The sequence below is a fragment of the Emydura macquarii genome, unplaced genomic scaffold, assembly GCF_026122565.2.
Source record: "Emydura macquarii macquarii isolate MOO-44397 ecotype Brisbane River unplaced genomic scaffold, CSIRO-AGI_Emac_v2 contig_2422, whole genome shotgun sequence".
NCBI lineage: Eukaryota > Metazoa > Chordata > Testudines > Chelidae > Emydura > Emydura macquarii.
Window position 1 is genome coordinate 5,050,466 of NW_027132559.1, and position 144,179 is coordinate 5,194,644.

The 144,179-nt window shown below is 40.9% G+C and overlaps 1 long non-coding RNA gene across 1 annotated transcript; it reads left to right on the top strand.

Moving 5' to 3' along the window:
* The first annotated feature begins 4,130 nt into the window (after positions 1-4,130).
* LOC137162052 (uncharacterized) lies at positions 4,131-68,387 on the top strand. The gene is made up of 3 exons (XR_010922259.1): positions 4,131-4,230; positions 60,748-60,876; positions 68,066-68,387. It is a non-coding gene; the product is annotated as an uncharacterized lncRNA (long non-coding RNA).
* Positions 68,388-144,179: the final 75,792 nt, after the last annotated feature.

A 144,179-nucleotide genomic window follows, 5' to 3' on the forward strand; every position in this document is an offset into this window, starting at 1 on the left:
AGGGAAGACCTGTTCCATATTTGCTGTCTGACTGAGTTCACCTTAGAACTTCTTTGCTGTTATCTAATCTGGGTTGAAGTCAAAAGCAAGGAGGGATTTCTTTATTTTATTTTTGCAATGAAAAGGATTTTCACACCGAGGCACGAGATTTGTTAAGGAGGTTGGTTAACTTCAGGCAAGATTTCTAATCATTATCTAAATCATGTCACATTTCCTGCTGCTGTAACCAGAGAGGGATTGCACCATTTTTCCGTTTAAAAGATTGCTAACAAAAGCTTGAAAGGAGGACTTGTTATGTTCTGACTTATTGCCCAGACTGATGCTTCAAGTCCAAAGGAAGTGAGCTAACGACATTTGAATGACTAGTGAAAAGAGCACACGAACACATATATTAAGCAGCAATTTACCTGCACTTAAAAAAAAAAAAAAAAAGAACAAAATGACTTTGTGATTACCTTCCCTGAATTTGAATGTCTGATTAAAGGGTTGTACAAGTGTTGTACAATATTTCGCACCGTAATATGGTTAATTTTCCTCTGCAAAGGCAGTAAATATAGTAAAACATCCTCATGTTCCCAGTGTGGACAAGATCCTGTTTCCATTGGAGCCAATGGCCAAACTTCTATTAACATCAGTGGAGCAAGATCGGCCCCAATGTCTGTGTTGTCGATCTGAAATATCCCGTGTTCTTTACGGTAAGGGTCCCGTAGCCTTCTGAATCAAACTTTCTGTAACTTTCTAGGGACGAAAACAAATCCTGTGAAACACTGGAAGGAAGCGGTGCTTATTATTCAAAGACTAGCGTCAGGAAAGGGGCAATTGTTCTAATTCGTCCTGTTTCTCAGAGATGTGGTGAGGGGCAACTGGAATCACAGGCTGGCTCTATATATCAACAGTAATATGCAAGTTCCCACTTCAAACGAGGATCTTTCCATTCCATACCTTTCCGTGGATTGCTGTAGTCAGGCTGGATTTAGCATTTACTGCAAGGCGGTGGCATGATACGCCAGTTATTTTTTTATTTTTTATTTTTTGTATAAATTTCATCTTGTATCAGCTGCCGAGAAGCACTGATCTTCATATTTTACAAATACACCAGATATTAAACACATATTTATCCATATTACACAACTATATATTAACTGAGGACTTATCTATTCCTTAGGAAGGTAAAATGGCTCTCAGTACATGTCAGCAATACAATACGAGGCTTATGGGTTATAATTCAAATTGTTAACTGTATTTGCCCTACATATACTTTGAGGAGTTGGGTGGGGAAGATAATCCTAAAATCATACCGTGTTGTGCTATACCTGCTGATGTTTTGTAATTCTGCAAACGCCTCCTGCTGACAAGTGGTGCAGTGTTTACCTCTTATTAGGAATTTGCACCCATCGCTAGTAATGTTGAGTCGTCGTGCTATATTGATCTTTAGAAACTGAGGCACCGCCCGCCTTCCTCTATAAGAATTAGTTTTTTAAATAGCTCATTCTTTCAATAAACTTTCCATATATAATGGGATTTTGAAAATCTTCGCCCCCTGATTTGTAAAGATAACACCAGGGTCAATATTTTTAATTAAACTCATTTTTTATGAGTTTGAGTTACAACCTTTCCCCCCTCTTAGTTAAATAAATAAATAAATAAATAAAGGTGTTTGTGAAAACTGGAAGGGGTGGTAGCATCTTTCTGGCCTTTGTTCAAAAGGTACGTTTTGTCTCCCCAGCCAAGATATGGAATCCATATGCCTTCTCTGAACCTAGCAAATTATGTGTGCTTTTTGTTTCACAATTTAAAGCAATAGTAAAAATCCCATTGGCGCTCATATTCCTATTTGAAAAGATATTTTAATATGAGGTTTTTTTTACCTATTGCGGCAACCTGAGAAAGAGAAGGGCTGCATGAGCCATAAATGTTGCAGGCAACTGAAAAACTCATTACAGTACTGTTATTTTTAATACTGGAAACTCGTGTGATGTTTGTTTAAGCAATTAAATATTGATCGTTCACCATCCCTCTTGTAATCATCCAATATAGTTCCATGGCCAGATACCTTTAATTGGATTTTGAACAAATCCAGTGTTCATGACTCTTCCAAACTACAATTTTTTAAAACATACTTAAAAAGTTGTACAACCAACATACTGCTTTTGTTACTTGTATTGGCTATTTTTAATGTTAGTGGGTTCCACTCTTGACCTCAGGGGAGAGTGTTAATAGCATGAATTTATAAAAATTCGCAAAAATTTGGGGGGGCGGGAGTAGTGGGAAAAGAGAAAGTAAATCCCTTTCTGATATTAGCCAATCGGGTTTATAATGTCATATAACTCAGAGAGAGAGAGGCGATGCCACAGCTATATTTTCTTCTGATAGGAAAAGCAATTATCTTTATGGATGATTAATAGCTCAGTCCTATTCAACCTTTCAATGTGTTCCTTCTCGCACCACTAGTTTTAATTGTTTTAATTTGACCTTTATTACTGTCTGCCCTTACACTGGAAGCCAACCAGATCGGTACAGCATAAAACCAAACCCACGTTTCAAACACTAGGGAGAAAGCACTCTTCCTCTTTCAGTTCTCCTCTCTGGCTTTGCCGGGGCCGGGGGTGTTGTCTGGGCTACATTTAACGGCATGAACTGGTACTGGCAGTACAACTAACACTAGCACTAAACCCTATGACTTGAAGGGGAGACAGAAACCAGGGACAGGCGTTTTGCATTGTAGAAGCTATTTATGTTTTTTCCTTTTCCTAAAGTGAGGGCAATTTACATCGTCGTAGCAGATTTTTTTTTTATGTGGAAGAGAAAAACAATCTCCTGATTTGGAGTAGGGTGCGATGGGCAGGAACCGGGACTGGCTCACTCTGTGTATGTTTAGTCATAATTTTGCCCACATATTAACATTTCTTCGCTCGATTTACCATGCCAGCCACTTGACAGAGGTACTAACCACTGGCTGTGTACTGCAAGCTAAAGCATGTGTGGTATCTCTCCCTCTGCCTGGGTGTTGGTCGGTGTGTATCTCTCTCTCGTTCACTGTCTCTCTCTTTCTCTTTGTATAACCTTGTCTACAATACAGGGATTTTTTGTAACGTCCATATATCAGTACTAATACTGGGTCAGGATATGAGCCCTCATGTAGATTGTATGATCGCCTAACCTCACTCAGAATACGTGTCCCTCTGCAGTGGAAGGCAGCTAGCATTGGTGAAGATGAACCCACGGTGGGAAGAAGCATTTGCAAAATGTCTCTTGCGTCTCTCCTTATCTCTGTGTGAGACGAATTCTCTTGGCGGCACGACCAAAGAGGAGTGCGCTGCACAACTGGGAGGTGGGAAGGTTGTGTGAAAAGGTGGCTTTAGGCCACCTTTATCCTAGCCTGCTCAGGGACTAGTTTTAGGATGGGCCGGGTCCCTTGGTGTAAATTAGAGCGTCCGGGGGGGAGGGGTTTAACCCAGGGCTATTTCAGGCAGCCTGCGATAGCGGGGTGCAGAGAAGTCTTGACAGCCCCCAGTTCTGCAGCCCCGCCGTACGCACTGGCAGCGTGGGTCCGCTGCCCTGCGTCGCTCGGCCTCTGTGCCATTGGCAGATCCCCCCCTGATCAGTTTGTAGTCTGCCTTTAGGACGGCTTTGCGCCAGCTACCACGTGCCCCGTAGCAGCCCTGAAGCAGGGGAGAAGCCGGGCCTGTCTCTGCCTTTGTATCTCTCTGGCTGGATGGGGGGGGAAGAGGGTGACGCCGCACGCGATCACACTGAGAGCCCGGGGCTTTCCCCTGCCGCTGCTGCGGGAAGGTGGGAGGGCTGGGAATGCGGGAGCCGGAATTCACACGCGCGGGGCTCAAGAGAGGCAGCCAGCCGCGCGCGGTCACGTGCCTCTGCCGCCGCCCACTCCCAGCCGCGCGTTCTCGAACGCTGAGGACTCGGGAGTTCCAAATCCGAACGCGGGGCGGGGAAGGTCCTCCTCTCTTCTCTACGCCCCCGCCTCTCCTCCCCCCACGCCAGGCAGGAATCACCCGGCTCTGCAGGGCAGGGCGCTGCGCTATCACCTGATCCCCGGGCGCGCCGCCCCCCCTACCCCCATGAGGGGGGGGGGAATGGTAGTGTCTGGTATATGACACCACAGCCCCCTCCCTTCTGCCTCGTGTTAGCTGCTGCCTGCCACTGCTGCCAGCCTCACAGCTGTGCCGCCGCCGGGATGCCAGCCGATGCAGCCCCACTGCCTTGCTACAGGTGAGTGGGTGAGTCCTTATAGCCATGCTGGGGCGGGAGCCGGGTACGCAGTACCAGGGAGCCCAGCAGGCTGCTGCGGAGCGACGCATTACTGCAAAGCCTTAGCGATCTCCGTGAGGTTGCGATGGGTAGAGGCGGCTGCTGCCATTGCTGTTGTAAGTTTGAGCCCTGATTTTTTCCCCCTTTCGGTGGTGGGGCAGGGGTGGGCTAACAATGCACTTGAGCATCAGCCTCCAGCGGCACCATGCTACAAAGAGTCCTTAGCTGAAACATTTTTTGGGGGTGGGGGTATTTTTTAAAGAAGGTTTCTCTTTATCAGTTCACCTCTTTGCAGAACGTATTAGAGGGAGGCATTTAGATATGTGAAGATTAAAAAAAAAATTAATTGGGGGAAAGTTGTACACTACTTAGAAAACTGTCTTCTCTATATGAGACCATACACATTAAAATGTAAATATAAAGCTGGTTATATCTTTCTGGTGAGCTCTGTTGGTGCTGCCTTACAAAGTACATGTATTTTATTTTCTGCTTTCATCTTAGTGTGTGTGGGTTTTTTAAGCATTAGCTCTCTTTTCATCTTCTTGCAAGAAGGAAAAGAATATATGATTTTGTTATAGATATCTGTAAAACCAATGGAGGAAGCAATCCTAGGCAACAGGAAGCACCCTCATATAACGAGCCCAGTGATGGTCAATTTGATTTGTCATATGCCAGAGAAGTGATGTCAAATTGTTAAAATGCAGTCTGCAAAGAAAAAGAAATGGGAGTTATCAATAGAGGAAGAAATGAGATATACTGAAACTGTATTGTGAGTGAAGGCACAAAAGGCAACTAACAATATAGCTCACATCATATCAGGATATGTTATGCAATTTTTGTGAAACTACTCATGTAGCCCATTATGACTGATTTAATTATTTATTTGCCTGGTTGAAAAGGTTCTTAAAAATAAGCTAAAATACTGAGTGGTAAAATGGGTGTGTCAGCCACTGACTCTTGTCAAGATTTTCTCATGTGGCTGCTCTGTCTGGACTGAATGTTTCCTGACTCTGAAATGAAGATAGGCGTAGCCAGGGTGCTTGACTTTTGCCAGCAGATTTTGAGCCACTGATACCTGTAGGAAAAACATGTTCTGATTTTTTTCAGGACTAGATAACTACACTGAAGGAATGTGTCCTATAGCTAGACACCCATGTTTACCTCTAAGCAAACAAATGTATTTTGTCTGTCATCAAGAAGATGTTAATTTAATTTCAAATGACACATAGAGTGTGGAACTCCTGTTGAAACTCCGCATAGAAGCTGGGGCTGGCAGATGGAATATGAACCTTTAATTCCATTTTCCTGGAAACTAAAATGTGCTAAAAGCCACAAATAGGACAGTTTGTAACATATTAAGTTCCCACCCTAATCTCGTAAATCTTAGTGGAAAAACAAAACAAAGCAAAATTACATGTGTCCAGTGGTGCAGTGTGGAGAAGCTTACAGGCTTTTATGTCATATTTATTTAAATAATAACTAAACACTCTCAAAGTGACATTCAGGGATAGGACACTGAATTGGAGGTTATTTTTTAAATGAATGAGTTTATATATTATTTCATTTATCATACTTTTAAAATTACAGTTTTAGCCATGTAAGGTTTACTTAGTGGAAAAAGCATGTTCAGTATTTTAGAAATTCAGGCATCAATGAAAATAATATGAGACACGGGTCTGTGATTGTCTTAGTGAAAAAGCAGAAACTGTGGCATTTTCAGTATGAGACACAGGTCTGTGATTGTCTTAATGATAAAGCAGAAACTGTGGTATTTTCAATATTAATTTAAAGCTGTAAAAACTTCATTTTGGAAAGATGCTGCCCTTGTGGTGGAGTGGGTTATGTGTACCAAATCTGTACCTCTAGAAACCCATGAATAAAAAATAAAAAAAGGCACAAGTCAAGTAAATTTGACTCAGCTTACTCCTTACTAGACTCCTATCTACCTCACATACCACACCGTTTTGCATGATTGCGAGTCACTTCTCAGAACTTGAGAAGGGCCCATTTCTGGAATACTGGGCAAATACAGAATTGAGGAGCACTGGCAGAGCTGGGCAGGAAGTGAGAGGGATGAGGGGAGAGACAACCTGCGTTATGTCTGACTTGAGCCAGAGCCTTCAATCTTCAACATTCGTGAAACGTTTACAGAATTCATCTGGAAACCATGTTAAGAAAGGAAAACACAACAGGCCAGTAATTTGTTGTCATAATTAATTTAAAGGAATGTTAGTATAATAGCACTCCTCGAAAAGCCCTTCTTTTCTGTGCCATTGTGTGATATATGGCTTCCATGTACATCTAAACATAGTGACTCGTGATTGCATATAGCCTTAACTGGCAGTTTACACTTGCAATAGTAAAATTATATGCTTTGGACACTGGGTACACTCCAGGTAGAATGCTCAGTGTCTGAAAATATATGTCAAAGGGGGAAAATACTCCCCTCTACAAAATATAACTGCAGATGGAATGATTTTGAGATTTTTCTGGAATATCAAAATTCAGCGAAATTTATATGATCACCCAATTCTAGCAACTTCTCATTATAAAACATTAAGCAAAAGCACCCTTCAGAATGTTTTTATGATAATATTTGTGGAAAGCTGCATAAATGTCTGTTTCTTTGGAGGAGAGGCTTATTTTCAAGCCTATACTTTTGCAGGAGATGTGGTGTTTGGAATGTGTATGCTCCAGGGTCTGCTTATTTGCACAGTAATTGCTGTGTGAGAATGTTCCAGAGCAGCACCTCCTCAAGTTATCTCAGTAAATATGTGCACTGTGTTGTATGTATGAGCATTCCAGAACACCCACCTACTGCTAGATGACTGTACAAGCTGAATAAACAATCAGTTTTTATCACTGAGACAGCAAATCTCATTTTAAGCCAGGAGCGGATAAAGCTTTTGCACTAAATTTTCATGGTGCAGAAGAACCTTGATAGTACAAGAGGAGCTTGACTTTCCTCTTGTAGTCATTATGCAATAACCAAACTTTAGTTATGGCTCGTTCAGTTTATTTGTGTTTCACAAGGAAACTGCAGAAAACATTTTTGCTAAGAAGCTTATACTGCAAGTGGTTATGCAGGAATATGAAATCAAGATGCCATCCTGAAAAATGTAAAAATAGTAGTAGTTACATTTGTTGATCCCTTTTAAACAAGCCCTTTTCTTCTTGTTTCTATATTTTTAATTCCCTTCTTACTATAAGAATTAAAATACAATGCTACTCAGCAGAATAATTCACAAAAGCAGTGGAACGGAAAAGTATTCATACAAAACGTTAAATAGACTGGTTGACTTTTTAAAAAATGTTCTTTTCTATGTTGACTTACAAAAAGAGACCTTTATTCAGATAGCACTTCGGATGCACTGTCATGCATACCAACCAGGCATAATATTTACTACTAAAAGGTGTAGCGCAGTGGGGTGGAAGGAGAATTCCCCTTTTTCAAGGAGCTAGTTACAAATAATATTGTTCTGTTGTTCAATAATATTCCATTTTAAGTATTTCCAACATGTCCCTAAATCACAATTATTATTTAAGAGGTTAAAATACCTAAAATGTTTTTCACTTCTGGCAGCTAACTCCTCTTTGTCTTATATGCTCTTTGTTAACATAAGAGTACCAGTGGCAAAAATAAAAGAAGCTCTATTTTTATGCATGAATATAGCAAAACCAATAAAGTAATTATCTTTACAAATACCTGTGTCCGCACATCTTCAATACAGCTGACATTACTACTGCTTCCTGTATTCAAGTCAATGCAGCAGGTAAGTATCAGAAGTATTGCTACACATTTTTGTGTATTTCAGTAGACGTAATGATTTATCTAAATAGTCCAATTGATTGCGTCAAAAACTCTCTGAAACATAGCATATTGCAGATATCTTCAGCTGTGATAAGCTGCAAAGCATTATGGGCTATACCCAAAAGTCTCTGCCAGTTTGAATTAGTGAATCAGCTTTTTTAAAATTTAACTGACAAAGCATTTCCCCAGGTATTCAAATCCTTATTCCACCAACAACCATTTCTTATAAATGAATGACTTAACTGAAATGTATACTTGTTAATTTTTGGAGATGTGATGGCCTTTACTGGTACATAGAAAAGGCTGAAAGTAGGTACTATAGAACCTCACTAATGATTTACTGAATTCTGACAGTTAACGAGTAAGTGAAAAAACAAACGCAGCAGGACTAATGCATTAAAAAGTGTAAATTGTTCACTTATTTTGAGAATTGTTTAGCTGTTTTCATTTGGTAATGCTACTTTATATTTGGTGAAAATAACTAAACACTCCACAGCACTTTACTATTAAATGCTTCTTGAGAGTTGGGAAAAGTCTGCCACACTTTCATGAACATTAGCTAATGGTTGATTAATGGAATTCATCGTATGTGCCTTGGACTTTCCAAAGCCTATTCCAGTATCTTCAAGTGTGGGGAATGTCTGCTGTCTTCTACAGTACAAATATTTACCTGATGGAGGAGAGGACCATATTTCTGTTCTTTGAGAAGTTGAATGCTGGGCAAGATTAGACACATGTAGTCTACGTTGATTTCCCCCCGCCATGAAGATTGGGAGAGTGACAAATTAAATAAAGCTTAAGCCGGGGAGAAAGCAGGCCTTTATTAGAACACCTTTGCCCTGATAACTGCTTTCTGTTTAGCTGAATGAACTAAATACCACTTCATTTTGACATCTTTAAACATTTTCTTGCTATCCGGTGCTGTAAGCCAATCTTTCATCTTAAGGAATATGCTGATCCCTAGAAAATTTATTTTAGCCTGACTGAATGTACATATAAAAGACCTCTGGAGGAGGGGAAAAAAAAATCACCTTAGGGTATTCTTACTTATGAGAGAAATTTCTTGGTCAGCACAGAAAATATTTACTGTTTCTTGACAGAGTATATTTTAAATTTTGTTTGTAGCATGAAGATTTGATTTCTCTCTGTTTGTGTGAATAATTTTATTATGACTTGAAACCACTGAGAAACAAAAAGATAATGACGACTAGGTGAAGAATTTAGAAGCACTAACATTATAGTATATTAATGAATTACATTGGTTTATCATTGACTTGGATTTTTAAAATCTATTTCTTATCTCTGATTTGTGAAATCCTGGTTATTATTTTTTAATACAGTTTGACTACATTTGTGATGTATTTACGCACCATTACAAGAATGAATGCTCCCACGCATATGTAGCATGAATAGAGGAGGGGGGCGGAATCTTCACATATTATATAATGTTCACATAATGAATCACCTTATTTTTATTTTAACAAGGTAGGTTGTTTGGTTTTTTTTTTTTTTTTTTAAACCATAAAATGTGGCTGATGCATGTTACCTGATGATAGCAAACAAAACAAACAACTTACTGCTTTGAATAGTTATTTAAAAATCTCACATTTGCTAAGAATTGGTTTCTTAGTTGTGGAGTGGATGGGGAATAGTTCATCATTGCAGAAGAAGTCAGTACTCTGTCCCTTCATTGTTGGGTTTTTTGTTCATGCATGATTTGGTTGTGAAGAGATTTTTGTGGGACTATGTTCACAGAACATACACTCATACTGTACTGTATGCAGCATATTTAATTAGAAAATTGTAACAGCATTACAATACAATGAAGTAAAGAACTTTACAATTCTCAGTCAGCTGGGTGGGGCACAATGCACTGTAAGTCTTTTGTCTAATAAAAAAGTCTGAAGCAAAATGATTGTCTATCAGTCAGCATTCTACTTGACCTTTTAAAGACACACAAAACCAAAGTTAATGAATGTATCTTTCATTGCCATGCTATATGTTGGGATTTTGTGCATTACTAGGGAGTCTGACTCTTGCAGCTTTGGTTCGTATCACAGCGTGGCTAGTCAAAGAATTACAAATTATCTTTCAAACAATTCATGTTGAAATCACTATTAGACTTTGGGCCAGGTGAAATCCATGTGTCCTTTTCTCCCCTTCCCCTTCTCTTCCCCCTTAATATTGAGAGATAAATAGCTTCATAATGCCTTCCAACTGGTAACAGCAGAGACACAAATGTGTTTGAAATGTGGCTTTTGAAGGCTCCAGTATTATTGGCATAGCTGGTATTGTTACTAGATAATTATATGAAACATACAACTGTATTGAAATTAAATGTTGACTGATCTGAATCTTAGTTTAATGAGATGATGCAAACTTCTAAGAACAGCATTTATTAAATATCCTCAATAGACATGTATTTGAGCTTCTTTTTTAAAGAAGACGCAAACACTACTTGATCATTATAAATTTTATAGTATTATCACAGGCACACTATCTAGAGGACACAACTATGACAATCTTTGTCTCTAATAGACTTTTTAAAAATCCTAAATGTAAAGGTAGGACTGATGTCCCCAGATTTAACTGTGGTTAACAGAAACAGTTTTGCTTAAAGGATTTTAGCTTAAACTAAATAAAAAGTTCATACAAGGCAACTTTACAGTTAACTGTGAATTTATTGCAAATTGTGGGAAGGGAGGTTGTTTGTTTTGTTTAAAAAAACAAACAAACAAACAAACAAAAAAAAAACCCAGAAAGGATCCACATCGGGACCGGGGAGCATGGGATCAGGAAATGCCTGTAGAATAATTAGATTTTTTTTTAAATGCTTTGCACAGTGATGTTTTGTTAATCATCAAATGTCCAATTATTTCATTTATAAAAGGAGGGGAAAAGAACAACTATTAAATTGTAAATGACTACAGAGTGACAGTAGCCATACAGAAGAACCAAGTTCTTTGTTAGTCTCTATAGAAAGTATGAACAGTAGAATTTAAATAAGCCTAGAATTTAAACAAACCATAAAAAGGTAGTCTCTCCCTACTTATCAGCAAAAGTTGAATAGAAGAGTACTATGGTGAAGTCTGTTATTACTGAGACTGCATTATTCTTAATAAACGTTATATGCTATGAAGCATTGTCATAAAATCTGTTGATTGTCAAGGTGAACAATGTACATTTTGTGATGAGGCATTTTTGATTTGGGTTTAATTTATGAGATTTGTAATGGGTGTCCACATCGTTACGACAAATTAGTGAGGTTCTTGTTTGTTTGGTTTTTTTATAGATAACATTAAATTGGGGTGAAGCAAAAGGGAAAAATATAAGAATATTTAGCTCTGTATAGTACTTAGCCTCGCTTTAAAGTATTCAAAATCATGATGAAAAGTAAGTATAAATGGTAAATTATACATATTTATAATCCGTGTACTTTAGATCTAGATGAAAAGCAAACAAGTAAAAATCAGCATTTTAAACAGAACTTTAAAAAATTACATAAATCTCTAAGATTTATAAACCTGTAATCAGCATAAATTGTGGAAAAAGGGTGGAATTTGAAAGCCTTTGAAAGAAGCACAACACAAGCTTTGCCACACAGCTTTACATATGCTAAAACAGTGATGGAGAAAATAAAGTGACCACCTGAATTTACTTTATATTATATGAAACAGTAGCTCTTCTGACTTACATGAAGTGTTTCCGAAGATGAGTGTCCCATCTGTGTTTTGGTCATGTCACAGATCTATTTGCTGAGCTGTTTATCATATTGTCATTTTGTTATAAACGTGTTTATTTGAAAACATTTTCTGCAGTGCATCTAAAGGAAAAACAAATGGCAATATTTCAGAAAGTGGCAGATTATACTGCAGAGCTTCCCTTTCATTTGAAGGAAGGATTGGAATTATCTGGACTAATGTAATGTGTACCGACTTTCAGCCCAATTAAAGATTTACACGTTGGGGTCCCTAATCCTGATTGGGCATTGGGGCATTAACACAATAAAAGTAATAAATGCAAAATCTTCCTCCAACAGGATTTACTGTGTGAAAATAAGATATTTTTCTTTAAACGTATCCTGTATATAATAGCTTAATTAAAATGAAGCTTGTTTTGAAGTTTAGCATCTCTGATAGCAGCAGTGTTGTCTGGTTCATCAATTTCTGCCCTTTCTCCCCCAATTTAGGCCCCAAACATAGGGCCCAGTCCATTACCATTTTAATTCAACAGCAAACTCAACAACTTGGATTCTTTAAAACCAAAGTATCAGGGCAAGAACCTCAGCTGATATAAACTGTCATTCCATCTAATGGAGCAATGCTCTTTTACATCGCCTGAGGATCTGGCACATAGCACTGTGGCAACATTACGTGTATCCTATATATGCTGATTTCATGTAAATTTGGAGTTTACTTCTCTTAGAATGAGAGAGAAAATAACTTGGAAGTTACAATTAGAAGAACATGTATTGTGAAGGTCTAATTTTTTTCTGTTAAATAGGATTAACGTCTACCTAGCCATAGTTAAATATTGAAATCGGAAATGTGAGAACAATACTAACCTGCATACTCAGGCATCATTCTTATTGATATCAGTGCAGGTTTTGCCTGACTGAACACTGCAAGATTAGAGGCAAATTTGTAATAGCTTGATGAACCATATCCCTCAGTTGGTGTAAACTGGCATCACTTCATTGACATCATTGGAGTGCTGTCAGGGTACCCAGCTAAGGATCTGGCCCAATACCTTTAATTTGTAGCTATTGAGTGTTTTTATGTATATACAATTCCACTTGTCTCAGAATTTAACAAGTAAGAAATGATTAGATATTTGTTTAATAATTTCCTTATTTTCGATAAAATAATGAGGTTGGGATTAAATTAGAGGGTTGGTTTTTTTTCTTTTTTTTTTTAAATAACATTTTGTGAAAAAAATCATCTGTTATACCCCTTCCTCCCCCTCCCAAAAAAAAAAATTAAATTTGGAAAATTTGGACTAGTTCTAGTTTTTAGTTAACTAGCATGGTGTTGCCTAGCAGAGTTATGGATGTGACTGTTTGGAAATCCTAGGTATTTTAAAACTTCTCTATTGCTTTTAATACTGGCTGAACAATCCTTAAAAATAACTTCAGTGTTGGAAAAACAAAGGTTTAAATAACTTTAATAATGTTTTCCTTCTGACTGACTTACAAGCCATTCAGAAAGCTGGAAACTGCTATAACAGTTTCAAAAGGGGTAGTTTAGTTGGTGTAATTTTGAAGCAAAAAGGCCACCACTTGCTTTAGACTCTCACGCCCTTGGTCATTTAAAACTCAGCCCAAATTCTGCTCTGTTGCATTAGTGTAAATCTCTGGCATAAGTCCAGCTGTTCGTTGGTGGAGCTGAGAGCAAAATTTTGCTTTTTATTTCCAAATACATTTCACTTATACCGAGAAGGCATTGTTCACCATTGTAAACTCAGATTGCAGTGGTGAGGGAAATACAAAGTTTACCTTGTAAATATCACTGTGCTGAAGTGATTTTTTTTTTTTTTTTTAAGTAAAATTAACACCCTAGGGTTATATTGCTAACCTTCATCATTAGATATGCAAACCATCAAAAACCCTTAGTAACCACTGCTTCCAAAACTTTGGCTTCACTGGAATTCATACTGACTTCAATGGGGGGGGGGGAGGTTCAGTGGAGCCGGGATTTCACCCAGTGATTGTAATGTGATGGAGTACAGGAGGGCAAGTCCATTCACACTTAAATTTCTTCTGGTGAACATCTTAAGGGAGCTTTGTTAAAGAGAAAACCAAAATAGGCTGTAAAAGGTCATGCCAGTATACTTTCAGCTTAATATTGAACTTTGGGTGAAGCTTGAAAGGCAATACTATACTCTGAAGGAAGGAAGTTCCATCTGACCTCAAATGTTATAGGATTAACTTGAGGCCAGCAGCAGATGCCATATTTTTGGGGCATTATAGGATACAATTTTTGGAAAATAAGATGCAGCGGGAGTCCATTCACAGATCTGTATGTAAGAAAAGCAGTCTTAAATTTGACCCTATATTACTAGGAGCCAGTGAAGTTCTGGGTACACTAAAGTCCTAGAGTAAGGGTGGCTGGGACATCTTAGTACATGCTCAGATGCTACAATCAGGGTGCCATAAAAGTAACTAGACTGACGTGACAAGCCTTGACAAACTAGCAAGACAGTGTGAATTGATAAGATAATTCCTGAAGTGATATAAAACACTAATGTTATGCCTACAGAAAGTCCAGGGTTAAAATACCTTCAGCAGCAGGAAAAATGAAACTACTATCAGAGGACATTACCAAGGATAACTGAAGAGATATACAGAAGTCAGAACCCGTTGATAACTTTTTATCCTGAACCATATTCAGCTTAGATATATACAAGATCCAAATATCAATATCAGGATAGAGGTGCAATTCAGACAGTCATTAGAGGGTCTCCAGAAAATAGACATCTGGGTGATATCAGTGTATTTCCAAAACAAGATACATGAGCACAGATAATGCTGCCAACAGGAAATGTATGATGGCCCCCTGAAACAACTTGGGCAATGGTGGAGATGTGGGGTTTAAATCTATAAAATGTGTGTGGGGGAGGATAAGCTTTAGAGGTAAGATGCAGCTATTTGAATCTTCTCAAGCCCTACAAACCCCCCCATCAAAAAACAAAAGAAAACAATAAACAAAACCCCTTGTCACGTTAACATGTTAAATGCATCAGAGGATCCAACAACAAACCAAAAATAAAGCTCCAGGTGTCAGGTTCCATCACAGACATTTAACAGAAATAACTGTAGCTCAGAACAGAGAGAAGAGAATCTGTGTTTAAATTTAAAAATTGCTACTTCTGGCTGGCTTGCATGCCACCTTTATATTGAGGGCTTACAATGTTGCAGACCATCTGCTGCCTCATTCCAGAAAGCAGGACCGTATCCCTCAATAATATTAACTGTTTGTGGTTTTTTTTTTTTTTTTAAATAGTTCTTTGATTTTTACTATAAAAATGCCCTCCTGTTCTGTGGTGGTGGTGGTCTTTTTAAAACACTTTCTGTAGATTCATTTGGCTCTAGGAAAGGGTGCATCACCTACTGGTGAAAGCTTGTGACTAGACACTGGGTGCTGAGGCACATCTGTGTGGTTCTGTCACAGATTTCCAGTGTGATCTTGGACATCTAGGTTAACTTCTTTATGGCTTGGTTTCTCCACCTATAAAATAGGGAATTATATTAAAGGTATAAGTCCTGTATGTCTGTATGGTACCTACAGGGTTATTTGTAAGTATTCATGTTTGTAAAGCACTCTGAGGTCCTTAGATGTAAGAACATAACATTATTATTTCTGACTTTTTATCCATACTCCTGTTCAGTCACACTTAGTGCAGACTTACTCCACTGTATAGCAGAAGGTGCTTTTTCACTTATCTACTCAATCAATGAGGTACTTGCTGTCCACTCCATCCAGGCCACTGAATCGCAATCTCAATTTAAATCACACCTTGACATTTTTTTGTGACTGACTCTCTGTGTAAAGGGCCTAGATGGAGGGTGTAGAGCAGACATATTTCACCATGGGTGCCAGAAACAGGATTTCCTTCCTCCGGAGGAGAGCGTGGTGGGTGAGGTAGGGAGGATGGTCTGACAGGTACACACTGGGGGTATGTCTACATTAAAAACTTAAGATGATTTATGTTAGGTCCATTTACAGCCTCCACTGTAATTACTGCGGTGGCTCATATTCACACTACCCTTCATGGGTCATTGGTGCACGTCCTCACCAGGAGTGCTTACACTGACCTAAGATGGGCAGTGTGGGGAGCTGAGAGCCTGGTCTCTCAGCTCTGCTGGCAGTTCCCTGCCAGGAGCCCTGCTACCCCACACAGAGCCGTCCCTAAGGCACGGCTCCTTGTCCCTGGGCAGTAGGATCCAGCCACCTGAGCTTGTCACCCTAGTTCCCCGCTGGAAGAGGGGTCTAGCCACCCACAGCTTCCAGCTGGGAGCGGGATCCAGCCGCCCAGCTCTCCTAGGCCATGAAATTGACAAGAGAGCTAACAGCCAATGTAAGTAACACAGTGTCTATACAAACACTGCGTTGGCCTATCTACACCAAAATAAGCCCTACGCCTCTTGTGGAGGTGGAGTTATTATGTCAGTATAGTTAGGGCACTTACATCAGTGGGACAAAGCCGAAGTGTAGACACTGACATTATTAGGTCAATGTAAACTGCCTTATGTCGATCTAACTAACTGTGTAGTGTAGACCAGGCCTTAGAAGCCGCCACATCAGTGTGTATGCCTTGCAAGTATCAGGAAGAATTTCATCTAGTTAAAATGCTGCTTTTTCGTAGCCACCATCTTAGAAATGATAGCAGCCTTCCTTGATAAAGAACTGGTTATCAGAATAAGCGTTCAATTGTACAGCTTTTCCTTGACACCAAAGCCCATTGAAGTAAATGGGAGTCTTGCAGTTGACTTCGGTGGGCTTTTGGATCAGGCTGCAAATGAACAGGAGATTAAATGTAGCCCTCCATACTGGGGGTAAGAGGGACTTGGAAATGGCAACCATAGAAATTGGAGAGACAAAAGTGAGTGGGGGAGGAAAAGCAGGGGAATGTTGGGCACAGTGATTAACCTGGTCCATTATATTCACATGATTCTGGAGATTGGTCACTAGTAATAACCCTGTCTCTGGCTTTAAAAGACCACCCTGTATTCTAAGCAAAGTGGCAGGAGTAATGGCTTTTGTTGTTAACTTGCATTATTACATAAAGAGATTATTAAAATGGGTGGACAGTTCAGAAGTCCATTGGTAGTTTTCCTACTAACCCATCACCATGGACAGGCAGCAACAAGAAAACAATTTTGCCTTTACATATGGCATTGACATCTACATAAAGAATTTCAGGTGGGCTTTAAAAAATGTGCTCCTCAGTACAATTAGCATAATTGTACAAAAGCATAGAGGCTACACATTGAGAAAGGTCTGAAGGATTAAGGCGACTGTCAGAGAAGGCCAAATGGAAAGTGATTTGAGTTCCATCATGGAAGAGCCCCCCCCTCCAAAAAAAAAAAAAAAAAAAGTGGCATGCATCAGAAAACTAATGGATTGAGTTCCACCAAATATCAAGGTGTTTAAAAAATGAATATTAGAATCAGTGTGAACATTAGAGATCTAATAAAGTCCACTGCAAGCTTATTAATTGGTATGGGTGAGAGGCAACCAGTGCTGATTTGATCTGAGCAATGGACCACCAAACTGGGGTACCAAAAGACATAGTAACAATTAAAGATTGACAACAAAAAATAATGAACTGCACCATCAATACTTCAGGGTTTGTTCCTGCTTCCACAGAAATCTATGGGGGGTTTGTCTTTGATTTCAATGGAAGCAGATCAGGCTCTCTGAGCAGAGAAGGGCTCCTCACAATGAACAAGCAGCTACACGAGCCTAGAAATGGCAGCTGAGGGACGCTGAGCACCTGCAAGTCCTATTCTGTACAATGGGAGTTGGGAGCTCTGCAACCTCTCAGGGATCAAGCTCTGGTTGCTTAGTCCTGCAGCACTAACTCACACAAGGAGCCAGTCTGTTTGGATTACCTGCATGAGTACAGGCTACTGGATCAGATGCTTGGAGAATAGCTGATATTGTCCCCTCTGTAACACCAAAGTTGAGCTCCAGAACATAAACTACGTCTTCTAAACCTTGCATCCTCCATTGCCCTTTTTAAGTATGACATTTTAATAGTACAAGGAGAAGACGCTGAAGGCTGCAGTGAGAAATTCAATGAGACTTGACAAGAACAACAGTGGAATTGGTGGGAAAGGGAATACAGAACACAACCAGGGCCCAATAAGAGAGTCATGGCACTGGCAAAGAGTTGCAAAAGTGCAATGGTAGCACCATAATAAAGACCTGGGAATCAAATTACTTCAAGCATCTGACAAGCTGGGAGTGGAACTAAACAAATTCTGCCCTGTCACACCCATGCTACCCCAGTGACCTTTCAGAAATGTAACTGAGAGCAGAAATTAGTCCAGCACCATATCCTTTGGCACCTATATTTGTCCCTGTCTGTCTCTTGACAGTCTTCATTTTACCTCCTGGAATAGTCTGCTAAAATCTGTCTGCAACTCACATTGAACAAGAAGGGACACTAGTGACTCAGAACTCCCATATATCAAAATCTTTTCTTTAATCACCAAACTGTCACAGCAGATCTTTGGGTCTCTCTATTTTACAGAATATTTTACCTTTAGGACTGGAGGATCCTATGTAACTGTGTAGACTTTGTTTAATCTGCTGACTGCACTGTGTGTTTCCTTTCATTGCTCACCTTGTTGCTTTTCTAGTCTCTACACCACTTTGTTCTGCTGATATTGCTTAGGGCTGCATCCCACCACAGTAGTGGTAATAACAGATGGCACAAAATCTTGTGTATTAAACAACTCCCAGAAAACACACAGGTGCAATTTCAAACTCTTTAGATTTCTGAAAGCTCAAAAATACAGCCTAATTTTAAGAGCTGTCCTTGATAGATTCCACATGAAGTCCAATCTTTCAGAAAGATGGTGGCTTGGACCTGGGACCACTGAAGTGAGGGGCAATAAAGCAGAGAAGTACAGTATGTGTATGCTTCAACAAGGCTGACAGAGGTGCCATAGACAAAACTTCCTCCCCCCTTTTTGATCCAGGAAACCAAAGGGATCCAAATCTACCAAGCTAAAACCTTATCTGAAAACTAAGCAGGGAGCGTCACCCCTCCAAACTTTGAAAAAGGGCTCACATACCTTCCACACGGTCATAAGTCTTTGCTGTAATGGAGGTGTCTCTGGAAACTGGGGAAGGGAGGGCTGCTGTCTAAAGGTGTTAATTGCAGGCTAGCCTTAAGCACCTTACAGAGCTAAAGAAAAAACAACCAAGTCACCACCCCCTTGTTAGGAACTTCTTCAGAGAAGTGGCAGAAGCCATGAGATTTGAGTAATTTAAAACTAGATGGACCAAAGTTCTCTAGCACAGAAGACCGAGATTAATACAGGGAACAGTTCTGCATTGGCAGGGCAATGGACACCATTGCTTTACAGGTATCACTTCCCCTTCTCTCCCATTGTCTGTATTTTGTTTTATGTTGTCTTCTTAAAATGTAAACTCTTCAGGTCGGGTCGGGGTGTGCCTTTCTCTGCCTGTAAAGCGGTTAGCACACTTTTGCATGCTTTATAAATCACTTTTCTATATCCATTTTCTATGGGCCAGATGCTCCCTTTTCATGATGTGCAGTGCAGAGTGGAGCACAGGACAATCAGCAATGACAGAAAGGGCCTCAAACTGCACAATAGAGGAATAACCTCACCCCGTGGCATGCTTCCTGCCACAAACCTGGGCAAGCCCATCTGTGCAAACACCGAACAGTTGCAGGCTTTAAAAGGGGCAAGTTAGAGACCAGATGCTATGGCAGAGTTCTGTGTGGGAGTTAATGCTTCCATAAGCATCTTAACTCCTGCATACTGGGTGTGTGTGCGGGGAGGGGGGGGCATGCGCCCCCCCCCCCCCCCCCCGCACTCACCTTTGGGGAAGCCTCATTCTCAGAAGGAAGCATGGAAAATCCGGCCATGCACTGTACTGGAGCTTTATTTTGTGTTTTGCCTATGCATCCTTGGGCTGTATAGGTCTGATCCAAAGCTCACTAACCTCAGTGAGAGTTTTTCCACTAACTGCAATGATTTTTGGACCGGCCCGAAAGGCTGTGCGCCTGTTCCCTTCACAAGGGCACACAAAACCCTTCCCTCATAGACTTAGGTCTCTTTATAGGTCGATTTGCGTTTTAATAATTTTTCTGTGGGTGGGGAGCATTAAGCCACTAAGGGGAGAGTGCATGTTTAGAAACCCTGGATACTGCAGAAAATGCAGTTGCACAGATCACAGATTTAGTCACTTAAAAAACCACACATTAATAATTTCTTAAAATGAAAATTGCTCATATTATACTGTTGTGCAAAAGCCTGTAGCTATAGGTAGGAAGAAGTAGATGTAAAAGTTCTTGTACTTTGTATGGACTAAAGGGTGTGGCTCTGGAATCAGTAACAAATGCTGGAAGAAAAAATGCTCTTTGTTCTGCAGTCAGGTGGGTTGACAACTATTCTCACTCCATCTCTGGCATACGTAATACCCACTGCAATTAAAGAATCCAAAAAGACCAAACATGCTGAAACTGCTGCAAAGACAATCAGCAAAGCAAGTCATCCTGAAATCTATTTAGTCACCATTTTTTATTCTAATCATTACAACAATATGAAAAAGTCCCCAAATACGCCACTGTTGACTGAGTCTAGCGTTTTTATTCTACATTCTGGTATATTGTTTTGATATCATTTTTCTCACCTTTTGAATGGTTGAATGATTAAATCCAAGCTGTGCTCCGTTGCATTGGTGAAACTGAGATTAGAATTTGGCCCTAAACGTGTTTGTGTTATATATACATTCCCTTGAAATGACTAGCTGATTAACAGTGGCATTCATCCTTAAGTAATGAGAAATAAAATAATCTCAAAGGTTAATCCTTTAAGACTCTGACAAAATTGTACTATTTTCATAATTATTTTATTCTATAACCAGAAGGAAGAAAATGAAAATTCTTTCAAACCAATTGTCCTTTTGCAAAGCCAAAGAAATAGACAAATAAAAATATTTTTGTTATCTTTATTATGCTTTGTTGTTAGAGTTGGCCATTTATTCATGTTTGCTGATAGCTTTTGGTTAAGCTACTCAAAGGTTGGTCAATTTCTGTTTTAATAAAAGAATCCTTGGGAATAGAGGAACATAGTCAGCCACAGTGCAATTGTCAAGGGAAAAAAAAATCTCTATGTAAGTGAAAACTATGGAGCTTCTACACTGTTTGCATAATGCAAGTTTGAACAAATGCATAAGCTATTAAATGAGAAGTAAGCAGCACCTTCCTTCTTTCCCTCTCTCAGTAAATTCATATTAAGGATAGAGCCAAGATTTATGCATTTTTATTTTGTGGACATACATTTTCCTATACATTTTCTAAAACTGGCAATTCTTTTTCTGGGTACGAAGGATGGAAATCCTGTTGTAAATTTATCTCATGACATTCCCCATAACTGCCCCGCTGGCCTATGTACTTCTAGTGACCAGCCCATCATTTCTCAGTAAAAAGAACCTTTCAGTTCTGTTACCCCCTGCAGAGAGCTAATTTTCCAGCAGTCAGGCTCGATCTGGATAAATAATTAGAGAGAGATGAAGACGATCACATCAGTGCTGTCTGTAATTCAGTTAATGCAGCCAGACCCTGTGATTTCATTTCTGCGGTGTACTTGCACGCTCTCAAAAGCTGCAGAGGCAAGTGGCAACAAAGCCAATTGGTTACATTTGTCTTAGAAGAATTAATGACACTTTTCATTCATTTGTGGGAAGCAAGCATACAGCTGCAGCATGCATCTGCAACATGAGAAGGTGACTCTTGACAGGACCCTCTCCCCACTCATGTACACAAAAATCCATAGTGCAATTGCTCTGGTATTATTATTGTTCAAGGTATTTCTTCTGCAGTTTGAGTATTTATGGTGTTTTAAATTGGATAAAAGCTAAATATTTAATACTTTTAGCACCATAAAAACTGAAATAGTGACATTTTGGCTTTTTAAGTTATTTATTAAAAGCTAAATTTGATGATAGTGTAACGAAGTATGTGGGTCTCAATATAGATCTAAAAAGGTGTGTGTGTGTGTGTGTGTGTGTGTGTGTGTGTTGCTTTGAGTAGATTGTGCAATTTTATATGAATGTAACTGGTCCTTTTAGAGATGTAAAAGAAATTTTAAGCTACACTGATACAGAACCTCTCAGAATACATACGCTGAAGTGCACAATTCACCCCACATATATTGCTATCAAAGGGTTAAAAAAATCTTCAGTTCACTTTATTCCCAGTGGTAACTCCATAGCATTCATACATGGATCTGATAAAAATAGGTCAATATCTTTTGTGGTGGATCTCTTGACACTTTGGTGCATGATTGCACTACACCTACCCCGAGGGTAAATGGCCCCTTAGGAAATTCATGCATTAACAAAAACACAGCCTAGGGATACTTTAGGATCACATCCTTTTATTCATCAACTAAATCAAAGTCTTGATGCAGGATACTTTATTGCTGAGTCAGTCTAAGTATACTTTTTGTTTGAGGTCAGGATAACTTTTTTTTTTTTTGCTGTAGAAATAAACAGATCTATGTACTTAGGCATCCAAATAATGCTTGCATGCCAAGGGTTAATTCTATTCTTTACTTTCTATCAATTATATAGAAAAATGCTTTAGCTGAATTTTTGCAAAACCTCATTAAAAAGAAATCATATATTCAGGATCCGCCTTATGGCAGGAAGTCTTTGTCTGCCTGTTTGCTTTATTGCAGTTGTTTACTGCCATGAATCGATTTTTGGCTTCCAAATCAGCGTATTGAGGATGGTAGGGAAAGTGGGGGTGGGGGCTCAGTTCTGCAGTTAGAAAGACGAAGGAGCCGGTTGCTGCCTCATGATTTTTTACTTGGAATTTCCATATTATAAAAAGGAAGCGGCTTCTTTTCGATATAATGGAGCCATTAACATCTATTAATAATGCAGACGGGGTAAGTAGCTGGAGTTGGAGCTCCCTGGGGGCCTCGTAAAACAGATGTGCACTATATCTTCCCGGATTTGATAGCTGCTGGGGTCGAGGGGGTCGCTGTGGTTCCCGTTTATTTCCTCTGGCAGCGGTTTTCTAATTTAAGCACCTCTGTCTCCTGGCTACTGTAGCCTGCTGTGATGTGAAGGGGGGTGTTCAGACACTGTCATGCCTGGTGCCTGAAAAAGGGCACTGGCAGAATCATTAGTGCCTGAGTGCTGCTTACGAGCATTTTCTTCTCAGATGCATTTGCTGGTGAGGTGGTGGAGCTGGTTCTTTTACTATTGTTGCAGAAAGGTAAGTATTTTCCTCCTCCTCCTCACTGAGTTTTCTTTGCATTGGAGACGAGAAATAATTGTGATTGCAAAGGAAACTGTACTGTATAATTTGACATAAGGTCTTACCGCTGGCTGAAAATGTAGTTGCCATATCCCTATTTCAAGATTGTGTTCTTCAGTTTTAATTGAATGTATTCACGGTGGCTGTTGGCTTCACAGAGAAAAATCTGTTCTTTCTACAACTCTCTGTGTCTTATTTCCGAAGAGCAGACATGCTGAAAGAATTTTTAAAAAATATATTTAAGCATGTATTCCTCATTCTAATTTGTACTTCATGTTGTGGTAGAACATTAGTGATAGTAAACCAAGATTTTTTTTTTTCCCATTGACAAGCAGGTATAAGAGGCTCCTGTCTGTGTTTTCCAGGTTAAGGATTGATAGCAAACATAAATGGCTATATTTTGTGTGCAGTTAGGTTGCTGTATATTGCAGAGAAATACTATAACTTCTATGAGATGAACATGCAGGATACAGCCCCCATTATTATGCATGTGAATAAATGTTAATCTTTCATTACAAAGGATACTGATTGTACCCGGAGGTGTTATTTTTGCTGTGTTTCCTACAGTATTCGTTTACTCCTCCATTTTAAAGCAAACTACACATACATTTTCAGGGAAATACAAGATACAGCAGGTAAAGAGAAATAACAGAGACTTGATTGGGAATTTTTTTTTAAGTAAAGTGAAAGCCAATTATGTAATTGCACCACCCCATCTTTTAAAAGATGGTTTGGGGGCCTTAAATCTACAAACTTATTTGTGAAAATGTATTAAATTTAAATTAAACTTAAAATGTTGTCACTGATATTCAGTAAATATTTAACATCCTATTATATTTCTCTCTTCCTCCAATGTATCCAGATACCATATACTATATATTAGCTTGCACATCCTTGCCAGCCAAACCCAATGTGATAGGGGCTCCTCCCAAAAATGGTACCTTATCAATGGTGGATCTTTCTTTTAAATGTATGTTTGAATCGAAAAGGTAATAGTTCAGTTCTCATGTATTTTTAAAACAGTACATATTTGATTGCCTTCTTTTGACAGAAATGTAAATTCCTTTTCTTTTTAATTCTAATACATCAACAGTTTAATGTTAGAAGCTAAAATAAATAAGGAAAAAAAACTAACTTTAAAAACCCTCTGTGTATGTACATACACACTTCCCCTCCTGTCCCATGGTTTGTCTTTTTGTTGTGAATTTTTTTTAATACATTCACAGGTTGGTTGTGGATTTTTTTTGTAATATATTGACTATATTTTCCTTTTTTTCTCACACAAACCACATAATGCTAGAATCTATTAGAAGTTAATGAAAACAAATGCACACATTTGAGAAGGATGTAAATGAAACAATAAAATATGTACTGTTTTAAAATGAATGAGAGAATTGAATTCATCATATTAACTTTTTCATTTGGAGCTAAATTTGAGATTATTGATCATCATTGATAAAGTGCCATTTTTATTGGGAAAACTTACTGCATTATATATATTATATATTATATAAATATATATAAAAATTAAAGCTCAGACATTTGGGGAATAAAACTGTTAGGAATAAAATAAATAGAACATTTGCCCTCGCCATTATAGGAGAGATCAATGACTTAACTGACAGATTCAGAAGCAAGATTATATATATATATGGGTAGGGGGTGGGGGAAAAAAAAGCATTTGTATTGGTATTGTGCTAATTTTATGAAGTCAAGTGTTTCCGAAATTTTACATTGGAATAATACCCATATTGCCAGATTTTTTTTTTTTTTTTAATGGAATCAGAGCCTGATTCTGGACCCTTACTTCTGCTGAATGATACTTCTACTCCTGGAGCTGTACTATTAATTTCAATGGGATTATCCCAGGAGTAAGGTATTACTCAACAGTAAGAATGGTTGATTATCTAACTTACGTCTTCTGTTTGTTTGTTTTTTGTTTTTTAAAGTCAAACCTTTGTTTTGTCTGGTGAGAAAGTGGATATTTTGTCCTCATTTGGTTTATCTATGACAAATTGTACATCTAAAATGCATAGGTAATGTGAAAATTAAAAGTATATAATTTTTAGTACTTCTATTGTTTTAATATAATTTTATTGTGGAAGCCTTATATGGAAAGAAATCACCTTTGTAGACTATCCTAATATGAGAATTTCTTAGTGGCATGAAGATGTCTATGTATTAGGCATCTACAGGTATAATGTATACCCTAATATATTGTATGGAAAAATTATGAATAAAGATACAGGAAAAGCTAGCAATAAAGTAGTACATGTATACCTCTGTATTCCTCCAGTTAGTAGAAAATTTTAAAAGGCAAAAAAAACCAAAAAACTAAAACTGGAAATCTAAATGATGTCTACATGAGAAGCCCACTGACTAAAATGCATTACTAGAAATTTGCCATCCGTGTTCTTTAGGAAACAAAGGAAAGATCGTCTTTCCTTTGTTAATAGCATTTATCACCTTTAACTCATTAGCTGCTGAAGATGGGAGCTAAAATGTTGGAGGCAGTATTAATCTATATCCTTCTATTGACCTGTACATAAATTCGCCAAGGGGTGGGTGTGTATGGGTGTCTGAATCGTATATTATATATTTGTGTTTAAATGCGTGTTTGTGCACACACGCACATCCCTGTAATATATATTCCAAAGGCATAACTCCATCTAACCTCATTTAAAAGAATGTAGGTTTTTTCCCTGTGTAATGTGATTTCATGTCTTGCAAATTAAAAAGTAGATCCATTAAGGAACTCTATAATATTTAGAAACACGTCCTCATCTTTTGATAGACCTTTCTGTAAAATATAAATACTTTTGTGAGACATCCAAGGGAAGATTAGCAGAATGGAATACATTGTGGTATTAGTGAAGCTAGATTGTTTAGTTTGATTGTCCCTGGAAATAAAAAATTCCACTGTCATTTACTTATTTTAAATAGCTTTCTTTTAAAAGAAATTCTTTTCCCCCTAAATTTTATTTTAAAAATATTCCTCTCCATAACTTGCCCAGAATCATGTTTCAGACTTAAAATACATTTCCTGTTTTGTTACAAGTTTATATATATGCATCTTAAAAAAAAAAATCAAGGTTTTTCTACATTTATTTTAGCTTTAAAATTATTTTTATGTTAAATACTCTGAAAAAAGTATAGGAATAAAGAACAAAACCCTCCTCAAAACTTCATTAGCATTATGTAGCACTCTTGGTCAATTCAGTCTCTGCTTCTTGCAAGTCCACTGAGTTTCACTAGTTTAAAAATTAAAGCATTTTCTCCCTTAATCTAATTTTAAAATTTGATGTTTCAATTAACATTTCCATATATTAGTTTATTTAGCTAGTGTTTAAAAAAATCCTACATCATGTATTTGGAAGATACAAAATGATTATGGAAACATGTCTTGAAATAAAGCACTTATGAATGTATTCCTCTTAAGGGGAATTTATTTTTTTAAGATGACCTGTACAGGATATGTTGTAAATGTCTCCTTCATCCTCATTAAGTACTAAACAGGATCTTTCTAACAACTGTTGATGACCTCCAGTTTAGATATACGGAGGGGGAAAATATCAAATAGCTTTTCCTGTAAACATTCACTTTAACAGAAGAAGAAATATTTTGTGACATCAAAAAGGAAAAGACAACTAAATTATTAACTGTTGGATAACTTACAAGAAATTGTGAAAACTGCCCTGTTGCAATTGCAGAGAAATGTTCTGTATCAGAGGTCCTCCCAATTCTGATATCTATAGAAAAAAGAATAGTTGCAGAAAGAACCCTCACATTTGCTTAATTGTACTAATTGATAGTGGGCAGTGGCAAGGAGAACAAATAGTAACTTCCTCAAAAGTAAATGACTTGTCTGAGCTTCTCTTGGGGGTTGTACCTCAGCTGAACCTATATTCTAATGGTTAAGTTCTGTCCTCAATAGAATGCACAACTTCAGTGGTCTCTAATGGGAATGGTATGCTTCAGAGGATAGGGAGTTTGTCCCTATCTTTGTTATTCACGCAAGTTAAATTTTAGCGTGGATGGAGATAGACTTTGGTGTACATTAGAATTCAGAATGAAAATACATTTAATGGATATACGGTATATGCTCTCTCTGTATGAGTTTCAACTTGTGAGACTTCCTGAAATAATTTCCTGTCCTTTCACCACCATCTGAGGGAATGATACAGATCTTAGAGAGGTATAAATATATCTGGCTACTACATATGCATAGATAGAGAGGAAGGGGTATGTGTGTATGTACAGTGGTTCACAATGGATGATGAATTATGATATAAAGGACTGCTATAAACATGCCAAACAGATACGCACACCAGACAGCCACCAGTTAAAAATAAAATTCAACCCGCCACAGTAATATTCCTTCTTTCCATCCAAATGCTGGACTTTTCTCTTCACAAATAACACTGTGGTCTGTTGCCAGTGGCAGGTTTTGAGTTGTGGCATGTTTTAAACCATCAGGACTGATAAGGGAGCATTACAGAAATGGTGAAGAAATATTCACAATGGGACACAGCTCTTGTTTCTAGCCCTGGTAGATCCTGACAACTGAAAGTTAAGCAGCAATATTATGCATGGGAAAAATTATTTTAGGTGACTTTTAGAGAGAACGTCTCTCTCCTTGAGGCCTATACTGTTGGACATGTGAATCCAAGAGTGATAATAAGGGTGCTTGGCTTGACCGGTGGTGGAATACAGGAAACAGAATTAACCAGTTTTTATTAAAACATAAACATATATCTAAAGCAGTTTTTCTTGACAACGTGACATACATAGACTACAGGCTAGTGTGGTCTGCACAAAGACTTTATTGGCATTCACTTGGGAACACCTGCACATCTGGCTTTTACTTATGAGGAAATAATCTAGCCATTCCAGACTCATACTGATTATCCCTCTATGCCATCTCACACCGTTCGATACCTGGGTAACTTCATGTTTTGTTAAATATAAGTGCACATGTGTATATATTTTAAACTTTGTGCAAAGTGAGTAAAAGATGCAGATATGTTTAAAAATCTATAGCTCTCGATATTTATCAGATATCTTGCACACACACAAGGGAGAGGGGGGAAACAGACAAAGGATAATTCTTTGAGTTATTGTCCCTATGTATAGTGCACTTCAGGTGGCTCATGTTGTCCATACTTCCAGGATCGGACAGTTTTCTTTAGCCATATCTGTGTGATCTGCACATATGCGGCTGCTTGCCTTTATTCTTTGCCCTGAGGGGATAAAAGGGCTGCTGGACCACCACCATTTCTTAATTAATTTCTTCTTTCCACTTGTGGTCTAGGATGGAGCGTCAGTGTTTGTGCTGACTTCATCCTTTTGCTGTAAATAGTTTTAGAAAAGATTTTTGTAGTCAGGTCATAGTAAAGTTAATTAGGGATTGGTTTTATTAGGATCCATGTGGCGTTACTCTCTCCCCTCCTGCCCCCGACTCTCCAATAGTTGTGGGGAGTATGCCAAGGATCCTCAGCCTTAAAAGCTGTGATTGCTGCCACAAGTCCATCCCGCTCGCATTCTATCATAACACCTGGGGGAAGCACACATCCCTTCTGGGTGTGATATCTGTTGGTTGTTCCTGAGCAGGACTAAACAGTCCAGGAAGTTTCAGCTCCATAAGTTCCTCATGGAGGAAGCCATGGATGTGGGCCCAATCTCTGACCAGGGAAACCCCCTATACATTTGCCTAAAGAAGGTAAGACTGGTCCTTCTTCTTCTTTGGTCCCACATGGCTCAAAGACCTCTGCTTTCCCTCAGGCTCCAAAGGTATGTCTACAATGCAATTAAAAACCTGTGGCTGTCCCGTGCCAGATGACTTGGGCTTGTGGGGCTAAGGGGCTGTTTAAATGCAGTTTAGATGTTCAGGCTCATGCTGGACCCTGGGCTTTAGGACCCTGTGAGGTGGGAGGGTCCCAGAGCTCGGGCTGCAACCCAAGCCTGAACATCTACACCGCAATTAAACAGCCCCTTAGCCCAAGCCCCACAAGCCAGGGTTGTTTTTTTTTTAATCGCAATGTAGACATAGTCCAAGAGACTCTGAAGAGCAGAGCCAGAGCAAACAAAGGGCAAGAAGACATAAGTATTCCCACAAGGACTCGAGGGAAGGTACCCCATCTAAGCCCTTTAAAAAGACAGAAGTCCCTATCCTGAACCAAGTCATCAGGAGTGCTGTGCTCTACAGAGGGACCATCCAGTGCTGGGAAGGACTGGACTTGAGATGTAACTGCAGCATCCTCTGCTATCAGGGCTACTTCTTTGGCACCCAAACCAACATCAGTATCGCCAGATCCAGCAGCCTCTACCTTAATGATTTGAGTCATGGAAATGACTCAGTTGTCTCTGGCTTGCTACTCAGCTCTGGAAGAACTTCCCCTGCTCCCAGAACCAGAGTCACTTCTTCTTTCCAGACCTCAACACCTGGCACTAGGACTTCAGCTTGTACCAATATCATCATTATAGGGACCTGTCTCCATCCCTACCCACAAATAGGAGTCGAACCAAACTGTCGCTGGTACCAACAGTGAGCAGAGGCAGGTCACCATTGGGCTCCCCTGTGGCTCCCGATCAGAATCCTCTGAGTTGGAAGAGGGCTATGACAGACATCTGTTCCCAGACTATGCCCCCAAAAGACTCCTTGGGGGATTGGAGCCCGGACAGAACATCAGGTGTTTCTAAGGTTTCTTAACACTTCTGTACAGGAGGATGTCCCTCTCCCTCATGCCCACTGGTACCCTGCCCCCTGGTAGCAAGGGGCTATGTAATCCTTCAGTGGCAGTGTTGGGTCTCAGAAGACCCGTGGGATTATCACCCAGTATACCCACCTTGTAGTACAAAGACCCAAGCAGACCTAGGGTTCCCAGGTTAGAAGAGAAGCTTCCTCAGCGTCTTCAGGAAGCTCAACTCCAGCAGCATGAGGAAGAGGAGCTGGAGGAGTCTACACCTGTGACATTGTTCTCCTTTTCCTCAGACAAAGCGATGGAGATTCCACCTTCTCTGCCTCACCCTGATGATCCTAAGGCCTTCCAGGACTTACTTAAGGGTGGCAGAATTACTATAAATTCCTCAGGAAAAGGTCCAGGAAGTACCATACAAACTGCTGGACATTTTGCATAACTCAGGCCCAAGCAAGATGGTTCTTCCTATTAATGAGGCCATTCTTGAACCCACCAGGGCCCTCTGGTGGACACCCGCCATGATTCCACTGGTATCAAGTGAGCTGAGGTCAGACCTTGCAAAAGGGTCGGAATACTTTATTTTCTCACTCACCTCCCAACTTCTTGGTAGCATCTGCAGCCTCTGGGAACAGACAACCCAAATCTACGCTGCATGAAAAAGAAGCAAAGAGACTTGACCTTGTTGGCAGAAAAGCATATTCCATGGCTTCTTTGTAGTTCCCAGGTCTCAAACTGCCAAACTCTGATGGCCAAATACGATTAACCATCTACGACAAGCTGGCCAGCTTCTCTGATAAGGTGCATTAGGACTTTAGAGACCAGTTCAAGGTCCTGATTGACTAAGGAAAGCTGGTAAGGAGATCAATGCTTCAGATTGCCCTTGATGAAGCGGACATGGGGGCAAGATCCATTGCCACTGCTGTGGTGATTAGATGGTTGTTGTTGTTGTTGTTGTTGTTCTCTTCAGAAATCCCAAAGGAGGTTCAAACAACAGTGGAAACCTTCCATTTGAGTGCATTGCTCTGTACAGCATTAAAACGGATGTGTCTCTGCACTTGTTGAAGGACTTCCAAGCCACATTGCGATCACTGGATATTTACACACCTGCAATCAAAAGAAAACCCAGTAAGCCACAGTTCAGACACCTAGCCCCACCTGCCTTTTATCACCAGCAGGAATATGAACCACCACACAAGCATCAGAGAATGAACAGAAAAGGTGCCCACAGTCAACTGTCTTCTACCTCCCAACCACCATCACCCTCAAGATCAGTGTTTTGATGGGCGCTTCCAGAGCCACACACAAACTGTCCCTCCAGATCTGCACAAGGCATCTGGTCTCTTTCCTCTGTTTGGAGGCTGACTTTCTCACTGCCTAGACAAAAGTCATGACTGACAGATACTGGAGGTCATTACATTAGGGTACACCATCCAACTATCGTCCCTTTCCGTCCCCCTTTCCTGACCTCTTTCGGGGACTCTCTCACAAGATCATCCAAGGGGAGGAAGTAGAGTTGCTCCTCCAGCTGGGGGCAATAGAGCCAGTACCTCCTACAACAAGGGGAGAGGGATTTTACTAGAATTACTGCCTCATCGCCCAAGAAGAGAGGGGTATAGAGACCCATTCTGGACTCGGGGAACTGAATAAGTTCATCTGCCGCCTAAGGTTCAGAATGGTGACCCTGTCGTCCATTATCCCATTGCTAGATCCAGACTTTTGGTTTGCAGTCCTCCAGCTCAAAGATGCCTACTTTCATATAGACATTCAAATGGCACACAGAGGAGTCCTCAGAGATTTGTGGCTGGTCAGCAGCACTACCAATACAGTGTTCTCCCCTTTGGACTCTCGATGGTACCAAAAGCGTTCACCAAGGTACTGTCAACGGTAGCAGCTCATTTTCCTTGGCTTGGGGAAATGGTCTACCCTTATTTAGACAACTGGTTTCTAAAGGGATGATCTTACCAGGATCACGAGAAACATCTGCTGTGCTTCTACATCTGATCGAGAGGCTGGACCTCCAGGCAAACTGGAAGAAGTCCACCATGGAGCACTCAGAATCAATAGAATTCATCATAGCAAGGCCGGACTCAGTCAAGGCTTACTTACTGGAGGATCACTTCCTTTCTATCACTGGGCTCATTCAGCGACTCCGTTTTGAGCCCCAGAACATCCATACGACCCTGTCTGGCACTCTTGGGCAGTACTGCAGCAAACACCTATGTGACCCCGTTAGTGAGCCTTCACCTCAGCTGTCTACAAGCCTGGTTGTAGACTGGGTACACTCCAGACAACAGCAGTCTTGAACCATTAGTCACAGTTCCCCAGAGAATCTTAGTCTTCCTTATTTGGTGGGAAACAGATGGAAAGTTTGTGTGGGGATATTATTCAATAGATGTGTTCCTCTTAGGTTGGGGTGCACACAGAGAGACAAGTTGCCTTATCGGGGCCATGACACCAGAGCTACACTCCATATCAGTGTGTTGAAGCTGAATTCTGTCACATTAGCCTGCAAACAATTCCTCTCTCACATCCATGGCCACTCAATCCATGTGTTATGGGACAACATGGTGGAGGCTTATTATATCAATAAACAAGAAGGTGCATGCTCTTCACAGGTCTGTGTGGAAGCCATCACCCTCTCGAACTGGTGCATCTCTATGCAGATTTCCCTAACCGCCATCCACCTGTCAAGGATCCAGAATGCTGTGGTGGACTCTCTGAGCAGACACTTCTACACAGAACACAAGGGGGAGTTGCATGACCCAGCTCTTTTGGGAGGTGTTTTGGGTATAAGTTTTTCCACGTACAGATCTCTTTGCGTCCCATGTGAAAAACAAGTACAAGGGCTTTTGCTCCAGAGAGAATTGTGGCTCAAGATCTTTAGGTAATGCATTTCTCGTACAATGGTAAGGAGCTCTGAGATAGGCATTTCTCCCAGTCCGACCTTGAGTGTTGAGGAAAATCAGACAGGGCCAGGTGCAACTCCTCCTTTATAGCACTAGGTTGGACCCAACAATTCTGGTACCTATGCTTCTACAACTATCCATCCGACCACCACCATGGGTGGTGGTGGGGCCCCTAGAGCCCCGATCCACTGCTGTGGGTTGTTGTCTGGAGTATACCTGGAGCTCAGAGCCGCCATGGGCAGCCCTTTCAGCTCAGTGCTGCTGGGCGGGGGGAACAAGAGTCCCCAACCACCACGGATGGCCAAGGCTCCCAAATTGCCACTGGAGACCTCTGCAACTCCCAGCTGCAATGGGTGACAGGGGGCCCATGGAGCTCTGAGCAGTCATGGGTGGCAGGGGAGCCCTGCAGCTTTGGGCCACGGGCCCCATAGAGCGGTGGGAAGTCCACAGACTCAGAGCTCCCAGCCCTGGCCCCCAGCCTCTGCAGGGAGTGGGGGAGATCCTGCCCCACTGCTCTCAGCCCACTCCCTCATATTCAGTCAGTCCCATTTTGTCATAGTCACTTATTTTTAGTAAAAGTCAGGGAGAGGTCACAGCTTCCCTGAATTTTTCTTTATTGCCCATGACTTCTCCCTGACTTTTATTAAAATAATTGTGACAAAATCTTAACCTTACTTATGGCTGAACATCCCTACAGTTTCACAAGGACAAAGTATTGATGAGGCTACATCATAAGTTTGTCCCAAAGATGGTGTTGGACTTTCAGATCAACCAGAGTATCCATCCATCTACCTGTGTTCCTACCCTTACCTCATTCTACCAAAGAGGCGGTCATGTGGCATTCACTGGAACTACACAGGGCTCTTGCCTGTTACCTGCAAAGAACAAAATAGTTTTGAGAGTCCCTTAGACTCTTAGCCAGTGGGAGTCTCTGCTTTCATACGTTCTACAAAAGAGACAATCAGAATGGATCTTAGGGGGCATCTGACTCTACTCAAGGGAGACATTGTTCATCTTAGCTTGAGAACTCACTCAGCTAGAGCTTGGGCAGCATCTGTGGCTTCCCTTAGAGAGGGTTCTGTTACTGACATCTGCAGAACAGCCAGTTGGAGTTCTGTACCCACCTTCACTAGACACTGTGCATTGGTGCAGCTGGTGCTTCTCTGCAGACCTGGCCTGCCTAATCTGTTGTACCATAGGACTATGGACAGCTGACTCCTTATAGAGACACTGCTTATGAATCACCTGAAGTGCACTACACAAAAGGACAGTCCTTCGGAGGGGTTACTCATAAATTTGAGTTCTTTGAGATGTGTTGTCTCTATGTGTAGTGCACCATCTGCTTTCCTTCCCTGCTGTTTGATTCCCCCTCTGGGACTGGTGGTAGAGAAGGAACTATGGTGGCAGCAGTCCAGCAACCTCCTTTATTCCCTCAGTGCAAGGCACAAGGAGGTGGGAGCACATGCACAAACCACACAGACACTGCTAAAAAGAAAGGTCTCTCATCCTGGGCATATGGAATGCATACACAATCTGAAAGGGACAAACATCTTGAAGAACTCAAGTTACTATGAAGTGAGTAATCCCTCCATTTCTGCCCTGTCTTGCCTGGTTGTTTGGTGTGTGGAGGTCTCTTCACTCCCAGCACAGCAACGGGGCAGAATTTCAACCAAACATTTCCTTTACCACTATGTGGAGGATCCAGCAAATGCACCCAGATGTGCTCCTTGTCCCCATGGACTCATGGTATTTAGTTGTGGCAAATTATCAGCCTAATTTGAAGTTAAGGACAATCAGCACCTTACCAAGGCCCAGATTCTCAACATGTAAATTGTCGTAGCTCAGTTGAAGTCAGTGGAGCTGTGACAATTTACATCAGCTGAGTATCTGTCCTCAAGAATCCAATTCTGGATCCAGTCCTGTAGATCACCCTCAACTCTCTTAGGGCCAAAGGCACCTCATAGGATTGGTCTCAGCTGCATATTTTGATAGTTAAATTGATATTTAAAATTAAATTGGCAAATTGCTGAAAACCCACTCAGAATGGTGAGGTAAGAGAGAACCTTATATTTCAGCAGTGAAATGCTCATCAAATGTGTCAAAATGTCCTTGCTGTCTCAGAGTTAAACTTAACACCACTTTGAATTCATAGAATAAGTGGAGTGCACAGATTTCCATATCAAAAGTGGAGTCAGACTAGAGGGCCTATTAAGTACTGTATGTGTTCTGTATTTAGCTTGATTAGGCTAATATTAGATACCAGCAGCACTTCAGTGACATTGATTGTGACAACGGAAGTGACATTTTTGAATTGCCCCTATTTTCAGGCAGCATATTGATATTTGCTTATCCTGCAGGATGTGAAAAATAATGCAGAGAGGTTGTCAGAACACGGTACATATTCCGTCTTTGTATTCTCATTTTATATGAATTGTCAGATATCCTGCAATGCATAGAGGCTCTTAAACGGACAGTAAAAAGTATTCTTGTCAATAGACAGTACTTGGATGTATTTACAATTTTTAAACAGTATTTTAAAAGATGCCTTAAATTCGATATTGGTTATGGTATTTACTAAAACAGGAAATAAAACTGCTAATATTGAAATAAAGTATGCAAGACAGTAACTTGATGCAGAAAACAAATTATTTATCTAGAAGACAAATACAATAAGAGAAAAGTAAAGATATTGTAATGGTGGATTAACTGCTCAGTACTGTTTTTAGTTTTCAAATGTATTTTAAAATTCCTTTCTGAAAATTCAATATATGTAGTGTCAGTTTTACCTATTACCAAAAGCAGCCTTATGCACATACTACTTCATTGAATGTACTTCTTAACTTAAAAAAATACATATAATTCTTAGTGACTCAGAGGCAGTGATCACAGCTCGCCACTATTAGCAGCTTTCAGGTTTCTGTATGCATTAGGATTCTCCGATCCAAACGAACAAACCAGAAATTCAGTCTGAGCTCCACAAAGTCATTTGGAGAGCTAAAAGTATTTAAGAACAAAATGAAGGGTTTTAAGAAGAGATTGTTAATCTTCCTGGATGCAATGCACATTAGAGTAAACTGCAGCAATAAACATAGAATCATAGAAGATTAGAGTTGGAAGGGACCTCAGGAGGTCATCTAGTCCAACCCCCTGCTCAAAGCAGGACTAACCTCAGCTATATCATCCCAGCCAGGGCTTTGTCAAGCCTCAGCTTACAAACCTCTAAAGATGGAGATTCCACCACCTCCCTAGGTAACCCATTCCAGTGCTTCACCACCCTCCTAGTGAAAAACGTTTTCCTAATGTCCAACCTAGACCTCCCCAACTGCAACTTGAAACCGTTGCTCCTTGTTCTGTCATCTGCCACCACCGAGAACAGTCTAGCCCCATCCTCCTTGGAACCCCCTTTCAGGTAGTTAAAGGCTGCAATCAAATCCCCCCTTATTCTTCTCTTCTGCAGACTAAACAAGCCCAGTTCCCTTAGCCTCTCCTCATAAGTCCTGTGCTCCAGCCCCCTAATCATTTTTGTTGCCCTCCGCTGGACTCTCTCCAACTTGTCTACATCCTTCTTGTAGTGGGGGGCCCAAAACTGGACCCACTACTCTAAATGCGGCCTCACCAATGCCGAATAGAGGAGAATAATCAACCGCGTCCTGCCGGCAATGCCCCTCCTAATGCAGCCCAATATGCTATTAGCCTTCTGACAACCAAGGCACACTGCTGACTCATATCCAGCTTTTTATCCACTGTTACCCCCAGGTCCTTTTCTGCAGAACTGCTGCCTAGCTCGTCGGTCCCCAGTCTATAGCTGTGCATGGGATTCTTCCTTCCTAAGTGGAGGACTCTGCACTTTTCTTTGTTGAACCTCATTAGATTTCTTTTGGCCCAATCCTCCAGTTTGTTTAGGTCCTTCTGTATCCTATCCCTACCTTCCAGGGTATCTACCACTCCCCCCAGCTTAGTGTCATCCGCAAACTTGCTGAGGGTGCAATCTACCCCATCTTCTAGATCATTAATGGATAGAATTGCCCATCAGATTAAAACAGACTGTGGAAGTAGCTTCCAGAAGCATCCCCTAAACCAAGAGCAGAGGAATGTAGGCATTCCTTGTTATTAAAAAAAATACATATTTCTCAATTTTTCTATAAACTCCACACATCTAGCCAGGCAGAAAAAGGAGGTGGCATCAGACTTTTCCAAACCCTAACTGCAGCATATTTGTCTGGCAGAAAGAGCAGTTTTACCAGCTTCTGGTTTTGGTAGTTAGTTATGGCAGAGTTCTCAACTTCCTAACTGATTTCATATAGCTAAAACAGGATCTCTGGTTTATTATTCACTGGACCACTGTAATGCATATAGAAACTGTAATTTCATAACAGCTAGGTAGGTAGCGAACTATGATAACTGCTCCTGATTCACTAGGAATTGCACACATCCTCTTTGTGTTTGTTTTTCCATCGTCCCCACCTGTCCTGTCTTGTTGTTTAGACTGCAAGCTCTTTGGGGCAGAAGCTGTCATTTTACGTACGTTCTTCTATCCCGTAGCACAATGGGGCCTTGACCAGTTTGGCCACTATATACTTCTACAGTATAAATGTTTAACAATTTTGGTTCTGTGAAGTCACAGCTTAGGGAAGAAACAAATTTAATATGTGCTTTATTTCCCCTTCGCTTACATTCCCTCCAGCAATGATTTGGATTTTCATCAAATCCATTTTAAATAATTTTGAGAGGTGTAAATTGTATTTCCATGATATTATTGACAATTGCACTGCTTCTAATATATGCTGCTATATTGCACTGTTGCTCGGGTTCATTTCCTTTAAGTGCCTTTTCCCACAAAATTGTGGATTTTTTAGGAAAAAAAGTTTTATTTAAACACTGATTTTCTGTATACTGCCCTTGCATTTCTTTCCACTGAGTTAGTTTAAATCAAGTGTGTTCTAATTCTGTCACTATCCTAAGAATCATATTTTTGAGGCATAGCTTTTAATTTGAAAATACAAATATAATGGGAAAGATTATAAAAGGATTATTCTGGATTTTTATCTAATGTAACAAGTACCTTTTTTTGAGACTAATTACTATACCAAGGTATTTTCCAGTTTAAAACTTTTCTTCCCAGTCTCAAATTCCATCAGGGCAAACATTACCTGTCTCAGTTATTTGGAGGCAAAAAAATAGGGAATCTTTTATTTGTAATAGAATCCTTTTAAAAAAATCTCATTTCTTTAATGTTGTGGACGTGGAGGGATGGGACTACATTGTTTTCATCAGTGTTAGTCCAAGGGAATAACCTGGGATAGAGTATCTTGCTGTAGTTTGTCTGCATGTCTAGTCAATGAAATTGTTCTATATCTGTGATGTCTTTTTCAGTATATTTTAGTTCCCAGTAGTGTTGTTTAAAACGTAATCTTAATCCTTCCTTGTCTGGTGCTAGGTGTAAATAATTGATCTTCTAAAAGACCATTAGAATTACACTAATTTTCTAATTTATGAAATAATTGTTTCATGGATATGCACAGATAAAAAAGATGTAATAATATATTCATTTTAATACTATTTTATCTCCATTAACCAGTACATTTATTCCTCCTTCTAAGGTAAGGCCTCTGGTTTGGAGTTTTTGCAACAAGGGTGCAAAGTATATTTTTGTATAAATTTGTTGAATAGTTGTTACATGGATCCCAAGGTATCTGACTTCATTTTTCACCTGCATGAAAGGACATATTGTTTTAAAGTTATTTATTCTTTTGAGCATCACTCCCACTGGCAGGATTTCTGGAAATTTACTTGATATCTTGAAGCCAAAGAAAAAAAATTTTAATACTGAAATAACGGGGTAAGGATGTTTCCAGCATAGTTGAATATTATAATATGTCAGCAGCATTCACTGCTATTCTGTACCTCTAGACAGTAGATCCAAAAATGCTTATTGTTACATATTTGAATTTCAAGGATTTTGGTTATTAAAGCAAAAATGAAAAAAGGACACTCCTGTTCAGGTCTGCCTCAGTGTGTGTCCCCAGTATATTCCTGTTGTCAAAATCCTAGCACTTTGTTCATTATATAGCTCTGAAATTTATTTGTGAAAATTAGAATCAGATGTATTGTTCCCTAAGCATGTAAAGACGTATGCCACTCAACTGAATCAAAAGCTTTCTATGCCTCTAGAAAGAGGTTTAAAAGTCCCTGTTCTCAAGACCAGGCTGTGTGTATATAATTTAAGGTATAGGTTATTCGATGAGTGTTTGATAGAAGTATACCAGGTGCTGGTCTTTCTAGTCTTCAATTTAGAAATTGCTTTAAGCCTCATAGCCAAGATTCTTGCAAACAAAATCTTAATATCTGTATTAATATCAAGGATTTGCATTAAGCAGGAAAAAAACTAAGACCTGTTATCCTTTAAAAGGTCTTGAAAAATAAATTGGAGAAATATCCATCTGCACTTAGGCATTTTCTGAGTTTTCAGATCATAATTGCTTTTTCAACTTCTTTCACTGAAACAGGTATGTGTGGCATTTCTCATTCCAGCTGTAGCTCCATGAAGACTCTGACCAAACCCATTAAGTGGGCCATCTGCGTAATCAGTCATCATGATCCTGTTTAGATATGAGAAAATCCTATAGGTCACAGGGCAACTATGGATCTTGGGAAACAGAAAATAGCCATAGTGCACTACACTCTGACCCCACTCCGGTTTCCTCTCCAAGTATAATTCAAAGCCTTAATTCTAAACTGAGCAACATTAGCAAACATTAAGGGTTGACACGTGTATGAGTTAAGAGTGTAGTGTGTTTGTGAAGGTTGTAATTAAGGTTTACGAGATACACTACACATTAATCTCCCTTCACAGTATTTCCTTATCATTAGAAAGCAGAAGGAAGGTCCTTATAATAGTGTGAAGTTTGTCAGTCAGTGGAAATGTGCTGTGTAGACATTAGAATATGGTTAAGAGGATCTCACAAAAGGACTTAAACATTATATGGCATGAAAAAAATACTATATGTACAGTTATTTGTAACGTAAGAGAATGGAGTGTTTCCTGGACTTTTTGCTGGGTTTATCTTAACACTTACTACATTTCTACAATGTTAGAGTGCCATGTGTCTTAAAAGCTTTTTTTTTTTTTTTTTTTTTTAAATAAATGGCTTAGTTGTAGCTTGTCTGTCCTGAGTGTGCAAGTGGGGAGGGGCAAAGGCTAAGGGAAAGGAAAGATGTTCCAGTGGCTAGGGTGCTATCCTGAGGCACAGGTGACCCAGGTCTTCTTTCCTGCATGCCACAGATTTCTGTATGACCTTGGCCAAGTCATTTAAGATGGGTCTACGCTGCAGCTGGGAGCATGCCTCGCAGCCGAGGCAGACAGACCCGTACTAGTTCTGCTTGAGCTAGTATGCTAAAAGAAGCAATATGGAAATGGTGGCAGGGGCTAGCTTCCTAAGTAGGAGCCTGTCTGATCCCCTAGGTCCAAGCTTGGGTGGCTAGCCTGAGCCACCACCACAATGTGCACAGAACTGTTTTTTGTACACTAGCCCAAGCAGAGCTCATGCATATCTTTCTACCCAGGCTGGGAGGCACATTCCCACCTGAAGTGCAGATGTAACCTTAAGGCCAGATTTTTGAAGTATTTAGGTGGCTAAAGTTTCAGATAGGGACCCAGCAAAATTTTCAAAAACTCCCATTGCTCTTCTTCGTGTGATGGTCCCTGATGTATTCCACTGAGGGTTACATGTATGTGCTATGCATTCGGAACTGAATTCCCATGGATTTCAATTGGAGTTAAGTGCTTTTGATGATCCCACTTGGTGCCAAATTCCAATAGAAATCAATGGGGTTAGGAACCCAGCAGAATTTTCAAAAGCATATGATTACCTATCTGCATCTTTAGGTGTCTAAATACCTTTGAAAATATGGTGCTTACTCTCTCTGTTTCAGATTCCCCTCTGTAAAATGGGTTTAACCTCACAGGGTGTTGTAAGGACAAAAGATGTTGAAAAATCTTGAAGTGCTCAGGTACTAATATAATGGAAGCCATGCAAGTACATCAGAAAGACAGAGGGCACAGGAAGCCTGCCCAAACTTATCCATACAGGACACAGCCAAAAAACTGACATTATCACTCCTTGAGCATAACTATTGGTGTAGCTAGCTAGCACTCCTGGCAGCAATCCATTTCCACTAAGAGGTAGAGCCAGCTGGTTTGGCCAAATCACCCACGCGTGACTTACTAGCACCTGCAGGGAGAAAGCCCATGCTCCACCATTCAACAGATGATGTAAGGAACACTGTGCAGAGCACGGTCTGTGTGGCATTCAGACTGCCTGCCCTGTATACATAGACTGTGTTTCAGAACACGCCAGCTCCATGCTGCTCCCTCAGTGCTACTCGGAGAAGTTCCAGTGTACACCCAGGCCATCATTACCCAAGTCTTTTTTTTAAAGCAGCTTCTAAATTTTGCTCCTTCAGTTCCACATACTCTTTTTCATGCTCAATTCCCCCAATACTTTCCTATGCTACTTGGTTCTTCCATATAAACAAACTTATATGTGAAACATTTTAGGCACGGCTTCAGAGATGGGGTGATGATGTCTTGAACATTTGTCTCCCTATTTTCTTAAAGTTATATTTTAGCTTTTTCTGCCCAGTTTTTATTTTATTTTTATAAGATGGGTGGGACAAACCCAGTTCTCTATGCACGCTTTATTCTTTTTCTTCACAAAGAGGAAGCCCAATTTCCCAGTTTTGTTTTATATTTTAGGATTCTTTACAGCCACCCACATACACCACCACAACAAATGATTTACTGGGCCATGCATAATGTAGTCACTGAAAGATTCTAAAATGCATATATATCATGTGAAGATAATTATCCATAGAAATACATTTCCTACCAAGACACTCTTCTATAGGTAGTGTGTGTAGGTTGCACTAGCTCTTGGAGTTGCTTTGCATTTTGTTCTTCTTCCCATTTGTTCTGTTTTAGAGCCACGCTTCAGAATTTCTATTTTAAAATGGATATTCCTTTGTTAACTTTATTAAAGATATTTAATTATACTTCCATTAAGGCTCAGTTACATTAATACAGACAAAAGTGACTGTACTTTTCAAGCCAAGGAAAATTATATATCTACTGCAAAAATATCCAAATAACATTATTTTGTGAGTGAAAGAATTGCTTGCTGCTCCATAGGAAAGGAGCAAAAAGAAGAAAGTTGGGTGGTACTTTGAACAACTTTTGCTTAGGCTTGTATACATTCTGAGGGACAATAAGCATCACTCAAAAAGTGTTTTGCCTATGGTTTGTGGTGGCTGTTGCATTCCAGAGGGGCTCACTGTTTTTAAGGGGCAAAGAGAGAGGGAAATACTGTAGATGCATTAACTGGTAAAACATCTCTCTAAATAAAATTAAGTTTCAAGAGACGTTGTTTCCCATTAAACTGGATAATTTGAATCCGTGTTTTCTGTTGTGGTGGTGGTGACCTTCTTCCTCCTAATCCAAGGTATCAAAGCATGGTTATCTCTTGATGCACCATGACCTCATGGCAGATTGATCCTGATGTTCCTCACTGTTTTTATTCTGAAGCATCACATTTTTCCTATGTGAACTCTCACCACCCCCACAAATCCATTACTTCATTGTAAGATGTCCATGTACACAGTGCTATACTTTGGATGTCAGAGACAGGAAAACAACTAAATTTCTGCCAGTGAAGCATTGGAGGGCTAAAAAACTACTTTTGTTCATGCCATTGAAGTCCAAAGGCCGGATTCAGATCTCATTTACATTAGTGTAAATCCACTGAAAACTAAATGTTTCAGATCAGCAATACATATGATCTCAATAGATTCATGTATCAAGAGATTCATTGTCAGGCCTATATCTGTATCTTCTGAAGTACCCTACTGTCCTGTTGACTCCATCTGTAATATACTCAATTTAAAATAAAAGCTGTTTCAAAATTGATAAGGGACACAAGGAGATTGTGACCTGTAAGATTTTATTGTTGTTAACCAGTTTTGTCATTCTTGTTAACTGGATTGCCACATAATTGTGGTCTTTTTAGGCATGCTTCTGACAGATAATCCTGAGACCAGCATACCACATACCGCAAAGGGACAGTTTCTCATCATATTCCCAATCTTATCTGGAAATAGTGACTTAGTGAGAAGTCTGTTTTTTGACTGAAGTACTTAAACATATTTGGCTGCATAAAGGAATTCCAAGGATCACTAACATACCTCAAGTGTTGGACAAAACAGATGTTTATAACACTACATACCAGTTATTCAGCTTCTTCTATTTGTAGATTGTTCAACACTGTAAAAAAGCAAAATTTATTTCTGGTTTTAGTTGGAAATACTCTGCACCCTTCTCCAATCTAGAACTAGCAAGGGAAATGGCTATCGATATTTATTTTACACAGAGTGAGCACATATCTGCTAAAGGTCTTGGTACAAACATCTGAACTTGAGAACAATAAGAAAATTTGGGATAAATCTCCAGAGAATTTTGTTTCCATTGAAAATGATAAAAAATCTTTTCAATTTGGGCCCTCTCCCCCTAATCCTGACTTAATAATGTTTCATATTATTTCAAATGAAACTGTGCTAATTTGCCACCGACTAGCCCGCCTACATTTCAAAAGAAACATTCTTAGTATGAATACACTTCGTTTACTAAATATTAAGAAGATGCCAAATGATTGTTCATGTTTCTAAAGAACATTGTTCATCCAAAATGTTTGAGGGAGTGAAGCCTATGTCAGTCTGTGGCATGGATGTCAATAAAATGAAAGACAAGAATACACATCTTGTTCAGATGACATCCCACTACTGCAGAGCAAACTTGTACCAATGCATATCATCAAATGTTGCAGCATTTACTACTGTCTTTTGCACTTTGACCTCTTGTTGGTCATAAACATGACTTAATTGATTTAATAGTCACTGAAAATGTTTTCATATGTCTGTTAGAATCCACTGTGGAATGTAGGTTTGGATTATCTATTGCTCCCCTAGCCTTCCAGCAGAAGCAAACATGCTTCTTTTAAAGCTGTTCTTAGTTAGGAAGATAATCATAATTTTGGGTAACAAAATGACATGAGATCTCTATCTAGAAGTGGCCAAAATTTTTCAGACAAATAATTTATTTGAGGGGAAAATGCAGTTTTGGTTGATGCGAAACTATTTGTGAATTTGACACACGTTTTTGACCATTCACAAAGTGGCCAAAGAGATTGTGATGATGTTGGCCCCCCCTTACTCCTCATTTATATAACTTTCAGCCCAATGGTTAAGACTTTCACCTGGGATGTGGGAAACAGAGATTTGAATCCTTTCTCTGAAACAGACCTGTAATGGACTCTTTTGATTCACTGAAAATGCTTTTTTTTTTTTTTTTTTTTAAACCAGATTCATTTCAGCCCAAACCAGTTTCCCCCCCTGCCCCCCAAATACACTGTTGTATGTGCATGTACACCATATATGTGAGTTTTTTGTGTACATTCATAAATAAAAGTTACTGAAAGTAACACATTGCATGCATTTTATACAATGATTTAACACCATTAAAAGAACCAAAGCATTACACTTAATATGTATGAAACAAAATAGGTACAACAAAATGAAAATGCACAAACATTTTCCTTGTTACTGGAAAAAGTTTTTTTTAAAATGAGGTACTATATCTGTAAATGAATAAGCAATCCACCTATAGGCTCCTATCTGTACTTAAAAACAAAATATTTTTCACATTAAAAATAAATCTGTCATGTAAGCATAATCCTGAGACATTTATCCCCTTCAGGACGTCATTAAAAAGTATGGATAGTCCTTGTTTGTGTTTTATTTTTAAACAAGTATACTCACCAACATTCTTTGGGAGTGGTAGAGGAAGAAGATCTTTCAGATGGAGCTCCATGATCTTTCTTAAAAACTACAGAGAAGTCCTGGGATCTCGTCTTAATTTTAATGCACAGACCGTGCTCGCTGGGCAGATCGGGAACCAGATTTAAATTTTTAATCCCCAAAAAGGAGTGTATATAATTGCTTAATAGTTACTGGAGTTTCTCAGTTACTGATGTAAAATAGAAGCAAATCTTATCTTTACATTAGCAGGAATTTCAGCAGTAGTATGATTTGCAACATGTAAATCTGTCTCCGTTCAGGGTCTTGGCTAGTTTCATAATTGAATTTGTAATTTAGAGCTCTTGTCTGTCAGATGTACACTTTTTTTTAATATGATGAAACTAGAGCATGGATTTTCCATCAGTGTATTTTGTCAAAATATACAAAACTTTGAGTGAGATTTTAAAGACAAAGGGGTACTATTCCTACCTCCAGGCTCTGGAGCCATTGTTTATTTGAGAGCAACATTTCATGAAAACTTGGCTGGCTCCATAATGTATACTATAGATCCTATGACCTGCATTCAGTATTTAAAATCCCATTAAATATTACACATCTATACCAGTGTTTTTCCTGAGACCAAAGACCTAATTCTGATCTTCCCTATACTGGTGCAAATTGGTAGTAACCCCATTGAAATCGCTAGTATTAGTGAGGTGTGAAAATGGTATAAAATGAGAGTCTGAATGAGGCCTTAACCTAAATGTGTGTTCTGGTTTCCTCAAAGTAGCAATTGACACCAATCTTGACAAGAGTTCAGAGGTTGACTGAACTAGTTATTGGTAGAGTAGTCAAGAACTTAAAAACAAAGTTTCAGCAGCATCAAATGTGAAAAATAAAGATGCGTGATGGCTTTGCAGCTCTGGCGTAGGATGAAATGCATTGCTGTAGTCTGTCAATTAGTGTGAGACCTCTGGTCTGGAAAACAATTAAACTTTTCTGCCCCAACAAATTTTAGCACAATGGGCCAAAATCAGTCCTGGTACAACTATAATAAAGTGATTAACTAGTTCTAATTGTTTTCAAGTTTTTGAAAGTATATTTAATGCTGGTGAAAAGTGTCTGATTGACAGCAATTGGAGAATGCCAGCATCCTCTTCTATCTATAGAAAAGAGAGCACCAGTTCAGGCCTCCTCCATGTCTTCCCTCTATTCTGCCTCAACCCATCTCTAAAGGGACTGATCTGTGGAAGAAATGGTAATGCAGTCTCTATGTGCATTCAATCATTGACCTACCTGCTGAGATTGCCAGCAAGATGGCAGATTACTGCCAGTTGTGATTGGGGCACCTGCCCACCACCAGAAACTGAACTGAGACTACCACCTCAGTTCATGTATGCTACTAAACAGCTTTCAGACAGTAAGAACTTTTGGTCACTAACAAGTTACATCACATATCAACAAATGATTTAGAGATGAAAAGCTCTTATCTTTTTTCCAGTTCTTTGGGCCATGCAAACTTCTGTATCCCATTTCTTAAGGCTAATATAGCAATCTGTCCAGGGAAGCAATAACTCTCTCTTTTTCTTCCTATCCACCCCCTACACCTATTTTTACATGATTTCACATCAAAATATGTCCACCCAATGGAAGTGCATCTCATTCCAATTGGCATCTCTAGAAGCTCTAAACTGGGTCTGGGTTTTATATTTGATGCTGTAATTTAAAAGATACGGACTCTTCTATTAAATAATTAGCATTGTAGATCTTAGGATTTTCAGTACATTTTGGTGTCAGTTAGGATTTAAAGGAAACTTTGAAAATAATTGCCTTCAAAATAACTTTTGGGGCTCTTGTCAAGGTTACAGGAATCTTCCCTTTGTAGATGTGTGTAAATTCCCATTCAAGTAATTAACTTTTGATGAAATACACTTTTGGAAGATCCACAACTTATTTTCATCAGATCCAGAATAGCTTCCAGATAACACATGAAAATTCTTCCAATTAAAGATTAACAAAGAATATGAAAGGAGACCATTTTGCATGTTCCACTATAAAGGAAAATAGTAAAAATTAACACCTTTTGGGGGACAGAGGTTCATAAAGTTAGGGCCCAAGACAAATTTTTGAAAACTTGTATCTCATTTACTTACCTGCCAAGATCTGGATTCAATCTTCTATTTCCCTTACTCAAATTGATGGTGTAATTAAAATGAAAAGCAATGCAGGGAATACAGCTCCCTGTTCAAAGTGTTCATGATGTCAGCTGCTGTTGCAACTGAAACACAGAATCTTAAGTTTAGGTCTAGACATGAGGAACTAAATTTCAAATATTCTGTATTAGAACATAAAAATTAAAAGCACTTTTAAAGATCTGTTCTGTAGATGATTTGAGATCTTTAATAAATGTTGAATAGAAAGCTTTATAATTCACCTTTTAAATATAAATGAATTATTCTCATTTTAGGCTGGTCAGAGGGATCTTTTTTACCGTTATAAAAAGGATCTTGGGATACATGTGCATAATATCTTTTAAAGGAAATAATCAGTGAATCATATGAGTTTTCATTTTTCAATTTTCAAGCATGATTTAGCTACAGATATTGTAATTCTTAAATCTAATTAAAGAATCGTCCTTAGTTCTAGCCAGTAAATCAGCCTATTGTAGATTGTTTGATTTAAATTTCAGAGATTAACAAATTAAAATTTAATGGCTATATTTGCTCTCATATAAAAGAATTACACTGGCATTCCTTGGTTCTAATAGCAATAGAAATGCAGAGGTCCAAATCCAGCCGTGTAGCAAACACTCAACGTGCAGGCATCATCTCATATAAAGGAAAGCTACAAAGGGCTTGTTCACACTTACCCGGAAATTCGGCAGCAGTCGACGGGAGTTACGCAAACCATGCAGAGTAGTTTGCGTAACTCCCGTCAACTGCTTCTGCACGCTGTTCACATTGCGCTATGCTAGTTGAGGGGGTGGACTTATTCAGTCGACTCCCTCATCGATTGAGCGGGTCTCACTGACTGCTCAATCAATCATGAAAGATCGATCTGGCGGTGGCAAATTTGCCGCCACCAGTGTAAACATAGCCTAAGTATGTCTTGTACGTGATCAGTTTTGCCTTTTAAGACAGGATGCCAAACTTTGGGCCAGTTCAGTACATCATAGGATACTATTTACTGCTCTTTTCAACAGCAAGAAAGTACCTATTCAAACTGATGTCAATTTATACATGAAGAAGATGGAAGTTAAAGCATCTTCTGTCTGGGGGCAACCAATGCTGTGTTTCAGTCAAACTGCAGGCATGATCGGGTTGGAACTGTTTGTGCTACATTCCTTTCTACCTATCCCCTCTTTATAAACTTGCCTAGGCACAAGTAGGGTTTAATTCACTATGCATCTAATCCAGTTTCCACTGACTTCAGTGGGAGTTAGATCAGGGCCTATATGCACCCCATTAGAAACAAAATTCAAAATCCAAAATGCTGGTGTGTGGCTGAGTTATGTGACTATAAGGCAGGGTCTAGCTGAACATGCTGAGGGACAAAGAGGAAAATGCTGTGTGCGGTTGGATTTAGTTTTACTAGAGATTGGCTCATGACATGTTCCCAAATGCAACTCTACTTCCTTCAGAATATACTTTTTGGGTAGTCTTTAATTATGTGATCACATACGGTTCTCAAATAAAACAATATAATAGCACAGAGAGGGTTTTTTCTACAACCTTAAATGCACATGTGCAGCATTTTCTAGTAGTGTGTAAAATTGTGCTTATATACCAGTATTAAATGTGTTTTATTTAAAATAAAACACAGCAGAATTACTAAACTATTCAACTAGGAGTGGTTGCTAGCACTAACCTACTGTATCGGCACTTCGAAAGGGAAAAGATGTTTTCAAATGAAGAGTATTTCCAGATCAGTTCCTATTCTTTCTTCCTGTGTAAGCTTTCAGCTTGGTCACAGTGAGAATGGGAACAACATAATCACAGGTTCTGCAGCTGCAGAGACGAGGGCCTGATTTCCCCTATACATATATGCTTCCTCATCTTCCACCAAGTTTGACTCAAGAAGACAACTTTAATTTCAGTTTCTAAGTTTTATTTGGTATCAGAACATGCTGGGGATTGTATTTTAGCAGTTAAAATATAACTAATAGCAAAGAAAGAACAAGAAGCAGATGAAATGTGACTATTTCCCCCCCAAGGAAGGTCTCGGGGTGCTTCATGCCACTTTGGAGAAGTATGGTGTTCCTAAATTATTCCCTGATATGTCAGGCTCTCTAGGCAAGCTGCCTGTGCGAAAGGAGCTTTTGGGGGAACTGCAAGAGATCTCAGACAAGTGCTAATCAGTTCTGGAGTATTAGGAAACTAAAAATAGGAGCTAAAATTGATAGCCTGGAACAAAGGCTATGTTTACACTGGTGGCGGCAAATTCGCCGCAGCCAGATTGATCTTTCATGATCGATTGAGCGGTTAGTGAGACCTGCTCAATCGATGAGGGAGTCGACTGAATAAGTCCACCCCCTCAACTAGCGTAGCGCTGAGCCGACGGGAACAGGCTCAGCGCAGTGTGAACAGCACGCAGAAGCAGTCGACGGGAGTTACGCAAACTACTCTGCGTGGTTTGCGTAACTCTCGTCAACTGCCGCCAAATTTCTGGGTAAGCGTGAACAAGCCCAAAGAGTAGAAGCTATGCAATACAAAGTGAACTTGAGACGGAAAGTGAAGATCAGACTCTTAGCTTCTGATATACTGAAGGAAAATAAAATGCTGAAATCCTATTTGGAGAAACCATATGTACAGTATATATTGGGGTTCCCAACGGAAAAGGAAGGAACTGGCCCACACATCTATTTTCAAGGATTGGCTCCATGCTGTCCTGAAAAAGAATATGATTTACTGTCTGTGCATACAGAATCCTTCAAAGGAAAAAAAAGTCTTTGATAAAACAGATTCAAATGTTATTCAAAAAGCAGCTGGAAACAAGTTTTAGAGAACAAGATGCTGTTTATTCCATATGGGATAATCCAAAGCAGGGGGCGGGGGGAGGGGAAGAAAAGTTTAAACTGGTTTAGGAACATTCTGTAGGATAAATGATTTGATGTGAGTTTCATCATTGCATGCCACATTCTGGAAAATTCTTCTAAGGGCTGAATTAAGTTGGTAATTTGAAGTTTATGCAAAAGCGTCTGGAAATAGAGTTGCAGAAGCACCAAGAGTTTAAAACTTCCAGGGACAGTGAGTGCGGATAGATTGTGTGCAGTTAGATTATTTTAGCAGGATTGTACTTTATATTGAACTTTACATTTCAACATGAGCAATCAAAACTTAAAGTTTAACTACTAGTTACAAGAACTTTGAAATCTTTATGGCTATTTTTCACACCTCTCCTCATGACTAAGGCCTGGTCTGCATTAGAGAGTTTTGTCAACAAAAGCCAGCTTTTGTCAACAAGACAGTCCTGATGTACACACTACAATGATCCTTTTGTCGACAAAACTGCCATGTTGTCGACAAAATAAAACCACCTCCACGAGAGGCGTAGAGCTTTTTGCGACAAAGCATCAGTGTAGACACTGCTGTATGTTTTTGTCATGGTAAATGGCCTCTGGAAATGTCCCACAATACCAATCCTGACCACTCTGGACATCTGTTTGCACTCTGCTGCTCTGCAGCCACCCATCCCTCCCCCATTACAGTCACTGGACGTTTGAAATTATTATTCCACTTCCTGCTTGGGCGGCGGGGAGAGCTTGCATCTTTTCCTCCCAGCTGACCATGCCAGCTCCATGCAGCAAATGCTCTCCCGCTTGGAGCACACCAGCGCTGCTGGACCTGATCAGCATTTAGGGGGAGTCTGCTGTGCAGTCCCAGGTCCGCTCTAGCTAAAGGAACTTTGATACCTACGGCCAGATTTCTTGTGCCATGGTGGAGAAAGGGCTATGAGCGGGGCATGCTGCAGTGCTGAGCTAAAATCAAGGAGCTGCGGCAGAGCTACCACAAGGCCAGGGAGGCAAACCGTCGCTGTAGTGCAGAGTCAATGAGCTGCTGCTTCTACAAAGAGCTGGAATCTATCCACCCCAAAGATGCCAGTAGACACCTCCGCGGGCCCTGAGGCCACCAGATACTGGACTGAACCCCACGAAGAGGTCATTGATGAGGAAGTGGAGCTGGAGGATGACCCAGAGCCAGGGAACAGTTTGGTTGCTGAGTTTGGGAGTCAGGAGCTGCTCTAGACCCCAGAAGGCTACAGTCAGCACCAGCCCTTCAGCTCAGGCGTTCAGGATGCAGGAGAGGGGAGCTCTGGTAAGTGTTTGGAAGCTGATGCTGCTTGTGTACTGGAGGCAAGGGGGTTCTTAGCTTAGCTAAAACATACAGGTGCTTGAAAGGATAGAAATGCACAGGAGTAGCTGTGTTTGCACGTGTTTCCCCATTCCCTCACACATCTAGGCAATATGTCTGAGAAGCATGTTAATGCACCCTGAGATTTTGTGAGTATCCTCCGGTGTGACCTCTAGGAATCTTTCTTGGAGGTACTCCCTGATTCTGTGCCTCAGATTCCTGGGCAGAGCAGCTGTGTTTCTGCCCCCTGTTATAGGTCACTTTCCCACGCCAATTGGCAATCACTTGAGCGGGGACCAAAGCAGCACACAGTCGTGCAGCATAGGAACCCGATTTGAAGCTGCTCACGTGGAGATGCATCCTAGCATCTTTGCTGACTCTAAGGAGCGAGATATCTGCTTCTATGGCCCCTGTCTGTGAGAACGGTGGCACAATTTGCAATTTGTTTTTCCTGTGTACCTGCATTTATGCCCCAAGTGAGCACCCACCCAGAACCTAGACCTACTTGGATGGTCTTGCCCCCCCTGCAAACTCACCATTCCCAGGCTGATCGAGGAGCTGTACTCTGCGCAGGGGGACAGCGAGAATGAGGTGTGTTTCACAGTGATTCATGTTTACTGTTAGGGCCCTCACAATAATAGTTTTGTTCACTGTTTCTTGTTCTTACACAGATGTGACCTTCACAACCAAGCTCCTACACCAGCGGACTGCCTACGACTGATAAGGAAGCGACCCCGGAAAAGCAAGGAGGAGATGTTCCAGGCACTCCTCCTGTCCCCTGAAGCATCCAAAAGAGAGAAAAGGGCATGGACACAATCGATGTCAGAATCTCAGAAGATGGACAGACAGGAATGGAAGGAAAACCAGGAGAGAATTTTAGCTGGCCATGAGCTCATGATCAAGGCCATGGAGGAGCAGACAGAGCTTCTAAAGACAATAGTGTCATTGCAGACACAGTTCATGCAAACTCGCCCACCCCCTTCAGCTGCAACAGAACTTCTTCCCCTGCACTCCACCAACTCCCCCCACACATTCCTACCAAAGTCACGGACCATCTCGCTACCCCCTCAGACAGCTATGAGAACCACAGCTGGACTTACATGCAGCTGTCATAACTGGCACTGCCCCCCACTATGTTCCCCTCTGTAGGATTTGTTTCTGTTGTGTGCTGTTTTGTGTTTAATAATAAAAGTAAGCTCTCAAAACAAGAAGCACTCTTCATTTATGTGTTGAACATGGTATGTACACCTACCACCGACACAAATGTACAGCTGTATAGCAGTCATGGAATGTCACAGCGCAGTTTCAAAAAACACCTGATGGGTTCTCATTGTCAAAATGGGCCCTCAATGCCTCTCTTATGCGTATGGCCCCCTATTGTGCCCCTCTAATACCCCTGGCATCTGGCTGCTCATATTCAGATGCAAAGCAATCTGCCTCTGTGGTCCACCCAGGGGCAAACTTCTCGCCCTTAGCTTCACATAAATTATGGAGCACACAGCAGGCGGCTATAACCACAGGAATATTGTCCTCATTTAAAGTCCAGCCTGCCATAAAGGCATCTCCAGCGCACCTTGAACCTGCAAACACACATTTAACAGTCATTCGGCATCTGCTCAGCCTGTTATTGAAACGCTCCTTGCTGCTATCCAGGTTGCCTGTGTAAGGCTTCGTGAGCCATGGTATTAGTGGGTAGGCTGTGTCTCCCAGGATCTCTATGGGCATCTCAACATCCCCTACAGGAATCTTTTCGTCTGGAAAAAAAGTCCTGCTTATAGCTTCCAGTGACAGGCTAGTGTTCCTGAAGATACGAGCATCATGCACCTTTCCTGACCAACCGGCGTTGATGTCAGTGAAATGCCCACAGTGATCCACAAGCCCCTGGAGTAGCATAAAGAAGTACCCCTTCCTACTGAGGTACTCCGTTGTGAGATGGTCCGGTGCCAAAATTTGGGATGTGTGTGCCATCTATTGCCCTGCCACATTTAGGGAATCCTATTGCTGCAAATCCATCCACTATTTCACGCACATTGCCCAAAGTCACAGTCCTTCGCAGCAGAATGTGATTAATGGCCCTGCACACTTGCGATAACACAGCTTCAGTGGTGGACTTGCCGACTCCAAACTGATTAGCGACTGACCGGTAGCAGTCTGGAGTTGACAGCTTCCACACAGTGATTGCCACACGCTTCTCCACCAAGAAGGCAGTTCTCATTCTGGTGTCCTTGTGCAGAGTTCCATGAAGGTGGCTTTTGCACATTCGAAAGTTCTGTAGCCACTGCTCGTCATCCCAGACCTGCATAATGATGCAGTCTCACCACTCGGTGTTTGTCTCATGCACCCAGAAGCGGCAGTTCGCCGTGAGCAGGTGCTCTGTGAATGACAACAGTAATGCGGTGCTATTTGTCTGCATGTCACTCAGCAGGTCAGACTCCTCAGATTCCTGTTCTGATTCGGAGCTCATGATGTACTGTGCGACCAGCCACAATGTGTTCAGAATGTTGAAAGCAACAGTGGAGAGTAGTGCGGGATCCATCTTTTCAGATAGAAATGATGGGTGTGCAGTAAACGGCAGGGAGCTGTTGAAAAAATGGCTGGCAGCAATGCAATGAATGACGGCATGGAAACATAATGCACCATGGGATGTTGAGCCAGCATTATGCTGCTCCGCGCTTCTCTCCCCCATCCCAGAATTCCTAGCGGCAGGAGCTGCTGAGTTGCCTGGTGGGATAGCTGCCCACAATGCAGTGCTCTCACTGTCGATACTACAGCACCAAGTGTGGATGCTTTTTTGTGACATGAGTTCTGTGTCGATGGGTGCGAGCGCTTTAATTATAGCGCTTTTTTATCACCGGAAAAACTACCATCGACAAAACTTTCTAGTGTAGACAAGGCTGAGGTGGCTAACAATCCTTCCTAGAATATAATATTACAATATTCACAGATGCAAGATAAGATCTCTCTTTGGTTCAATCCAGAGAGAGAGGGAGCAGGGATGGTGAATTTGGTATCTTCCCTCCAGTGAGAAAGGACAACCAAGACTGAATCAGACTTCCATCTTGGTGTCACGATGTGTCCAGATTAAATTCTTCCTTTTCTCTTTTTAGAGTTTTATATGTTATTTCCTACATATAACACTGTACAAGATAGGCTGTTTGTTTTTTAAACTTTCCCAAGGACAATGATAGCTATTATAGGGGCAAAACCACACTTATTTCCACTCAAATTCTCAGTCTTCAGTGAGTGTGTGTGAGTGAGGACAGAGTAGGAACAGAGCAAAAACTTCAAGATAAAGCCCTCTGCATGCTATTGGTCTGTTCTCCCAGCAGAAATAATGGATTTCAGCCACTCTCACAGCCTTCACCCTGGTTTCATTGTGTCCTGGGCAGTCCAGTACAACTTCTTGTTATGCTGCAAATCATCCCGATTGAACATTTTAAATGGACTGCAAAACTAGACCAATCAAACATTACATACTGTGGGAACAAAATTAGCCATTGCCTATGAAAACTCTAGTGTGTTCTAATTTTATTACTGTATGGTAATTTGTATATATTAATCTATGCTAAGTGAAAGTGCAAATTGCTGGTAGTCGTTATTTCAGTTCATTAGTAACACCGAGCTAGAGTAATTGGTTTTATGGTTATTTTTAACCAGTTTATTTTGAAGAGGTAACTCCTGTCAGTGTGTCTCCAGTTGTAGAGCATTACCAACTTGAATCTGTGTGCTCTGGATTTCAACTCAGTGACTTGCATTATGCCCATCAATTCCAGGGGGGATAAAGGAAATGGGGGAGAGGAATTGATCCTGAACTGGTCTAAGTCTTGTTGAAAAAAGTGATTAGTAAAGTATGATCTTCTGTGAATATGTAACTTGTTGTATTGCAAAGTGAGACCACATGCACAGAAAAATTGCATTCTCTTTCTGGCAGTGCTGCTTCAGCATCTAACACCTACCAGTGCACTGACAAGAACATTTATGTCAAAGAAGTCGTATTAAAAATGAAAGCCATTCAAGCTGACTCATTTCAGTAAGTGAACAAAAATACTGGAACCTTTGATAGGAGCATGCAAAAAAAGCATGTCTTCTGTTTCTGCTTTACTGCTAGTGCAGAGCTGGTGTGCAGTTTTTTCCCAGCTGCTTCTTTTACATGAGCTGGTATAGCAAAGGAGTAAAATTTCAGAGTACATTATGGCAATGCCTGATCGCACTTCAGATCATTTGGCTCATTGCAGATGTTAGGAACATTTGCTGCCTCTCTGTGAAAGCAAGTTTGGGAAATGCTTGATTTGTTATGTTCTGGTAACAGTGAGAAAACTGGGGGAAGTCATTTGAGTATGTGGGAATTACACATTAATTCTTCTTCAAATTATGATGAGAATTTAATAGCACAAGATCTTAGGAAAAAAATAACCCAAGTACTATTGAGCCATATTATTCCACAGACCAAATATTCATTCCCAAATATTGGGCCTAACAGATGAGTAACATTTTGTTTGAGGCATGGTCCATAGGAGAAAGCCCTCAGTGTCAGGATCTGGAAAGCCAATTGGTCTCCAGCGTTATTGCACAAGGTGTAAGCATGGCAGAAAAAACCAATAATATATACTGGCAAATATAAACTATGAACCTGGTGGCCTTCAACCAGGGAGGCTTTGTTGTGGAAAAGGTCATCACAGGCCACTCTATACAACTCCTGTTACAAGGACAACATAGACCAAATAGGTGGGCCAATTTTTATTCCCGGGCAAGCACTGGCTGACATGCAGGATGTCTCCTTAGCGTGCAAGTGTTCTGGCTTCGCTCCCACAAATATGACGGCTTTGAGTCCCAACCCTGAGTAAGGCTATATCTCTTGTTCATCTCCCTAGCTATGCTGTCATCTTGCTAACCTTAACTGATATTGGGAGAAGGGCAAAGTCCTCCCAGTCTGGCATGATAATCCAGTTGGCGTATGTATATGAGTCCATGTCCAAAAACGTAATCTGAATTAAACAATCATAGGTGAATGAAGTGGCCCCTATTCAAGTCGCATTAGCAACTCATCCTCCTTTTTCTTTTCCTCTTGCTAACGGTTCTGTCCACTGCAACAGCTTTCTGCCCATTATGCCTTTTGAAGCAGTAGCTATACAGTGCTAAGAGTTTTTTCCCAGGAAAGCTCTGTGCAAACCAGCCCCTTTGTGAGAACCATTGTGTTCTGAGAAATCACATTGTTGATGCCCGGAATGGACAAGCATGGCTGTGGGCTGCCCTATCTATTAGCTACTGTTTGCCTCCTAGCCCACAGAGTAATGCTGTGGCTGAAGATCAGCCCACTGAGCAGTTCCCAAACCTGGGCCTGAGATGTAAGAGGCTGTGATATAAGTGAGACAATCAGGGTCAGAACAGAGTGAATGAAGTAGTAGAACCAAGCCTGAGTCAGAGGCCTATTGATCACTATGCTAAGACCTTTGTTGCCAGGGCTGTCCAGATCATGTGCTGTCACGCCCAGTCTCAGTCACTGGAGTTTATTTTCTTAATGGGTGTTAACCAAACAAGAAACAGTTTTAACTCAATCTTTGGCCCCAGGCTTCTGGGCCACCCCTCCCAGCACCCCGTCTCCTGGCAGTCTCCAAGCCTCAGTCAGCTCTGTACTCCTCCTGGAGCAGCAGGTGCAGGGCCCACCACAGGAGCTAGCTGTACTGCACTGTGGCTTTCCCTCCCCAGGGCAAATCCTATCTCAGTCCTTCCTAGCAGCCCTTTATAGGCCCTGGGGTAGCCCAGTCCCCTTGAATTGGCTGGACTGGATCCACCTACCCTGGTCCAGGGGAGATGGGCTCCGTGTATCCACAGGGACTAGCTACCGTGTGACACCTGCCAGGGTGGTTCCAACCCAGAATATGTGCACAAAAGTAGCCTATCCTAACCCGGGCAGGTTAAATCTAGTGTCACCAGGTATGAAATCTAATGCTGCCTACCGTATGCAGAGACTACCTTGGATTTTCTGGATCAGGGTGGTCCACCATTGCACTGTCCAGTACTGGCTGTGCACCCAGTTATACCCCAGACCTCTTTTAAAAAGAGAATGTATTGAGCCCTACTTGGGTCAGTCTCTGCATCAGGGACCACATGATGTGCAATTGCAGAGAACTATGTTAGCAGCTTGAAACGCCTCCAAATGGAGGAGGTTTTTCTTTCTTTGTATTTTAACATTTTCTTAAAACAATTTCAGTGCCTTTGATTGTCACATTTGCATGTGTAGTTAGATAAGTAGCTACATGTTCTTGTAACTGATATAAACTCTACAGAAGTCATACGGGCATAATTTTCAACTTTAGCTCTTGGTTTTGTCCTTTGTCAGGCCATCAGTATTACTTTAACATGGTTTTATAATTGCATTTATATACTCTGCATACCTCATCTGATTTTTTGATGATTAATTTATCTTTACTGAGTTATTATTCAGTTGTGTTGATAAGGTATTTTAATTTTACTGAGTTACAAAAAATTAGACTGACTTAGAACAAGAGGGTCAGATAATTTTGGATTCTAAAATTCTTATCAACTCCAAGTCCTGAAGGCTTCTTCCTTACCACTGTTGTTTTACATCGGACAGTTTCCTTCCTTGATCCCAGCCATTAAAGTCTATCATAAAAAAATGATATTTAGACAATCCATAAAACTCACATAATAGAATAAAGATTCCTTTGGAAATTCAGAAATCCTGTTAAGTAAACCTTCCCATTATCGCCACCATCAAACTGCAAATCCATTTAACCAGCAGCAGTAAAGAGAAGATTTCTGAAGCCAGCTAGCAAAATAGTACTGAGAAAAAAAATCCTTTTCCATGGTGTTCATTTCACCAGAGCCTCTGGAACTGCATTTATCATTTTGGTCTGAACAACAGATGTCACTTGTAAGAACAGTTTTAGTTTTTTACCCAATTCAAGTACTATATTTCACTACTATACTATAATTTACTTGGAAAGTTAATTGCTCTGTTATTTTACAGTGACCTTGAATGTCTTTCATATCTGAAGAAAATGACATTTGGGTTTTCTAATTTAGGAGCACAAAAGAGGTTGAGACACAGCATTAGTACCTGATTCACACAGTGAAAAAGTGCTTAGGTTAAATTATAGGCTGCCAAAGCTGGGACCAAAGATAACATTATTAGGCTTTTGCATTAAATATGATTAATGGCACAACAGGGCTATCACTTGGGCCACCTCATGTTTGTATCTTATTTATTTTATGGTTAGGATTTTGTCATTTTAAATCAACTGTGTTCATGCACACTATTTTGTAGGCGTAAAATTTACCTTGTATACACTCAAATTTTCTGATAGTATCAAGGTGCACTCTGGCAGAATTTTGGAGGATGAGGAACTCCCTTTTTCCTCCCTTCTCCTCACGATTAATGTCTTTAGGGTTCAAGAGAGTATGAGATATTCTTATAGTGGAAAATCTTATGTGAGACACACAGAGAGTAGTTACGTACAGATCTAGCTGCCGTTTCTAGGCTATGAAAAAAATAAGACAAAACAAAGACCTGGTTTTCAAAGGTGCCGAGCACTTCCAGCTCCCTGAGATTTCACTTAGAGCTGCTTTTTTAAAAGATTAAACAAAATAGATACTGGGTGGGTAATGCAACTGATGTGACGGATTACTGTAATTCCAGTGCCTCCCAAAGATTATACAAAGTCATGTCTTAATCTGACACACAGTTACAGAACTTGCAAAGCCACAGAATCAACTTTTCTCTGCAAAGAACAAAAATGAAGGTTACTCCAGCAGTGGTGACATTCCTACAAGCCTTTTTCTGAAACACTGCAGTGTATTTAGCACATTACTGCTTAGAATGCTTCAGTCTGGAAGATAAGAGCTGCTGCTGCTGCATAGAAAAAAGGGAAACTTGTAATACATACACAGTTTCAGAACAGAGACTGTGGCTGAAAAATGTAGCTGTCAACACCTGCCCCCCAGGGAATCTTTGGCTTTTGCAATTTGGCAAACTGGAATATAAATAGAAAAAGTATGCTTTTCAGGTTTTGGTATGAAGCTAGATGCTAATAATACTCAGGTATGCTTTGAGTCTCTGTCCAAGGTCCTAACAGCCATCTGAAGGGTTGGAAAAGGTAGAAGAGGGAAAATGGTTAGACTATGAAGTCTGATAAATGATATGCAAATTATTTGCTTAATAAGCTGTGCATTTTTTTCTTTTTAAAGAGATAGGATATTCTTAGGATATACACACACAAAAATAAATGAACAAGAACATTGACAAATTTTAGCATACATGTTGAAGACCACTTTCAGCAGTTGCCCCATAAAGACACTGCTTGATAAGATTTTTGTCCAACCAACATTTGATATGCTTTGTGTATTCTTACAATTAAATGGGGTTTTAATAAATTACGTTTACTTGAAAATTTACAGTGGCGCCCACTGTTAAGGCAGCTGAGTAACTTACATCAGTAAAAAGCAGTTTGAGCACAAGACTGACTTTTTTCTGTAACTAGTAAATTAGAACTATAGTATTTAATACAAAATGTCAACACACATTCCCTCTTTCCTTTCTTCATTATGTGGAAAACAAAACATTAACAACTTTCTTAATCTATCTTCATATGTCTGTCATCCAAACAATAGATACAATACCGTTTGAAAAATATGAGCTCCATTTCTTAAGTGAATTTCTCTTTTGTTAAAAAATACAGTATTTTCTCTTTAGCCAAGCAAGCCATTTTCCATACAATTAAAAAGCTAGTTTCATAGCTTCTGTTTGTAAAATTAATTGTAACCATATCATAATTGTCTGATCCCAACAGATTAACTTGACTAACGGTATCTCCACAAGTAGTAGTAATGTAATGGCTCGTTGTTCACCCTGTAACAAGTTTTGTCCTACTATAGAATCTCATTTCTTAGGAGAACAATTTTCAATATAAACAGGAAGTTGTTCTTGGCCTTCTAATCCCTGCACTAAAATGGATGCTAATTTGAGGAATAAGTCATTCCTCAGGACTATACAGATGACACTGAGTTAGGGCTATAATTTAATACTGATTCTTAACAGCTGTTTCTTGACTATCCTGAAAGGTTTTCTCACATGCCGACAGCAGTGTGCTTCCTTTTCTACTTTTGGGGGAAATGTCATGTGACTTAAGCGCTTATCTGGACTGGTACTTCAGTTACTGTGGTGAATGGCATGGATATTTACAGGCATACAGTCACAGAAAAATGAGTTAAAGTACCTTTTTGTCTGATATTTATGTTACTGCTGCTGGCCTTTGGCTCTCACAGATTTGCTCCTAACCTCTACCAGAGCACAGCAAATAACTTCGACATTTCCCTTCTGAGCAGTGGCATATATACTTCTATGGGAATTGATTCTCATTCCAGCTGTTCATGTCCTATCCCAGTGACTCAGCAAAGGCTCAAATGGTTTTCCTGGATCACTTGTACAATTCTACTCACCTAGGGCTAATGTTTTGTTTGCTTTTGGAAAGGGAAATAACATATTATCATTACATTTTTCATTATTATCCCATGCTAAAGGATAGGAAAATAGATCTTTGTATCTGAGCTAGTACTGTGTATCATGACAATTTTACACAACTGCAGTATTATCAGGAAAAGAATGTGTCAATGAACCCACCACAACCTTCCAGTGTATAATTTTCATCCATATTTAGAAGGTTATAGAAACTCCAGCTAAACTGAGATATCACAACAAAACATTGATGCCAAAAGTAGTACAGAAAAGCTGCTGCTTTTTCCTTGGCAGGCTCAGGTGAGGATGCTGAACAATATCTGTTGTACAGGTACAAGGTGCTTATGTATTTTCCTTTACCTAGGATCTCTATCAGATCATCAACTTGGGGAATGAGATGTGAACTGAATTCTGACACCAGTAGCACAAGTAGAGGGATCCATATAATTTTGATCCCAAGATGACAGTTGCAGTTGGCTCAGTGCTCCCTAAGGTAAGCACTTCTTCCACTTCATTGCCAGGACAGTATCCTGGGGGAATCAGTATAGACTATTGCAATAAGATCAGCTCATGGAAGACAGCTCTGTCAATGGCTATTAGCCAGATGGGCAGGGATTGCTGTTTGCCAGAAGCTGGGAATGGGCGATGGGATGATCACTTGATGATTACCTGTTCTGTTCGTTCCCTGTGAAGCACCTGGCATTGATCACCATTGGAAGACATTGGTCTGACCTAGTATGGCTGTTCTTATGTTCTTAAGATTGTTGTTTCTCAAATATACTGGGCTCTTAGTAATCAAAATGAATCTCAAGCATTCCACTAGTCATCTAGATAATAAGCTATGGACAATCTGGCATTTCATCTTTGTGTCTCTGATTTAGTTTTGTTCACTCATCAGCACGTGTAATTCCTCATTTATTTTGACTTTGGCTATTTTGCCATTTCTCAGATGGATTAACATTTATCAAGTTTCACTTGCGCCAGATTTAAATAGTCTTTTAGTCTTAGTATTGGTTTGCAATATATATGAAACTTGCTATATAAAACTTGTATGATTGTGACTTTCGTGTGTCTGCACGTTCAGTAATACACACTTGCTGTTACTAGCACATAATCACCATCAAGGTCCTAGATCCTGTCATATGCAGAACATTTACTATTTATTTTTCTTATGGTGCAGTCTTCTGTATTACTTTTTTTTAAAAAAGTCTTCAGGATTTATATTGGTCTGTCTGAGCTTGTTTCATAGAGTCTAAGACCAGAAGGGACCTATTACATCATCCAGTGTGACATTTCTATTACGGTGTGTGTGTGTTTAAACCTAGCCTCATTTTTTTAATCCTTACAACATTGCTAGACTGTGACACAAAAGAATGTCTAGGGTCTGTGTGCGTGTGTGGGAGGGTTTTATTTGTATATATGTGTGTGTGTGCACAAATGAAAACATATGATGGGGGGGGATAAAACTTTACCACCATAAGTAGCAAGGTCGTGAGTGAGTTATGCAGGTCATTGTATATAAGAGTTTATAAAAGCTTCATATTCCATCTCACCCTATAATATACTGTTCACAGGCCCTTAACTGACAGGAAAACTGTTTTATAAATGTTTCAGACAGTTCTGTTATTACTTATTAGGAGTAATGGTGTAACACTTCACCTGCAAAGTCAGGTGCCTTGATATCATGATTTAGGATGCAGATAGAGACAGATTGGTGGATTCCTGTCTCGGGGGAAGAAGAAGGGAATCCAGTGCATTTAAGTGGAGGGGATTCCTGTGTGCATGTACACCCCACACTCAGATGTGAAGGGGTATAATATTAGGGCGTTGATTTCACAAGACACTTAAGCATCTGCCTAACGTTAAGTAGGATTACTCACATACAAAGTTAGGCACCTGCTTAATTATCTTGCATAATTGGGGCCTAGATTAACAAACTGAAAATACCACAGATTTAACTGTTACTATCTCCACAATCTCATCTAGAAGGATTTAATGTGAGAGTCTTATGCACTTATTTTAAAGTGTTTCATATAGCACCTCTCTTTATATATTATGCACATGCCTGCATTGCTATTCACCAGATATGGTCCTCTGCATCTATGTTTAAGTGTAGCTATAATGCCATTTTACAACTCCTGTCTCAGTTTAGATATTGGACTAGAAGACCTTTCAGGTTGTGGGGAATAAGCACATTTCACAGCTTGTTTTTTCTTGCTCAGGCTGATACTATATGAGCTCTTTTAATCATGAACCTTGCATAATCACCAGAAATTTCATTTGCTGTTCAGTTTCTGAACATTCTGGTATGTTACATATTTATAAACTTTGCTAGAGCTAAATTGGATTTATGTCATAATTTGCTCCTTTTTCCATTATTTATAATCTCCTCTTCAATTAGGTCATGAATTTACCATGCACAAGATATTCAGACACCCACTTTTTGGAATCTGTTACAAACTGATCAAATGTTTCAAGCAAGTTATCAGATCTCTTTCCTAAGAACCTCTTGAGGTCTTGACCTGTCTGCTTAGACATGGCTTTATTTGGTTGGTATAAAAGTACCTACTATCCAAAACCAAATACACTGTTTTTTGGGGGGCAGAAGGGAGACAGATTGACTAACCAACTGTTTTGTGTTTCCCAAGTGATATCTAAGTTTGCCTGATTCATATATTTTAATGCCAGAAGGAACCATTAGATCATCTAGTCTGACCTCCTGCACAACACAAGTCATAGAATTAGACTTAAAATTGGTATTTTCTGCAGTTAGTCCCTCATTTGTAATGCATATTGAACCACTCTTGCTGGATTTGTCTTCCAGCTTCTATGTTTGTCATGGGACATCTAGGGAATATCTCACTGATCTAGTATACAAAATCCCAATGAGGATACTGTTGTGATCTGATAGACCTTTCAGTAGATAAGCAACTAATATATTACCACCGTGAGACATTATCTGGTCTATGTCACAAGCTGTGTGATCATGTAGTTAAATATTTCTCTGAAGTCCTTAGGTCTCCTTTACAACAGTCAGTTGTTTTAGGCCAGGTTATAGTACAGAGACAGGACTGGTAGGGTTGGCTGGTTATCTCCTTCTGGTAATGGATGAAGATCTGCGCTTCATGCTGTGGTGAGGTTTTTTTTTTTTTTTTTTTTTTAAGGGTTACCATAGTCCATGCTGTTTTGACATTTCTGAAGATCCTAGCAGGTAGGAGGAGTTGCTCAAGTGGGATATTTAAGCAGGTGTTTCCATTTAATCTAACAAGGTCAGTATGCCCGAGTGATTTACCGGGTTAGCTGGCAGAGACTCAGTCTGGATGAGAGTGAGGTAATGCTAGTAGGCTGGGGAAGCACTTGGAAGTTATTTCAGCTCCCTTTATTGGAGAGTATACCTGCCATTTCTTATGTGGGTGTGCAGTTTGGCTGTCCTTTTCAATCTGCAGCTGCTGTTGAATGACTAGGTAGCAGTAGTGGCCAAAAGCACTTTTTCCCCCCAGCTGTGCTTGGCTGGAAAGTTCTAAATTTTCCTTTTGGATGCTGCCCTCTGCAGTTATCCACACTGTAATGCGCTCTGCATGGCGCTATGCCCATCTTGACACCTAAGCCCGTGCAGATTGCAGTGGCTCACTTCCTGTGCAGCGCATCTCATAAGGAGCACGTAACACCAGTGTTCTAGGATCGACTCTGGCTTCCAATTTGGTTCTGAGTGCAGCTTCATGGTGTTAGTTTTGTCCTATAAAGCCCTAAATCGTTTGGGACCCAGTTACCTGAGAAACTGCCTTATTCTTCAGGTGATACTCATGCAGCTGAAATCATTGATAGTGCTGGTTTAAAACAAAGTAGGCTGGCAACAGGGCTTTCTCCGTGTGAATCCTCATCTTTGGACTTCATTTGCCACACTGGTTGATGGAGCCAAGATTACTTGACCTACAGGCCATACTGCAAGGCCTGTGTGTTTTCCGTGGCTTTTAAAATGAAGATGAGTATAGGCGCCTTGGAGAACAATTTTTGTTAAACCTGACTGGGCGAGGAGGGTATTGATTTATTTTGTAAGGTTTGCAGATATTTTTATGGCACATCCACATAGATTAATGAACAGGAATATTTGGGGAAAAAAACCAAACAAACTGAAATAAATTTAATCAATTGCAGTGACGATTACTGGCTCAATCCTGCAGCATGCTGATTCCCTTTTTGTGGTGCTGAGTGGTCTCAATTCCCATTAAAGTCAAGCATCTCCCAGGACTGGGCCTCCTATCTGCAGGTGGTTAGGCGATGCCAGGCTTTTGTTGCAAGTAGCTTGTAATATGGACCATAGTGTTGTGCTAGTTTGTCAGTATCACTCTTGATAGATCACTGCCCTGATGAGAACAAGTGTACAAGTGCAGCTACACGTTGTCTTTCTTTGATGGGTTTTCAGAGGAAACACACTTTAGTGTCAGATGGAATATTTGGAGATTAGAATGTACACTTCTCTCAGAGTGAAAGGAGATGATGTCTCTCACCATTCTAGTGAAAAGCACAGGCCTATCAAAGGAAAGCCTATCTCAAGAGCCTCTCTCTTCCTCTGTAGCCATGTCAGCATGTGATATTTTGAGAAGGTTATACAGGGATAAGATGTTCCTAGCACTATATAATCCCAGTCTAGTGTTTGTGACCACGGTGTCATAACAGATGTAATTTTCTTTTAATAGATTATTGCTGAAAGTCTTTGTGAAAGAATGGAAAGAGGGCAAATGTTTCACTCAAGGAATGGGAAGGATTTTCTAGGACAAGGCTTACATATGTGTAAGGCAGAATGTGTGCCTAGCCTAACCTAGTGTAATATCAAAAAAAGGGGGTGGGGGTTATTCTTACCAGCAATAAATGGACCTAACTGCCTACTGTAAGAGATATTGTACCTCTGCAGTGAGAGATCGCCCACTCATTCCCCTGCACGTAATGTATTCAAGTGATGATACAATATCTGCTCTACTCCATAGAATTGGAATCAGTTTCTGTTAAGTGACTGCTAGACAGAATCCCTGGGTCCTCTCGCCTAGTTGTACCTTGCTTTAATTTAGGGGTTACTGAAATGTAGGTTCCCCATTCAGTGGATGATCTGGAGCATTATTTATTATTTGTATTGCGGTAGCACCTTGAGGCCCCCACTGAAATGGGGTCCCCATTGTTCTAGGTGCTGTATATACAAACAGTAAGAGCTAGACCTTCCCCTGAGCAGCTGAGTCTAAATAAATAAGACAAAGCGGGGGAGGGGAATAAGGCACAGAAAGGTGAAGTGACTTGCATGAGGTCATAAAAGCAGGTCAGGGCAGAGCTGGGAACAGGCTCCTGACTCCCTCTGCATTGGGCCACACTGTACCTCTCTCTGAGCCCTGATTTTTGAGAGGACCACAGAGTTCCCCATGTATGCCCCAGGCATATGTATGTTTGTCACTTGGAGCGAATAGTTTCAATAAAAGTGGCCATAAATTGGGCATCATCCCAGCCCTGGTATTTTTGGCTGACTCTTTCTAAGCCTCCTCATTCCTTTCCTTCTGGAAGGACACCAATACCGTTCCAGACATATGGCTTGACTGAAGTCTTAGAAACTGCTCGTGTGAGTAAAGTACACATTGGTGTGTGTCTTTTCTGATCAAGGCCAAGGCCATAGGGGCTGCAGGCTGATGTTAGAGTTGGTCGAAACTTTTTTTGTCAGAAAATACCGATTTATTGAAGCAGAAATGATTTTTGGAGATGTATCTGTTTCAATAAAACTTTCTCGGGCCCAAGATTTTTTTGGGGGGAAGACAAAGCGATCCACTCCAGAATAGCTAATAGCCCAGTGGTTAGGAAACTCCCCTGGGATGTGGAAGACTAGATTCAAGTCCTTGCTATGCTAGAGTTAGCCTGGGTCTCCCACAGGTGTTCCCTTAACCCTCAGAAGACAGTTGGTTTCTCAATCACCGGCCTAATGAATATTTCATTATTTATACAAAGTGAAATAGGTCCAACAGGCGACAGAAACAGAAACGCTGACTACATAGTCCGGTGGTTAGGACATTCACCTGGGATGAAGGACATCCAGATTCATGTCCTGTTTTGTCTCTGCCAGAGCAGGGACTTGAAAGTGGGTCTCCCACATGAGTGCCGTAACCACTCGGCCATTGGCTCTTCTGGGGTCGGTCGGTCGGTCGGTCTCTCTCTCTCTCTCTCTCTCTCTCACTCTCACACACACACACATGGTTTCCTCGTATTTTTGAAATGTCGCTGTTTTATCCTGATTTGGAGCAAAAAAAAAATTCTTGTTTTTTGACCAGCCCTACTGACGGTGCTTTTTCCATTGCTTTCCTGCTAGGATTGGAAGTTCTTTCAAGTTTTTTCTTCAGCTTCTCTTCAACCTCTATCTAGTAAATTTCTTTGGCTTTTTTTTTTTTTTTTTTAATCTGGGAGGAAATCTGTTGTGATGTCACTCTAGGCTGGCAGTGATGAAGTACAAGCAAGAGGTGGGTGTTTAATTTGAAGTTCCAGCTCTATTCATCCTCCTCAACCCTGGTCTTTGGACATGGCTGTTAAGAGCTTTTCTTATTTATAGTCAGTGTTTTACTGTCCATGGGGTCAAATGTTTCAGGAGTAATAGGCAGCTACTGCATTTCTGTCCATGTATTTCATGTAGACAGGCATTCCCATAAGATTACTTGAGAAACAGGACAGGAAAACTTTTTTAAGACACGAAAAGAAGAAAATGGATGGAATACAGTTAAAATTCTAATCAGCATCGTGCATGTCTGGGTCATCAGACTTACATAAAGGATTGAATGTTATGTGAGGGAAGAAAGCAGGAGGAGGTAGGGAGAGAACAGGTTGAAGAACTATTTGGCAGGAAAATGGAAAGATTCAGAAAACCCATGTTTTATGACTGTCTGTCAAAAGTAAACGCTGATGTATGCATACAAAGAGATTCCAGAATACTACTCTCTAGCCCCAGATTTGCTTCACTGTTTCAGACTCTAGGTTTTTATATAAGGATTAAAATAGCTATTTATTATGTGTTTTCACATTGGGGGTGCTAGCACAGTGGGGGCCTGGTCCATGCTTAGGGCTGCTAGGTGCTACGCTAATACAAATCATAAATAATAACAATTATTATTGATTTGCTGGTTTATTTCTCGAATGGCAACAAGAACTTTTCGTTAGCTGAGGAATCACATATTTATACATCTCTTCTCATTTCTACGCTGTTCCCTAAACCTAAGGTGGTTTGACCACTTGCTTTTGGAAACTCTTTTCTGTCAGTCTTAGTCTACATTATTTCTCCTAAATTATTTAAAGCTATTAAAAATGTATGGCACATGTACCAAGCCAAGTTTAATGAAAGACTTCTTTTCACTATGTTCCACTAACACAATCTGCATTGGTCCTGACTTTACATGGTGTTGCACATCCACCATTATTTGTTCTCACCTTTTATTCCAGCTGGGAAGCAGGATGAATTCAGATACACTGTACATCAATGTCATTCAAAAATCGAAGGACATAGCTAGCTATCGTTAACTCCCCTAGGTCTAGACATTGTATTTCAAATGAGACCATGATTCTTTTGAATTTAAAAGTGGTTTTTCAAATTCCTGTAGTGAGAAATATCTGTAATTTTAAATCTTGTTTCTTATTATCTTGCATGTTTATTTATCCTCAATCAGGTGGAAGAGAGGGAGTCAAATCCACACCAAGATCAGCAGTTTCTCCCCTCTCTGGCCCTCCACTGTTCTCTTGTAAAATATACCTTTGTCCTGGGGATCTTTTTACCATGGCACACCATGATGTTACACCGAACCTCAAGATATTTCAGCCTGTTCCAAAGTCTTGCAGGTCCCACTTTCAAAATATATGTGCATGAAAATCAGAGAGGCTGGCAACATTATCTGATCTTTTTGATATTTGGATCTTCTTTTGTGATCAAATAGACTAATCCAGTTGTGTTAGTAATCAAATAATAAAATGATGTATTCATTACATTGTTAAGTTGGTGTTTATTAGATTGGGTTGATTTATCAATATATGTACACAATAGCATATTTATCAATCATGCAAATACGTAATATTTCAGAGCTGATGTGACCTCTGAGATGTATGGAAAAGTTGGCAATACTTGGTGGTCTCCCACTGAAATGAATAGCCATACTCTTCAGGGATTGTAAAGCTTTGTTATAGCTTCTTACATAGATTAGATGAGCATGATTTGATCCATTGTGCAGTAACAACTTTTCAGTGTTTTGTCTTTCACATATCAAAAGGTATTTTACCATCAGTAGGGCTAAGCACTTGCTTAAATTATGGTGTTCATCTAGCTCTTTTTCTGGAAGAAGAAAAATACCTCTTTACTCATTTAAAAAACAATAGTTCAGTACAAAACTCTTGCATGTATTGTGTAGATAAGACAGTAGCACTGTATGAAAATGCAAACACTCGAATATCTCCCCTGGGTTGAGACTGTGTTTGCTAAGTTTCATCTAAAAGGGATGCAAATAAGAGTGCAAACATGTGCTTTTCCCAGCCTGCTCCCAAGTACATAGTACACACACCATGTAGGATCCATACTAACCCCCTTCCTGGGTTTTAGTTTTATTAACAGTGATACAACATAAGTTCAACTTCAGTCTTCCCCCAAGGTGTGGCTGCTCCTAGATCCCTCCTCCTGACTGCTCAGCGCACACTTTAGATCCTCTCTAAGAGAGTCACTCCCATCCTACTTATATCACATCGGTGTAATGAGGCACCTGCCTCAGCAAGTCAGCAAAACCCACTTAATATTCCACAGCAAGATCAACACCTATTAAAATGGTGGTGTGTTTCAGGCAAACACTACTAGCCCATTTCAAGGAATTTAAAATTAAAATAACAACCTACCCTTATTTACAATACTGTCAGCTGTATAAGGTACTGTAATGACATGCATTCTCATAAATGTATATTCTAGCTAACGTGTGATGTTGCTTCCATCTGTCATGTTGGAGTTGCACCTCAGTCAATGGCAGAACAATACCAAAACACTAATTATATTAGCCAGAGGAGGGGTGCAGATGCAAATCTGCTCTATCAGGATTTATCAGGCATCATTTCGTAATCAATAGTTTATTTATTAAACAATCAAAAATTGTGCAAGTCCCATAACCAAAACAGACCAGGCTCTGCTCAGATGTTTCAGCTGAATCAATGGAAGTAATCATCTGCTTTACATCAAATACTGAATCAGTTCAAGTTCTGGAATGATAAATGACTTTATTATCTATATGGAATTGACTTGGAATGATAACTGAGACTGAGGTTTGGTATTAAGAACACTCAATATTCCTGTACACTTACACTCTTATTTTCCTTTCCACTTTCTTTTCTCCCCCACCCTCCCTTGCTGTGGCTGTACAAATCAAATTAGAGTATTTAACTCTGCAGTGATTGAATCTTGTGCAATTAGCAAAAAGGTTAATGTAACAGGACAAAAGGAATCTATTGAAAAACAAAATGGAAGCCAGTGGCAATTATTTATACAAGATGAAGTATAACTATCTCCTGTGAATACTACTGCAGGCTGACTAAATTCCATCAATTTGGCTTAGCTGCATCACCAATAAGTAGGGAGCTGTGAAAAGACAGTCTAATAAAGTTTGTGTCATTCAGTCAAGATATATTATTGCAGTTCATCCAGGCACCGTTAAGTTAACTCTCTGGCTGTGTAAACAAGTCTAATGAGATGCCATTTAATGTACAAAGAGGGAGCATATTTGTCATGTTTCAAACATTTAAACTCAAGAAGGGGAAAATAAGTTGTGCAGATTTATCTGTTTCTACTGTAACCTTCATTAAGCACATTTTCTTTCCCCATACCGGCATCTTTGGCAAAAACCCAAGAGACTTTGACTGTTAGTAACTACCTTTAAAAATGCAGTTCAAATGTTTAAAGGTTGAACTTGTTTCAAAGGTTTTTCCACTCCAGGTGTTGTTGCTAATGCTGACCTGCCAGGAGGTTGGCAGCAACGATCAACAAGTTGTGGAGTTTAAAAATACTTAGCAATATCTTTATTTTATTTTTCAAACTGAAAAAGACACTACATGGGGTTTCTCGGCCATTTCCCTTGCAGATAGTTCACATTTGTGAGACTATAGTATGCTGTACCTTGTTTATGAAAACAAAACTAAACCAAACCAATGCCCTGTTTTTAACTGGGAAAACTGCAGTCTTTACCCTCTGGAGGGTGAGGCTCAGGCAGGCATGAGTTGTATTTCTCTTTTTCTTTTCTTGATCTTACAGCTGGCTGGGTGTCTGATCAAGAAGTCAGATGGACTTGTGCCAACTTATATCATGACTGAATTTAGTCCCTAAAAAATAAAAGGACAACTCTTTGTTAATTTTCTTTCCTCGGGTATTGACTTCAGGAGTCATCATTCTAACACTACCTAATATTTAAATGTGTAAAATGGCAAGATGCAGCTATCTAAGAGTCTAGGCCCCTCTGGGAATTATTTAAAAATACAGTAAATCTCTAACATATTTACTGGGTAGCCAAGGACTTGGGAAGGATGCTGTTATTCCTAGAACCTTTTATAAGGCCTCCTAATTCAACACCCATTGAAGTTAATGGACAGTCTCCTATTGTCATCAGTGAGTTTTCCATCAGGCCTGCGCACAGTACAAACCGAATTTATCACTGATGAAATGCCATTGATATTGCATCTAGGATGAACTCAGCCCAAGCTGTGTCCTCGAGAGATCCAGTTTCCCTCTCAGGGACTACAGAAGCCATAGGGTTTGCATGTTGTATAGGTCCATAATTACATAGTGGGGCTTTAATGGATTAGAGAGCTTAATATCAGATGTAGCCTTATCAAAGAAACTATTAGTTCAGAAGGGTATTTATGGGTTTACATGTTATGAGAACCTCGAAATTCTCCATGAGCGCAGCATTGATATATTATACCTACATGTCGGCAGTCCCTCATGTATACTGCATCTCCCTTATGTGCAGTGGTTACAGGAACCTATGGTATTACTAAAGGGTATACACCCCAAACTAATATCTGTCGTAGCGACAGTACAGTCGTTGTAAAGCAGCTCCTGGAGAGTATCGTCATCATGTGTGATATGCATGCGCTCTTTACAATTCATATACTTGTGACAATAGACATACAGGCTAAACTGGTCCCATGGAAGCCAATGGAGTCACACCAGGGAGAAACTTGGCCCAGTGTATTATACAAATAAATACATTAAACAACAAGTATTTGTGATTTTTTTATCTATTTAATGTGTTCTATCCACAGTCAGCCACTTGCTCTGAATATAGAACAGGAATTATTCCAAGGAACAAGATACAGTACAGTAGAGGATAATTGACAGTAGTTCCTGTGCTTAGTTTTTAACTTGGCTTCTGTTTGACTGATTTAATAATAGGAAGGTGAGGAAGCCATGACACACCACAGAAGTGTGTGTGGAAAAACTGACTACGGATCGCTCTATTGGATATCTTCCCTCTGCTTCATGGCTTACATTTAAGAAACAGGAGCAAAAATTTAGTTATTGGCATTAGCCATGATTAGTCCTGTTGGTACTAGATGGGAAGTCCTGTATTACATCCTGTTGCTGAAATTCAGTTCTGATAGATAAAAACAATGTTCGATGAGGAATTTAAAGTGGTAAGAATGCTTGTCTGTACTGCTGCCAGTCTCTGTCACTTCTGATCTCTCCAGTTCAGTATTTCAAGGAAAAATAAATTCAGTTTTAAAACAGCTTTCTTAATTTTACATGAGAACTTCTTTGTATATCTGCATAGTGATTAAAGCATAGGACTGGCAGTTGAGACCTGGATTCTACTGGCTCTTCCACTGGTCTGCTATCTGACCTTGGGCAAATCACTTAACTTCACAGTTTTCCCCATCTGTAAAGTGGGGGGATAATCCTTACCTCTCTTTCACACCTTCCTTCCTAAGGATGTTGTAATGATTACTTGATATTTGTACAGTGCTTTGAACAAAAAGTGATGCACAGCTGTGAAGTTTTGTTATGGAACCAAAACCTAGCTTTCCAGGATGAAAGTAGGGACAGCAAGCTAGGAAATTCATTGCCTGCCATGGCTTACAGATGATGGAGTCATATGGGATCATGTTCAGGAAATACAGGACAAACCTTTGGCTGGCAGATCAAGTGTGCGTGCTTTTGTCATGAAGTTTCCTTGAAATTGCTGCATAGATTACATCAATCTAAGGCTGTCTCTGGCCACCGGTGTGAAAGGTATGGGCAATTACATACACAAAACACTCAGAGATATAAATAATTGTTTACCCAGCCTGTTTTCAGCTGTTACAAAAAACACACTGCCAGATGGCATTCCGAATAAATACACTTTTGCACAAGGAGCAACATTTTCAGTGCTCTTCTGAATTTGCACATGCTCTTTTCCTTAAATCAGATACAGAAGAAGTTCAAATGTTTAATACGAAACATAAACGATCATTCAGCAGCAAGTGTTGGTATAGAAATAGATTGGCATCAATTTCTTCTTCAGTGCTGCTAAGTTGCTAGCCTATCTTAGTAGATCAAATTATTTGATATGTTTTTTAATTCCCAATGGTCACCATATTTCAGTACTATTCTGCTACCCATTCAACCCCAAATAAAATGCCTGAGAAATCTTCTCTGTGCTTGCAAATTATTTCAGCTGCTTTACTTAGGATTCTAACCACTGAGTTTTCATTGTTCGTTCTTTTGTTTATGTAGAAAGCTTTATGTTGTCCATCTCTAAAACTAATGTAATCAAAAGACTAATCACATACTTAGTGAACTTTACTAGCTTGGACTAAACTCTTGGAGAAAGCTGTCTACACTTTGTTCGTAAATAAGAGTTGGGACTTGTTAGCCGATTCTGGAAGAAGTATGGCCATATTGTATGGGTAAATAAAATATTGCAAATAGACATCGTCCCTCTTGAAGCCTTTTGACCTATGCAATACATTTTTTATTTAGTTAGTTATTTTAAATTCAAGTCTTTTGATTTCTGTCTTGAACAATTGCAAGTGAGGTTTTCATTTTTTCCTTCTTTGGTGACCTAAACAGGTTTATCCCGGCAAGCCGACACCTTCCTGATATTTCTCATCCCCACAAGACCATTGTTTATTTCCTGAAATTTTTAGAAGAACAGAGGACAGGATCCTCAACTGGTGTAAATGGGTCTGATTGGAGCTATGCTGATTTATACCAGCTGAGAATCTGGCCCAGAAATCCATGTAGGGGACAAATTAATGAATGAAGGGTTTTGCAAAGATTTAAAATCCAGAACTTCAAGCATCAGAATGTCTAACCTTTATTTTATTCTGCTTGTTAAAACAGACCTCTATATGACTGGTAAATATCTTGTAGTTTGCAGGCGCAATCCTGATTTCCTTGGGTGTATTTTCCATGGCTCTTCACTCTGATAATTTCCTTTTGCTCACTGTTAGCTTCCAGAAAAAGCCTTTTCACAGAAAATCTCAATCATCTTGCTAGCAATCAAATGTATTTTTCCCTTGGTAGTATTGGCAGTCTGAAGAGCAGTGGAACTAAAGGAAGCTCAGAATTAAAGAATCTGGCCTCTGTAGGAGTGCCGAGTGAAGCAAAGCTACCTGTTCCAAGCAGCAATAAATGGAAAATGTCCATAGGTAAAAGTTCAGATTGGAATTTGTCAAAGTATCCAACTTACGAAAGGGGAGAGCCACTGTTCATTGCTCTGAAGATAAGATCGCAACTTTTTTTGTGCTAGGTTACAGCATTGGGATTAGCATTAAACTGAAGTACCTTTTAATGTTTTGGCATTATGTATAGATATAGGAAGAAATACCATTATTTGTCTCGTGAAGGCTAAAATCATTAATTCTTTTTACATGAATGTTTACAAATATTTGCTTTTGTTCTTCCCTTTGCATAAACATTAATAACATCAATTAAAGGTAACTGTAAATACAGGATATATAACTTCTGTAAAAGTTGCAAACCTGCTCTCCTCCCCATCTCCAAAACAGCCAAGCACACCACAACCCAAATCTCCTTTTCACCAGTCCAACGTTTTTATGGGAAAGAGGAAATATATCATTAGTATAACATTACATTCAGATCCCAATGCTTCACACACAGCCACATGAATCTGTCATACAGAAAACAAATCTACAGCAGCAGGCACCTGTATTTATGATTTGATCCTATGTGGGGGGATTTTTAGTTATTTGGGTTGTTTTTTTATAACTAGTTTGGAGGAGAGACGTTCAATATCTGAGCACGAAAATGAATTGTGAAAGAGCATGAATGAAAAATTATCAATCTTTTTTACAATTACCTGGGTTTCCCCATTACACAAAAAGGAGAGATTTTCTCTGCAGAGTTGCCATCTTGTTCTACACTCAGGTTTTAAATGGGGTCAGCTTTACACTATTCTAGTTCTCTGGTGTGCATTTGTGCATGGATATTGATAGGGTTTCCAAAAATGTGGGTTGCTTTTTTTTTTTTTTTTTTTTTTTTTTTAAATAAAAACCCTTGGAACTTTTTTTGTGCAAGTCAAATGATCCTATATGCATGAGAGAACAATCTCTCCCCTCTGAAAAGTGCTGATAGACAGCAATGCGATAACTGCACAACTACTGACTCTTTTAGAATTTGTTACTTGGTCAAAAAGTGATACTATAAAGAGATCCATCACGGGTCAAAATGTGCTTTCCTCTGTGTGGGATGGATTATGGTGCTTTTACAGAATGAATTTATGAATAATTTTTGTGGGGTTCAAAACGCGGTGTAGCTTATTGTAGGTACTAGCTAGTCCTCTTGTGAATTGGTTCATTTAAATCTTAATGGTTACTATATTAAACACCTCTCTGAAAAATTTGGGGCCTAATCCTCAGTTGGTGTAAATTGGCATAGCATCATTTCAGTCAGTGGAGCAATACTGATTTACCCCTGACCATTAACTGACACTTAACTGTTACTTCAAAGCATAGCATTTTGTCTCATCAGAATTATTTAATATTGCATCCTCATGAAACATCATTGGAGCTTCAAGGAATGTATGTTATGGTATGTTATGGGTTTGGAGAGGCGTGCTAGTATGTTTAGTATAAGAATGTCATCTGCAGCACATACTGTTAAAAGAAGGTCTTCGATGGGGAAAATTGGAACCCAAGCTACATGTACATATATGCAGAGCTGATTTTGAAAGCAGATTCACTGCACAGACCAATTTTAAAGGAGTTAATAATCTATGAATAATACATATTCAAGATATACAGCAGTAATATATAACTGCAATGAAGTACAGAGCTGCATTTACAATGAAAATTAACTTACTGGGCCAGATCTCCTGCTGGTGTATCATAGCTCCCTTGACTTCAGTGGAATTAGGCTGTTTTATGCCAGCAGAAGATCTGGTCCAAGGTCTAATAACTAACACATCTATTAGATTCAATGTATTGCCATTATATATTAATAATATTTTCAGACTAACATTTTAAAACTGTTACCCCCTTTTCAATAATATGCAAATTTCCTTCAAGAAAATCACTCTTTAATTCCACTCTTTATTTGTAGCACCAAGTCAAATACTTAATTCTACCTTCTATTAAATCATACGATGTTGATCTTATGTAGCTCTTCTGGTCCCAGAAATCTTTAAACTCCTGCTGTCTCCTTCAACAGAGCACAGCCAGTACTTTACTGGTTTGGTGTCAGAAATGCTCAGGACCTTGTAGGATCAAGACCTAAGAAGAACTAACTTCTCCAAAAGGCTCCTTAATAACTTGTTATAAGAACTATAACAGATCATCCTGCCGCATCTCAGGACAGTTAGCTTACAAACCAGTATTTTTGCTTGTTGACATTTTTCATCTTACTTAGGTGACCCTGGAATTGATCATTTCCCCTTGCAGGGTCCCAGAGCCTGGGTCTTCAGCCTGAGCCCGAACATCTACACTGCAATTAAACAGCCCTGGCCCAAGCCCCAGGAGCCTGAGTCAGTTGACACGGGCCAGCTGCAGGTTTTTAGTGGCAGTGTAGACATACCCTTTGTTGCCTCCTATTAGATAGATGAAATGTTGATTCTTTTATAATATTTAATGTGTCTAATTGTGACTCTTAAGAGCAAATTGTGATCTAATGCAGAGATAATGTCATTAGACTATTTCTCTCGAAATACAGTTATCTTGCTGACATAGAACTGGCCATCTTCTGGTGAAACTGGACCCAAACAATTTAACTAAAGGATAGTTTTTGTACTTCACTATTGGAATATCAACATGTACAACACTCTGGTTTGTAAACTTGTAAGCAGGAGTTTTTCAGCTGGAAACCTGTCTTCTCAAGTCATGGTCTTATTGGAACTCTACAGGTCAATGTTTTATACCTTTCCCATTGATTTTTAAATATCACATGTTTTACAGTACATTTGATGTGCAGAGCTATTCAGCATCAGCTTTTGAACACCATTTAGTAGATGCTTTGGTCCTTCATCTGCATAGCAATAGAAAGCTAGGTAGAAATAAAACTACAAGCATATCAGTATATTGTACCTTTTAGATCACCTTAAATTGGTTACTTGATTTTTCAGTTTGGGGATGGTTTTGGATCCACAGCTGTTGTTAGGTAAACATATTACACTAGGGACCAGAAATGTCCTTTTCTGTCTGTGCCTGGTTAGGAAGTTGTGACCTATCCTCTTGGATGTGTACTTTGCCACAGTGGTCCATCTCTTCATCACTTCAGGATTATACTGCTGGAATACCCTGTGAATGGGGCTGTCCCTTAAAACAGCCCAGAGACTGAAAACATTGCACAGTGAGACAGCTTATGTTGTGAGTGGTATATCTCAGTGGAAGCCCATAACATCAGTGCTGCAAGAGCTGCACTGGATGCCTGGTAGATTTTAAGGTATTGGTTTTCCCAGTAAATATCCTGGATCCTTGCCCATCTTCTCATACTACATCTGCACAAATGAGATCAGCAGAGAGACCCCTCTCTATAAGAGAAGGGTCAGTGGGTATGGAGGCCCTTGGCTGTAGAACACTTGCCCTCCTCCTTGGTTCCAAAATAGCCCAGGCTTGTTGACATTGAAGGCATGCTGTAAAAGGTATCTATTTGCTAAGGCTGCTTTTAGGTGGAGTGGGCTGAGTGCATGCTGTTGTGCTATATTAGCTACTGGCTGGTAGGTTAATTTTTCATGCTGCCGGGTGACATTTTGTAGCTGCATAGATGTTTCTAAATATGAGTAAAATGTCTTCAAAATTGTATTCGAGAAAATAAAAAGAAAAGTACAAATTATTAAAATATTTTAATTAAAAGGCAGCTGCAGGGTCTGAACTAGCTTTACTTTTCAGTTTTTGTGGCTAATCAGAACTAGTTAGTGCTGCTTATGCTGTGGGTTAATGTCAACTTTTATAAGACACTTTCTTTGTGTATTACAGTCTTAAAATAACAGGAACCAATGTACAAGGAAGCAATATGCTGTGTGTGCCTTTAAGAAATCTGCTACTGAATTGGAATTGCACAAAGATGTACACAATTTATCAGTGCAAACTGACCAGGAATAGCAGCTACTTGTGCGTACATCAGAGTTACACTTAGAAGAAACTGAGAGTATGGGCAGCCATTGACACAGAAATTCATTCTATGTTTCTGAGGAAAGGTTCTCTCTCCCACTGCCAGAATTCTTACCAGGCCATCAACTTGCAATACCCTCTCACCTCAGCTTGCATTCCATCTTATTGAATAACAAAGCACTATGTTCAGTTTGGCCAGGGACTCAACACTGATCTCTCTGAACACTCACCTGCATCCCTCCAGGATCAAGCAGTACAGGTCTTCTTTGCTTTAACATTTTCCCTTGTAATCACTGTGAAAAACAAAATGTAACTGATTTATTGGCACATGTTCCTTTCAGCAAGAGTTCTACATTACAATGTAGCATGTAGGTTTATAGTAGTATTTTAGGGTTCCTTGCATGCCTTTCATCCTGTAGGGTCGCAAAGCTCTTTAGAGCTATAGGCCCAGATTCAGGAAAGCAACCACGTCCAGGAGCACACTTAAGCACCTGTCAAAGTCATCTTCTGATTAGGGATGGACTATAGCACATACTTAAGTGCTTTCCTGAATTAGGGCCGTATTTTGTATAGCACCAATAAAAACCTTTGGTTCTGGAGGGCAGCAAAGAGCAGACACACAATGGAAGAGGGGAAAAGAAAAGACGCCTTCAGAATAATATGCATCAAAAGTCAGTGCATCAAATTTGTCCTAGATGTAAGAGGATGCAACTCCATTGTAATTAATGGAATCCCACCCTCTTAGGACAGGTATGAATTTGGCTCAGTGTATCTACCTTGGAAGAGAGGTTGAGTTAATTCTGATTGAATCTGAAGATTTTATTCCAAGGATTATAAACTCCAAGGTTTCAACCACAGAATAATCTGTCTAGTAGTTCAATATTTGCTATTGAAAATATGCTTTTTAATAAGGGCTGACTTGACAAATAGTCTTGTAAATGTAGATCATTTAGTGCAAAATATTTTTAGAACCTGAGCTGCAGTAAAAATAATACTTTATGGTCCTATAAACTTACGTTATACTTCCTCATTGGCAACTGCATGGACCTACAAAGGGAAACTGCATCAAGCCATGAGGAATTAAAAATTATTATATTTATTTGTACAAAGACATGGCTGCGGACATGCACAGTCTTAAAGATTCTGCCTTTTGTAAAAGATTCATTTTCCTTTTCAGTGCAAATAAGATATCAATGACTGTCTTTTCTGTTTATGCTTGTCTCTTTCCCTTTCTTTTCTGCTCCTCATCCTTTTTTTTTTTAATTAAACTTTTCCCTCTTCCAGTAAAAATGTCCTGTGCAGCATGCACACATGAATTGATGCAGCTTAAATCTGAATAACACCTTTAGGAAATCAAATTGCTTTTTTATTAAAGGATTCTTATAACAGGGTGGTTCACCCCTTGAGGGCTTGGGGCTAGCCAACTGGGATTACTGAATGAGCCCCACCTGAGAGAGATCAGATGATTTCCACCATAAGAGTAGTAGGAAGCTGCCCTATAGAGTTAGTTATGACAGAGAGAGGAGTTGTAGTAAGCTCCTGCTACAGTTGCCAACTGGAAGCCAGAACCAACAGGCTGAAGAAGGCTGAGCTCCAGATGGATAGTATCTGGGAGTACTGGGCCCAACTCTCGCTAGATACCCTGAGTGGGAGAAGGCTTTGGTGTCCTGGAAGACAGTATTTGCAGACAGCCCCCCAACCTGAAGCAAATACTCACCAGCAGCCATACACCCTACAAAAAAATCCTACCCAGGAACCTATCCCTGCAACAAACCCTGTTGTCAGCTCTGCCCACACATCGTCTCTGATGACATCATCACTGGTCCTAACCACATCAATCACACCATAAGGGGCTCATTCACCTGCATATCCACTAATGTTATATATGCCATCATGTGCCAGCAATGCCCCTCTGCCATGTACATTGGCCAAACTGGACTATCACTACGGACAAGGATAAATGGACACAAATCAGACATAAAAAATAACAACATCCATAAATCAGTGGGAGAACACTTTAATTCCCCAGGGCATTCTGTCTCTGACCTGAAAGTTGCTGTACTTCTCCAAAAAAACTCCAAAAACAGACTTCAAAGAAAAACTGCTGTGTTAGAAATGATCTGCAAACTTGACACATTTCAAACTGGGTTTAAACAGAGACTTGGAGTGGCTATCTCACTACCGAAGGTAAATTACTTTGTTCACCCATTCTCACCTCCTACTCAATGGTCGTCATTAGGTCTTAAGTACCAGACTCCACCTCCCCCATTGTTCTCAATGCACCTGGATATCTATAAGATACCTCTGTGTTACCTATTTTCTGTATTACTGCATCTGAAGAAGAGAGCTGAAGTCTCTCGAAAGCTTATGCCTGCAAATATTAAATTTGTTAGTCTTTAAAGTGCCACAGAACTCTCGTTGGTTTTTTTTTTTTTTGTGAAGACTTTAGTGGTTGTTTTCGACTACCAGCAGGGAGAGAACACTGATTTCTGTTTCTGCCAGACTTTCTTGCCAGCCTCAGTGAAACTAGTGAAGCAAAGAGACTATGGAGAAGAATAGCCCAAGCCTAGAAGGAGCACTGTTGGGTTCCCTTAGTTAAGAGGGAAGGGTTTTGGGCCCAGAAGGTGATGGGGGACTGTGTGTGCAAAATGAAATATACTGGATCCCACCCAGAAGGGGTAATTTTGTTTGAGATAATGTGGACTGTCGGTATGTAAGGGGCCCTGCAGAGAGGGAGAAACAGAGGCAGGGTACTGCAGAATGACCTCTGGCCATAAGGAGGCACTCAGGAGGCAGCCAAGCCTGTTACAAGGCTGTTTTGGAGACTTAGCATCCCCTTTATCAATACATATAACTGATAAAGAGAAACATTGTGAACTGAACAATGCCTATGTGCAGTTAGAATTTAAGTGGGGACAGCTGGTTGTAGAAAGCTGTTCATAAGCAACTGGCCTCCAGAAGACTGCATTCCTGTTGTCTTTTTTCCATGGACGCTTTGGCCCTATATGCTAGCAGATTCTATGAACCACAGTGTAGCTATTAACCAATGGGAATGAATTCTTCAGTTGCCTAGTAACTAATCCAATCCAAGAGGATGTAAAAATAGAATACATACATTTAGAACCTTTAGGCCCGGTGCCAAGCAAAATATTCTCACTTTCAGCAGTCAGGTTTGTGATTTGAATTGTTTTATAAATACAATAGTCTCTGTATGTTTTATGTTGCCAAATGTTATGTTTTCATGTCTGACTAATTACGCATCCAGGTCATAAGGTCATATAGTGTCTGTATTCCTGTACAAGAACATGTATTCATAATTCTCAAAATAATTATAACTCAAATGGGAGAATGGCTTAATTGCTAGCTTCTTTTCAGATTTTAATCTTGTTAAAAAGGCAAACATTATAACATTACATTATAACTTAAACATTATACTTATTATTACATTATAACATTATATATTGTACATTATAACTACATTATAACTTAAACCTCATTATATTGTTGACAGTAATAATATAAGCATCTGCTTAATTCGACTAGTTTTTTCTATACCTCATTGTAAAGCTTGTGAGAAAAATATTTTGTTTGTATCATAGTTTTTCATGTGAAAATAGTATCCGTATATACGACATCTTCAGAGTGCAGATGAGACTGATTTTTGGGTTACTCTTAAAGGAATGTTTTGTCTTGTTTTAAAATACATTTTAAAAACTTTCATTATTTGACTATTTTAGGGCCTTGATTCTGCAATCACTGGTGCACATGAGTAACTTTATGCACTTTGACTTCAGCAGGATTACTCCCTTGCATAAGTATACGCAGGGCCTGAGTTGGGAATTTTTCAGAATTTGGCAGTAGCACAGTTAGTTAGACTTTAAGGCCTGCACCTACAAATCCTTATTTGTCTGAGTTAGTGTCACTGTGGTCAGTCCTCATGGACTACTCATGAGAAAGGGCATGCAGTATTGGACTCTGAATTCATGTGAAGCATAAAATTTCAAATGCCTGTTTTTGGCTACCAGAATGAGTACAGCAAAATGACTTGTGTGCTTGGAGAAACCTGAATTCTGATTTAAATGATCAGTCCCGGACGATGCAGTATGGACAGTCAATTCAGCTATTACTTAGTCTCTCTCCAATCATGACCCCCTCTTTAAATTCAGTAAGTGTTTTTAAATGTGTCCATGGATTGGTTTCATGTGCTTGGTATGTTTTGCTTGAAGTAGAATAAAGTTTTAGATACAATGATCAGCAGTTTTTCACTCCACTTCAAGATTATCCAATTGTGGGGTTCAAAGCTAAATAAAGCAAATAGTTCTTTAAACAATGTTTTTTGTGATGTTTGTATAATAAATTCTTGCTACTGACAGTTGCTGGATCCACTCTTTTTATATGCTGTAATTGTCAATGCAGCTATCAGAGTTGTCTGAAGTGAATGATAAAGCATGATAAGCCTTCATCTCATGCTGAAAGAATTATTGTGCCAGATCTAACAGCATTTCCATTGGAATATCATTTTAATTAGCATGCATGTCTGAAACCAAGAGAAATAGTCACTCCCAGTTATTCCGTTAATGCATGATGCGGTTCATCTCTTAATGGAGCAAAAATTTCCAGCTGATGAGTTTTAAGAGTCAGTCCAGACTGGAGATGTGTATTTCTGTGTTTCATTTGTTTAATGAATAATTAGTGTGTGCTTAGGGCCTATATTTTCTGTGTAAATTTGAGATCTATTTTTCAGTTATTTGGATTATATTTTTAGTTGAGTATGATGATGTGGTAATATGCTTGCAGCATGCCAAAAAACTTCAGTTTGTGAGAGATCCTCTCTAAGCATATGAAATGGAGTTTTCATTCTATTATTACATTATTTGTTGAGCTCTATCAATTTTATTGACTTTACAAAAAAAAAAAAAAAAAAAAAGAGGAAGATTCCATCTTCCCACAAGCCTGACCAATGCATTATTTAATCAACATTTATTTCAATAGGCGCTTTGGTGTACAAGAATTGATCCCTAGCTGAGACTAATAAAACTGCTTAGATACATAATACACTTAAGTAATACAAGATGGCCAGGTCTAAAAGTGTGTGTGTGTTTGTCAGTTACTTCTCCTTCACTTCTTCAAGATCTTACCTTAGAATTCACTTTTAGGAAAGAAGTGTGAATGTGATGAAGGATAAAAAACAAAACAAAAACCTCATAAATGTCCACAAGTGAATGAAAACTTGTTCTTAAACTTTTCACATTCCTCTTTGTTTTAATTATGTCAATGTTAAGATTTTTTCACATTGTATCCCAATGTTTATAATTCATTTATATACAGTCTGTAATAACCTTCTGTTTACAAACTGAGCAATATACCTTGATATTCTGTCATTCAGATACAGTTATGGATGTCAGTTAGTTGCACACAACTTCTCTTACCAGATATATTTGTGCATTAGCATAGGTTGTGCACTCAAGTAAAAGATACCCCTCCCCCTCCTTCTCATTCTTTTAGTATATCTGCTGCAAGATGAGCAGGCTGGTAGCCAAAGCTTTCAAGGCCTGATTCAACTCAACAAAACATAACATTTTGGATTAAATCCTTCTCACCTTACCCGCATGTATAGTCTTCTTGAAGTTGATCAGTCTGCTCACATGAGTAAAGTGATTTTACAGGATTTGGCTTGTGGTGTGCAACACCATGGATGCCCTGGAAAAAAATCAGTTTCCACAACCTGGTGTAGAAACAAAATACAATTTTTGTGTGTGAATGCTTATTTGGGGCTCTTTGATTTAAAATTGAAAACCAGCTAATTCTCACGGGGTAAGACAAGCGTGAGAAATAATGGCCTCTAATGACACTATTACTCTATTAGGTGTGATTGATTGGTAATTCTATGAAAAGGTAAAGCACCTCTCCAAATTTGTCTGATCATGTACCAGAGCTGCAGCTGCAAGAGACATCAGCACAGATCATATCTGCTGACATAGCCACTAATGGCTTGTTGCAGAATAAAAGTGGCAGGAAAATCCAAGAACAGTGGTTACTTCAATCAGGCTACACCAAGGCTTCTAAACATAGGCTGTCCCTCCCCAAGCTTGGTCCCAACCAGATGTGGGTCTCAGGTCCTTCCAGCCCTTCGAATAAAGAGGCACTATTTTTCGTCCTATAAATCCCCCCACCTCTGCCTCCATCCATCAGGTTGACGTTCTTTATCTAGTTGGGAGTGTGGGCAGGCAAGCCTAGGGTAAAGGCATGAATTGCTCGGTAGTTGGCGCTTCTGGACAGGGAAGGCCAGCACCAAACCTGTGCATTGTGCAAGCCCCACTTGCATCTTATTTTGACTACTTAGGTGATCCATAGACCTTTGTGCCTCTACACAGTAGCATTTACTAAAATCCTCAAATGGGAATAGGCCCCTTATGCTGGTTGTTTCGGTGAAATTCACCAGGAGGCGGAGTGAATAGGGATCGTTGTTGCCTAGATCCTAAACTTGTTTTCTGTGTGACCAGTTTGAATTGAAGACGTCTGGCAGCTAGTCTGACCTCAAGGATCTGCTTGAATGTGTGTATTTTTACTGATACAAACTATGAAACTGCCTCAGTGAAATATAAATTGAAATAGCACATTTTAACAAAAGTATCAAGTTTAATTAGAAGGCATTGTGTAATACAAGGATTTGTGGCTCACAATGTTCCAGTCCTGGCAATAAGACTGGAGAAGACCTGGAGCTGTATCATACACCCAAATCAAGCTGGGTTTGTCAGAGGCCCTCGTGGCTCTGGGAACTAAGGCTGTGAGTCTATCACAGAGGCATGTGACTTCCAGAGATCTCTGTGAAATTATCCTCTCCAGCTTCAGGGGGCTGCAGGGATCTGGATGCTCTCAGATGCCACAGGTGGTGAGGGTCCCAAAGCTCTCAGCCGGGGGGGTGAATCTCTCAACTGCCAGGCGGACTCTCAGCTTATAGCCAGTCCTGGCAGAGACCCCCCAGCTATGAGTCATGGCTCCCAGCTACAGTGGCGGAGACCCCGCTGTTGTCTGGGGGCGGGGCAGGCAGCATGGGGGCACCCTGCCAACCCCAGCCACCACTAATGGCAGGGACCCAGCAGTGGCAGGGATCCCATGGCTCCAAACCACGGCGGGGAGCCACAGGACTCCCAGTAACTGTGGGCGGCAGGGACCCAGCAGCAGCAGGGACCCCACAGCTTCTGCAGGCAGCCCTGCAGCCCCCCAGTCACTGCAGGGGCACCCTGCAGCTGTCAGCTGCCATGGACAGTGGAGGGACCCCACAGCCCCAGCTATGGTTGGGGCACCCCACAGCCATCAGCTGCCCTGGGTATTGGGGGGACCCCAGAATCCCCAGGCAGCAGTGGGACTGCAGAGCCCTGAGCTGCCATTGGTGGCTGGGCCCCACAGCTCCTAGCTACGGCGGGATGGGAGGGGAACCCTGCAGCCTCCAGCCTCAGTGGGCAGATCCCGCAGCGGGCAGGGTGGACTCCACAATCCCAAGCCACCAAGGGGGAGATCAGAACCCCAACGCAGGGGGAACCGGGCTGAGTAATTGCTGGATCTACAGTGGAGTTAGGGCTCTCATCCTTCCCCCACACTCCGGCTTCAGTAATGCCCTCATTCCCCCATCTCCATTATTTTCAGTAAAAGTCACAGACCGGTCATGGGCAATACACAAAAATTCATGGAAGCCCGTGACCTGTCCTTGACTTTTTTTTAAAAACAGCCATGACAAAATCTTAGCCTTGCTGATAACATTTAATACCTTATGGTAGGGTGGGCTAGGGGTCTATGTCATATCCTTTCCTACATGAATTTGGATTTGGACCTGTGCTTAATTCCTGGATCCGACTGTTTATATTCTCACTTACCCCTCGCATCACAACAAACGTGACCTCTGATACTTTCAGCCTCTGCAGGGTTACTAGGCAAGGGAGCCCTTTGTCTCTGTTACTTTTTGATTTGGCTCTTGAGCCCCTGAAAATAGCTATCCAGACTTCCTAGAGATACAGCTCTGTTCCATGGAGTATAAATTGATGTTCTGTGCAGGTGATGTTCTTTTGCATATATCAAAGCCAAAATCCACAATTGCAGCCCTCTTACCATTAATTCAAGAATGTGGATCAGTATCTGGTTACAAAATTCATAATTCTATTGACTATCCTCTGGAACATGCAGTATTTGGAAATGTGAGTTGGAAGTCATTTATCCTTTTGGTACTTTTCATTCTGTTTCTTTATGAAAATTAATACAAAATTTATAAAAAAAAAAAAAAAATTGTGGCCAAAAAACGATGCATTTAATTCAAGTAAATTGCAGTTAAATCCGTAGCAAATTATTACCACTTGTTTCACATCCACCCAAAAGACAACATAGTCATAATTCTTGTATTTATCCTTTCATATTATTTGCAGTGAGACTTCTACATATCTTATTTACAATAACTTTTCAAAGCTATTCTATGCAAAAGGTAACTTAACTGATTTAGGATAGATTTATAAAACCTATCAAAGTAACCCCAACACTACAGTGGTGGAGCTTCTGATAAACTGTATATGTTCTGGGGTCTCTTCATAATAAGTTGTAAAGCAGTTTTCAGGATGACCATGATAACTGTATAATGAAAATACTGAACTTCTAGTGACTAGACTTCTCTCAAATAGTACATTTTAATGTCTCACACACACACAGGCTTGTACCTTTCTGCCATTATTATGGCCTTTAAAACTCCTTGTGGGTCATTTAAGATGTGAGTTCAGTGAGGATTGTGGCAAGAATGAATGCCTGTTGCTTGAGTTTCCATTTGAGGTAGCAGTGCTGAGGAAAGAAAATGGTGGTGAGAACGGATTGTAGTAGATATTTTTCGTTCTTTTAAAGCAATATGTGGGGATTTTTAACATTATATTACTTGAATATTCAATTCTGAAACATGGGGCCTGATTCACTACTGTAGTTTAATGACAGTGTAACCTCCTTGGAAACTTTTGGAGATACACCAGCATAACGTGAAGCAGGCCCTTGATGTCTATCTAGGATTTTAATAGTAAGAATGCTAAATCTACAGCCTTCTATGGTACTGGTATTCAAGGACTGTCAGAAAAGACAAGAACTCTCTAACCCCCTTGTAAGCCTTAGGATAAAACTCCATAACATCCTGTAGTGCGAGCAAATATCCTGCCTGGCTGGTTCATTAGCAGGCCATATCATGCTTCTAAAGAGCCAGGGTTTGCAAGTTTAGGGTCCTGCCTACCAGAGCTAGTTAGCAGACTTGCTACTACAACCACAATACTCTCTCTGGTGAGAACATACTTTTTTGTTCCTCTTGCTCTAAGGAGCAGCAAAACCTAGTCCTTAGCATGTACCCCTGACATGCCTTAGGAAGCCTGGCTTTGGCTTTGCTATGCAGGGTAGGAATTAGCCTTTCCCATGGCCAATTCTTTGTGGGTGTTTAAATTAATTATTGCTCTTTCATAAAGGGGAGTGAGTTCACTTACTTCCCATTCAGCTGGACCTCTCTGTGGATCACAGTTCATCCCTAATGAGCGAAGTATGAATATGAACAGGCTTTTAATATGCCTTTTCTGCTTACATGTGTCTTTGAGAGTGAAACAAAGGTTCAAGAGTGAGATCTCAAAATATTTCTGAGCCTGTTTTAAAAGTTATAGCTCATAGACATTAAACTTGGAGGATTCCAAGGAAATTAAGGGGAGCAGTGAACATAGCACACAGTATTGCATGCCTTTTTGATGCCACTCAAAACTAGCTGTCAAAATTCCCCATCAAGCAAAATCGAAGCCTAGTAATTATGCACATCTATTAGCTAAGCATCCATTCTGCCTCAAAAATGCTTTGTGACAATGTCTCTTAAAAGAAACACGTATCTCATCTGGGTGTCTGCTAGATGGCCGCAACACACCTCCCCATGGGAGACCCCTCTGATAACATTATATTAAAGACAGGAATCTTTTTTAACCAGTATCACACAAGCAAAGATGCCTATTATAATTTTTACGGCTAGTGTTAACAAAAGCTGCTTGCACAAAAGAAAATGCAGTGTTAACATTTCAGGAAGCTATGTTGACGTGGACTCTCTGTCATTTCTGCTGAAATATTGCTTCTTGTGAGCTTCACTTCATTCCTGGACATTTGTTTGTACATTTCGAGTATATTTTGTCAGATGACTCGTTAGATGCTGATTAAATGCTAGGCAGTTTTTCTATCATTAGAAGACTTTTGCTTGCTTGTTTGCAACCAGCAGATTAGTGCTATAATAAATATTCATTTGAGGTGCACAATATGTAGTAGTACATGCCTTTAAAAATGCACATAAATGGTCAACAAGTTTGAAAAAGAACCAAGAGAAAAACTGGAGACAGAGGATAATATAACCCTTTATTGGTAATTATGCTGAAAGTAGAAAACATGACTCCTTCCAAATCTTGTCTTCCAGACCTAGATTACTTTGCATTTTGAATGACTACAGTTAGCCAGGCCCATCCTTTTCCAGTACAAGAGGCCAGCTGGATTTAAGGCTCAGTTTAATGCAAACATTTTTGGTCTGCACGCTCCCCCTTATCTGGTCCAAGCCCTTCCCCCCCGGGGGAGGGAGGGGGACTGGTAGCGGAGTCAGGAGCTGGGGGCCAAGAGTGGGGCTGGAGCAGAGCGGGGTAGGGTGATGCTCCCTCCCTACTCTCCATGTGGGAGCTGGGCCAGACCCTGCCACGCCCTGTTGAATGTTCTTCCGCACCCCCCTACAGGGGCGCATGCCCCACAGTTTGGGGGCCACTGCTTTAATGGTTATGGTACAACTGACCTTATATCACCCTGTGTCAAGTTTCTGAAGTATGACTACTTTGATTCTGTTTTCTCACTGGCCCAGTGCCCTGCTTGCACTGTAAAAGAGAGGAAAAAGGTCTTGTTTGAAATAATGTTGTTGTTTGGAGAGTTTTGCAATGTACATGGAAATATCTTGCATACTTATTCCTAGGACATTTTTTTAAAAAAGATTGTAGTCTATTAGGGATATAATTTAAAAAATTTATGCTGGTCATGATTAATATCCGGATTCAACAGAACTGAATAATTTTGCTAATTGTTGTTGTCATCTTGTCTGCGTGCAGTGTCTCAGTGCTCTGTAGAGGCTGTGAAGAAAAGTTTTATTTTTATTGTTGGAGGTGACTTAACAAATGATATGCTCGTCTTATTGATTAGAAAGAGTCAAGCTCTATTAATCTAATAATGGGTAGCAAAGATTTTTTTCCCCTTCTTCTCTGCTCTCTCTCTCTCCCCCCCCCCCCCCCGCCCATTTTCTAATGCCCATTGTTAATCATAGGTGTGGTTACTAGAAAGAATATTGGGAACATGTCTCCCCATTCTTTCTTCCATATAAGGCTTTCTCACCTACTCCAAAAACTACTTCCCTCATACTTCAGATGTTGAAAAGTACTATGTATTATGTAGCCTTGCTCCTAAGTATTTCAGTTTTTGTAATTTTTAAATGTATAGTCTCATTTGCTATAGTAACTGACAGATATCTCTGGCTGGATCAGAAGTAGGGTAGGTGGGCACTGGGTGTTCTTTGCCACATAACACTGAGATGCAGTTGGAGAGTGGACCTGCAACATTGCTGCTTTTGCAACCCTAACAACTCTAGCACCTGATCCTGCAAAGTGCTGAGTGTTTTCAATTTCCATTAAAATCTGCCTCTCGGAAGCAACTAGGGCACCTAGCAAAATAAGGCTTCTTAATTGAGCAGAGATTGTCAGTGATATAGAACCATAGGGTTTAGAAGGACCACAAAGGTCATCTAGTCTAACCCCCCTACCAAGATGCAGGATTTGTTGTCTAAACTATCCAGCCTCCTTTTGAAAACCTCCAGTGAAGGAGCTTCCACAACCTCCCTAGGCAGTCTGTTCCATTGTCCTACTGTTATTACAGTCAAAGATTTTTCTGAGATTTAATCCAAATCTGCTGTGCTGTAGTTTGAACCCATTGCCTCTTGTCCTGCCCTCTGTGGCAAGAGAGAACAACTTTTCTCCATCTTTTTTTATGGCAGTCTTTTAAGCATTTGAAGACTGGAATCACATCCCTCCCTTAATCTCCTCTTTTCCAAACTAAACACATCCAGTTCCCTCAGCCTTTGCTCATATGGCTTGCGTTCCATCCCTTTGATCCTCTTTGTCGCTCTCCTCTGAATCACTTCCAGTTTTTCTACTTTCTTTCTATACATTTTGGTGAGTTCCAGAGGGGTAGCCGTGTTAGTCTGTTTTTAGCAAAACAATGAAAGTCCTATGACACCTTAAAGACTAATAAATGTATTTGGGCATAAGCTTTCGTGCCACAGGATTCTCGTTTTTTAATACATTGGTCACCGAAATTGGATATCCTACTCCATCTGAGGCCTAACCAGAACCAAGAAGAATGGTAAAATCACTTCCTGTGATTTACATGCTGTGCCTTTGTTAATACAACTTAAATTTGTGTGAGGGGTTTTTGTTTGTTTGGGGGTTTTTTTCATAATAGCATCGCATTGCTGACTCATGTTGAGGTTGTGATCCACCACGACTCCCAGATCTTTCTCAGCAGTGCTGTATTTGTGCATTTGGTTTTTCTTCCCTAAGTGTAGTACTTTGCATTTATCTCTTTTTAATTTCATTTTGTGATCTATAATCCAGTTCTCCAATTTATCAAGTTCCCTCTGACTTTTAGCTTTATCCTTCCCTTCCCAACCCCCAGTTTAGTGTCATCTGCATATTTGATCAGTATGTTCTCTATTCCTACATCCAGGTCATTAATAAAGATGTAAAACAATACTGGACCCAGAACAGATCCACCAAGCCCGCATTTCTCCAGCTTACTTATCAGAATGTCATGTGGGACTGTGTCAGAATCCTTGCTGAAGTCCAGATATATTCTATCCACTGCATTCACCCTATCCACCAAACCAGTTATCCTGTCAAAAAGGGAAATCGAGCTGGTTTGGCATGATTAGTTCTTAGTAAATCCATGCTGGCTGCTAGTGATTATCCCTTCATCCTCCAGGTATTCACAAATTGAATGTTTTATATATTGCTTTAGTGGCTCCCCAAGTATCAAGGTCAGGCTGACTGGTCTATAGTTCGCCAGCTCCTCTTTTTCTCCCTTTTTAAAGATGCGCACTATCTTGGCCCTTCTCCGGTCTTCTGGGACCTGTCTTGATTTGTGGTGATATGGATAAACATTCAGTAGTGACCTGTGTGAGAGGTCTTACCCATTATTAAAATTGCATTGTAACATAGTAATCCAAAGGATTTGAACTCTGAAGGTAGAAGGCTAATGTGCTAACCCACTGTGCTACTTTGTTGTTCTTGTTTTGCCTTGTCCCATTACTCTGGGTTAATGGCTCTTGTTCTTCATCTCCAACGGCTCCTGTTGAGTGCATCGTGTAAGCTGACACTGACCTTCCTCATGTCCTCCTTCAGCACCTCGAACCATCTTTTTTCTAGGTCTTCCTCGTGGTCATTTGTCCTTTGACTACTAGATCTTATATTCTTTGATCAACATATCCCATCTTATTGTCTCACATGATGGAACCAACTCATTAGATAGCCCCCATCACAGAAAAGCTGAGGGACTATTTGCATCATGTCTCATACCACTTCATTGCATAGCCTATCAGTTCTTATCTTACCCACCATCCACCTGAGCATTCTCAATCAATGGCCAGCATTCTGACCCATACATCATGGCTAGCCTAATCATGGTCATACATACATTTTGCTCTTTAGTTTACTTAGTATATTCTTATCATAGAGAATTCCTGTCTATTCCCTCCATTTTCACCAAGCAGAGTCCATTCAAAACCTAAAATCCGTGTCCACATTCCCATCGTAGCTCAACACTGAACCAAGGTATTTTAATAATTGCACAGATTTTAACTCTTATCTAGTTTTACTGGCTTATTGTTGTCCCTCTCAACAAAGCGTTATATGTATTTAGTCTTTTGTTGGCTGATTTGTAAACCATTTTCTTCTAATGCAGCCCTCCATCATTCTAGGTTCCTTTCCAGTTTGTATTTATCTTTGCGACACCACATAAATGTACTCAGCATAATGTTGTCTGTTGTAAATGATGAATTCTTTCATTTTGGGGATTAGCATGATTTTTGGCTCTTATTCCTTAAACATTCCTGTTAATTCCCACCCCACAAAAAAAAAGCTCAGCGCATATAATGCTTTGTTTTGTGTTTTGACAATTAATTGCACTTAGTTATCACCACAGAACTGGAAGAAAATACAACATAGCTATCTTATTTCACTCATGCGAGAGCTCCTGCTTTCTTGCCCACTTTTGCACTCACCTTCAGTACTCACACTGCAAGGCTAACAACATTAAAGGAAATCTTTATTTTAAGACCAATAAAATGATGCTAGCCTTAGTCTGTGGAATATATGATAGAAAAATGGGTGTGTGACATGGTTGGTAAGGCTGTGATGCGTGAGTGGAATTCATGTGTGACACTCATTTAAGGGAGGGAGGAACTGGCACTAATATGGATTTCAATTTATTATGGCAATGGGGAGAACAGATCATGTCTCAATGTTCAATGCACGGAACAGTTATTAATTACAACTGAGAAAATGGCTGGTATTTGTATTTACTCTCCAGACTTCAGAAAAGTGCAGGTTAGGGAAAGGGATCTCAAAAGCCTAATAAATTGTATAGCCTAGGGATAGGTGTACTGGTATGAATAAAACAATAATTCTACCCTACTCTTTTCCCTTAAGTTCATTCAGAACTTGAACTGACATTTTTAAATAGGTTAACTTTACCTTTCACCATATCTGTGCACTCTGGCACTTGTGGGCTCCAACCAGAAAAGTCAAAATGCCCCAAGGAAATCTTGAAATTCTGAAATTTCCAGCACAGGGTTGCAGCCCCAACATGTTGGGTAGGCATCAAAACTCTTGAGTAAGCCAGGCATTTTTAGATCTGCCCATCCCTATTAAAGTCCACAAAGAGGAAGTGCCTGGTGATGGCATGGAATAAAAACTTAGACAGATGCATTTTATTACAATGCTGCACCTTTAAGTTTGCATCTGAGGTTCTTATTGTAGAGCTCAGAAACCAGAAAAGACCATAGAGCAGAGATGAGATATTCCATACCCTTGGAGTGATATAGACGTATGTTTGTTGAGAACTGTGTTGGGAAGTAGAAGATGCCCATACATGTTATCGCTGTGAAAATGTCCTTTCATGTGTCAGGGAAGTGTGTTTAATGTTCGGCAGTTCTTGATTTGTTTAAATTGATTCCTCTTTCCCTACACCATCAGTGTTAACAACTATTTATAGATTATACAAAACTAGGTACGCTGGCTGGCTTTCTCCCCTCCCTTACCTTTCCACGACCACCTCCCACACGCAGAATGGAATGTCAGACATAGCTGTCATGCCTCTTGTGGAGCCAACTTCAGCAAGACTGCACAAAGACTTAGATGATTTTCTTCACGTGATATATGGATGAGATTTAAAGGTGTTTATTAGCTCAACATGACCATCTCTTTGAGATGCTGAGGTTGGGGATGATGGGAGAGAAGAGCCATAGACCAGGCTCCTTAATGATATTCTAGAACAGTCTGTCATTTCAGTTTGTGTCTGCATCAACAGTCTAAAGAAAGCGCCACTGTTGTCTGATTGGACACACTTGCAAGAAGCCTGCTGCATAGGGAGCTGATTAATAGATGCAGAAAGATTCAGACCAGTGACTTCTCTCCCCTCCCCCCACTTGATTTTTTAGTAGTAATTTCTCTAAACCATAAACAGGCAATCTTGCAATGGGCCGTAGATTTTTGCGAAGAAAGCCAACTTGTTGTGTATATGCAAGTAGTCTCTGACAAAGGCTGTAAAATGGAGATGGTAGGATTCAATTATTCCTCCAAAAACAGAGAGAGGAAAAGCAGCCTTCTTTAACAAGCTTATTTTTCTAAAAATGCTTATTTTTTCAAGGTTAGAAAATATTGGGTTTTTTATCTTCTAGAAAGTGGGATAGCAATAATAAAAATATATCTTCCTAGAATTTTAAAGCATTTTGAAAGAGTTAATAGTTGCCTCCTGTAACTGTTGGACAATCTGATATTATGAACAAAAAAAGCCTCAGCCATTCAGACACAAAAGTGTGTTACAGGCCTCACTTATCTGAATGCAGATGTTTATACAAATGTGAATAGTGTGTACCATATACAGAATTTTTAAAGTCATTTTTTGAATATTACCATTTCTCAGTTATTGTAAATTGCAAAGTCAGTTTCCCAAAATGAAAGCTGCTCTTATAGGAGGAAAATTCAGTGCTTTAGAATGTTTCGTGTTATCTACATAAGACATTAAGCTCCAAGTCTGTAAAACAGGCCATGGAGAGATAGAGAGTTCTACAGTGAATCATAAGTCGTTGTTTTGCTGCTGGATCTGACCTGTGTCAGTTTTATATTCAGGAAGAGATTCTTTGTAGCACTCTTAAATCAAAATAACAGTGTCACTGTAGACTAAATTTGGTGTGTATCACAGGCATACGTTTGGGCTAAAATATGTATTGGGACTAATTGCAATGGCATGCTGCCACAAAACAAATGTCAGAGCTCACCACCTATTGTGCAGTAAAAGTACTAGAGCTAAAAAAGTAGTATTGTTCCGACTTGTATCCTAGTAATTGTTGATCACCGCTTGCTTTTTCTGAAAATTAATATTACTTTAGTGTTCTGCATTTGATCCTGTTTGCCTACTGGTTTTTGATCATCATCCCAACTTCTGGCTGCCATCAAAAGTGCAGTAACTTTACATACATACACTGCATTGCATACACACACACACACACACACACACACACACACACACACACACACACACCACAAGAGGGGAAGAAGTTATCATTTATTACATGGAAGATATAGCAGTTCTGACATTTGCTTGTAGTTTTAAATAAATTTTTTCCCAAGCCCAAAATTTTAAATTTCCATAAATAGGACAATGTAAACTTCTTGATACTAAATATTATTGGTCTGACATGGGGTGGAGGGGAATCTCCTACTGGTAAGATGAATGTTGTGTATGTCCAGTGGAGTCAGGTAGAATTAAGTCAAGTTTCACTATCTGAACTTATTAATACTTACAAAGGAGTGAAGAATTTGCAACAGCTAAATAAATTAGCAAGACTAGAGAGTATTTTGTGATCTTTTGGGGTTGTTTTGATGAAATAGATTAGAACAAACCCAGACCTTTAAATCTTTCCATGATGAGGAAAAGAACTTCTATTGGTGCATTTAAAAATAATCCTGAATTCCCCAGTGTTAATTATCAACATTCATTGCAAAATGAATTTTCCGACAGTGAATCAGCTCACTAAAAAAAGCATCTTGCTGTATATATAGCATGTACCAGTCTTCATTAAAGGATCAGCTGATTATTATTCTGCTACTGGCTTTTATTTTCTTCTCCTACTCCCTCTGTTATATTTGCATGCAGTAAATCGATCGAGAGAAGATGTTCTGCCTTTACAAGATTAATTACAAACATAGGGATGCAGTGTCTAGCCTGTATGTATGATTGATCTTATAGGAGGAAATGCAATAGGAAACTAATGCTTCCTTTTATCCAGTAAGCAAAGTTCAAAGATGTTTACATTCTGCTAGGTAAGCACAGCTGTCTAAAGATGTGAAGACGGATGGACTGTTCTGTCAGCACAAAATCACACCAAGGTAACGCTAAGCCATCTCTGTGGACTGCTCTATAGCCATGAGGCTGTAGGGTCAGAATTGCTAATTTAGCAAATAGCTTAATTGTTCCACATTTTAATTAGTATTAAGATGCATGCTGAGTGGATCCATTACAAAAGGCTGGTAAATAGAATGTATTTGATAATGCTGTCCTGCACTCGGTCAGAGGGTGGAGAGATTTTGGTTATGCTATTTTCAAGGGGGTCATTAAAATATGGCATTTCAGAAACTCAAGTTTTCTGAAAATGGGCTTGTGTAACATCAAAAAGCAATACATTATCTGTCATCTAAAATAAGTAGGATGCAGCATGCAGTTGCAAAGTAGCTGCAGTATAAGGATGCTAATTTTTTTATGTATAAAATAAGTAACTTCTAATGTTATTTTTGTATCAGGTGTAAGCCTTGAACAGACTTGTTTTATTCTTGGGTGTATGCTGGAGTAACTCTGTAAAAGGTGAAATATCCAACTCAGCCTCTTCCCACATAGTATTTTAAATTATTTCCAAGTCTTACAATAAATTTTATAATTCATTTATATTAACTTGGCTTAACACCAGATCCCTACTTAAAAGCTTCTTCCATTTGGGATCAATTTATCAGAAGCAAAAAGAAAAGGGAATGGGGTCAGGAGGATGTATCATGTCGTGTAATGGTTTGATAAACAAGTCTTATGTGAAAGACAAGGTGGGTCAGGTAATATCTTTGATTGAACTAACTTCTGTTGGTGTGAGAGAGAGCTGAAGAAGAGCTCTGTATAAGCTTGACAGCTTCTCTCTCTCTCTCTCCAACAGAGGCAACAGAAGTTGGTCCAGTAAAATATATCACCTCGCCCACCTTGTCTCTAATATCCTGGAACCTACATGGTACAACAACACTGCATACAATTCTAATCTGGGATAGTTAAATCATTCAGCTCTCAGTGTATGTTTATGTGGAATTCTGAAACTGGGGATTGGAGAAGTACTAGTGTACTTTTTTATAAGTATGTGTGTAGATATACGCGCACATGAGAGAGAAGACTGTTCCTTTGTTAAAATTAAGGAATTAGCATAATAAATATGATGTGATGAAAGAAGGGGAGTTCCCTTTGTTCACTGCTTACTATTCATAGCCAGGTAACATGCATAGTGGATTCAAGATCAGAATTTTTTCTTTTTTTTTAAATCTATGTGGTATGTTCTACTGATGCAGAAATTAACAAGAGATACTGAACAATTGCTTTGTCAGAACACCACTGAGGATCTGGGGGTGTGGGTTTTTTGTTTTTGGGGCGGGTGGGGGGGGGAGGGGGTTAACATGCAAATTCTACCTGATAAACATGGATGTTTGCTGGTTAGCAATCAGTTTACCAGGCTTGACAAAGGTTATTGCAAGAATTGATGTGCCTCTTCTAATAATTAATGTTAATGAGTCCAGTAAACAAGACAACAAAGAACTGCTAATGAGACAGCCTTTACTCATTTGTTTAATCTGTTAGTAAGATAATGGGCAATAAATACATCGCTGTTCAGCCATCTTCAAGTCCTTAATGGATGGAGAGTGTTTTAAAAGCGATTTGAGCTGATTTTTTTTTAAACACTTGTATTTAGTATATTCAGTTGACTGGGTAGGTGAGGCATCTGAAAGAGTTTGGAGATCTGTATAATTGAGTGCTTTGACATTCTGTGTCTGAAGGACATTGGAACATGTCCAAATACTATGTTCTGCTCGCAAACCATTTAATTGAAACCATATTAAAAAAAAAAACTTGGCAAAAACCTTATGTGAGGTTTTTCACTATTGGATTGACCAGACAGGGCAACAAAGCTGATAAAACAGGATTAGCAAAATTGTATTGTTGGATATTATAGGTTGTGTGACATGTACTACAGCAAAGGAATTTGGCAGGATTAACCTAGAGAGAATAAAGATGTAACAGACAAGAGGACTGAATTAATACACTGCTATGACCAAAGCAGGAAAATCTATTTGCTGGAATATTAACAAGACTAAAACTTTGGCCAGTGGAGATCTAGTTGTTGTCCTTAGTCCTGCAGTTTTCCAGTCTACCTACCTGTTTTATTACAAACAAGGAGGTTTAATGTAGAAAAATGTTTCATGTAGGTTGGTTGGTTTGTTAAAAAAAACTTCTGGGCAGGGTTTTCTAATTTCCTTACAGACAGAAGGACTTATTTTTCTACTTTTAGTGGCCAGCTTACTCTCTCTCACCAGTGTAAACCCAGAGTTACTCCATTATCTTCAGTTGATTTCTCATAGGCTACTCTGAGACCATATTCTGGCCCCTGTTGGACGACTCAGTGCTGTAGACTTGGCTATTCAGTACAGGCCATTTGAAATGAATTAGAGAGAAGGTGTGTGAGGAAATATCATTTATTGGACCAACTTCTGTTGATGAGAGAAACAAGTTTTTCAGCTTACACACCAACAGAAGTTAGTCCAATAACGAATATTACCTCACCCACCTTGTTTCTAATATTCTCGGACCAACAGTGCACACAACTAGTTGAAATGTATGTAAATTGTACATTTATCTGCATATAAGATCTAAGCCTAGGTGCAACCATATGGGAGTTTTTAGAAGGATGTGGGGCGAGAGAAGATGGAAACAGCTATAGCCATACTCCCTACCAATAAATAGCTGAGTAATTCATATTAAGTAACAAAGAGGGAAAGTCTTAGATTAAGTGATTCACTGCTCAGTGAATGTAATACTATTTCTCACCAAAAAGTCTTTTAAACTAACTGACTTCCTCCAGAGAGCAAGTAATGCATACAATGAACTAATTTTAAAAAAAGAAGCTGACAAATAGTGTGGATTGTATGGGAAGCGTCTGAAGATTTAAATAACCCTGAAAAAGTACATATCAGTTTTTTCCCCACACACTGTACTAGTGCCAGACTTTAGTGCTCCCCTGAAACAGAGAACGTATAAAGGGTTTGGCATTATTTTGTGTGTGACAAAATGTGCTTCATCAAATGTGCTCTGTTGAATGCCACAACTTGCAGTGAAAGGGAAACAGTTCACCTTCAGCCAGAACCGTCATGTCACCAGTTGATCAGTACAAACTAAAATATGAATTCAGCTTCCAGACTCCTTTTCTTGGGTGAAGGTTATGAACAGATATTGGTAAAATATAAATAGACTTCTTTCAGAGTGGTCTGAGGTACTGAAACGCTAGAAATGTTCTATTTAAATAAAACCTTTTAATGCAACATGTGGAGACTTTATACATACTCTCACACACACACGTGTCAAGAAATTCAGCTACGGTTCCCACAGCAACTATACAATAGAACATGGTTCTTTCGAATAGTCTGTTATTACATATGGGAATAGCTTTTCTGCATAGGGACCAAATCTGGCCGCTTCTGCTCTGCACAAGTTGGGAGAAGACTGGAGGAGGTTATGCATGAGACTCAGCACCTCAATCAGCTCCCTCTTATGGAGTTTCCTTTGAGCTAAAGTGTGTGTGTGCAGGGGAGGGGGTGTTCTACTGATTTTTTTGGAAAAGGCCATGTGGCTTGCCCCCAAATCTGTCTTATCTCAGGAGATCTGCTAAAGACGAGAGATTTCTGTCTGGAGGCTTCTTACCTTCACACGGCTGCCTAGTCCCTTAGTTTGCTGTAGCCCCTGAATGATGTCTACAAGAAATGTTATCCCAGAAAGTGCTGTCAGTTTAGTCACTATCACCAGCTTTCCTTATGGGTGTGGGGGGCTGGGAATCTGGCAGGTTCTGCTCCTTCCCAAGGCATTGTGCCTTACTCTTGATGAACCCTCATGGATAATGGGGAAGCATACTACCTCTTTTTGAAGTGAAAGGCATTCAGCAGTCTCCCTGGCATATCATCCCTAATAAGGGGATGTAAAAAGACTTCAGCCACACTTTAATATAACTCCAAAGAAAGATGGTTGATTCAAGAGCAGGCTATACTGTGTTTTCGCTAATTACTGTCCCCACAAAAGTCATATGGAAAAAAAAGTCAGGTTATGGACTGACTCCAAAAATAATCCATCCTTTCATTTTTCTTCAGACCAATAATAGTACACACGTGAAGTTCTGAATGAGTGGCCACACAGATGCCTGTTCTCTCTGGGTCATGGACTGTATTTTTAATTCTGTATTTTGTACAGCACCTAGCATAATGAAGTCCTGGTCCATGACTGGGGCTCCTGGCTGCTACGATAATGCAAATAATAAACAATTTCATAAACACTACCTGAGTCATCTCAACATTCAGTTATTACTGTTTACCTGTAAACTTGGGAACACATGGAACTAAAGCTGAGTCCATTTCTTGTGTGTCACTGCAGTGTGATGCTGAACTGCTGTGCTATCTGAGATACCTCTGTAACTTTAAGGGTGCAATAGTTTGTACAGCCATTACCATCAGTTCATGGAGATGCAGAAGCGAGTAATATTTTTAATAGCATGAAAATTATAGAATTCATAACTCCCAGTATGACTTTAACAAGCGTGTATTTAAGGATAATGGGTTGGATGTTGCCCTCAGCTTCTGCAGTAAATATGGGACAGGGAGCAGCATGGGGAGAAGCAGAAGATTTGTAACTTGCTATTTTCTGGTCTTGCAAAAGCCTCTCTCTAAGAATACAGCATGGAGGGACATTTGGGGAGAGGAGGAGAACTGTCGAGCAAGCACTGTGCATATGATGCTGCCTACCAAACCCAGCAAAGTCCTAGGAATAAATCCCCAGAGAAATTAATGCTGCTTTATGTAGCACCCATTCAGTGCCTTCTGCCTTGGAGATATGGAGATGGTGCAGGCCTGGAGGGAGTGAGAACTAATGGTAACAATGACTGCTGAGGGAGCCATGCTGTCGGAAAATTTTGGCCAAGATCCTCACAAGTATTTAGGCACCTAACTCCTATTCAAATCAATCGGAGTTAGGTACTGAAATACCTTTGAGTATCAGTGTGGAAAAAGCCTTTTTCTTTTGTGAACCATGGGGCTTTGCAGGGTATCTGGGGTTACCTCCCCTGCCTATAGCTTTTAAGTCTATATGGCTTGAGAGGAGAATGAAGGAAAGGAATGCTCTAGTCTAATATAAAAGGTGAGAAGCCAGCTTTACACAATTACCTGTGTAGTAATACATTTGTTTAAAAATAAGTAAAATATTAACACTGCCTCAGTCATTTTTATTTAGAGAAATATTTAACGTTTTATAATTAAAACAATCAGGCCGTGCTACAGACCTGTCATTGTCTGATCTAACCCGATTTCTTTTGTTTTTTAGATGGCAGCTGTGAAGAACACAGACAGGCAACATCAACAGCTGGGAAAGAGCAGTCTGTTAAAGAACATGCGGCCTGGAGGCCCACCCATGTCCATCTATATGGTAGGGTGCAGCAGCTGGTGTTGTGAATCAGGCCGTCGCCAATCCAAGAACGGCTACTTCACAACACCAGGGTTGTACCCTACCACAGTCAACAGCCTGGAAGGTAGCATATAGAAAAAGAAGATTCCTGACACTTTAGAACGTTGAATGTATCCTCAATTCCTACGTCAAGTCCCTAAAGGAAGCATGACCTGTAAGATAGAGCATTTACCTGGCGGATATTTAACACTTCTGTAAGGTATACTGCAGCTATATTAATTATTATAACTTTAAGGGTGAGGAATGAAAAGAGCCCCACGATCTTCCTGGTGTGGTGTAGTTTGGCAATTTGCAGTCCTTGCTTATGTACTGTTTCTTATTATAGATGGAATTGTGCTTAGTTGTTCTCTGTAACTTACTGTATTTGTCAGAAAAGAAAACAAACTTTTCCTTATCCCTCATAATCTTACGTGTGTTGTCTGCAAATAAAAGAAGCATCCTCTAATAACACAGCGTGGTTGTCTAGAATTAGTACCACAGGCAGCTAACTGCTATTTCTCAAATGGAGGGAAAAATTGAATTCACATTACTCAAGAAACCACCAACAAATGTGCTTCATTTCCTACATGAATACAGAGTGCACAAAATATCTACCCTACCCTCTGAATTACCCTGTCCTTGGAGAGAAATATGTAGGAGGTCATGGGGCAAAACCTAACTAAGGAACATCGGTTCATGTTAAGAAGGAACATATATAGAGAAAAAAATCTAAGATGCTGTCAGTTGAGAGAGTGGTGTAGCAGTGAAATGGTTTCCACTGGAAGCTGTGAAGTCAGGGAGTACTAATGGGTGTCAACAACAATTAGATTACTACATACAATCTAATACATTAAAGTGATGTCACTTTGGAGCTTTGAAGGTGCCCACCCTTTCTCAGACTCAGGAGGGAATTTTTCACGGATTGTGTTTTCCTTCCCCTCCACCCCCAACCCTGTCTATAGATTCTTTTGCATAGGACAGTACTTTTTCTGCATAAACAGTTATTCAGCATTTGAAAGATGTAGACAAATTATCATCATCCTAGCACAAAAAAAACAGAGTTCACTTCAAACAATTCCAGACACACATGCCCATAGCCTGCTCTTGCTTTACACAACGCTAAATGTAATGAGCCAGATTCTTAATGGCTGCTATAACAGGACATAGATCCAGTAAATTCACTTGAGCTATTTCAATTTACAAGAGCCGAGGGTCTGCACCGGTATAACTGCTCTGAGCAACCTCTATATTCCACTCCTTTTAAAAAGAAAAAAAGTGGCCCTCAAAAGGGACAGCAGGAGCGCTTGTGCCCTTCTGTTACTTTATGAATGAGGGCTAAAGATCTGCAATGTTTCTCTCACAGAAGTTGGGGAGGGGGAGCCGAGGAGGAGGAGTTTCTGTGGATTTTTTTACATGACTTTCAGGTTTGCTCCATTGTGGAAAACTTTGTGCTGACTAAAGAGCAAGTGAACTTATGAAATCAGCAGAAACTGCAAACTGAGCGATTGCGAAGGAAGGGGATTAGATTATTTTAAATGCTTGTTTTGTTTGTTAATTCCAGGGCCTAATGAACACTTTGAAAATAGGTCTTGTTTAAAACTATTTGCAGCACTGTTACCTGCCAGTTGATATGTGGGACTTCATGATAAATAGAAGCCCCGCACTAAGTCCTTGCCTTAAACACAACCAATCATCTCATTAAGAACTGAATACTTCTAATAGCAGAAGTAGAAAGGGCAAAATAAAGACAAAGAGCAGCTAAAGAAAATTAGCACAAACTAAGATGGGATTTTCAAAAGTATTTAGTGTTGGCCCAATTCTAATTCTGTTGAAGCTAGTGGTTAAAGGACTTCAACAGGAGCAGCGTTATGCCAAAGTTGGACACTTTGGATGCATAATTTCTGGTAATGGAGCAGCGGTGGGGTTAGCAGTGGAAAGCTAAACAAAAGTAGGAGGGGCTTTGCACATTGGATCACAGATAACGTTCCCCATGTGGATCAGCGTGAAGAAAGGCAAGAGGGATCATCTCCTGTTCATCAAGGGCCACTGTGGGACATCACAATACAAAGACTTTAATTGCCCCTTCACGCCCATGAAGCGGCAACATGCAAAAGGGCTTGTCCCATCAGCTTGAAGTTGGGATGAAAGAAAGCATAGTAGCTGACAAGAAAATGTTTCATCTCTTTTGCTGTTTAGCCCCTCATAGGGCTGGAGCTACAAAACAGCAGCAGAGAGCCCCAGGATCAACCTGGCTTAGCCCTAAAAGACATTGACAAATTGCTGCATCTGTCACCTTTTGTAATCATAAACTGTAACTCATTTGTGTATATATGCCTACTTTAACCTGTAAATAACTCTCTCATTTTTTCCCCAGTTAATAAATGTTTAGTTAATTACAGGATTGGCTACCAGTATTGTCTTTGGTTTGCAAACTGACCTGGGGTAAGTGACTGGGCCCTTGGGAAAGGAAGCAGCTTGAAGCTTTGGTGTATAGCAGCCAACTACCACTAAGTCCAGCTTGCCTGCGTGGCAAGAGAAACTGGAATGGCCAAGGAGACTGACTGACTCCGTGGTAAGACCGTTATAGTGGTTTAGGAGTTCTCATTTGTTACTGGGTTGGTGAATTCTAATTACAGAACACACAACCAGTTTAGGGTCTCTGCTCTGCTTCTTGACAGTCTGCCCTGAGATTGGCACTCATGGTCGTGAGCCATAGACAATGTGGTACAGATCAAACAGTTCTGTCCAGGTGATATTCCTACTTACATAACCATGAATTACCTTCATGGCAGAATTCCTACAACCAATGGCATTAAAACAATAAATACAGGACATACAGGAAATTGGTCCAATATAATAGAGGAGGAGGAGGTATGGATGCTGACCAAGTTTTACTCTTGTTCACTGATTAGTTGAAAAAAAGAATTGTGTGGCTCAGGAACCAGAACCTTGACCTTTTTAAAATTTATTTTAATACTTGACATCTATGCTTCTCCCAACATTGCAATGTTTATTTTATAGGTTAAAATATTAAAAGATGTTTAAACGTTGTGAACACATTCTATACACAGAATTCCCTAAAATATACAAGTGTGTTGATTCACATGAACAGCTGTTAATATATAGATTTAATCAGCCTGTCATCTTTTATTATGAACTGGATACCTGTTTGACTTTGTCAATTTTTGTCATCAAGAATCCACTTTTGAAATTAAATAATGCTAATGTTCCCTGAGAGATGAATTGATACTAGAATATCACTGTTTTTCTCTAAATATGTTATGAAGAACTGTGGGAATGACTTCTGTAATCTATTTTCAGTTCCATTTAGTAAAAACCTAATTGGGAGTGTCACTTCAGATGTGACCTTTGATACATTTATTGTACGTATCTAATTTTAATCCATCATATTTTATGCTATTTTAAATGATTTCCAAGGGAATTATTATATACATATGGTGGTTCTTGCTCATGTCGATTCCAATGTAGGTGTGCGCGTGCCATGTGCACCGCCACTGGAAGGCTTTTCCCCTAATGGTATCCATTTGATCAGTTCTGGTGCCTCCTGGAGTCATGCCCTCATGGAGTCATATATAGGGCGTTGCCGCCCCTCCGCCCCCTAAGTTCCTTCTTACCGCCCATGAGTGTCACCGGAACATCTGGTTGCTCAAGTTGCCTCTGCAAGTACTTTCCCCAGTGGACTTCTTTCTGTTATCTGTAAATGGTTAAGAAAACAGTGTTAGTGTATATATTAGTTCTAGTAAGTTAGTTTAGGGTAGGACTCCTCTTATCAGGGTCGTTTTCTCCCCTGGGGCCAGGGTATGCCTCGGTCTCCAGGATTTAAGCCATGTGGGGTTTGCCATAAGCCTGTGCCCAGGAGTGACCCCCACTCAACTTGCCTAAAGTTTCTGGGAGAATTCCACCAAAGAGACTGCTGCAGGGGATTTCGTCCCTGAACGAAGAAAGAAAGGGACCGAGGCTTAAGTTCCTCCTTATGGAGGTGGCTCTGTGCCCTCATGTGGACCGAGTCAGGCCGATCCTGCTCCCAGCACTTCTGCCTCGGTGCGGAGTGCACCAGTATCCCTGAGGGAAACTCCAATGCCGAGAAAGGACTTTTCTGTCAGTGACTCGGCACCATCAGGGCTCCCCTGTGCTGAGGAGTTCTGCTCAAGGCGATGCTTGGCATTGATCCCAATCCCCAGTGCAATGTAAAAAGCAGTGGAAGGTGGACGGGGGCGCTGCCCCACACCAAGACCAGCCAGACATAAGCATTTGGCAGAGTGCGAGCTGTGCTGGGCCACTTGAGGTCTGCAGCAGCCAGCACAGTGCCGTCGACTCTGGCCCTAGAAAGAGGTCCATTGAGTCTGGTGCTTCTGGCCTCTCGGGACAGGCACAGATGACTAGTAGTTCTGCCTTCCACGCCGGAGGTGGTGAGGCAGCTAGGGAGCTGCTTTCCCTCCTGGCCCCGCTATCTCCCACCAAGCAGGAATGGATGCCGGATACGAGCGTGGTGGCAGCACTAAGACACCAGGTACGTCAAAAGGGGAGCCGGCCATGGTACTGCACCAGTCACCTCCTTCCCAGCACTGTCTGGCATTCGAGGGTAGACATGGGCCAGAGTTTTCCTCCCATGCCCTGGTCTGCGGAGGGACAGGACAGGGTCCTGTACCAGTCAGGGCATCCTCGTCTTCTTCCACTGAGGAGATGGTGGCAGGGACCGCCATGACATCCATCCTTGATGACAGCGAGGCTCACCAAGAACTATTGAGGGTGGCCCAAAACCTGGGGATCGTGGTGGAGGATATCTCGGAGACCTCCATGCTCTGGCTCCTGCAGGCCCAGCCCAAGTGGCCCTTCCACTAAACACTGCCATACTGCAGCTAATTAAGACCTTGGGGCAGACTCCAGCTTCTTTGCACCCTACAGCAAAGAGGGTGGAAAGAAAGTACTTTGTGTCATCAAATGGTTTTGAGTACTTGTATACTCACCCTCCACAGGCTCATTAGTGGTCACTGCTACAAATGTGTATGAGAGACAGGGCCAACAAGGGCCCACTTCTAAGGCCAAGGATGCTGAAAAGCTGGACCTCTTTGGTAGGAAGACATGTTCCACCAGGGGGCTCCAGCTTCACATTTTGAATCAACAGGCACTCCTTAGCTGATGCAATTTTAACTCTTGGGGTGCTCTGACAAAATTTACTGAGCTACTCCCACAAGGGCCGAGGATCAAATTTTCAACTCTAGTTGAAGAAAATGGGGCTGTGACAAAAGCTTCATTGCAGGCCACACTAGATGTGGCTGATTCAGTGGCATGGATTGTTGGAGGCCCAGTACAATTTGAGTTGCTTGACCACTGTCCTAAGGCCTAGCATAGCTTCAGTTGCTTGCTTGGCTATTCTGACCCCTGTAGAATGACATCTTCCAGTTGGCAGAGACTGAATAACCTTACAAATGTCTCAGTTTCTGCATAGCACAGCACATAATAAGACAAAATACAGATACTGTATTGCTTGCAGCTGCACGTAGATAACAGTGATGGGAACAACAAGTTATCCTTGAACATCTTGGGGTACACTGTTTTATTGCCAAGGGGCATATTTTTACTCTGCCCCTCCTATCACCAGATGTTGTTTTCACGACCCCAATTATCATGGTGAGAATGGAATGTAGTTAAGGGTGGAAACCCAAAGTAGGTAATTAGCATATATGATGATGAGAGAGATAATTAGGTGAAGGTTGTTTATGGAAGGGTCTGAGTAGTCACCACTTAGACAAAGGGAGGTGCTCCATCAACACCTGACTCCGTGGGAGGTGCTGTCGGTTGGACCAGAGGATCCACTGACTCGCTGGCAGGGCCCCTGAAAAAAGCTGTTCCTGTATACAGCCTTCTGAGTAACTGCTTAGCTCTCCAGGCTTAATGAGTATGATATATTGTAGTTAATTTTAGGCTTTGTATCTAACTAGTATATTTATAGAAAACCTTGCACATTAAACCTTATTGATCTGTAAATCGGGCGTACTGTGTCTCACTGGTATCCACACTGATCACAAAGTATCCAGAATCAACACAGACCATGATATCAGCCCTGGCAATGAGGAGGAGCTCATGGCTACAGGCCTCAGGCCTTCCTTATGAGGTACAGCAGACTGTACAGGATCTCCCTTTTGAAGGCACATCCCTCTTTTCTGAGCAAACTGACTCAAAACTTCACAGTTTGAAGGACTTGAGGATCACCTAGGACTCCACACACCAGCCCCTCAGAGGAAGCATGACAAACCACAACCCCTACTTTCCTTCTACCAATAACAGCCCAGGCAGGCCTATAGCAGGGGATGTGGCAGGAGCTATAGGAGAAGGCCTCCTCCTTTGTCCACCCAAGGGCCTGGGCATGCAAGGCAATCATGAAGGTTGCACCAAAGGGCAACGCATCAGTTCACAATCTGGAACCATTTCCCTTATGTTTTTTGAACCGCTTATCCCACTTCTATCAGACGTGGGCCCAGATTACTTCAGATCACTGGATACTATGCACAATAGGACTCTGGGATACTCCCTACAGTTCAGTTGTTCCCCTCCTTCCCACCTTCCCTCCCTGTCCTTCTTCAGTGACCTTTCTTACAAGCAGCTCCTAATCCCAGAGGTGTGAACGCTTCTTCAAGTGGGAGCAGTAGAGGAGGTCCTCTGGAGTTAAAGGGCAATGGGTTCTACTCCCATTATTTCCTAATCCCGAAAGTCAAGAGTGGTCTCAGATCCATCCTGGACCTGCAAAACCTGAAGAAACTGAAGTTCCGCATTGTCTCCATTATCTCTTCTTTGGATCCAGGGCAGTGGTATGCTGCTCTTGACTAGAAGGAAGCATACTTTCACATCTCATTCTTCTGAGCCACAGGAAATTCCTACATTTCATAGTGAACCAGGTCCACTACCAGTTTACTGTCCTCCCCTTCGGCCTGTCAGCAGCCCCTCATGTGTTCACCAAGTGTATGGCAGTCATCGCAGCTTTTGTGAGCAAGCAAAGGGTACAGGTTTACCCCTACCTTGACGACTGGCTGATCAAGGGCCACATCAAGGCACAGGTGGAGTCAGACATAAGCTTGATATGGACAAGTTCTTAATAAATGGACAGAATCTCTTAATAAATGCACAGAAGACAACTCTCTCACTTGTTCAGAGGATAGAGTTCATAGAGGCAGTCCAAGCCAGAGCCTTTCTGCTAAAGTCCTGATTCCGGGCGATAGGCTTCATTATAGAGGGCCTCAGAAGCTACCCTACCACCACAGCAAGACATTGCCTGAAGCTCTGGGGTCATATAGCTGCCTGCATGTACATTGTGCAACATGTAAGACTGAGGCTCAGACGTCTCCAATCCTGGCTAGCCTCAGTGTATCTACCAGGCTGAAAACATTTAAACATGCTGGTCACACTTCCTTCCTCAGTGACCAATGCCCTCCTTTGGTAGATGAATCCACAGTCTGCTTGCACAGGGGTCCCTTACTCTAGGCCATATCCTACACTGTCCCTAGTTACAGACGCACTGGCGATGGGGAGGAGGCACATTTAGGGCGGCTCAGGTCCCAGGCCTCTGGTCTGAGGCACAGCTCTCATGGCACATCAATGTCAGAGAGCTCCGAGCAGTGTGACTGGCCTGCCAAACCTTCCAATATGTGTGTCGGTCATGATGGACAACACGACAGCGATGTTTTATACAAAAGGAGGAGCACGCTTCTCTTCCCCTGTGCCAGGAAGTCCTCCAACTGTGGGAATTCTGTATAGCCCACTCAGTACTTCTCGAGGACTCCTATCTTCTGGGATCTCAGAACGAGCTAGCAGATCATTTCAACTGGTCCTTATCTAACCATGACTGGTCCATTCTCCCAAACTTTGTGAACAGAGTCTTCCAATTATTGGGAAATCCCCATACAGACTTGTTGGCAACAAGACACAACAGGAAGTGTCTGCAGTTCTGCTCCTTCCTGAACCACAGCCCAGGCTTGGTCACAGACGCATTCCTTCTCCCCTGGAAAGGCCATCTTTTCTTTGCATTCCCGCCAATTTCACTCATACACAAGATACTGCTGAAGGAGGGTGGGGACTTCCATGATCTTGATAGCCCCAGCCTGGCCACATCAGCATTGGTTCACCACCCTCCTGGATCTTTCAGTGGAGACTTCAATCAGCCTGCCCCTTGTCCCAGATCTGATTACTCAGGATCATGGTCACCTTCAGCATCCAAACCTCGAGTCCCTACATCTCATGGCCTGGAATCTCCATGGCTAATCCCTCTGGAGTTAACATGTTCTGGACCCACTAGAGAGGTCCTCCTTGGCAGCGGAAAACCATTCACTAGGGCCACATACCTGGCAAAGTGGAAGAGGTTCTCAATTTAGTTGATACAGAAAGGTATTTCACCCACACAGTATCGATTTCACTTCATCCTGGACTACTTGTTACACCTAAAACAACAAGGGCTCTGGGTGTCCTCAATTAAGGTCCACTTGGCTGTGATTTTGGTATTTCAACCCTGGGTCATTGGCCAATTGGTCTTTGCCAACCCAATTGTCAGCCAATTTTCTCAAGTATCTGGACAGTCTATATTCTGAGATGGAACAATGAACCCCCCTGGGTTCTCAGTCTAGTCCTATCAAGACTCATGGGGCCCCCACTCGAGCCCTTAGTAACATATTCTCTGCTCTATTTGTCCTGAAAGGTAGCCATCCTGGTAGACATCACATCAGCCAGAAGGGTCTCCAAGATCAAGGCCCTCATGTCCAAACCCCCACACACAGTCTTCTTCAAGGACACAGTCCAACTGCGTCCTCACCGAACCTTGCTTCCAAAGGTGGTCTTGCAATTCTACATGAACCAGGACATATTCCACCCGGTCTTCTATCCAAAGCCACATGCCAACGATTTCACTCGTGGGATGTCAGGTGTGCACTGCCGTCTACATCGAAAGGACAAAATCATTTAGAAAGACCATTCAGCTTTTTGTAGCGATAGTGAACAGAATGAAAGGCCTTCCAGTCTCGTTCCTGAGAATTTCATCATGGATTGTGTCCTGTATCCACATAAGCTATGACCTATTGAAGATACCTGCTCTCGCCCTGACAGCACATTTCACGAGGGCATAAGCATCTTTGGCAGCATTCCTGACACAGGTCCTGATCCAGCATCCACATCTGCAATGTGGTCTTCGAGCCACACCTTTGCTTCACACTACACCATTACTCAACAAGCCAGAAAAGATGCTGCATTTGGCAGAGTGATGCTGCAGTCTGCATGCTAATGAACTCAGATCCCTCCAATTGCTTGGGAGTCACCTACATTTGAATCAACATGAGCAAGCACTCAAAGAAGAAAAAACAGTTACTAACCTTTTGTAACTGTTCTTCGAGATGTGTTGCTCATGTCCATTCCAAGATACCCCTCCTCGCCTGCCCCTCTGTTGGAGTTAGCTGGCAAGAAGGAACCAACGGGGTGGAGGGTCAGCAGGACCCTAAATACAGCGCCATGAGGGTGCGACTCCACGGGGCACTAGAACCAACCTAACAGATACCACTAGGGGAAAAGTCTTCCAGCAGTGGTGCACATGGTGCGTGCACACCTACGTTGGAATGGACATGAGCAACCCATCTTGAAGAACAACAGTTATGAAAGGTTAGGAACCATTTTTAATACAGTATTACTACTAAAAAATTAAACACTTAATGAGAAATCTGACTATGCCACTTCACCAACTGGTCATCCTCTTGCCAACATTACCATCATTCACTACGTACAGTAGAAATAAAAGTTCTATATGCCCCATCCAAACATTTAGGTATTTAAGGGTTGAATCTAACACATGATATAATAAACATTGAATGTACAGGATAACAAATATAGATTAAATTGTGTTACCAGTACTCTTAAATAAGCAGTAGCAGTTCTTCTTAATTTCAACAGGAGCTATGGCTGCCCAATTCCCCTAAAAAATAAAAAATAAAAAAATCAGACCTTATTGTGTTTCCAAGTGGGCATCTAAACACAGAGGCATCCAAAATTAGTGCACGCTTTTAAAAATGTGAGGCTTAGCCTCTCTAATGCTTGAGTTCTCATCTGTAAAATGGATGGGGATGCTACTATTTAAATTTCTCTCAATTGTTGAGAGGCTTAATTTACTAATCGTCATAAAATCACTTTGAGATTGTTGATGGAAAACATTGTAGCAGGGCAAAGCATTTAGTACAGACCTGAAATGCTGTACTGTAATCTCTTGTGATCTTGTGAAAAGGGGTTTATTCTGACGGCACCTTTCATACTTAAACAACTAATTTTTCACCCTTGGATCTTGGAAATTCACAGCTGTTGGAAACTGTTGGTTTTGTTTTCTCAATGTATTCAATTTGTATTATTGCTGTGCTTCATTTATTTAGAATGGATGCCTTTGTTTTCATCCTGGTCTGCTACACAGCAGATTCTTGTAAATCTGAGAGCAGAGAGCAGATTCTTGTAAAATTCTCTTTTTTTCCCCAGCACACAGGAGCAGAGCTGTCAGGCACAGTAGGAATGAGTCTCTCTTATGATATGTGTTTGCATGCACACTGGTTTGTTATTGCAGGGTTATTTATGAAAGGGGACATTAATGGATGTTTCTTTCTTTCTTTCATCAGACCTGAATGTTTATGTTTGCAAACAAAAGGTGTGAAATTAAAATGACTTTCCAAACAGATACAATATTAGAGAACAAATAGGTGGGTCTAGAATTTTGTACCCCTGAGCCTTGACCAAGCCCTAAATTATATAAAAGCATCTCAACAGGAGGAAAAAATATGGAAGCAATCTTTAGTCATCTTAACACAATGAGCAAAAGATGACAGTGAGAAAAAGCTTTTTTCTACCACTACAGTTTTAAAAGGCAAAGGAGGGTTTTGGTAGAAAGACCGATCAGATTAAATAACCTGCAACATCCCTATTTATTTATTCTGACACACGTTCCCAGTACTTGGTACTTTAAAATCACTTCTCTATGACTTACCCTTCATGCAGTACACAGATGCATGAATGGGAATGAATGCTAAAAGATATATAAAATAAAATTTGGGATGCTATTTTGACCAGGAAATTCCTTGGGCTGCTTGGCTTAACCTGCTGTTGGAAGGGGCCGCCAGGAAATTGATCACATTAATTACAAATATAAAGGAATGTAACAAAATACACAAGCCCAAAAGCAAGTGTGTCACAAACAAAGAGAAAGAGCTTTCAATAAAGCTGTGCTTAAACAGTTAATAGCACGCTATCAACGATTATCTTGCCAAAGGAGAAAGAGATGGGGGATATAGGTCCCTGGGATACTCACTGGGAATAGAATTCATATGTCATTTCAGACTTTAATTTACATACAATTCTAATTTATATATAAATTATTACAGCTAGATTATCACCCTCCTATTTAACATGCATGATTAATGCATTGCAATCTCTCCTCCCTGTATAAAATGACCATTAGTGATAATGTAAAATATATGCACTCAGAGAAGTAGATACACACAAATGGATAGCCATACCTGCATGTACTTAAGCACATTTATAGAGAATATGCACTACACAAGCAGCTCTCAGACATACAGTTAGACCTGTCCTGAAGCTTGTCAATTGTGCAGTGAAGTCACAGTGCAAGTGAGTGGGCAAGACTGCCACACAGTAAAGCTATGTAGTCATCCTGTACAATTTTTGATCTAGCCAATATTATCAAAAGAGAATACAGACTCCAGAGAACATACACATCTATTATAAAATCACTGAAAAAGCCAGTTATGTGGTCTCCAAAGTTTTTTCTGGCTAGTTTTTTTTAATTGCAATATAATAAAGTTTTCTTTGACAAAATAGATGTTACCTTTGTGCTTTAACATAATTAGCTGCACATATCCCAGTGCTTCAATAATGAATTTTCACACTACATTTGATCAAAGATATAGACACTCAAACATAAGTTGGGGGAAGGCTGCACCAATGTTCCAGTTACATTTGTAAATTCACACACACACACACACACACACACACACACACACACACCATTTTTGAAAATGTACACCAAGAGCTTGCTTTACCACTGTTACTCTAGTTTTACACTGGAATAACAGTTCATTTCACTGGACAGGGTGGATTCTGCATTTCCTACCTACGAACATAATAGTGCAGTATGGGATTTGGTGTGAGCAGGTTGATTTCAATGGAGTTATGTCAGTGTAAAAGTGGAGTAATAGCGGTGTGAATCAGGCCCCAAAAAGCTGTCTGTGGAAAATAAATCATACTTTGCATGTCATTAATGGATGAAGTAACTAATGTAGCTTTATACCATAATAATGAAATGAACAACAAAATACGTTAAATGCACAAGGGCAAATCATATTTACAATAGTCGCATGATGGGCTGACCTACACTGATATTAAAAGATTTAGTGGCTTTGAAACAAAGTAGCTGTCCTGTACTTACCTAGTTTCAAGAAGTGTACTTTTACTGACTAACAAAGGCTATGAAATCACAACACAGAGAAAAAGGCCAGTCACAGCAACTTTGTACAAGGTGCAGCACTAGTCTTGCATACCCACCCCACCGGATTCCAGGAACCAGATTCCCTGCAGCTAGAAGTTTCTGCTGGGTGTAACAGAAAGAAGGGGCTGAGTCTCTGACCAGATCTGTACTAGTCCCAGCTACTATTGAGCACGGCTCTAAATGCCAATAGCTGGGAATTGCCAACGCATGTCATGCACCAGTCATAGCCCCTCCCCTAGAACTGTACACTGGGCTTAGGTGATTCCTGTCCCACCACCTCACATATGCTGCTCTGTGCCCAGTGGAGACTCCCCTCCAGCAGGGGACTCCCAAGTTAGAACAGTGTGGCAGGTCATCTACATCTTGTGCTGCCCCTGAAGAGCACAAAGGAGCAAAGCAGGCCAGCCGCTTAGGAGCCATGTGACTATTTTATCAGCGGTGGGGGGAGGGCTATGATTCTGCAGTTTAAAATGTCAGAGCTGGAGGAATAAAAACCTAAAGATGGGATTTAGTTCTACTTAACGGTTTCAGCCATTAATTTTTCAGTAAATGTCAAGTCTCTTCTTCCCTGTGACGCATGTTCTGTACCAGGGGTTCCCACAACAAAAATTTTGGTGGCCTCGGAGGGCAGCCATGGATTCTTGCTGGTGGCTGCACTGACAAACCCGGCTCTCTCTGTCCCTGCCTCCTGCAGCCCATCACCGAGAGCCCGCCCCAGGGAATTCACCAACTGCCTGCGTTGTCCCAGGCTCCCCATGCCCTGGCCGGATGGGAGCTGCTCAGGGCAGCGTCCCAGCAACCGAACACCACAGCTGTCTCCAGACAGCGCCGCCTCCAGCACTGCACACACCAGCCCCACGTGTCTCCAGAGGTGTTGCCAGAGCTCCCTAGGAGGCTGCGCAGAACAGGGCATCGATCCCTGCTGGCGATGCCAGCACAAACACCAAGGTGGCGCCAGGGCCCAAGCATAATTTTTTCAGGCCCAGTACAAACTTGTAACAGGGGCCCCCTCCCACACACACGTACCCATGAGGGTTACAGCCTGGGCCTGGACCAGGCCCCCCCCAGGGCCTCCAGTAAAGTGTACCCTTCCCCCCCCCATGTGGGGGCCCTGGGTGGCGCATTTCACTGCCCTTCATAACAGCTATTCGGGAGCAACAGCTAGGTGCTGCAGGAAGGAGGCGCTGCTTTGCCATCCCCCCTCCCCATCTCTGCCCATGCTTTGGAGGCTGTTGTGGCCGCATTTGAGAAATACTGTTCTATACTCAAGTCTGAATTCTTTTCTTCCTGTCACTGCATTTTATATAATTTTGGTGATGGTCTCTATACCCTGTGTGGCTCTAGAGCAGTCAACACTTCTGGCCATAAACAGGGACTACACTGACTGTTTTTAAACAGCTGAAAATGTCACAAATCATTTAAAAAAAAAAAAAAAGCTACAGTTGGATTTTATATCTCCTGAGAAGGCAGATCCAGTGGGTATTACACCCTGGTTAGGACATAGAGATAAGTTATTATTGCCCTTTACTGGTGCACCATTCTGTTCCAGGAGCATTTTAGGAATTTTTTGAGATTTGCATGCTTGTGGATAAGGAAGCAGATTTGGCTCATCGCCATTATTGTCAAAAATGCCTTTGCAAACTGATTTTTGAAGTCTTGAAACAGGTGGGAAGCCATTAACAGATTTAAGGGCATTAGAACTAACTAAGGTGGTACCTCCTAGTGAATTTGGAGCCAATAAAATGGAGCTTAGCTGGGAACATGAGTATTTCCATTTGGTACCCCCCCGTATTATTATTATTATTACTCATATAACAGTAGCACCTAGAGGCCCTAATCAAGATCAGGGGATCCATTGTGCTAGACAATGTACTTACACGTAGTAGCAGACTGTCCCTGCCCCTGAAGAGCTTACAATCTAAATAGAAAAAACAAAGGGTTGGAGCAGAAACAGAGTCAGAGAGTGAAGTGATTCACTAAAGGTCACATAGCAGATTAGTGGAAGAGCTGGGAATAGAATACCAGTCTCCAGTATCCCAGTCCAGCACCTTACACACTAGACTACCCTTCACGCACAGATCTGAGCCTTTAGGTCTTCTCTGATTTCCATCTCTCGGGCATAGGATGAATGCCTGGTTCAGTTTATTTATAAAGGAGGTGCTCTCTTTGCATAGAATAGAAATTAAAATACAAATTTAGCCCTTCTGATAACCACTTCCCATAAGGTTCCATCTCTTCCAGCTAGGACCATAGTACTTTAGCTTCTGTCATCATAGACTGGTTTGGTACCAGGATGCTGAGAAACATTCATGGCTACAGAGGATCTGCTTTAAAGAGCTGAAAAGGTTTACATCTCAGTGTGCAGGGCAGTAGCCATGAACTGCTTGTCTTGTACCAGCTTGGAATGGAGGAATAAGTTCTGCCATAAGACAAGACAGTTGTCATGTTGAAAAGAGGAACAGAGGTCTCTTGTTGTCCCTCTTGCATCCTTCTGCCTTCTATGAGGTAGAAGTGACTGCAGAGGTCTGAAGTGTCAAGGTTTGAGAATTGAATAGTTTTGATAGGGCTTTGGCCATTTATGCTAGCTGTACCAACTGGTCTATTCTGGCACCAGTGACGAAGCAGTGAGTCTGCCTCACAACATTTTCATGGAGCTTGAAAATTAGAGGACTCTTCTTCTTAAAGGGGCAGGGGAGGGGGAGGGAGAGCCTGTTAGTAAGTACCATTTACCAGGTTTCCAACCTAACACTAACCATTCCAGAAGCTTTCCCAGGAGGAGTCCCACTGTTGATTTACCAAATTGGAAATCTCAAGGCTAGTTTGACTACAAAGCCCCACCCTGCCCAGCTGGGTTGCTCATTCATCCTGTCATGGAAGATAGAGAGGCAGGTGGAATTGACGGAGGATGCAGTGCTGGATGCAGAGATGACCCATACCTGCTGATGGATGGGTGGGGGGACAGCGTGAGGGCAGTGGCTTCAGCAGATGTTAATGAGCATGCTCAGCACAAGCCAAGCGGAAAATCTGGGGGGAGGCACATGAGTCCATGTGTCCCCTCAATGTGTCGCCTCTGGCTGGATGCCACAATGTTAGAGATGGTGGGTGCCTACTCTTTGTGAGCAACAGGTGAAGCAATCAGTTATCGAGAGGAATGTTATGAGGGAAATAGCAAATTATTTCTATTAGGGACTGACATGGTGCACTCACCCCGCACTGGACAGAGAGGTGTTAACTCATTGTGGGTGGAGGAAGCCACGCCCACAAGTCCCTACTGGGCATGCCCCAGGTGCAGTGTGAGTATAAGAGGAAGCAGCCCACTCAGTCTGGGCTGACTGCTGGAAAGGGAGAATGTCCATTGCAGGCTCCAGCCTAGAAGCAGCAGAAACCCCAGAGAGCAAGGGTCAGAGGTGCCAAAACCCTGCCAGACACCTCCTACCAATGGATGCCCTGCTGAGTTTGGAGCTACCAGGAAATGCCTAGGCTGAGGAATCTGGAGACCCCCATGATGCCCAGACCGCAATCACAGAAAGCCTGGTAAAAAGTAATCTAGAGGAGGCACTAGCTAATATACCAGAGGAAGTCAGCATATTTTGGATAGTGGTGGGGACACACGCCACTGCCAGGGCCCTGGGCTGGGACCCAGTGGAGTAGAGAGAGCCTAGGTCTCCCTACCCTGGCTGCCACCCACCCCAGCTGATGGCTCACCATCCTGTGGCCTCTGCCCTTCAGAGCCACCCTGTGGACCCCAGCTACTAGATCTGGCTGCCCTGCAAGTCAGGGTCAACATATTGATTCCAGCCCCTAGGCCTAAGCACCCTGCAGATCAGGACAGTCCTATCAACTTGAAACCTAGGATCTCACAAGCTTGAGGTAGCAGAGAGACCCAAGGATGGGGTGCACTCACCCCAACCCCATCACATAGACTTTGACCACCAAGTTTTTGGCACAAGGATCTGCTCGCGCTCTCTGAAAGCCATCTTAAAAGCTAAGGTGAACTACCAACAGATAGAAATGTAATGGGGCTTGATTCATCAACTGATAAAGGGAAGGACAGTCTTCTGAAAGAGACATGACCTTTTTCCACATGCCAAATAGATCTATTCCTTACCAAATGGCAAAAAGAGTAGTGCTTTTGCACTGACAACATACAAGGTATTTACATGACTTTTTTAAAATTTAAAAATACTAGTTACCATAGTAACAATCACATGGCTTAATACTTATTCTAACTCAGAGATACGTTACTGAGGACTGTCTTGATATAAAAATACCCGCATGTCATAGGAACTTTTGTACTTCATCAGAATGTTTTTGGAGGTAGGGAAAGGAGTGGAAACCTGTCTTATATAACCCTGCTAGATTTCCCCTTTATTTCAATTTTGTATGTCTAATTTAGTATTTTATCATTCCATGCAAACTATTTTTTCTTGAAAAGTTCCAGAGGGGTAGCCATGTTAGTCTGTATACAACAAAAACAACAAGAGTTCTATAGCACCTTAAAGACTAATAAATTTCTGTGGACATAAGCTTTCGTGGGCTGCAACCCACTTCGTCAGATGCATGAAGTGGAAACCACAGATAGGAGGTATGTATACATACATCCAAGGGTGAGAAAGATAACAAGGGGGAGGGCAAGTGCTAGCAAAATCCATTCAGTTAGAGTAGATGAGGTCTATTTACAACCGTTGATTAGAAGGTGAGAATGTGTGAACAGTGACAATTACTTCTTGTAATGAGATAACCATTCCAAGTCTCTATTCAGACCCAGTCTGATTGTGTCAAGTTTGCATATATGAGTTCCAGCTCTGCAGTTTCTCGCTGAAGTCTGTTTTTGAAGTTTTTTTGTAGAAGTATGGCAACTTTCAAGTCAGCTACAGAGTGCTCTGGGAGATTGAAGTGCTCTCCTACTGGCTTATGGATGTTACCATTTTTTATGTCTGATTTGTGTCCATTTATTCTTTTGCGTAGTGACAGTCCGGTTTGGCCAATGTACATGGCAGAGGGGCATTGCTGTCACATGATGGCATATATTACATTAGTAGATGTGCAGCTGAATGAGCTCCTGATGGTGTGGCTGATGTGGTTAGGACCTGTGATGGTGTCACTAGAGCTGATATGGAGGCAGAGCTGGCAGCGGGGTTTGTTGTAGGGATAGGTTCCTGGGTTAGTGTTCTTGTTGTATGGTGTACGGTTGCTGGTGAGTATTTGTTTCAGGTTGAGGGGCTGTCTGTAAGCAAGGATACATCTGCCTCCCACCTCTTGAGCAAGTGAGGGATCATCTTTTAGAATAGGTTGTAGATCCTTAATGATGTGTTGGAGAGTTTTTAGCTGGGGGCTGTGCTTTTTTTCTTGCTCTGCCTGGCAACCTCAAAATAGTGCATGCTGTTAATGTAGTCAGACTGCCTATTGCAGCTCATAACAGGTAAATAGTGGGATTTAAAAGGGTGTTTTCCCATGATGATTTTTGGTCTCTGATCAGTTGGCTTCTCTATAGCCTGCAGTATTTCCATATCACTGCATTCATATGTCTGTGCTATTGGAAAAAACTTTCCTGCTTATTATTTGGCTAAATACATATTTAAGTTTTTAGTTCAACAGACCAATTTAGTAGTTGCCTAGTCACAAAGTATGAGAAATGAAACTGATGAGTGGCCCAGTCATTCACTCCCCCAGGCTGAGAGTGCTGAGGAAGCAGTATTGTTTGGTGGTTCTTGGGAAAGGGTTGTCAGAGAAGTTACCCAGAATTCCTGCTAAAGAAGCATGGAGCTACATTAATATGTTCCAAAGGAACAGAAGGTGGTCAAAACCCAAGGCTTTGTTTAAACATAAATAGTGTGCGCTTGGAGGAGCTTTACAAACAAATAAGAACACAGTGTCTGCATTAAGGAGCTTACAATCTAGTTTGGATACAGATAAAACATATCAAGCACAAACACTATGCTGTAAGCTGGCATGCGTTAGTAACAATGTGAGAATATAGCAGTGGTAATTGTTGAAAGTACGTTTGGAGGAAGAATTTGAAAGAAGAGTGACAAAGGTTGTTTGGCTCATGAGACCATGTGGAGAGCAACACAGGGAAAATATGAAAAGAATATGTTTACACAGAAATAGGAGACCCCAAAGCTAAAATTGGGGGGTGGGAAAAAGTGCAATGGTCTTCACTCAAGCTCTGCCCTACCTATATGAAACACCAAAGAGAGATGCCACTCACTATAGATTGTACAGATGGTCAAAATATGATGACAGCTGGGCTCTGCTTGTCTCATCAGGGATGACTCTTCCTCCATGGGCTGTGCCACATAAAAGCATAGACACAACAGGCTTCTGCCGAGGCCCTGGCTCCCAGAGTCATGTGATGACAATTGTATCTAAGCTTTAATTTAAAAAAAAAATTGTCCTCAGCCTTCATGGTTGCAGAGAAAAGCTTCAAAACATGACTCAGCTGTGAGGCAGTGATGTCTGCTTGAGTCAGTACACAGGCCTCATCCAAGAGAGGCGCAACATAATCTGGAACCAGGGAGGAAGCAACCTGATTCCACACCCATCACTCAAGCAGACCAGACTCCCATTGCTGTGGAGGCAGCGTGGGCTGGTCAATGAGGAGACTTGGGTGCACCACTGGACTCTGTGGGATTGACTGCACCTTGGTGAGATTCATGTGATCCCTTACCTGTTGGTTCCATGGGTCAGACTGGGGTGCATGTGCTTGTATCTCCCTAGAGTCATCACATGTGGCAACAAAATGAGCTGTCACTTGCAGTAGATTGAGCATAATAAGATCTGCACATCCTTCTCCTTACATACCTGTTTTGATCAGCAATGAAATAACCAATGATGTTGACGTTTAAATCCTCCTAATTGGGGATGAGTAAATGCCCTCACTGAGATGAATGGGGCAGTTCACTTCTCTCATGGCTCACATGTTCTAGGCTGTCTGCAAATTCAGGAAGATGTGTTTTGGTTACATTTGGTTCACATTTTCAAAATTTTCTTTGCAACCATACAAGCTAGCAACTTTCATTAAAAAGTAAATTGAGATTCTGGAGACTGGGGAAAAAAAGGGTAGGTGACCTGGGTCAATTTTGAACATCACACCAGCAAAGAGAATGCTCACATGGGCAATTGCATAATGAACCAGATTCCTATTACACTGCCATGTCATGTGAAGCAGTACCCGCAAAGCATGACTTTTTGCATGACTTTTTATAACTGTTGCTTTTGATCGGTACCAGATGAAAATGAAGACGGAGGCTGCAGGGTTCCTGGCAGGAAGGGCACACTGAGATGAAAGTCTATTTGAGGAAATACTATTGAAGTCAGTTTTTGTTTTATGTGATCTGTAGGGGTACATGAGGCTGCTCTTCCTTTACCAGAAAAGCCCCAGAGCTATGGGAATTTCAGTAAAAGAAGCATTCAAAGTCCACATCAAAGGCCCTGCCCTTACAACCCATAGCAATAATTATCATTCCTAGGCATTAGCAGCTTTTCCCAAAGCTTCTGTCCTTCAAAAAGGTGTTTACATCATTACACCATTTGCTTTTTACTAGTTATATAGATTTTTTTTTTTTTATCATGCATACATCTGTGTAACCTGACACTCTCTTGACTACAGTCCCAGAATTCAAATGGTGGTTGCGCTCTAGGAATGATTAGCAATACAGCAATGTACATGGGATACACTTCACAAGTAAGCAGCAACACTGGTGGTGTAATAAAGGTGTGATACAGAAGGGAGGAGGAGAGCGAATGAACTTTTATTTTACTTGCCTCAGTCATACAACTCAGGGTTACAAAAAGTTAACAACCATGCCAACATGACAAGGGTTAGTAGCCACTGAGTCTAATGGCTACTGTTACAGGAGGTTTCAGGAACTTGCCCGCAATACACATCTAAATAGTGAATTAATTCAACAAATGTGTGCTCTGTGTAAGCACTTTCTCAGGCCTGCATGTATCTAGAAAACCGGCAAACTATGCAGATTTACTGGACTCCGTATTCTGCTGTGATATGACCACTTTGCTCTCCTTTGCCAGGGGATTCTGGGCACTATCACAGGGTAACAGCCTACTTTTCTTAAAGGACTCAAAGTCCTCATGTGTCTGAACGAATGCACCATAGTTCCATCCAGTTAGAGGGGTGCATTAGCAGCTGTGGCTAGTAGATATGGAAATGGTTTGGGAGAGTGGAGGTGGCTGAGGAACCAGAAGGAAGTTTGAGAAGCCGTGATGGTGGCTACTGCCATGAATCAAGGAAGCCAAAGGTGGTGAAGCCTACAGGACCAGAGCCAGGAGGGAATGTGGGAAGCCAGAGCTGGTGAAGCATGATGTGTCAGGGGTAAAGAGCCCTGAGTCAGGAGGAAGCTAGAGAGACTAGAGGGAGTGAAGCCTAAGAACCAGAGGTATGTGTCTCTGCACTAGAGTTCAGGGTCTTGTGGTGTGGGCTTGAATCATGTATGTTAAGAAAATCAACCCCAAGAAAATGGCATGAAGTTTGTGGTTAGTTCCCAAGAGATCCAGGGAGTCAGGGGACTGAGTAGTGACCCCTGTAGATTGGCCAACCCATTGCCAGGGGTTGCCTCCAGCAGGCTGGACTATTCCACGTGGTGGGGAATGCAGGCAGGCAATCATCTTGAGGGACTGGGAGAAGAACGGCTATGGCGGTATGAAGGAGGTATTATACCGCTTAAAGACAACTTGGCAACTGCAGGTGAAGCTGTGGAAAAACCAAAGATGAATGCAGCTCCTCCCACAAGAAATTCTGTGTTTAAAAAAGATAGGTCTGTGGCCTTGAGTTCAATATTCTGCATGGAGAAAGATTAATCCTGGAGGTCCCCATGTGGGAAGGGTCTGACTAGACAAAGGACTGGTTTTAAGGGCTGACATGGTCTTTGAGAAGATGGATGCCCTCTGATGTGTGGGGTATCAAATAGCTTGTTAGGGGTGCGCATGGTTGGGCCTTGTTAAGCATTTTTGCTCCCAGAAAGAGGACAGCTTAGCAAGTGTTCTACAGTCTTGAAGTAGAGTGTTTGGGAGTATCTTGGGGGGGCTGGTTGCCAGGACATAAGCTTTAGATAGAGAGCAGTCAGGTGAAGATGGTTGGGATGGCCGGTTACAATGGAATTATCTGCCTAAAGACCTCAGCAGAGACTGGGAGGGCACTGGAGAGAGCAGAGACCCTGAGGGTGGTCTGCCTCAAGAAGTGAAGACATGAGACTGGGGGGTGTCATTTGAGAAGGTAGTAGCAGAAAGGGCAGTTCAACAGCAGTTGGCTAAGGAAAGAGATCTGGGCCCTGCAAGAGCAGGGATTTCTGCGGCTGGCCCAGGATTGACAGCCAGAGAGGACTACTGGCCTACCAGACTGAAGTAGGAATGGAGAGGTAGAGTGAGAAAGTGGGGCAGGTGGAGCCGCTGAGTTCACGTTGTCAGGTGAGGGTGATATCTGACCTTCAGACGAGCAGAAGATCATAGGCAGAGACCTTCTGCTGGGAAGATGCTTGAGGTGGAGGGAAGGCCTTGTTGGCTGACAATGGGAAGACCAAAAACTGCCCCAGTTGGGCAAGTGAGAAATCAAGGCAGGTGGCCCATGGAATGTAAGTAAACTCACCAAAGGGGTTGTGGAAGACTATTTGGGAATAGTGGGAGAACATGTGAGCCCCACTAGGGGTAAAAATAAAGCCCACTTGGAGGAAAGGTGGGCTTTTTGATGGGGGGGGGAGAGAGGAAGAACGTCATGTCTAAACAGGTGCACCCTAGTTAGCCCTGATTAGGGAGCAGAGTAGCACCAGCAGCTAGTGGGAGATCACAGGCTTTGGGAAAGTTAAGATGGCTGAGGAACCAGGCAGAAGCCTAGGAGGCCAAAAGCAGGGAGGCCTGCATGGCAGAGGCAGAGACTACCCTGAGCCAGGAAAGATCCTGCGAAGCCAGAGGTGAAGCCTGCGGGGCCACAAGCAGAGAGTCCTGAGCCCAGAGGAAGCCAGAGAGGCTGGGGGAACAAAGCCTAAGGATCAGGGGCATTGAAGCCTGGAGGGGCAGAGGTGTCTGTCTGAACTAGAATTTGGGGACCTGAGATGTGGGTTAGAGTAATGTATATTAATTAAAGGGGTCATGAAGTTCATGCTGTAGCTCCTGAGAGCAAGGGAGTCAGGGGACAGAGGCAGGACCCCTGCAGTTTGGCCAGCTGCTGCCAGGGGTGCCTCAGGTGCAGTTGGACTACTAGAAGCACAAAGCTGGCATATTGGGCATAGACAGTGGAGCTGGGTGGGTCACCTAGGCCATGGCCCAACCACTGTGTGGCTGGGCCAAACCTGACTGGTGCTGCCACCCCACGCGCAAGGTTGCAATGCCACTCACTCAGATTTGAAAGGGGTAGGTGTAGAGGCTCATGGGCCAGGGAGGTCAGGCTGCTGGTAGGGGATGGTGCCTGAGAGGGGAAGAGGCAGGTCAGAGGGGAAAAATCTATGGCCTACCTCACATTGATGCAATGCAGCCCTTGAGGCATGACCATGGTGTCCTTTACAATACACAGACTCCAGCTGCTGTATTGGCCTTTTGCGGCAGCTGGCACAACTTAGAGTGTTCTTCAGGCTGGAAATCAGCTGAGTGTTCAGCTTGCCTAGGGTCAGGGTGTAAAACAGAACTTTGACCCCCCTCTCCCAAAATGCCCCATGCGACTCTTGCCCAGAATTGAGGATTGTGGCACAGATTGAAAACATGAATCCAGTCACTTGCTGAATTCACAGCAAATCCTCTCCATCCCATCCTGCCACAGAAAGGATCATGATAGAGGAGATTAGTGGAAATGTGAAAATGCCTATTATAAATGTTACTTTATTTTTAGGTTTTTAAAACCAGAATTACATAGCTCAGTGCAAAACATCCTCTCCCTATTGTGAATACCTAAGTGCAATCATGGCTGTCTCTTCTAGTTACATGGATAGGCTAAACCAACCAGGGGCTTGGCATAAGATTTTTGTAGTTTGCACAGCAAAGTTGTTTCAAATCCGAAGTGAATTAGTGTAACCCTACATCTAAAGATGCATGCCTATTCAGATAGACCATGATATTTTGCTTTCAATTTCACAGAAGATTGGAGTCAATTGCGTCTCAGACTTAGAGCTGGTCAGAAAATGATAAATGATTTTTTCCTCAAATCTAAACAATTTAAAAAAAAATTAATTGAAAATTTTATCATTTCAGGTTTTTGCTGAAAAATAAAACTATTTTGGCATCCCAATTACCAAACCCAAGCCAATAAACTGAACATTTTCCATTTAAAATTGAAGCTTAGAGGACTCTCTTTAAGAAAAACCTAAACACTTGCAACAAAAATGGATTCTTTTCTCCACAAAAATTTGCATTTAGTTGAAAAGCTATTTTCTCTTGAATAAAAGGCCGATGGAATTTTTTCTACCAGTTCTAATCATAATCTGAGTGCTTCCTATTTGCTGAAAGGAGGGCGACAGTATTCAACCTTAGAAATAGCTCTCTTTTTTCCCCACATGGATCCACGAGTGTCAGTAAATCTGCCTAGTGCTGTGTTGCAGCAGCAAAAACTGTATTCATCCACTGCCACTCTGAGATCCAGAATCAACTGTCCGTTCCTCTGTGCTACCCTTCAAAGAAGATGAGGGCCAGTACAGGAGAGGACAGAGAGGCCAGCTAGCATCCTATTTTCAGGACCTCCAAGGGTAGCCCCTGCTACTGCACTTCTGTGGAACCCCAGCCAGACTTCTCCCAGTGGAACTCCCAAATGAGAGAGACTGTAGTACTGCTTCTCTCTCTGGAGTGAATATCCCCTCTGAGTACCTGCCCTTGTTGGGCTAGAAGAGTGCAAATTACACCACCCTATATCCATTGCATGAATTTGGCCCACAATGCAATTCAAAATGTGAGTTATCTGGTTACCATTAATACATATATGATAATGATCATTGCCTAATTTTTTTAAATCCCTAGTGCTATAAATTTGTAATACAGAAATGCTAACTTATTAACAATTATATTCATAACATCTCCCAATCCGTGGTATAAACATCAAGCTACTATATAAATGCCTAGTCTGGGGTTGCAAAAAATGGTTAATTGTTGCTTGTTTGGGAAGAGTTTCTTAATGTGGTATATCACTCGTGATATATCAGTTGCTGTGTAAAAAGTGGTTCTACAAAAAAAGAAACATAAGCCCCAAGAAGATGGCAAACTGAAGAAGCTGTATTCCTTCTGGATGGCACTGGATGGAAAAAAATACTCTACCAGTTTCCTGTGATTTTTTTTCTCCCCCTCCAGGTTGAGGAATTTTCTTAGCTGTTTGAAATGCTACATTTTTAGGTAACTTTTATTCTGTTGTCTTCACTAATTATTTTATCAGTAGAGACATCCTTTTCATGCTAACTTCTGAGTTTGTTTGACATATACATGATGGAGTCATTATCTCCATTTATATCTAGAGTCAGGAGAACAAAACAAGCCATGTTCAAGTGGCTTATTTTTTAAAAAGCACAAACAAATGATACACTAGGCTGTCATGTGACGATGCAATGAAACTTTCTAAAGGACTGATTAGTGATTCATTATGTAGGTCCCAAATCTGTTTGTCATCAGGGTGTGACCAAATGTTGTGTTTTTTATAGCTGACCAAGGACAAAAGGTTTCCAACAGCAACTGAATATCAAAAAGCTGGAGTTTAGATGTCTTTATATTTTGGAGTCTGTATTTAGAAAGGGAAAAAAAATGAAAAACAGGGAAGATGAAAGGGAATTGTTTCATTGCCTGGACAAGTGATGGAAGGTTATATGCATATGGATTCATCCAGTTCCCATTAAAGGCAATGGCAGTCCCAGTAATTTTAATCGTGGCTGAACTGGAACCAGTCAGAAATAATTAACCATTCCAAGCAGTTTTGGAATGGTGACAGTACAATATTATCTTCTCACATTCACAAACCCATGCCATGGAGTCAGTTAAAGAGGAAGGTGACCCAGCTTTCTTGTAGCCAGGAGTAGCACAGTGGCAAAAGTACAGTAAGCCAGAATCGAAGGGTCATTCCTTGGCAGAAGCATATTGCTTGGCTCATCAGCCAGACAGTGAGCAGAGTGCAAGCAAGAGCAGCAGTTTGGGGGCATGTTGGAAAGGGACAAGGATTTTAGGGATAGGAGTAGCAGATCTGGGGAGGTTGGCTGGCCATCACTCTGCAGGAGTGGCAGTGTGTCTTGGGCATCTCTCAGCCCTGTGAGGGTGCCTGGGTTTGCTAGTATTTGTGGGCAGAATAAGCATGTGAGATGTGGGAGGGCTAGTGTAGCTCAGAACCCTGCTGCACAGAGAGGCCACTTCAGTAGCGACAAGCCAGCACCATGGCAGGAACGTGTGAGCATCAGCTCAGGATGGAGGGAGGTTGCTCAGGCTGAGATGTGATCGAGCAACTCCTGTGCTGACTGAGTTGCCTACAGAGGTGCACAGCAGCTCATGGCACACCAGGAGCGGGAAAGGAGAGGAGGGTGTCAGGGATGCACAAAGCGAGCAAGGGAGAGGAAGAGGGCAGGGTCTGGAATTGAGCACGGGTGGAGTGTGGGTGGGGCCTGTGGAGGAAGAGGCAGGACAGGGAGCTAGCCTCCCCAAGGTGAAGCTTCACCCACCGCCTATGATGCCATCTAACACTGCTCAGAACAGGTCTAGATGCCTACTTGATTCAAAGACTAAGGCCCCTGGCAGCCTGTCTATACTAAACGAGGAATCCCACCTTTGACTCTGGTGGAACTGAAATGATGGTAGCAATGGTGGGAAATTTTAAGGGAAAAAAGGTTGTGTGTAGACCATGCATCTGAGTCCACAGATTTCATGTTTTGAACTCTTGGCAGCAGCAAACACCCAGCAATAGACTCACCAGTCACTATGGCAAAGACTAGCTGACATATTCAGCTCAGTGTCAAAAAGGTAAAAAAAGCAACAAACTGCACTGTTTCAGATACCAGAAGGCATTACATGATTGTGAACATAGCGTATCTGACAGGCAGAGAACAGCCAAGAATGTGTAATTGAGGTCAGCATGAGATAGAGACAGCACATAATTGTCACTTCTTTATTAGGACCTTTCAATGGTAGAGATAATGTCAGCTGAATGCACAACAATACTTTCAACAAAGCAGTAATGATAAGACTAGGAGATGGAAGTGAAAATATTTTTTTAAAGAGGAAAAAAATATAGAACTGACTTTCAGAGGTGTTTATTCACCAGAAATAATTAGTGTCTGTCTTTCGATATTAAAAAAATGTGAGCAGTTTCTCTTAGTCTCTGCTTAGGTATGGACCGTTGCCAAAGATTTTATTTTTTTATTTTATTTTTACAATGAAAGCAGATGCCCAACCTTTACGCTTTTTTATTTTCCTCATGGTCACTCAAATAAGATCTTGGGAAGGGGAAAAAAAAACCATGCAATTCTGACAAGGAACTTACTAGAATTGAAACTCTCCAGACTTAATAGTGGCCTTTCTTGGCAAGATATAGGGTGTCCAATTCCATGCTAACATATATTTATGGAACCCCAATTGGGCTCAATGGACATTTAAATTATATTACTCACATGGGCCCCATTCAGGAAAGCATCCCAGTTTGCGACAGCACTTGAATGGGTCTTAAACATGTGCTTAAGTTCTGAATCAAGGCTTCTGTATTGAAAATGCATGAGTTTCCTTTTTGTTACTTATTATCCCTCTTTCTCATTTGTATTACAGAGTGACTGGGGTATTTAAACTTTGCAATATTATTTTGTTTTCAGATTTAGCATACTAATTAACATTATTGCTCACTTCATGCTCTACCTTTCTAGATGTAGACTTTGTTTGTTTATTTACCATTTGGCAAAATATATTGTGGTAAAAAGGTTATTAATATTGGATGTCAGTTTTTAGTTGCTTATTTTTATTCTTTCTTTTTATTAGGGTTGTTGGTCCTGCAAAAACCCTTACCAACATGGTAAGTCCCAGTGAGAACTACTCACATGAGTACAGACCTACAATATCCGGAAAAAAATTATTAAATGCAAACTTAAAAGAAAAGTTAATGTATTTTTAACAGCATCTCTTTGTTGCATCTTGCAGTTGATCTAGTGATAACACATTTCTAATCCCACCTCCCCCCAAACCCTTCAACATTTTCTTATAAAGATTTCTAAGGTACTCATCATGTTTGTATGCTGCCTAGCATGGTGGGGTCCTTGTCCATGACTAGAGCTCCTGGCCCTACCACAATACAAATAGTAAATAATCATTGTCTGAGCACTTCACAAAACATTAATGAACTATGATGCAGATATTGCCTCCATTTTACAGATAGGGAAACTGAGCTGCAAAAGAAGGTAAGCGACTGCTGACAAGACCATGAACAGAAACTAGATCTCCCAACATCTAGACCCTATGCCTTACCCCCAAGATCCTCTTTTTAGCCAGCTATACATCTTGATTTCTATGTCCCTCACTAAGTGTCATTTGTGTCATTCACCACTGCAAAGCAGGCACAGACAAATGAAAGGTTCAGAGAAAAATCAGAAAAATAAACTGGAAAGGATTATTGATATGTCAGCCAAAATGCTCAGATATTCCATAACACACAGGTGAAAATCACAAGTTATATCAGAAATTATGCTTCGAGATGATTCCAGATGAGAACCTTGGATCAGAATGAAGCTGAACTTTGGGAAAGTTTGGATTCGAGTCCAGTTTCAAATCTGGACTTTGTGCCCGAGACCCAGCTCCATCAGCACTGCTTAAGGGAAGATTGAAACAAAGTCAGGCTCAAGCCCAGCATCGAAAGACCACCTGGGCCACCAGCTATAGCAGCAATCTGAAGTCATCAGCATTACTCAAGAGCAGGAGGAGTCAATAAAAGCAAACACACCAAGTAGTGAAGGAATAACCCAGGGTGAATAGCTCCTCTAGTGGTCATCTGCTGCCACCATTTAAGAGGAGGGGGAGCCAGTAAAAGTAAGTACCACTCCCATTAGCCCAAGCCAGCACTAATTCTGGTGTTACAGTTTGAGGGGAGAATGTTATGGATACCAGGGTGATAACTGAATTGCTGACAGTGACACCTCCTGTAAGACTCCAACCCTCTTCACTAACATCACTACCCTTGCTAACTGCTGAGCCAGGTGTTTGGATGTGTATATGAGAGAGAACCCATCCTATTTCTGACGACTGCAGTGGTTTGGTGCTTTGGTGGTTTCTGTCAGAGTACCATTATTAATGGGAGACCTGGAAAGCGGGGGAAAAAGTTAGGCAAGCACCCTAAATGCATCTAAGTGCTTTTCTGGATCAGGGGGAGTTTTCTAAACCCTTTGCAGGATTGAGCCCTCAAACGATTGCTTATGCATGAAGTTTACTTCTGTTTCTATGAATGGATTGGAATGTTGGGATGTCCCTCCCATCAGAAGGGAATTCCCAAAGAAGCATGTGAGGGGAGTCTGAGGAAGTGGTGTATAACAACTCCACCAGCAACAGCAAAGAAATGTAATGGGTAACAAAAGGGAAAATGTCAGGCCCTGGGCCCATCTTTGTCTGATCCTGTTAAGTGTGGCTGATGCCCTGTGTGAAATGGCATGGGGGGGAGGGACGGAGCAAATGTAAACAAGTGAGATAGCCCAATGGCATGGGAAATAGGAAAGTTGTAAGGTGGTGGTCTTGTTTTCTTCATCCTAGAGTAGAATTGGGGAGCGAGATAAATGGGAGGATCACCCATGCTGTCACATGGGACACATTTTGGTAGGATTTTTGTTATGCCCACTTATCCTGCTCTTAATTTCAGTGGCTATGTCCTTTAGTGGTGAAATCATACTGATCTCATAGTAATTCCAAATGTTAAATTATGTACAGGTAAAACCAGTTTAATGAAACTCTCACAGGATAACTGGACAATGTGTAAAGTAGGTAGGTATTACCTTTCTCTTTTTCCTGAAGCTCCTCATTGTATCTCTTGTTGGATAGAAATGGAGAACAATAATGTTTGCAGTCAATTGGAAAACATCTACAAAAATTCTAAGATATAAATTGATAGGTCATGATCATCATTCCACATAATACTCATGGGTCCAGCCACACATGACAATCCACAAATCTATGTCATTTCACAAAGATTTCAAATTTCATTTGGAACACTCCTATGAATGCACGGTAAGCCATAGTGGAACACTAGCATAAATGAAATGGAAGAATATGGTTCAGTTTGACTATTCTCAATATAGAAACAATATAGATATGTGCCAATCAGCAAGGCTTCTAAAACTTAGCAAAGTCTTCTCCATTTCATGAATACAATACCTGTTTTCTTTAAGGGCCACCACATAATTTTCATAACTCTCATTTAGAACAAAAGAATCTGATCTGGAAGCTTTCAAAAACACCCTCCAGATTGAAATAAAAATAAATCACTTTTTAGCATATTAATCAGGCTCCTGATTAAAACAGTTCTAGCTGTTCACGCAGGAATATTAACAGTAAATGTTGCTAATTTTAGCATAGCTAATTTTACCTAGGAACAACCACATGAAAGAAGCATTCATCTAATTCCATCAAGCAAAGGATCAGCTTGATGAATGTTGATTTAGGGAAGTAACATCATGACTTGTTTTTCATTTGGTTAGATGGCTGGTTTTTTTTATAGTGTATTTCCTGTTGCACATCACCTTTACCTGTTCTTAAGATTGTGCTTAAACTGAGCAGGTGTATTTTGGATGAGATGTAAACCAGAGGCTCTGACCATTTGTGGTCATTAAAGATTTCATGAATGACACTTGTTGCAAGAGTAGATGTGCCTGTCTAAATTAAATCTCATTCAAATACTTAAATTCCTCTTCTGTTTCAGTGAGAGATGTAGTTTAGGCACATGGCTTTGGTGGGAAAAATTCTTCCTGATTGCTCTCAAATCCACACACTCCTGGTATTGTGTGTGTTTGAGCTGAGTGTTCAATGGAGTTCATCAGAAACAGAGCTTGTATTTAACATAAATTTCTACTTATACAGAGAACACAATAAGCAGAGCTGCTATCTGCCTCACCTTCTAAGATGGAGGATCCCTTTGGCTTCTGCAGCCATACTCCACATTCTTGCAGAACAGCTGCTCCACTGGCAGTGGAGAATCAGGTCCAGTTTCCATAATGGGGAGAGGGAGAGAGAAGCTTTACATAACAGTAAATGACAGAAATAATCCCAAAACACAGAGAAACTTGAATGTGCATAGCTCTGATGTTGGAATATTTCCAGATTGCACTCTGGAGTTCATAGAAGGGGGAAAGCGTAACCTGGTATTACAGGAGCCTCTGCCACATGGGAATTGGGTTAGTGGTGGCATATAGAATCTATCTAAACTGAGACTATGCTGCGCAGCAATTTCCAGAATTTCTGTACTACTGAAACAGTTATGGAATTTGTTAGCAGTTCAGAAGATCATTTGGTGATGGACTCTCAGAAGGTCATTGTCTATCTGAGGACTCAAATGAGGGTTTTGTGTTAGTAGTACAGAAACAAATGCAGTGAGAAGATCCCTCCTATTTAAGGGGGATCTTTGGGTGACAACTGATCAGCACAGAGGCTCTTACAAGCACCATTTCTACTCCTGCTGCAAATCTAAGGGGATGTGGCCAAATCTTCCTTACTGTGGGCAGATTCCCAGCTCTGGCTTTGCCCTGCCCCCTTGTCATTTAAACTGTTGTAATTTAAAAGGAAGAATCAGATTTTGCAAAACACACCATCTTTTCTAAGCCAGCCTTTGACACCTTGCCCTGAATCTGGCTCTGGGCCATGGATCTGCAAGACACTTATCTGAGGACTCAGGATAAATTTCTCTGCAGAATCTTCATTCTGAAGTGGGGATGGGGTTTTGTTCTTTTTCTTTTATGGTTGCTTATTGTTCCTCTTTGAATTTTCATCCCAAGGGCTTTTGCATGACAGCATGCAATAGTATTAGTCACCGTTCTGCACATTAAAGAACAATAATAAGTATTTTGAGCACTTTCCATCTTACAAGTGCTATACAAACATTTAAAATATACTGTGTTGCTCTGTTTTTCGCAGAATTATCTGGTGCTTGCCTGGAGCTGTACTGCTTAGCTTTTTATTATCCCATATGAGAAATGGGCTTTTTCTACCGTCATCCTGATCAAGACAGAGGACGTCAGTTTGCAGGGATTTCATTATGAAGAATCAGAGTGGATGAAAAGGACTTCCAGTCCAGCCCCCTGCATCATTGTAGGATCATTTCCACTGTACCAACGGTATCCCTGACAGTTAATTTTCAAGTCTAGCCTTGGCTATTTTCAGTAATGGTGATTCCACAGCTCCCTTTGGCAGCCTGTTCCATTGTCTAGTTGCTCATCAGATAAAAGAACTATCCAAATTAATTAATTAAATTAATTGTTACATTTTCTGCTTACTTTCTGTTTATGCTTGGGCACTCTTACTGTTAACAAGTTCGCACTATAAATATGGCTAGAGATGCATGTCATTCCTTCTCACCCTATAGTATTCCCTGGCCAACACAGCTGCTTGTTTAGAATATTCTAGTTTATTTGCAATGTGCTTTTTAAAGTGGAAGGTATTCCTAAAAGGAAACCTACATATGAGACATATTGCTGCAGTAACATAGTAGGTCAGTTTACCAGTCTAAACTGTTGCAGGCAGGGTCCTGTGGATTCTGCCAATGTAAGGGAATCCTTGGCATGTCTTGAACTGGCATAGTGAGTTTTACATCTATCCTTCCCGTTCACCACTCTGTCACTGGAAGAGTGGGCATTTCAGGGGCGGGTATGAGAGGTCTGGCAATCCTGGATCAGCAGAACCCTAAGAGTGCACTGCAGTTGGCATAGCCTTAAGGGCCGCTTTAACTTGTGCCAAGAACCAAAGGATCTAGTTTGCTATCTATTCTATTTTGAGAGAGTTGCTAATTGCATTTAAATAAATAACCTCTACAATTTTTAAAAGGTGCCATACATTAACTACTTTGAATTATCTTTCTTACATGTTTTGTCTATAATGGATTCTAGATCTCTCTCTTTAGTGCCCATTTAGTGGCAATATAAAGGTGCTTATTGTAAAGTATTTGGAATCTATTGTTTTCTCTCTAAGGCTTCTTTATTAAGTAGTTTACGTGACAGAACATAATGGTCTTCCATGCAACTTTATTTGGTGTATGCAATTTGCAGATAGTTAGGTTCATCATATACAGCAAGTGTACTTATTCACTTTTCTTAATATGATTTGTAGGGCAATGAATTCTCAAATAATCTCTTACTCTGGCAAGTATGTTCTTAGTAAAGAATGATTCAGGTTGGATGGGACCTCTTGTGGGTCATATAGTCATTCTCCCAGTATTATTTCTCCAAACTGATTGCAGCAATTGTAGCTAATGGTCTTCTGTTCTAAAAGTGACTATAAACAAATACTTTTTTCCATATAAGTCATTAGCATGTTAAACACATTAGAGTTGACATACAATGCATCAAATATTATATATCAAATACTGAAGAAAACAATGAGGAATATAAATATGCCAGTTCAGAAGTCATGATAATCCAAAATTTCCAAACTGCATGCATTTTTCTTCCACAAGCCACATTACATACTTAATGAATGAATACACATTTGCTATGCATATTAATTTTGCATAACTTCTATTTGAGCAAAACTAAACTCCTAAAACAAAAAACATTATTTGATGCTAACTGGAAAATCAGTTGTGATTCAAATCACACCAGTGTCTTGACCTGCACACTGCGATCAGCTAACAGTAACTACTGCAATGGACACTAAAAGAGTCAGTGCTGTCTTTCCAACAGGGCTGAGCTGCTGCAGCATTGGGTCTCAGCACAGGACATTTTCAAGGGCAGCTGAGTAACCTTCCCATCAACCAAATAGATTGCTTTGTATGGATGGGGAAAGACTGGAAGTAAAGGGGAGGAATCTTGCATGAGAAGGCAGAAGCAGCAGAATGGGTGCTCCTAGAATCCAGCCTGGGAAAGCAAAGGAAAGGCTGGAGATTGGGCTATATAACAAGCCTCCTCCCTGGGAAGAAGGAAAGGGACTAAGGTGTGCCTGAATCTAGAGCCTGCATCAGGTGCTAGATTTGGTGATTCCACACTGCTAGAGACAGAATGAAACATGCCAAGGCTGAGTGACTTGAGGATCAAATAGAAGAGAAATCTGCAGCACAGAAAAGCATTAGGTTCCTGATTTGGGAAGGATCATGCCCAAAGATCTGTAGGTGGGTGCAGGTTTAATGGAGCAGAGCAGATCTAGAACAAAGTGTTAACTACCGTCTTCAGTCTATTATCAGAACCCTTAAGTTGTGCCTTGTTTTGTTACTATTTAAAGCGTGTTTTGTTTTGGTTTTTTTTTAGTATGACCTCTGTAGGTAATTACCCAACATCTTAACTATCCCATGCCTTTTGCCATACCTCAACCAAATTGGTAGTAAAGTTAATTTGTATGACCTCTATGCAAGTGTTGTTGTTTTGGTGAACCCCTAATATGCCCTCTTGGCACTAGTAAGTTGGAGTATCTCTTGCTTTGTGGTGCAATTGTCTTGGCTATAACTCACACATTTCTCTGCACCATTGCTACCACGGCATCAGGTGCGTTCCTATCTGGGACATAAGGAGGTCAATTACACAATGAGCTGGGGCCATGGCAAGCATGGACTTTATGCATCTTCCCGACTCAGAACCTCATCAAAACTAGAGGCCCAAACTAGCAAACCAAATGCTCATGGCAAGATAGACCTCAAGCCACAATACCAGACGGCGTCATCTGCTATATTTTCTTTCTAAAAAAAGAGCTCGAAGGTAAATACATTTCTGCATCTTGAAATAGGCATTTTTTTTAGAATTTAGCATGACTGCTACAGTTATTCAATATGCAACATTTTTCATAACTTTTGCAAATTGTGCTTTGAAATTATGCTTTTGAAACTTCCTAATTTTATGGCAGAGATATATTTCTTTAAAGTGAAGAACAAATCAGTTGTAAGGGGCTGCTCTTTTCTTTCTTTAGTGACTCTGTAGAGTCTGGAAGTAACACTGACTGGACATTGGCACAAGTCATCTACGTTACATGATGTCAATATACAATACAAGGCAAAATTGTGGTCCTTCCCTTATTCAACTGCACCACAGAAGTGAAGATGTAAGGACTCTTCTCCCTTTCTGTGCTACCAGAATTGCACTTCCTGTGCTTGGGAGAATGCAGGTGCTGCCACTGGGATGCTCCCTTCCAGAAGCAAATTGATTAAAAGAAGACAGGGAGTAGGCAGATTTATGGCTTTGATGCCTATACATGCCAATCAGCAGAACTGGCTGGCCGTTCAGATTGCTTTCCTTGGAGAAGTGCAATGCCACACTACCTCCAAGGGCTAAATGCCACAATCTAGCCCACAAATATGGATAAAACCATGGCCATTTGACCCCATCCCTCATGCTGACTGAGCTAAAGTTATCACTGAAGGCACCCTGTTGGCAAGAATGAACAACTGTATATATGTCAGTGGGACAATGGAAGTGAACTGATAAAAGACATGAAAAGGAGAATTAAAGAACACAGAGGCTCTAAAACCATTAGAAGTTAACCTTATGCTGTGCTTGAAGAAGGCATTCAGCCACAGCATGTTCTTTCAGCCATGACCTAAAAAAGAGACATGGCCACTAACTGCACATACTAAGTAGTAGATGTAGGCAGCAAAGAGGAGCTTGGGGTAAAGGAAGATAGGAATGAAGAGAAAGGTCACAAAATAAGTAACTGGATATAGGGCCAGACATGAAGCAGAGACATCATGCAGAGCATCAAAATGAGAAGTTGCTATTGCGCAATACATTCATTGCAAAGCCATAATGTTAAAGAGACCACAGGTGACCAAATGGATTGCTTTTATGGAAAAAACTCAAGTGATGCTTAAAGCACTGTTCTAATAAAATAAAAGCCTACTTCAAGCAACCGTGGGTTATCACACGTACAACAGAAAATAGGAGGATTCAAGCAGGAGAGGTCTTGGACCTCTCCATGGACTCAGTTAGCTTGATGTTTCTGACAACAGAATTGCAGTAGGAATATCAAATTCATTAGTTAGTGAATAAATACTTTTATACAAAACTAACTACAATTATATACAGCTGTAGGGGCTACTCATACTCCCACTGAGGGTGACCAGATGTCCCGATTTTATAGGGACAGTTGGGCTTTGACTTATAAAGGTGCCTATTACCCTCACACCCCCATCCTGATTTTTCACACTTGCTATCTGGTCACCCTACTCCCACGGGAGTTGGTTGCAGCATCAGGTCAGGAATGGATACAAGTACAGCCATTTTACATTTTCTTGTAGCTGTCGGTGCCCATTATGGTAAAAAGCAAAGTTCCATTTAGATTATAAAGCAAAGCCTGAAAAGACTTCAGCTATTCTCTGATTAATGGGATGTGATCGAGTCCTTTTAAGAACAGAAAAGGAGTATTTCCCTGCTATATGTATAATTCCAATGTTATAAATGCATTTGTTTATACTGTCGCCTAAATCACCATATGATTCTTAATTTTACAGGAAATTTTGGTCAATCAATGGATTGTTCACCTCTAACATAAATAATGCATTGTTTCAGGTCTCAAATCCGTCCACAGTGAACAAATCTATTTGATTAAACAAAAGTTGCATTAATACAGCCCTGGTAACTCAAAAGTGCCTATAACTTAATCACTTATTTCACTTACACTAATAGCCAGGTAATTTGAATGACATATACACAATACCTGAAAACTTGCAAGCCTGGCTAGTTTAAAAAACAAACCCAGAGTTGTGACTTCCCAGAACAGCAGACTTGCACAAGCACATCAGAGGGGTGTCGGTGCAAGCTAAAAAAAAATGTAGGTAATAATGTGGCTTACACATCTTTAGCTGATCTTGACCATAGGGAGAAAAATGCATAGGTAGCACTTGACCTGTGAAGCAGCTGAAGATGAGGAAGAATGCAAATTGGATGAAGGTTACATAAAGCAGGGTGCAGTTTTAGTAATGAGTGGCCTATGCAAATTGTGATAATCTCTCAAGAGGTAGCTGCAGCTAATTCCACAGCATATCTGTGCACTGAAAGCAACTGTAGGAAATTCCTCACCTTGCTCAACTGCACAGTTAGCAAAAGGAATCAGCAGCTCTTCTGAGCAGAAACAGACTGCTCTTTCCTTCATTTACTTAGCGATAACTCAACCTACAAAAGCAGGTGTGGCTGACTCATGATGCATAGTTGAATCAACTAGTAAACCATCCATAGCTGATGTCAACATTTACTGATAACCCAAGCTTGAGTTGTGGTCTCCACCTGTCTCAGAGCAACCTGATACCCACCCCCAGAATGTGCAGTCAGGAGCAAAGGCTGTGCTATGCAAACCTACTTTTCCAATACAGCATTTTTTTCAGGATCTTACACAGGATTAGCAAGTGTTACTAGAAGCAAAGTATTTGCAAGGAGCCAGTAACTCTTGTGTTTGGAATTAATTATCAAAAAAGCTTAAACATGCAGGCACAGCTAATCACTGCTGCTCTTAGCCTTTGGGTTCAATGCTGGTAACATGGAAAACTAAAAAGCAACCCGCCATCATGGAAGCCCATTTTGACAAATCATTGTTAAACACGTTACAGACAGTGGGCAGAAGCAATGGTCTGGTGACATAGCTATACAAACCATTTTGCATTGCGAGGGAAAGCTACATCAGGCAGCAGTTAAGGGTCAGGTAAATGAGGAGCCTACATCCATATGGGTTGTAGAACTTGCTGTCTCTATTATGCAGTGCACTACTTTTAGGGGAGCTATTCTGTAATCTTCACAATTGCTGCACTGTAAGTAGTACAAGGAAACTCCATGCAGTGTTGGTCTCATTAACATCTACTTGAATTTTAATATAGCCAACATCATAATGGGCACATTGTTCAGCAAGTGAACTACAACCAGTTGAAAACATTTTGACTGTACATTAATAAGTTGTAATTCCAGCAAAGCTGGTGTCAGAAACCATGTCTTACACAATCCCCTCATAGCCATACATCAATGCCATGTTCAACTTGAACATCCCCTTTAATTATACTCCCTGGATGGTCACGATCGCAATCTTATCTATAGTGGTGAAATAAACTTGCGGTGGGATTTGAAAATAATCAGGCTGTGGTGTTCATCGTATTTGTCTGTACAGATGTCCATTATGTGAAAGACCATCACCTCCTGTGATACTATAGTATCCTACTAACTCCATTTCAGAAGTCTGACTGAAGAAAATACAGGCAGGGGAAATGCAAGTAGACTCAGATATTGCTTTGGTGAGGCCACAGATATTCTGTTCCAGAGCTTCCTATCAACCAATACAGACAATAATTTACCAATTTGACACCACAAGCTTAATAATAGACTAAAAAATCTGTTATCATGCAGCCAAAGTGAGCAGAATGATGTTCCGCAGTGGTCACTACCCCTCCATGCACAATTTCCACAAAAATGCAAAGCACGACATGCAGCCCAGTTTAATTAAAACATTACTCAAGTCACAAGTTCAGCAGCTAAGTGACATCACTTCCTCACCTACTGTCACACTCGCTTCCCCAAGTACACAGAGGTCACATCTCTTGCAGTCACTACACAGTCAATCAATCTTTATCTTCCTCTGGTCCTTTCAGGGCAGAGTCAAATATTAGCAACAATTGTCCACAAACAATATAATAAAAGGCGAACCCTATGGCTTTTGAAATCCCTAAGACCTCAGCAACACCCAGAATCCTGAGCCACATCATGTACATTTCTAAATGCCACAAAGTTTGTAAGGTCATTAATTGTGCAAGCCCGCTACACAATATTGCCACATACAAAAAACTGTCATCAGTTGATGAGGCACTGGGCTGCAACATGGACACCACAGATGATCCTACACAGGATGCTCAATTTCTGAATATTGAGAATGAGTACACTCTGATTATCAGCAATTGTTTTAGTTGCTAATATCATAACAGACGCCCTGCTCTGGTATGGACAGTCATTGGAGTATGTGAAAGGCAGCAGATTGTTTTTATTTCTGAGAATATCACTGATGTTCTTTAATCTAATGGCTAATTCAATTGTTACTGGTTTTACACCCTCTGTCCCTCAGAGTTAGGACAATCCCACTGAGCAGAAGGTTAACTTTGTGGCAGGCTCCCTCCTGAAAGTAAACCGTATTTAGATCAGCAACTAAGATTGTGGAAATAGACTGTTCTGCATGAGTCACAAGGAACTGATATACTGATGGTACAAGGAGACAAGACTCTAGACAGTTAGGGATAGTGATATGAGATATACGATTGGTTTGGAGGAGCAGTTGGACAGCTCCATTTATATGGGAAGATACAACGAACAGCATTACTTTCAAAATTCACAGACCAAGAATGCTAACAATTCTCACTGGAAAGGTGCCCATGGCAGAGTTTGAGAAAGATGGGACTTCTTGACAAAAGGAAAGTTTTTCTGGTAGAGGAGATTGCTCTTCACTGGATTATGTGCTAGATTGTGATATTGGAAGGGGATTTTCTGGTGGGGAGAGGCAATAGGGGAGAGGGATCCATGGGATGGGTTTGAAAGAGAAGTTCTTCTGAGAAAAGGGCAACAACTGTCTTGGATTCTAATTCCTCTGTAAGTGACAAAGCAGTGATGTCCTACTAGGAAATGATTTGCAGCAGGTTTCTCTTTAGTTGGGGGAAGGAACTATGGTCTAGAATCAGTAGAATCTATGCCAAGAAAGTGTTTCAGTTTGCAGGGTATAACAGAAACAGATAATGAGGTAGCTGCTCACTTACTACTTGTTACCTTGCATCTGGTCTCTTTGGGCCTAACTTCTATATAGACTCGTAATGTCCATGAAATCAGTGGAAGTTAGGAGCCTAGCTGCTTTTTAGCATTCCATGCTTTGTTACTTTTGACTTTGGAAAGTAAATGTAGGAACGGAGTGTGACACTAACAGATGGAAACTGAGAAAGTGAATAGGGCTTTTACCTCCCAGCAGAATCTGCAGATACCCAAACTTTGGCAAGTTAAATTCATCTGATCCCATCATTCTGCAAGAGGAGAAGACAAAATGTTTCTTTTAGATCAGGGGTTTTCAACCTGTGAGGTCAGGACCCAAAATTGGGGCACCAGAATGTTTCAGTGTTGCATGGCTGCTCCTCTTCCACGGGGCTGGCTGGGCTCGCCTCCCTGCTCCAGGCAGTGCAGCCTCTGGAGTCCCAGCACCACTCAGGTTTAGCCAATTTGTTGTGACGACGGGTGCCCAGGTAGACCAAATGAGCCAGGTCAAAATTACTCTCACACAGATATGGTCCAGTCCAGGGGAGTGGGGTCAAACCTGAGCAGCACTGCAACCCCAGAGGTGCATCACCCAGAATGGAGAGCCATCCCCAGCCAGCCCCACAGCATAGGAGCCGCCACTGTGGGGTGAGTGCCAGGCAGGACCCAATCCCTCTACGGGGGCAGGATTCAACCAAAACCACCCCAGGGCCTCCATCCCCAGACTATTTACTGGGTCATCCCAGGCCATAAACATTTACAAATGGGTCCTGAGCCCCAAAAGGGTGAGAAATGCTGCTTTAGAGGCTGGCCAAGAGAGGGGGAGAAGGCCAGGACTTATAAGATGGAGGATACTGGGATGGTAAAGCACAAAATCCTTGCCTTCAAACTGCCATATGTCAGCCTATCAAAAGAAATAGTTGAAACTGTTAGGGAAGGTTCTGGAATGGGTAGACAGAGGTTTGGAATGCTCGGGTCTCACAGTAATCATTTGAGCTAGTAGATACCAGTCTCTGCCATATGACAAAGGGTATTAAACATTTTGTAACCCAGACCTATGTCATGTGACTGGGTCCAGGAAAATAAATTTGCTCTGTTACCAGCATTTCTCTGTGCCACATCATTATTATTTTATCAGGGACATGGTGGTAATAATGGTGTCAGCGTGCAGGATGATGCTTTGACCCTGTTAGATGCCAAAAGCTCAGCCTCAGGGTTGCCTAGTATAACTTGTTTGTTGTATGCTGTAGAGAAGGATTGTCAATTAGAGATATTCTGGGACTGAGGTATAAAACAGGTTCCCTGCGGAGAGATCACAAGGGAATACTGTTGATACTGATGAAATCCGAGCCCACCTCCGATGGCACTGTTGGTGAATCACCTAGAAGAATCAACATGAGCAAGCACTCGAAGAAGAAAAAACAGTTGCTTACCTGTAGTAACTGTTCTTTGAGATGTGTTGTTCATGTCCATTCCATGACCCACCCTCCGTCCGAGTTGACAGCAAAAAGGAACTGAAAGGGCGCAGGGCCGCCAGCCCCTTTTACACTGCGGCATGAGTGCATGATGCCAGAGGGCGCCAGAGCAGGCCCTGTGGGTACTGCTAAAGGGAAAAAAGTTCTGGTAAGCATGCACATTGGTGCGCACACACCTAGAATGGAATGAACATGAGCAACACATCTCGAAGAACAACACTTACTACAGGTAAGCAACCGTTTTTTACCTGACAAGTGATATCAGGAACACCTTGCTTAAAGTTGCTGAAGAATGTGATGACTCAAAACTTAAGTGAGGCTGAGTCCTTAGTCAATTATGAACTTGAAAATTTTGAATTTCTGTTTGCAATGGTTGTGTGGTACGATAGTATGTTCGCCATAATCACTGTGAGCAAAACACTTTAATCCAGGGAAATGCAGCATCAAAGAACTCATTGACTTTCTGTGGAAATACAGGAACACTGGATTTACCTCAGCCAAGGACACAGCAACAGAAATAGCAGCTGAAATGGACGTTGAACTTAAATTCAGAGAACATGTGAAATGAAAGAGGTGAGGAGAAGTTGGAGAATTTACCAGAGAAAGTATTTGAAACCAATTACTTTCTGGTCATTGTGGATCAGGCTCTTGTGTCACTGACCACACGATTCAAACAAATGCAAGGATACGCCGACAATTTTGGTTTTCTGTATGATGTGAAGAAACGCAGAGAAATGACAGAGGATGACATGAGAAAGCAGTGCATGGAATTGGGCATTGCATTGTCTGACGGAGAATCTTACAACATCAACGGTGCGGACCTTTTCTCAGAGCTTCGGATGCTACAAGAACTCATCCCTGAAGGAACTAGTACTGCACTTCCAGCCCTTCAGTTTCTTAAAACACTCAACAGTTCCTTCCCCAACACAGCAATAGCAGACAGGATTTTGCTGACAATCCCAGTCACAGTGGCTTCAGAGCAATGAAGTTTTTCCAAATTAAAAATGATAAAGAACTACCTGAGGACAACGATGTCTCAAGATAGAATTGCCAGTCCACCCAGCCTATCCAGTGAGAAGGAAGTAGCATTTAACCTGGATTACCACAATCCGATAGAGTTTGCTACAAGGAAGTCCAGGAAGGTGGATTTCAGAATGTAGGCAGCACGACACTGATCGTGATAGATGAATTTTGGTTTCTTTTTGAATTTGAACTTCATTATAATTATATATAAGATTGGAAGTACAATATAATATAATTACATTGTAATTATACAGTTGGGCACTATCAAAATTTAACCTGCAGGCTGCAGCTGCCCTTGACATTCATTGTAACCAGATTTCACCTGTATAAAAATGTTAATCACTGCCCCAGGCCCCGCACTCCCCTAGGGACAGCCCTGATCTCTGCCTTGCAGGAATGGGTTGCTCTGGGCAAGATGGCCCAGTGAACGACTTTTACCAAATTTTCCCTTGTTTGCCAGAGTTTTAACAGCTTTAATCAGGGTCTGGATAGTGACAACAAAGTTATGTTTTAATGGGGGATTATTACCTTGTTGGGCAAAGCTGGGGGGAGGGAGAACGGGCCAGGACCTCCCTGGATAATTGAAGGCCCCTCACCTTGCTCAGTATGAATGATAAAATCCTGGCCAGAAGCAGGTGCTAGATGAGATTAGGAAGGTTATATCTATCCCAGGGACCAAAGTGAAACACTTGGTCATGTGACACAATGATTTTTAAAACTTGGTGCCCTGTTGGTGCCTTTATTGAATGATTGTGGTTTATATACTTGTCCCAATCATCAATGGCTGATAGAGGAAGTGGCCTATTTAATTACTATCAGAGACAAGATGGGAGAGTCCCTTTCTTTATAGGTTTGCAGTAGATCTCTGATTGGGCATTTAGCAAGACAGACAGTTAGAGGTGCAGAGTCTATTCAGATCACAGATCAATTGTCTAAATAGGAAAGGCAACAGGACTTGGTTCCCCTGGGTCTTTACAGATGACAAGTCAGTGCTGGTCATGACCGTGTCTAATCCTGATTTGCATAAGAGCAAAGCTATTCGGTTTGGTATCAACTGCCAACTTGCCTTCCACTGCTTGGCAGGCTTGCAGATTGTGCAAGGTATTAGATGGGAACTGACCTGACAGGAGGGACAGCAAATGATGGAAATATGGAGTGTTTTCCAGAGGATGGACATTTTAAACTAATGCTTGCTTCCTCTCACACTTGTCCCATGTGACAGGAATCTGCCACCTACTGA